The sequence below is a fragment of the Cottoperca gobio genome, chromosome 11 (assembly GCF_900634415.1).
Source record: "Cottoperca gobio chromosome 11, fCotGob3.1, whole genome shotgun sequence".
Taxonomy (NCBI): Eukaryota; Metazoa; Chordata; class Actinopteri; order Perciformes; family Bovichtidae; genus Cottoperca; species Cottoperca gobio.
This window is the reverse complement of record NC_041365.1, coordinates 6,847,977-6,989,375: the sequence shown is the minus strand read 5'-3', so window position 1 is coordinate 6,989,375 and position 141,399 is coordinate 6,847,977. Positions and strand designations below refer to the sequence as shown.

At 40.2% G+C, this 141,399-nt stretch overlaps 11 protein-coding genes across 19 annotated transcripts in view; 8 read left to right on the top strand and 3 right to left on the bottom strand.

Annotated features, from left to right (window-relative positions):
• The window catches only part of LOC115016207 (ankyrin repeat and IBR domain-containing protein 1-like), a 25,835-nt gene extending 4,122 nt beyond the window's left edge, over positions 1–21,713 (top strand). For 2 of the 3 annotated variants that reach the window (XM_029443898.1, XM_029443897.1), the window contains 19 exons: positions 4,997–5,168; positions 5,264–5,395; positions 6,109–6,300; positions 6,931–7,048; positions 7,170–7,390; positions 7,930–8,018; positions 8,140–8,284; positions 8,557–8,717; positions 9,238–9,326; positions 9,647–9,777; positions 9,916–10,050; positions 10,683–10,769; positions 10,876–10,942; positions 11,042–11,187; positions 12,970–13,148; positions 13,313–13,364; positions 13,900–13,956; positions 14,102–14,225; positions 17,326–21,713. In XM_029443898.1, coding sequence (XP_029299758.1) covers positions 4,997–5,168; positions 5,264–5,395; positions 6,109–6,300; positions 6,931–7,048; positions 7,170–7,390; positions 7,930–8,018; positions 8,140–8,284; positions 8,557–8,717; positions 9,238–9,326; positions 9,647–9,777; positions 9,916–10,050; positions 10,683–10,769; positions 10,876–10,942; positions 11,042–11,187; positions 12,970–13,148; positions 13,313–13,364; positions 13,900–13,956; positions 14,102–14,225; positions 17,326–18,749 — 3,721 coding nt within the window. In that variant the 3' untranslated portion in view covers positions 18,750–21,713. The remainder of the gene's footprint in view (positions 1–4,996; positions 5,169–5,263; positions 5,396–6,108; positions 6,301–6,930; positions 7,049–7,169; positions 7,391–7,929; positions 8,019–8,139; positions 8,285–8,556; positions 8,718–9,237; positions 9,327–9,646; positions 9,778–9,915; positions 10,051–10,682; positions 10,770–10,875; positions 10,943–11,041; positions 11,188–12,969; positions 13,149–13,312; positions 13,365–13,899; positions 13,957–14,101; positions 14,226–17,325) is intronic. The other variant, XM_029443899.1, reaches the window with a different exon arrangement.
• Positions 21,714–23,040: 1,327 nt separating this feature from the next.
• On the top strand, positions 23,041–26,329 carry snrpd1 (small nuclear ribonucleoprotein D1 polypeptide). The gene is made up of 4 exons (XM_029443981.1): positions 23,041–23,194; positions 23,849–23,925; positions 24,838–25,029; positions 26,104–26,329. The coding sequence occupies exons 1-4, from the start codon at positions 23,181–23,183 to the stop codon at positions 26,178–26,180; spliced, it is 360 nt and encodes a 119-aa protein (XP_029299841.1). The 5' UTR covers positions 23,041–23,180; the 3' UTR covers positions 26,181–26,329.
• Positions 26,330–28,166: 1,837 nt separating this feature from the next.
• On the top strand, positions 28,167–31,123 carry ggcta (gamma-glutamylcyclotransferase a). Its single transcript, XM_029443975.1, has 4 exons — positions 28,167–28,629; positions 29,450–29,595; positions 29,682–29,814; positions 30,515–31,123. Exons 1-4 carry the CDS (start codon positions 28,513–28,515, stop codon positions 30,638–30,640), a joined length of 522 nt encoding a protein of 173 aa, XP_029299835.1. The 5' UTR covers positions 28,167–28,512; the 3' UTR covers positions 30,641–31,123.
• Positions 31,124–31,254: 131 nt separating this feature from the next.
• adnp2b (ADNP homeobox 2b) lies at positions 31,255–38,005 on the bottom strand. Its single transcript, XM_029443904.1, has 4 exons — positions 37,694–38,005; positions 36,443–36,564; positions 35,295–35,399; positions 31,255–35,096 (listed from the first exon to the last, which is right to left on the bottom strand). The coding sequence occupies exons 2-4, from the start codon at positions 36,548–36,550 to the stop codon at positions 32,340–32,342; spliced, it is 2,970 nt and encodes a 989-aa protein (XP_029299764.1). The 5' UTR covers positions 36,551–36,564; positions 37,694–38,005; the 3' UTR covers positions 31,255–32,339.
• A 3,215-nt stretch (positions 38,006–41,220) lies between these two features.
• On the bottom strand, positions 41,221–48,165 carry azin1b (antizyme inhibitor 1b). Its single transcript, XM_029443939.1, has 11 exons — positions 47,971–48,165; positions 46,985–47,128; positions 46,462–46,660; positions 46,094–46,267; positions 45,681–45,853; positions 45,274–45,487; positions 45,033–45,107; positions 44,421–44,586; positions 44,153–44,262; positions 42,871–43,088; positions 41,221–42,780 (listed from the first exon to the last, which is right to left on the bottom strand). The coding sequence occupies exons 3-11, from the start codon at positions 46,561–46,563 to the stop codon at positions 42,705–42,707; spliced, it is 1,308 nt and encodes a 435-aa protein (XP_029299799.1). The 5' UTR covers positions 46,564–46,660; positions 46,985–47,128; positions 47,971–48,165; the 3' UTR covers positions 41,221–42,704.
• A 3,601-nt stretch (positions 48,166–51,766) lies between these two features.
• On the top strand, positions 51,767–59,695 carry atp6v1c1b (ATPase H+ transporting V1 subunit C1b). 2 transcript variants are annotated; one of them, XM_029443943.1, is made up of 13 exons: positions 51,767–51,889; positions 53,447–53,624; positions 53,730–53,797; positions 53,937–54,022; positions 54,271–54,365; positions 54,691–54,782; positions 55,361–55,459; positions 56,010–56,078; positions 57,127–57,219; positions 57,294–57,387; positions 57,674–57,771; positions 57,927–58,050; positions 58,820–59,695. In XM_029443943.1, exons 2-13 carry the CDS (start codon positions 53,493–53,495, stop codon positions 58,916–58,918), a joined length of 1,149 nt encoding a protein of 382 aa, XP_029299803.1. In that variant the 5' UTR covers positions 51,767–51,889; positions 53,447–53,492; the 3' UTR covers positions 58,919–59,695. The 2 variants fall into 2 exon arrangements, with proteins under 2 accessions (XP_029299803.1, XP_029299802.1); XM_029443942.1 differs by having other exon boundaries at positions 51,782–51,964.
• A 643-nt stretch (positions 59,696–60,338) lies between these two features.
• On the top strand, positions 60,339–64,340 carry LOC115016264 (brain and acute leukemia cytoplasmic protein). 2 transcript variants are annotated; one of them, XM_029443977.1, is made up of 3 exons: positions 60,339–60,668; positions 60,850–60,974; positions 63,005–63,171. In XM_029443977.1, exons 1-3 carry the CDS (start codon positions 60,542–60,544, stop codon positions 63,023–63,025), a joined length of 273 nt encoding a protein of 90 aa, XP_029299837.1. In that variant the 5' UTR covers positions 60,339–60,541; the 3' UTR covers positions 63,026–63,171. The 2 variants fall into 2 exon arrangements, with proteins under 2 accessions (XP_029299837.1, XP_029299836.1); XM_029443976.1 differs by having other exon boundaries at positions 60,344–60,668; positions 60,850–60,994; positions 63,005–64,340.
• Positions 64,341–65,671: 1,331 nt separating this feature from the next.
• spire1a (spire-type actin nucleation factor 1a) lies at positions 65,672–98,579 on the top strand. Of its 3 annotated transcripts, XM_029443909.1 has the most exons (19): positions 65,672–66,211; positions 69,671–69,702; positions 78,998–79,267; positions 82,922–83,047; positions 86,383–86,457; positions 86,579–86,743; positions 87,148–87,234; positions 87,744–87,873; positions 90,084–90,131; positions 90,453–90,607; positions 90,968–91,049; positions 91,182–91,324; positions 93,170–93,193; positions 93,715–93,744; positions 94,905–95,042; positions 95,142–95,212; positions 95,719–95,746; positions 95,863–96,035; positions 96,767–98,579. In XM_029443909.1, the coding sequence occupies exons 1-19, from the start codon at positions 65,878–65,880 to the stop codon at positions 97,035–97,037; spliced, it is 2,382 nt and encodes a 793-aa protein (XP_029299769.1). In that variant the 5' UTR covers positions 65,672–65,877; the 3' UTR covers positions 97,038–98,579. The 3 variants fall into 3 exon arrangements, with proteins under 3 accessions (XP_029299769.1, XP_029299771.1, XP_029299770.1); XM_029443910.1 differs by lacking the exon at positions 93,170–93,193 and having other exon boundaries at positions 65,673–66,211; XM_029443911.1 differs by lacking the exons at positions 93,170–93,193; positions 93,715–93,744.
• Positions 98,580–102,987: 4,408 nt separating this feature from the next.
• klhl38a (kelch-like family member 38a) lies at positions 102,988–109,675 on the bottom strand. Its single transcript, XM_029443925.1, has 4 exons — positions 109,241–109,675; positions 105,817–107,173; positions 105,549–105,654; positions 102,988–104,921 (listed from the first exon to the last, which is right to left on the bottom strand). The coding sequence occupies exons 2-4, from the start codon at positions 107,170–107,172 to the stop codon at positions 104,632–104,634; spliced, it is 1,752 nt and encodes a 583-aa protein (XP_029299785.1). The 5' UTR covers position 107,173; positions 109,241–109,675; the 3' UTR covers positions 102,988–104,631.
• Positions 109,676–111,990: 2,315 nt separating this feature from the next.
• Positions 111,991–134,042, top strand: fam91a1 (family with sequence similarity 91 member A1). Of its 3 annotated transcripts, none has more exons than XM_029443906.1 (24): positions 111,991–112,280; positions 113,612–113,696; positions 114,341–114,492; positions 116,760–116,817; positions 118,745–118,812; positions 119,201–119,314; positions 119,714–119,804; positions 120,961–121,023; positions 121,327–121,433; positions 121,547–121,585; positions 123,217–123,329; positions 123,675–123,781; positions 124,124–124,233; positions 124,376–124,462; positions 124,588–124,717; positions 126,813–126,961; positions 127,699–127,833; positions 128,615–128,728; positions 128,912–128,984; positions 129,617–129,763; positions 130,222–130,386; positions 130,466–130,589; positions 130,675–130,744; positions 132,186–134,042. In XM_029443906.1, exons 1-24 carry the CDS (start codon positions 112,209–112,211, stop codon positions 132,369–132,371), a joined length of 2,559 nt encoding a protein of 852 aa, XP_029299766.1. In that variant the 5' UTR covers positions 111,991–112,208; the 3' UTR covers positions 132,372–134,042. The 3 variants fall into 3 exon arrangements, with proteins under 3 accessions (XP_029299766.1, XP_029299765.1, XP_029299767.1); XM_029443905.1 differs by having other exon boundaries at positions 124,121–124,233; XM_029443907.1 differs by having other exon boundaries at positions 112,209–112,280; positions 124,121–124,233; positions 130,222–130,323; positions 132,186–132,371.
• Positions 134,043–139,600: 5,558 nt separating this feature from the next.
• Positions 139,601–141,399, top strand: part of lratd2a (LRAT domain containing 2a) — a 1,957-nt gene continuing 158 nt past the window's right edge. Inside the window, exon 1 of the mRNA XM_029443958.1 lies at positions 139,601–141,399. This exon is cut by the window's right edge and continues 158 nt beyond it. Within this exon, the coding sequence (XP_029299818.1) occupies positions 140,076–140,900 (825 nt within the window). The 5' untranslated portion in view covers positions 139,601–140,075 and the 3' untranslated portion in view covers positions 140,901–141,399.

Sequence of the window (141,399 nt, the reverse complement as noted above, 5' to 3'; positions counted from 1 at the left end):
TCATATTGACATGTGCCAGACACAGGAGAAGTGCATTAGCCATGAGAAACACTGGCAATCTGACACAATTAAACCCACACAGACACTGATTGAAAAAACTGCAAATTACAGTCTCAAAAAGGACCAATTACTAGAATGAGAAATTGAGTCTCAACAAAAAGCAAACTCTGAATAATCGTCTTCTGTGATTCTGAAGTCTGAGAAAATAAATGTACCATGTGATCAGGGTTACCTCTTGATTTAGACTTTACATTTATACCAGAAAGCGTGTGTTACAAACTTGGAACGTAGAGTTTGAAAGACTCGGCTATTTAGGAAACAGCTAGGGTCTAGAGACTTGAGGGACTCTTGTGAGTCCCCTACCTTAATGAAGATGCAATTCTAAAGCGCTGCACTGCCACTTTTAATAATGCTAACGGGTTTAAATGTACTGCATGGTTAATGTGCTGTATTTTCTGTATGATTGCTGTATGTTCATTGCATGCATACTTGAAGCAGGTGTACACACACACACCAGCACACTCCCTTGGATAATTTCCTCTCACCTCTAGTGCTTTTTATCTACCGGTATATAGATTGTTTTGGTGTGAGTTGCCGTGTTGGAGATATCGGCCGTAGAGAACTGTGTCTGCCCTTCTCTGAAATATAATGGAACTAGATGGTCTCCAGATCTTACCTGAGCGAGCTGACGCTACAGCTCAACCGAGGAGGACACCATTAATGTTTACATCTCGTGCTGGCACAAGCACGAGCGTCTAGTCCAGGGTTGTCCAAACTACGGTCCATTTTTAATTGGCTCGCAGCAAATTCTAAAAGTGTAATGGAATATGGCCCAGATAGAAACTTGTGCTTGAATGTTTTGTACTTCTTAGTTCTAACACAGAAACACAGTTTTGACTTGTCAGCTAACTTAAAACATCACGTGTCAGATAAAGCGTGGGCTTTAGATGTTTACTGGATTGCATGTGATGAGAGCACAGATGCGACGGACACCGCACAGCTGTTCATTGTTTTTGCGATGAGTTGACGATAACTTTTGCGTTACGGAAGAGCTGCTTGGTCTTAGGAGTCTAAAGGCCACAACATAATTCGAACACGAGGACTTAACCACAGAGAATTTCAAGCTTTCCTGTCTGATGTCGATGCTGAATACGGGGACGCACTCCACCGTTCTGATGTGCGCTGGCTGAGTCTTCATTTATGTTAATAAGCTACATTTTTCAATAAATTCAGTCAATTAAAGTTGATAACATTTTCTAACTAACGTTAGTTGATGTGTTATCAAGCCCAATAACTTGTTTGTTTAACAAGCTTGAGATATCCCCCCCCCCCCCCCCCCCCCCCCGTTATACAGGGCTGTGAAGGAGGATCACCATCCTGACTAAGAAGCAATCTGAGGCTCCTGTGAATGAGCTGCAAACCCTTATTGTTACAAAATAAATGAAACCTCATTAATAGAAAGCTGTGATGGAGGCATAATTTACCTACATTTGATTGATTTTCTTTTATATAATATACCTCACCTCAAGTGAGTGGCCCTGCCCTTCGTATATTTTTCTGTATGTGGCCCTCAGTGAAAAAAGTTTGGACACCCCTGGTCTAGTCCATGAGTAGACTCATGCTTTCTTCTGCGCGGTGATACGGTACAAAGGAAATAGTTCCTACATGAAACTGCTCACAACAAGGTCTGTGGATAATCTTGGTCATGATTTCTTAAAAGAGACATTTTTGCTGAGTTTATCAACAACAACAAAATGTCTGCGCTTTGAGCCCCACAAGATGAATGCCATATAGTTTCATTATATTGGAGAGAAGGCAGACGTCTCTACAGCTGATATCTCCAACACTCAGCAACTCACACCAAAACAATCTAGATTGATAAATAGCACTACAGGTAAGAGAAAAAATATGTATTTTTGATTTTAGGGGTCCCCTTTTAAAAGAAACAATAAAAGGGACTCTCTGACTCTAACACAACCTAAAAGAAAAGGGGTCAAACATAAAAGAACATACAGACAGCAGGACACCAGTGTGCCTTTTTCCCCCTGTAGGGATAATCAAGCTGCTGGCCATGACAACGACAGCTGATTCAGTGACTCAATAGCCGTCCTCACCTCCTCCTCATCTTCCTCCTCCTCCTCCTCCTTGCACTCTTCCTCTCTCTTGCCCTTTCTTTCCATGATTACAGGGGGGGTCAGAGGAAGCTGTTTGAAAAGGCCAGTCAATTATCTGTGCATCTGCATGTGTGCACACGTGCATTTGTGTTTTGATGGGGGGAAACTGTGACTCCAAAACTGCTTAATGTGTCCGAGTCTATGAATACAACACTGGGAATCAATTGATGTGCTATTTGTGTCCCTTGCTACGAACCTATAATGGGCCAGAGAGGCGTGCTGAACGCAGCACTCTGCTCCTGATAAGTATCAGAGGAAATGCTTCTTTGTGCCAACGGCTTGATTAGACAGAGGGAGGCAGATAGACGATCGACCAATCTCAGACAAAAAAAATAAAGACTCATAAAGGACACACGTGGACTGTTTTTCCAGATTATTTTTAACATATTCACTTCAAGTATATTTGCTCTCTTCTAGTTGTCTCCGTGGTTCTGATTGGATGTAATCCCACGAGATGTGCAAACTGGGAAACCATAAGTAGACCTATTACTGGAAAAATGGGTGTAGTTCAGGAAGTGTAACCCTTCCTCCACAACAAAATATGTAAATAGCAACAGTGACTTCAATTGATTTCCTGTTGTTTGCAGAAGGCCAAGACATAAAGCATATACATTGGTCAACATGCAGCAACTTTTTTTTATTTATTTATGCGTGCGTTTTCAAGCTATTTGGTTCCTTTTTGGTCACACACTGCAAACAAATTAAGAATTTGAGTGTAAATTGTAACGTTTTATCTCTTACCTGATGTTTCCCGCCTTTGTCAAATTACTGTACGGTCTGAACAGCTTTGGTGTTAACAGTAGCATTAAACATGTGACGTCCCCAAGCCTGTTGTTTCTAATAGACTAATATTAGGGCCATCAACCCTGAACATGGGGCTTTGTGCGTGTATGTGATGTGTAGACGTGGGGGGCGATGGGTTTTAGTTGAGAGGAATAATTAGTGATTATTGCTTTGTGGGTGAATTGGCAGAGGACTGTCATTAGGGGGAGGCTTCAGGGGCTTGGGGCTGACAGAATAAGAAGGTCAGAAGTGGCAGAGCAGGGTAGCAGTGGATGAAAAGGCTGAAAGGCTTCACAATAAGGAAACATTCAAACACTAATTCAATAGTGGCCACTGCAGAGGGAGCACAGAGGAAGAGGTTTTACAACATTTTTATCTCTTCCACCAGTGGAAATTCTATGACGTCGCATTATTTTCTCCTCTTTTGTTGGACTCGCATTAGTGAGAAGGTCTTTTCAACTGTTAGTGTTATACCACTGGTGAAAAAGAAACAGGTTTTTTCTCTACAGGTTAACGTGCAGCTGCATTAGGATGACGTAGAAAGGGATGTCAAGTGGAAGAATGGAAAAGGACATTGTAGAGGAGAAAAATGCAAGTATAGGATAGAAAAGGAGAGATAGAAGTGGAAATGTAGAAAGAAACTTGAAAAGGAAACAACTGAATATACTGTATGTGGAGCCAAATAAGAGTGGAAAGCTAATCAGTAAATGGAGGTGTTGACAGACGAGAAGAACTATTTACTCAACAGAACTGCAACCACAGCATGGCTCTCAGTGCAACTGGCACATCCATCATGTCAGTGTGTGTTGTGTGTGTGTGTGTGTGTGTGTGTGTGTGTTGTGTGTACTCGCCAGTCAGCATGTACATTATCTCAGAGATGTTAAACAGAAATAGTCGATATTCTGCCATCTTTCTTCTCATCCCTCTCTCTTCTACTCATCTCACAATCCATCCCACTACCATACTTATCCTCATATTCCCATTCATCCCTCCATGTACTGCTTCCTCCACGTCTATCTCTCTCTCAAGTATGCTTCACAAAGAGATCTGAACTCAAACATAAAAGCAGATAAATGAAAGAATATATTGGCAAATGTCAGGCGGTCGGGTAGAGACGCCGTGGGCAAATTTGCACATTACAAAATCATCCACAGGTAAATATTATACACACGTTAAACTTAAAAATAAATTATTGCTGGAAGTGAAAGTGAAACTTTTCTTCATGTAATGTGGAAATGCTCTTCTGTTTTCCCTTTTTGGAATTTTTAAATGTTTCCCTAAATGGTTAGAATTGAGGACATGCATTGCGTCTTTTGAAGCTCTAATAGCAATGACTGAAAGTTTTAATGATTTGATCTACATCTGATGTAAATAAAGAAGGGACCCTAACAGGAAGTAAATATTTATTCCTATTAAAGAAAATATGCTACCTCATGTATTGATACATGTATGGATAGATGGATTGATTTTGTTTTCTTTTTGTTTTGTTACTTATTTTTCCTTTTTGTAAGTTGTGCTTTTATGTTTGTACGTATTGAAAAAGGTAATAAAAGCTTTAATAACAAAACGTATGCTTCATTTTTCTCTTCCACCCTCTGATTTAAGCTTTTCTTTCTGTTTCCGTCAGTTCTTTCTTCTCTTTCCAACTTATTCTGAAGTCCTCTCAGGGATATGCTTGATTTTCAACATGATCTGGTGTTTCATCGACACAATCGCTCATTTAAACCAAAACTCCTTTAATATTTGAAATGAAACCATCCCATCATCATATTTGTTTGTTGTCTCCTGGCGTCTCACACCAGAACCGGAGCTAGCTAAGCAATAAATAAACAGGATCAAAACATACAACGTTAATATGAACAGCTGGTAAAATAAACAAAGGGACAATATACATTGATTGCTGTGGATGTAAAGGATTTCTGTCTGGAAATGTTTGGTTTAGGTACCTTTTTAAAAAGTGCTGTACGAACCCTGTCTTCAGTTTTGTCCTTAATCCTTCCATTTTATTTAATCCCTTCTTTCTTGCCTGCATCATATAGGTCCTTCCTGTTCAGTAAAGAGGGGAACCCCAACAAGCGTAATGTGCACAACGAGACGTGCCTCCACGTGCTGTGCCAAGGCCCGCAGATCCTGCTGCTGCCAGAGGGAGCGCTGTCGCCACGACTGGCTCGACCCCAGAGGGACGAGCAGCGTCGTGCCGACTGCCTGCAGGTGCACACACATGGGCAAACTTGCACGTTGCTGTTAAAAAACAAATACATTTATCGACAAAGTTGACATTACAAATAATGTTGTGTTTCCTGTAGATGATCCTGAGCTGGACCGGCGCCAGACTGGATGGAGGCCAGTACGAGAAGGCCAATGTCAACGCCACTGATAATCACCACAGCACCTGTCTGCACTATGCTGCCGCTGCAGGCATGAAGAGCTGTGTGGAGGTGAGAGAACGTGTGTGGACATCCACCCTGGAGCTCGCTTGAGGAGGAGCTTTGTTTTCTATATGGCAGATCTCGTCTAAGTGCTCTGTGTGATTGGATTTCAATTTTACAGCCAGTAAAATCTGTAGGCAGTATTATTATTATTATTATATTATAATATTATCCTTGCATCAGGAGCATCTGCTCTGTGTTTCATAACTGTCAGGTCCAAGCACTGCTTCCTCCCTTGTTTTAGGAAAGAATGATTCCTAAATTGAAAGAAAATTGAGTCGGATATGGGCTGCTTGTGGAAATGTAACCCAGATATAGATATCCTTTTGAGATAAAGTTTGAACACATTTCTCTTCATTCCCTCTCCTCTTTTATTCACTCTTTCATAAACTGTCTGCCCGCACCTCAATCTTTCCTTAACTTCCTTTCGACTTTTGTTGTATTTGTTCCCTTTCCTCTCCCGTTCCCCTCCTCTTTCACATGTCACTGTCTACTTTCCTTTCTCCTATTTCTTTTCTGTTTTCTGCCATCACAACTTTCTCTCTCGTCCCCTTCCTGCTGTTTTCTCTTTGTCTGCTCCTCTTGCTCTCGCCTCTCGCCTTCTTTGTTCTCTTTTGTTGCAAGTTCCTTCAATTTCTTGTTCCTCTCCATTATCCATTTCCCTACCTTTTTCTCCCATTCCTTTTGTTCTCTCTTTTCAACCCCCTCTTCCCTCTTTGTAGCTGCTAATCCAGAGCGAGGCGGACCTTTTTGTGGAGGATGAGGACAAGTTGACGCCATGTGACCACGCCGAGCGGCATCACCACACCGAGCTGGCCCTCAGCCTGGAGTCGCAGATGGTTTTCTCCTCCTCTTCAGCTCAGCAGTCAAACACAGACGCACATGGTGAATCCAACCTGCTGCAATACAAGGAGGTGAGACCACAGTTACGAGATCTGGGGTTTCCTGCTGGCTGGACTTTTAAAAATAAATGTGCTTTTAAAAACTACAAACTTTATTGGGTGCTTGAATTTCATGTAGGAAGAGCCACATTTGTAACATTTAAAATGTAAACCTTTACGGCCATGGAAGTTATCCTTAAAAGTCGAGGGGAAAAAAGTCATTTGTGCTGCGCATCAGCTTTCATTTACAGAAGGAAATGTGATAAATACACAGCTAAATGTCTTATTTTTTTCCTTTTCTCATAGTTGTTAGTATAGTAACACAAGTAAACACGTGTGTGTGTGTGTGTGTGTGTGTGTGTGCACACACCAATATCTGAGTCAAACAGAGGGCCCCAGCAGTCTTCAAGCAGTGGCTGCTGCCAGCTGATAGCAGTTTGATCTTTCTTCCTGAAGCCAATCTATGCTAATAATTAATCTCTTTTTCCCACCACTTCCCCGTATCCCTGTCCTTTTCATGATTCTTGTATTATCTTCTTCACTTCCTTAAATGTATCTCAATCTCATATGTTTTTGGTAAATAACTTTCCTTTCCTGTATCTTCCTCTATCTCTTTCATTTCTCCCTCCTCTTATTTCTCTCTCTATCTCCCTAACATTTCAGCCTTATGAGGGACTGAAGCTTCAGGACCTGCGCAGGCTGAAGGACATGCTGATCGTAGAGACGGCAGACATGCTGCAAGCCCCCCTCTTCACTGCTGAGGCCCTGCTCCGAGCACACGGTGTGTGGAAGTTGACATTCTCAGCCTCTCAGCACTTTCATTGTGATTGCAATATTGAAAGAGAATTGCATCCATATTTCCTGCCTCTAAATGTACAGTATGTGTGTAATCTCTTTCTCAGACTGGGACAGAGAAAAGCTTCTGGAAGCCTGGATGTCAGACGCTGAGGGCTGCTGCCAGCGCTCAGGTGTGACCATGCCCACCCCACCACCCAGCGGGTACAACGCCTGGGACACTTTACCCTCACCTCGCACCCCCAGGACCCCGCGCTCACCCCTCACACTCACCCTCACCTCCCCGACCGACAGCTGCCTCACACCTGGAGAGGAGAGCCTGGCTTCGGTGAGACACACAGTGATGACTTTAAACGTTTTTAAACTGGTATCGGGGAAGATGCAGAATCTTTTTATTTATTTTTTTACCTACTTTTGTGAATGGGATTATTTAGTTGCTTAATGAGGGATTACTGAAAATTATCCCCGAGTAGCCATATGTAGTAACAGTACACCAGTACAGTTTTCAATGTCCTGTTGGATCTAAATGTAAAACCTGCCTTAGACCACAATATCCACAAAGTGTGTAAAGATATTGCAGTCTCATCAGTTGAACCGTCTCATTCTTCTGTTAGAAGGTTAATGTCATCATGTGCAATCTTAGTAAAGGTAGGATTTATTGCAGGTCTGCTACATTGCTTTGCATCATATTCTATAGACATTGTTGTTATTGTGTCCATTTCCTGTGTATTATTACCAAAACAACGCAGCGAATTAAAGTATTCAATCTCAAGTTAATGGAATATAAAGTCATTTGTTAGGCATCACTGTGATATCATATGTGTCAGACATCTGATTATGGTGCGTTTATCTTCTGTCTCCCTGCAGTGTGGAATCTGTCTCTGCTCTATCTCTGTGTTCGAGGATCCAGTGGACATGTCCTGTGGACACGAGTTCTGCAGAGCATGCTGGGAAGGGTAGGGACCTGTTTTTGTGTGTGTAAATGTTCCGGTATACTCTAATGTTTTTAAGCATTTATTTAAATGTGTGTGTGTGTGTGTGTGTGTGTGTGTGTGTGTGTGTGTGTGTGTCTCTCAGGTTCCTCAATGTGAAGATTCAGGAGGGTGACGCACACAATATTTTCTGTCCGGCCTATGAGTGCTACCAGTTGGTGCCGGTGCATGTGATAGAAAGTGTAGTTTCCAGAGAGATGGACCAGCGATATCTACAGTTTGATATAAAGGTAAAAATAAAAACACTCATACAGTCACCACAGCTAAAGGAAAGCTTTTCCTCCACATGTAAACTTATTCTGTGTGTCTTTGCCTCTTGTTCATTTACTTGCTGTATATTTGTATGAAATTGTCTTTGTTTCCGTTTGTTTCTTCCTGTTTTTTGGCATTTCCCGATCACTTCTGCTCTGTACATTTCCTCCTGTCCGTGCTATGTTTTTATATATCTGTGTCCTCACCCTCTCTCCCATCGTCCCGCCCCGCCCCTCCGTCCCTATTGCAGGCATTTGTGGAGAACAATCCTGCCATCCGATGGTGTCCTGCAGCACGTTGTGAGCGGGCGGTGCGGCTCACCCGTCCAGGCCCTGGGGACAGCGACCCACACAGTTTCCCCCTGCTGCCCTCCCCAGCTGTCGATTGTGGCAAGGGTCACCTCTTCTGCTGGTCAGTGTTCATTGCATTATCGAAAACTGACTGAATATGTTCGTCAACAACTCTTTTTTTTCTTGATTGATGATTTATAAAGACTAAAATGTCAACAGTTTTCATTGACTAAAACTCTTTAGTCTTTAGTCTTTGGTCTCTAGTTTGTTTTCTATGACTTAGATAAGACTAAAAGGCTTAACAAGAGACAAAACAGCATTAGGTTGTCTAAATATGATTTAAAAAAACTAACATTTGACACAGGACTAAGACAAAATTAGAAAAACATTGCTGACAAAATTACCACTATTGCAGATACACTTCATGCTTTATTGGCTGTTTACACATTCAACACAGCTGGAAGAAGAGACCACTGTGTTGTTGACCTAAAAACCTAGGCAGCTGTTATTAAAAACTTCTGTGAAACTTCTTTTTTTTTCTCTCTTCTTTTTCTATGAATTAGAAATGACACGTTGTCATGCTGCTTTGGTCTCAATTAATTGTATTTTACTGCAGCTAATTCTCTGTTTATCACCCACAGGGAATGCCTTGGCGAGGCCCACGAGCCATGTGACTGTCAGATGTGGAGGAACTGGCTCCAGAAAGTCACAGAGATGAAGCCTGAGGAGTGTAAGTCTGTTCCTGTGTTGTTTGTGTTTTACTGTGTTGTGTTACTGGGGATCATTTTAGCTGCATCTCAGTACGCTGGCACCACAACAAGGCAGTTAACAGCAGCTGTCAGGACGGCCTACCAGGATGTGTGTAATATATCTTTATAACAGAGTGGCAGGTGTTCAGGTCATTGATATTTGTGTGTGCTGGAGGGTGTATCTGCAGGGCAGGTGTTGGGCATTTGTTGCTAATGTGTGTGTGCGTTTTTCTGTGTGCGTGTGTGTGTGTGTGTGTGTGTTTCTTTGTGTGCGTGTGTGTGTGGTGTGCGTTTTCCACAGTGGCAGGTGTGAGTGAGGCCTATGAGGATGCAGCTAACTGCCTGTGGCTGTTGACCAACTCAAAACCGTGTGCCAACTGCAAGTCGCCCATTCAGAAGAATGAGGGCTGCAACCATATGCAGTGTGCCAAGGTAAACACACTAATCTGTCAGCTGTGTGTCATCATTTGTGAAGATACGGAGTTCTGTTCACAGACTGTTAATAATAATGTCATTATTTACTGTATTTTGGTTGTAATTCTGAATAAACTCTGCTCTCCCTCTCTGTAGTGTAAGTATGACTTCTGTTGGATATGTCTGGAGGAGTGGAAGAAGCACAGCTCATCGACAGGAGGCTATTATCGCTGCACTCGCTATGAGGTCATCCAACAACTAGAGGAGCAGTCCAAGGAGATGACTGTGGAGGTATTAACACACACTCTTAAACTCTCTTAAACACTCTTACTGATATAAACATGCACACGACACAGGGTTCGGACAAAGTTTGGAAAATGCTTCATTTTAATCGTTATGTTTTCAAGGTAAGGGGGTATGATTGAATTTGAATATACTCCTTGAGAAATGCTTGATTTTTAACTTAATCCCGGTGTTTCATCTGCACAATCACTCATGGAAACCAAAAATATTTTAATATGTAAAATTAAACAATGCCGGCGTCATATTTGTTTGTTGTCTCCTGGCATTTCACAACAGGCGCGGAGCTAGCTAAGTGTTTAATAATCATGATCAAATCATTGATTATTGCAGCATGTACACTTTAGATGTTATGGTAAAGGCTTCAACAGTCTGGGTATTTCCAGGTTTAACTACCATGAAATTGCTTAGAAAGTGCTGGAACTTTACTCTTTAAAGCTGTGCAAACTGACAAAATATATTATTCACACAACCCTACATTTACCTGCTCACACGTCCACCTGCAAGAGCTACTCATTCACCTGTCAGGTGATACATTAATGAAGCTTCTTGTGCCCTACAGCATTTACTGTAGTCGCACACATCAAGCCATCTGAGTGAAATTGAGTTGCTTTTTGTTACAGGCAGAGAAGAAGCACAAAAGTTTTCAGGAGCTGGATCGTTTCATGCACTATTATACTCGCTTCAAGAACCACGAACACAGTTATAAGGTAATACACTCTCCACACACAACAATGCAAAGCTGAATTGAGACATTGCATTATAATCTGATGATCATTAATTTGGGACATGTGTCTCTCTCCTGTCGTCTGTTAGTTGGAGCAAAAACTACTAAAAACAGCTAAAGAGAAAATGGAGCAGCTGAGCAGAGCCTTCATTTGCCGTGAGTCTCTTTTATATGATACAATGCGTACAGAGTGTTTTGTTTTAATCCTAACACATTCATCCTAATTACATTATAATACTGGATGGTTTTGTCCAGGTGAAGGCACTCCTCCCGACACGCGGTTCATTGAGGACGGTGTGTGTGAGTTGCTGAAGACGCGGCGTGTCCTGAAGTGCTCTTACCCGTACGGCTTCTTCCTGCAGCCAGGCAGCACCCAGAAAGAGATATTTGAGCTCATGCAGGTAATCTAAAACATATCTGTGACATGAACAAGACAAACAACTTTAAAGCCCCTCCAGTGATCCCTGGTGTGTTCTTTAGACCAGTGGTTCCCAAACCTTCTGTGGCCAAGGCACACAAAGACCAAGCCAAAATCTCAAGTCACACCTGTGTTCATATACGGGCAAAGTCCCCTCTCTAACACAAAGTGTCACTGTTATCACTGTGTGAACATTTATTTAGCCGAGTCCTTGTAAGAAGCTATTCTCCTTCACACTAGCAGAGAGCCTTTGATGTGTCACACTCTAATATTTCCCACCATGCGCAAATGACTAAAACGAGTTCGCTTTGACAGATTTCTTTTTTGTTTAATGATTGTTTTATTTAGATTTAGGCCAAAGCATAAAAGACCTATTGTTTCTATATTGTGAAATAAGTGTGTAGGACAAAGTAACGCTAAAGTAGTGTTTCCCTGCGCTGCGCCCCCCCCCCCCCCCCCCCCCCTGTAATTCAAGACGTTTTTTAAAATTATATTCACAACTCACTTTTCACATTGCACAGGTGCTCTTTTATTAAATAAACTAAACGCTTATGTTATTTATCTAATTTATGTGCACGTTTCAGTTGCTTTGCGTATTTACATTCTCTGCTCTGCTTTGCGAAGGGCGGAGCTCCGCTTCCGAACCCACACACACACACACACACACTTACAGTCAGAGACAGAGCGGAGGAAAGGTGAGGAGAGAACTTAAAAAATCTGCGCCACGCACGGACCTCATCCAGCCCAGGCAACACCTCACAGGGGAAACACTGAAGTAAATAAAAAATCATTCATAACCTTGTGTACAGTTAATGCAATAGGCCTAATTGTTTCAAAATCCCCCGGCACACCGGGATTTGTCTCACGGCACACCATTTGGGAACCACTGCTTTAGACGACAGGTTGGCTATAGTCGTTACAACAGCTGTTAGTGACCATGAGGTTTTGTATTTTTAATACACAGATTCATATTTTGGCCTGATGGTGATTCTAGACGACAGGTGAAGGGGTCAACAAAATCATTCTCATCCTCTTGAGGACCATGAATATCCATACAAATATTCACAGGAAATCAGCCTGGAGTGGTTGAGATACTGCATTTACGTATTTATTTATGGCTGCAACTAACAATTAATTTCATTGTGGATTTAACCTGCTGATTATTAATCGATAATCAAAATATTTGGCCAATAATATGATGGTTAACTAATTGATTAATCTTTGCAGCTCTAGACATTTTGCTCTCCTCAACATACTACATGTTAAGGTGTCGGTGCTGCTTATAATCTGTATTTTGGATGTTTTCACACATCACATTTATTTTGTAGCAAATCTTTTGTATTCTCATTATAAATCCATAATCTAATTGGCAACATTGTTAAGGAAATAATAGATATTTTTATTGTACATTATTAAGATACTTACCTCATTTTCTCATCACTTGGCTCACTTGCAGTGACTTCACACTTGTGCAATGTTTCTTTTAGTCGTACAGATTTTGAGATTGCAGTGATTGATATGAAGTTAAGCAGAGCTTTGAATCACCAGAGGTTCATTCCCTCAAATTTCACAATTTCAAAACACTTGACGAGGCTTAAAACTGAATGAAATCTCCGGTGAGATGAAGAATACTCAGAATATACTAGCTATATATGTGACTCTTGTCTGTATCAGGAGTCAAATATCAGTGGCAAACCCTTTTTTTTTTATATTTAGGATTTCTAGTCTTTGAGCAGGCGGGAGTTAACATGTTGTTTCTTCTCAGACGGACCTGGAGATGGTTGTGGAGGATCTGGCCCAGAAGGTCAACCGGCCGTACCTGAGGACTCCCTGTCACAAGATAATCAGCGCAGCCCGTCTGGTGCAGCAGAAGAGGCAAGAATTCCTGGCGTCAGTGGCCCGGGGCGTCGCTCCCAACGATTCTCCTGATCCTCCGCGCAGGAAGTAATGACAAACACACTCACACACATCAGTACACTGTTTTGTTTCTTCATTTCATTTCTTCCACCGGCAGGGATAAGGAAGACAACGTAAAAAGTATAAACATTTGTTTACAAACTACATTGTAATGGAAAATGTAATATCTGCTTCATGTGTGTTTGTTTCAGTTACCCTGGAGGATCATGGGACTGGGAGTACCTTGGCTTTGCCTCCCCTGAGGTAAACGGTCCCACTGAAACACTAACCTTTGTTTTGCTCACTATTAGGGATGTACCGACTAGTTCAAAACTTCATTTATAACTTTGACATTCGTTTACTAAATCAACATTCGATTGTTGCGCAGCTTGTTTTTTCTATTCATTCTGTTTAAACCTAATATTTAAGTTGAAGATAAATATTATGCTACACCAACATTATTAGTATTATAGTGTTTGTAGAATTAGATTACAGTGGTGGCTGCGTAGGATTGAGAAAAAAGCGCAGTGCCAGTTATTCAAATTCAGGATTTTGTTTCAGGATTCTTCATTTTTAGGGTGATGACAACAGATATTCGAAGCTTGATTCAAAAAACCTCAATAGAAGCTTTGAATGTAAAAGAAAATGACATTCGGTACAGCCCTCCTAACTATTTGGTTCATGCCCAGCTAAAGCTATTCCCTAAACCTGTGCTTGGTGGCCTACTTCACTATGATTTGAGGTCATCTAAATGCATGACCACGGCTGCAGCTGACTTAGTTTGCTTATGTGTGTTAAGATGGGGAGTCGTCACTCTGTACTGGGAGCAGGAGATCAAAGAGAGAGACAGTCACAGGTAATGCACCCTACTGTAGTTCCTGGCATTTTGTGCATAATGCATGGGCTAATTATGATTATGAACCTGCTTGATAGAAAATAGACTTACAGCACAGCTTTTAGAATTGGTTTTGTAGTAACCCAGCTTGAATCACTATTTGCAGGATTATGCTGACATCCAGTACCGTCGCAGACACAGACCACGGCGCAGAGGAGACATGCTGAGTCTGCACAACCTCAGAAGCAGCAGTAACACACCAGAGATGAGCAGGAGGAGCGACAACACAGGTCTGCCAAAGGTTTTACTTTTGAAAAAGCCCTTTATGACAAAAATAATCAAAAAGGTGTGAAAACAGTATGGGGAATTTTGGAAATAACCTCAATATTGCACTTTATAGGTACCATTGATTGATTGTATTTGATGATTAAAAACACAGAACACTGCACTACAGTCATTACATATGTTAAAAATGACAGAGCATACAAAAAACAATAAAGCCCAAAGTCTTATTTCCATTGGGATCCTCTAGTACAGGGGGGGCCAACCAGTCAGAGGTTAAGAGCCAAAAATGTTACTATGTTACTGCAAAGAGCCACATCATACACAGTCACAGATGCATACCCCCCCCCCCCCCCCCTTCTCTCTTTTGTTCTCAGCCTTTCTCTGTGCTCCCTCACTCTCTTCCTCCCCTCTCTCTCACACAGACAAAATGAAAATCTAAAACTTTATACACACACACACACACACACACACACACACACCCTCACACAGACAGACACACACAGCTCTGCTCAGACAGATTTATTATAAATGTCACACACCATAATATTGAGAGAAATTGAATTAAACCTCTCCTACCAGTATTCAGAGGCCAGTTATTATCAACAATGAACATTGTGTCTCACACACAAGCTCTCAGTGTGTTTTATCTTCCTATGCATGTTGCTTCTTTAAATTAGTGGGACTTCTGACATTCCTTGCCTTGAACAATCCTCCTCAAATCTGGCTTGTATTCCGTTGTGGTCACTCGAAGCAATTATTTCACATGTGTGCCAGTCAGAACAGATCGATACTTTGATTGCACGTGTTTCAGGGTAGATAACACCGACTCACAGACGTACGTTGACCCAAACATTGATAGTAGCTTGAGCGCAGCCCGTTTGACATTGGGATATTTTTTCCATTGGCACAGTTTTCCAGAACTCAAGGGTCCCTTCCCTCAGAACAGGTTTCAGTCGGTCTTCCTCAGAAAGTTCAATCATCTCCAACTGGGCTACCGCCTCGTCCGTGACTAGCGCATAAAGAAAGCAGAGTCGGGCAAACTCGTGCTTTTTGTAAAGTGTGCCATTCAGATGTTAGCATCGCACACGGCGGAATAAGCGATGTTCGCCAGCATGAAAAAGCGTCCAAGCACAAGCACGAGGCACAAAACATACACTGTCAATGACTTCATGTGTGATAAGAACTGTGTCGGAGGCAGACCAAGTGACCAAAGCTGAGGGAAAGATGTCGATGCTTTGCGCCAAAAATAATGTAGCCTTCAGCTTCTGCGTTGATTTCAGTCGCAGTGTAGCGGACATGTTTCCCGACTCTGACATCACGTGGAAGTCCTCGTGGGGGAAACGAGAAGCCACACAACTCATCCATCATCAAATAAATTGATGATAATAACTAATAAATAAAATACATACATTTTATAAACATGTCTGTACAAGTAATACATACTTTAAATACACATGTATTTCCTGAATGTATATACCCGTCCCTTATGTGTTTACGTTTACATTGGTGGCTGAGAGCTGTTAGAGAGCCGGGCGGAGTCCGGCAAAATAATTCCCTTATTTTGAAATTCCAATGTTGACAGGTATGCACTAGCGGGGCTTTCAAACAGTCCGTCTCACAATTAAAAGGGTCGACGAGGAACGTAATCTGTGACCTTTTCAGCTGTAGATCATGGAACCGGGTCACAAAGTTTTCGTGCAGGGTTTCAACCAATGTTGCATTTCGGCTTGTCCGCTTGCTTTTAGCAGAGGGAAAATGTGCTAATTCTCCCTTTTGAAGAAGTGTCTTAAACAATTTCAGTTTGTTAACAAACGCAAATACACTTTGCACTAGGTCAGGCAGCATTTTTATATGAATATGAACTCTCCCACTCTACTAAAAACGTCCTATGTTCGTCTTCATATTTTCGCTTAGCTGTGCATTTTTCCCTGCCATTTTAGGATCAAAGTCAGATGGTCAGTTTACTCAACGATAGGTTTTTCCCCCCTCGAAGGTGATTGGTTCACTGCATCGCAGGCATTTTTGTGATTGGCTCTTGGGCCACATCAAAATTAGGCGCAATGTCATGCTCTCATACTGACAGCACACATACACACACACACACACACACACTCTCAAATAAAATTCGATATGAACTGAAGAGCCGCATGAAACTGGTTGGCCACCCCTGCTCTAGTATAACAAACACCACAAGATAAAACAATAGCAGTGCAGACAATACATCTGTTGATGTATTGTAAATAGCAGGTGTAGCTATGTCAACATGCTCTTATTGTCTTGATCATAAAAAGTAAAATCTTTGAAATTGAAATTGCTACACGGCACTTTGAAACTATTTCTTTAAGGCCACTTTAAATGTGCTTTGTGAAATGTTCAGTTTCAGATTTGTGGGCAGATTATTCCACTACACTGTTTTTGCTCTTTAGACTATTGAATCGAAAAAGTATGATGTCTGTCAAGCTCCCATGTGTAGCTATGTAGGTGTAGGTACAAGTAGGTATGATTTTCTTTTAGTAGTGAGAAATAATGAAGTACTTTGGTACAAAATTCATCAACCAAAGTTAGCAACAGTCTCCCAGATGCAACGTGGGTTTGTTTTTTGTCAATGAAAAGAATTGCGGGAGGATGAGACAGCCCTCTGTCGATCTTTCCACTTTCTAAGAGGACTAATTCATATTCATATGTTTACATCAATCAATCAATCGTTATTTGTAAAGCACCTTTCATGCAGGTTAGTGCCGTTCAAAGTGCTTTACTGTGACTGACGAGCCGAAAATAAATGCAATAACAATACAATAGATATAAATGCTACAACTTAAAGATAAGTTAAAATAGGTGATGAATAAAATACCACAACCTAAATAAAAATATACTGTGAATAAAATCATTTAAATGATTGTCTATAAATAATCCATTGGTATTTAAAGGTCTGGCTGAATAGGTAGGTTTTAAGTTTACGTTTAAAGATTTCAAATGGATAGTGTTGCTAATTGTATTTGTGGTTTTCAATATAAAACTTATTATTACATTTGAATACTGCGATAATATTGATAACTGTGATAATATTTGGTCACTATAATCTAAATGTGAATTTTTTCGTTCCAGAAGCTCCAGAGAGAAGCGAGGGCCGCAGGAGAGCGCTGGGCTCGCTGGATGAAGACGATCCAAACATCCTGCTGGCCATTCAGCTGTCCCTTCAGGAGTCCCGCAGAGAACGAGGCCTGGAGGGAGGGATGGAGGGGAGAGCGGAGCTGGAGAGGAGGCCGGGCCCCGCAGGAGATCTGGGAGATGTTGCTTTGCACTCTCTCAACACAGACGGTCCTCCAGGAGCCAGAGGCTTCCCCATGTCTCTCCTGGACCCTCCTCGCCCCCCTAACAGGACAGACTCCACGACCCAGCCTCCCATGTTAAACTCCCTCCCCCTCCCTCCCCCACCTCCCTCCCTCAGTGCAGAGCTGCTGGAGCTGGGAGACAGCCTTATGAAACTGGGGAACATAACCACTCCTTATGAACTCGACACACACACACAGGAGCAGCTCTGCGCTCTCCACACATACAACCACAGTACGCTCGCTGCTCCCTACATTGAACCTGCTTACAGCGACTGCAGCCATAGAGCAGACCAGACGGCTCCATACATGCTCGACCATATCACCATCACAGATCCCACTTACTGCCACTCCAGTGCTTATTTAGCTGAGGTTGAACACGCTGCCTCCTGCGCACTTGAACGCGCCCAAAACTCCGCCCATCCTAGCTCATGTAACCGGGAACATGCAGCCACGTATGACAACACCCAAAAACCAGACAGCTCTTACAACCCTAACCCTGAACACAGTAGCTCTTACACCCAGGAGCGTCCTGCCGCCTACGCTCTCGAACGCCCGCCCAAGTCAGACCCCCAGCCACCTGCCCAGTTGTGCCTCCCGTCTCCAGAGCTTGAGCCGGAGCTGCTGCTCTCACCAGTGATCCCCCCGGGGGGCGCTTTCACCCCCAGCGACCCTCAGAGTCTGGAACCACTGGACCCCACAGCCAGTGCCCAGCTGCTGGACAACATCATGGCCTGGTTCAACAACAACATCAACCCCCAGAACAACCCGCAGAGCCTCGCCCTCATCCCCTCCCCGCCCACCACAGAAACTGACTCCTCCCCTGACACGCACACTGAGTCAGAGGCCTCCAGAGACGTGCCCCCCGCCTCTATCTGGCAGCCCCTGGAGGGCGAGCCAGAGGCAGGCGGAGGGGCGGCGAGTCCTCATCTAGGTGCTGCGGGAGCGGAGGGCCTGAAGACGTCGAGGCCCAGCACTCTGGAGCTGGACAACAGAGCGGCTTGCGAGGTGGGTGTGGACGCAGGGTGTGTGGTTGACCTGTCGCTGGACGAAGCGCACACACACCCGTGCTCACACTCCCAATGTGGAAACAGTCCCACACACACTGACCCGGCCACAGAGAGAGACTTAGACCTCATCCTTCAGTTAGAAGGGGACCAATCACCTGAGGAGTGGGAGGAACAAGTACACCTGGTGTGACAGCGACAGAACAACGCGGAGAGAGAAGGTTGAGCGGGAAGAGAGAGAGACGTAAAAGTGAAAAGAAAATCAAAGACTGGGGGGAAAAAAAGAGAAATAACAGTGATGCCTCAATGAAAGATGGTCTTTGGAGTGTTTACTGTATGTATTATACTGTATCTAGAGAGGACATTCAACCCTGCGGACCTTTTTCAGTAACGATGATGTCATACGCAGTTTGATTCTTTTTTTTTTTTTTTAAGTGCTTTTGTCTTCTCTAAAAACAGACAAACTATTAGTGTTTAAAGCAAAGTACATCAATGGAAAGCTACTGATATCATAACACATAAAATGCTGCAGATGTTTTTGTTTTCTTAGTTTATTTATTCCCTGTAGTTGTCTTCTCCGTTTGTTCAGGGTGAAGTTTTGGTGCTGATCATGCTGAAATCCAAACTTGCCTCGTATACTCACTTTTATTATTAACACACCGACCCAACCACGAGCCTTCTGGAGCCAAATATGATGTAACCTTGGAGCTTGTTGAGCGTACTGTACAATCAGAGGGCCTAATTCTGATTTTTGGACCTTCATGCACACTGTGCCTGCTTTGTTTTAGAGCCAACACACTACTGATGTTTCCTTTTGGTAGGCTGCAAAGAACGATGATACTCTTGTCTGTGCGCAGTAAACATCACGCTGGTACAACGTGCTTATCTGGATTTTATGACGGTAATAATTATTTGTAATACTTTAGAAAAGATATTGTCTTGTCTTAAATCTTGCTCAAAGACACTCCAGCATCATGGCTGCTTGTTGTCAGGGGGAATTGAACCCTTCTCACTGCAACACCCTGCTTCCCATTCCATAAAGTCTTTATTGGAAATCAGCTTTTATTTAAGTGTCATCCATATTGCTGTATTTTACACCTGCTTTGGCTCAGTTTTCACAAAAGTGTCAATGTGCAAAACACAAAATGCTATACTAATAATAATCATTTTGACCTCAAACTTGACATGAAATACATCATGGAAACATCTTCATCAAATTTTCTTTATCAAATAATGCCATCAAACAGAAATTCTCATCAGAATAAAGTATTCAATGGATAAAAGTGGATCCAGTCAAGAGTGTGATAGTATGATAGAAGTGATGAAAACAAGATGTACTGTGTTACTGTAAGTATAGGTAAAGACTTACACAACAGTAAGTCTGATATTCAAACACTTTGACATTTTTGTGTTAAAGAAATTATCAAGTCAGTTTGTCACGTTTTCGCTCGATTAAAGACATCCTTTGTCGACTAATCGATTAGTTGACTTAATCGACATATCTGTGAAAAGTTTATCCACGAAGAATCGCGCATAAAGCCCCTCTTTAAACCCTGTGTTTACCAGAGATGTGCTCATAAGTTTCTTGGAAATAAGTTATTCGGCATGAAATATGCATTTCCTAAAAAGACTAATTGCCTAAAGTCAACTTAGTTGCGGCAGCGCGACACTTTGAACATTGAGCCAAAGCAATCCGACAATGCTATATATGGAAATGCATATAGTTTGTTTTTATCATATCTTTTCCACTACTGATGGCTAGTACAGTGTGCTGTTGAAAGATGGGAGATGGGTTGGGTTTTTACTGTAATTTATCCTTTTTAAAATGTCTTTATTCCTAATTATAGAGATTTTTTTTTTTTTTTTTTTTTTGAGACCAGAGTTGTTTTGTCTGTGTGCCTTTTTGTTTCAATCGTATTTGTTTATTTGTTGGTATTTATTAGTGTCATTACTTAAAAAATATGCTAAACAAAGTTTCTGAAGAAAGATAATGGAGAACACACCACTGAGGCTGTTGCCATACACTGCACATTAGTATTGTTTGTCCTCACACCCCAAGTTTATTTTATTTTAACTTATCCCCAGAGGAAAACCGCTATGTGAAAGAAATCATTTGTCAGTTATTTACACTTTGTGAATTAACAACCATTTTATCTTAAAGTTGTTCAAATGTAGTTGGCCTTTGAAATGCAATGTAGCACTCTCAATCCTGGGTTGTCACTTTAGCCTTTATCTGTAAACGTTGTTGCCCAACTGTAATGTTTACAAGAGAATGAAATACTGCCTGTTGTGTTGAGATATGATCACGTGCTTTTGGGACTGAAATTAGAACAAAAGAGTGTTTTTCACACTTTCATGGCAGGCCAAACTAATGTAAAGATATCTGAATTTTGTTGAAATTTCTCCCTCCACTTTACAAAAGGTGCCAGTTATACAGAATGTGATATGCAATCAAAAATGCATCACTTATAATTGATCGTTTGAGTTTTGAGGTTGTTTAGAGTGTGAGGTCTGGAGTGCTCCACTAAAGTGAAGAAGAAAAAAACTTAAAATATCACTATTTTTCTCTCCGTATTGAACATTAAACTGTGAAGGTTCTGGACAGCTTGTAGGTGCTGACGAAGACATTTCATAAAGCCTGCTGAGATGTGAGGGCAGCCCATAACATTTCAGACATTGTTTCCTGAGGAATGGTTTAATTAACATTTATTTTAGGTTGCATTGTTGCAACAGGATACACAATAGGAAGAAAATAAGTCTGGGGTCTTTTAATTTGCACATGCATGCTGTTAATGTGTTGCACTAATCCAGTGCTGTCAGGCAAAATGTGGAGGACTGATGAGTGATACTTTTATTATTATTATTATTATTATTATTATTATTATTATTATTATTTCATTTTTTGTTTTCATGATTAAGAATTGGATTTATGGTGTCAAGGGAATGGTCCTGTGCCATTTTGTACTCCATATATGTTTATATTTTAACGATTCCTCAACCAACCACTTCAGAGTAAAAAATAATAATTAAATTGCACTTGCATAGATTATACTTGATACATTCCCAGTCGGTCCATAAGAGAGGTTTGATGTGTGGCCAAAACTGTAAATGAAAGTGTCAGTGCAAAGTTTACTCTCAATAAAAATAAATGAAAGTGTGTCTTTTTTTTTATACTTTTTAACTTGTCAATAGTTACAACATGCCAAACATGATCAGGTAAACTAAAAAATACCAGTATGTTGATTGTAAATACTGTCTTTAAGTAAGCTAAAAGTGATATCTATTGAAAATGTAACTCAAAACATCATGCCAGGGCTTAAGGACAGTCCTACAGGTAAAAAGGGGATACTGTACCAATCTTTATTTTATTTAAAACCAAGGAAAAAACATTGAGGTTGAACCCACATTTGTAATGGTGCTGAGGTACATACAATAAATACAGACAATTATTTCCATTGTGGTTCCATAGTGGAAAAGTAAAATACTAAATTACACAATTCTTTATCAACATCAACTGGCAGCCAGTGGAAAATACACCAACACAGACACACTTGTGTCTTCCTTCACCTAAAGCACAGACGTAACATCTGAAGTCATACAGTACTTCAGAGACACAGTAATAATGTGTTTGGTATACTGCAATTACTGAACGCAATAAAATTACAGGTACAAAAGGACTTGGTTATTGTGGTGCATTTTACTCCCAAACAGACAAACAAACAGTTGGAAAAGTACAAGTGTAGATTAAAAAAAAAGATGGCTACTAGGACACTTGATTAGAACAGAGCCATCAATAATGTTATTAGTAACACCTGTGCTTTCCCTACTTTGTAGAGTCAACAATGGTTGCTGTGAACAAAGTTTATGTTGTTATCATAAAAATGTATCAGCTTATACTGTTCTAAAATATCATATCAGGGCAATATCACATCCATAAATCAAGAACAACAATTTAGACTTAACATTTGACTTAACAAATAAACAAACTTAACAACTTTCATTTTGCAATTATGTACCTGGTCACAAATCTGGAACTGCTATATATTTATTGTGCATACCTTTGTTTCATGATATTCCTCTGTTGTGCTATAGCAAACAAAATAAAGATATATAATATAATCATAGCAATGAAATATAATATTTCTGTAGTAAAAACAATCTGAGAAAAGGTGGTCAACTAAACTCCACAGTTATTAATATCTTTCCACGGCTCATATGTAAAAGTGTACGGCTCAATTTACATCTACATCGCTGTTTAAATAAATGTTTCACTGGATATAATCTATGGAGCAACTCTTTTATTTGTTCGAAGGAACTTTTGTGTTAAGAACTAAACTTACACACAATATTACTAACAAAATTACCCCAATAAAATGTTGCTGCAGGAATAGAAACCATGTGGCACTGAAAAAAAAGCGTTTTCTGGCTGTACATGATGTCCACCCCTCCACCGTTAGACGGCGATGTTGTCATATGTGAGGTTTCTATCTTTGCTGTCGCTTCTTTGATGACGTCGTATCAGCGCGACTAAAACGTAAAGCGTACATCAGCGGCCTGTGTTTTCACTCGAGTGCTGCAATTTTTGTCTTTTGTGGAGGATTTGTCTCTACAGCCCGTCACAATCATGAAACTCGTCAGGTGAGTGGTCTTAAAAAATCCCTGTTTATTAAATGATGTGAGGTGAGGTGATAAAAACATCGCGTTGCTGATGGATGGAGTTAGATGTTAAACGGAGAGACGGTGATGAGGCGGGAAGAAGCTGTGAACGGAATGAATGGAGGCTGTCCAGTGTTTCATTGATCGGACTCCAGGCTCTTCAATAACCCGACAGATGCATGCACACATGTTGTGTTCTTACTAAATGTTAAAGTGTGGATTTAGCTGCGGTTCACGCATGTATTAAAAATGTTTGTTAACTCGCTTTAACAAACATAGCGCCATGAACGTTAGCTAGTTCGCTCTCAGGCCCAGACGGTCTTTCTTTGCAAAGTTAACGTTAAATCATTTACCGACATGATTTTAAAAACGTAGCTGCTGTCAAAGAGGTATTTAGTAGTGTATCAGTCCTTCTCAAGATAAATGCATGGGATTTGAAATGTTAATCTCACCCGACAGAGTACTTTTGTTTTGGTGTTGAAAGCTACACATCCGGCTAACTTTGGCTAGGTAATGCTAGCTAACTTCAGGCTAATCTTTGACTCCACACGATGTATAATCGTTCGTGTTAAACTGGTAAAGGCTGCGACTACAGATCTCTGCTCACACTGTGCTCTTGTTTAATGCTACTCACAGGTTTTTGATGAAACTCAGCCATGAAACTGTTACCATTGAACTGAAGAATGGCACCCAAGTCCATGGCACCATCACAGGTAAGAGCTAGCTGTTGCTTTATTGAAATGTGTTGTCTCCTTTGCAGAAACGGCAGTGAAATGTGTTCAGAGGTCTTGACACAAGTTTAGATTTCATTTGATCAGAGTGCACCCCCCATTTAGGTTCACGTAGTTTAAGCTAATGCAGGCTAATACAACAGTCCATTGAATCATAACGCAATGAAAATCTAAATGTTCAATTGTTTAATCAAACCGTTTTAATGGGTCTTGTTCATTTTAAGGGAATACTGCACCCCCAAAATTATCATTTGTATATCAATTATTCACTTTGTTTTCAATGCCTCGACTGAACAAAGAATCCTAAATGGAGAACATTTTTGATGAATTGAAGTAAATGGGGGGGGGGGGGGGGGTACTAAATTTAACTGCAAACTATCAAAACATTTGTTTACAAACTCTCACGCAACTCCTGCAGGCAGTATAATCCAGGTCTCATTAATCCAGTTGCATGCTTACTGTTTCACAAACTCATGCATTTTGGCTAAAACCTTTCTATTTGACACTTCTGCATAAACAGTCCTTGCCCAGTCAAGTAGCGCGCTTGCGTGAGAATCTTTTAGGCGGCAGTGTTCTAAATGCTAAAGTTTTTGAAATGGCAAGTAGTATAGTTTTGCTGTTTAATGGCCCCCCATTCACTTAAATTCATCAAGACATTTCTCCCATTTTTTGATTCTTCGTGGAGTCATGCAATAATTTTGAAAGTAAATTATTCCTTCAACATTTATTCCTATAAGCAGGTCGTGGTGCTGTTGGATTGTTACACCAGTGTATCCCCTATGAAGTACTCTGACTCTCTCACTGTCATCAGTTATTTCCCATTAAGCTTTCTAAATAAGAATGGTCCGTGTTCAGTTAAAGTTCTTCATCATGTTTTTGTCTTTTCCTTTTCAGGTGTTGATGTGAGCATGAACACCCACCTGAAGGCGGTGAAAATGACCCTGAAAAACAGGGAGCCCACTCAGCTGGAATCACTGAGTATCCGTGGCAACAACATTCGCTACTTTATCCTTCCCGACAGCCTCCCACTGGACACCTTGCTGGTTGACATTGAGCCAAAGGTCAAGTCCAAGAAGAGAGAAGCAGGTGAGGAATGTCGAAACATCATCAAGGTGTTCAGCAGAAAGAACCATTACAGCACACTGGGCATGATGCGTAGCTTCCTCTTGTATTTATATTGTGCCAGAGCAATTGGGGTTAATTTGAGGCCAGCATAACAGCAAACAAACCTTGCAGAATCCGTTTGGACATTTCCACAACTAAGGTTTGCTCTGAGCTAGAGTTCCTGGAATTTCTGCTTTTGTACTAATTTTCTACTAAAACCAGTTTGATTTAATGCACACAGTCCAAACTGACATTTGTCATTATAAAAAACATCCTACATCAGCAACCTGTTCTGGCACGTCACAAAGCTAAATCCAACTTGTGACGCATTTCAAAAGAGCGCGATGACCACGTCATTAACACAATATCGTTTGTTTATAAACTGACTAACGGAGCCAGTGGTGAAATTGGGTATACCCCTCCGGTGTCCATTTTTAGACCGGCCCAAACCTACTCTGGGCTCAGTATAATGACTTTGAGCAAAGTCTCAGTCGTCCTATTAAGATTATACAGGGCTCAACAAAAGGGGTCTCATAAACATACACTGCTGATCTTCTCCTCACAGTGATGCCCCGCCCGGCTCCGATGGGATCATGTGCCCTTTTTCTGTTGCAAAAATGCTCAATTTCTAATTGACTTAAAAGTGTCTCGAGCCTGAAATGGAAAGTTTGGTGGCAAACTGGATCATTCCAGTGATCGGTACTGTTGATTGTTTTTGTAAAATGTATTTTCACCTGATCTAACCTCGAGTGTCTCCACTGTTAAACTGTACAGTGCTGCAGGTTGTGTAGCACATATTGTGTGTCACGGTTGAATTTTCGGTGAAAGTGGCACAAAGCTGGCTGTTTAAATATTTAGTGCAGGACAAATTCTACCCTTTTTTTAGAACCAACCCACTGGTTTTGTATTTTGGTCTCTTGGAAATTGTTTCCTCACCTTCATGCCTAGCAATTTAGTTTACAATAGTGACTTAATATTCAGCAGTCGGTTCAAGTGGCCCACACAACTATACTGCAATACCCAATGTTGCTGACTATCATTTGTCTGTCTTCTTAGTGGCTGGACGGGGACGAGGCAGAGGACGAGGCCGCGGCAGAGGAAGGGGACGAGGCCGGGGTGGCCCGAGGAGATGATCACCAGGCCGTACATTTGCTGACCAACACCCCACTGTTTGTACAGGATTTTTTTTCTCAGAGGAAACATTTTGTGAATTTCCATGTTTTTTTTGTTCCGTTTTGTTTTTCCTTATTTTGTACATTAAAGTCCTTATCAAGAGGATAAACGTGACTCTGTGTATCATTGCAGCGCTGGTAATGGGGTTTTTTATTTGTCACTTATTTTGTCTATCTAACATTGTTATATTTACATGGATGAATAAAGTACCTTTTGCATTGAAATGCGTATTTCCTAAATGCTAATTAGAATTTTCTTATTTCTATGGGCACTTACAACCTGAACAATTATTTACACGTCTGTATTTGAATAATGGTGTATAAAGTTACATCCAGGAATGGATTAACAGGGCTGTGTAGCTACAGTTCCTAGAGTCATGAAACTAAAAAACCTGTAAATGATATCAAATTAATTATTTTAGACAGAAACATTCATATTTACTTAATTAGGTGGTGGAGAGACTGTGATTTAAATGTAGGCGAGAGTGGGGTAAGATGATTTAATTTTTACTTAAATTGCCCTCAAGGCAAGGGAAAATGAGATTGCAGTTCAATGAAAAGCATCTACCCATATTTCAGGGTGTCTACAATCGATTCAATTCTAAGAATGCATCTTTGACAAAGGGCCCAGAAAATATGACCATGAGAAAGAAAAGTTCCAGTGGCTCAACTTGCCCTAGCATAGGGGTAAGATGAACCATCTTGGGTTAAATTAAACATCTGATTTTTAAATTTAAAAGAATAATATCCTCTTTTAAAATAGTAATTTAATTATACAAATGTTCCTCTTCCAAATAGCCTTATTTATTTTCTTAAACCTAACCTAAACAACATAAACATGACGTTTAATTTAAAAACATTTCTGTTAAATTAAACGAAAGGACAGCCAGCATAGCTTTGAGAAGTTCAAATCTGGCATCAATTCTGCACACTGAAACTGCACAATGAAATAGGAATATTACATTTTCCACTCGTCAAGATTGCATGGAGTTGTTGCTCTCTCCTCGCAGTTCCTCCAACCTTCTGGAGTTGCGATATCTGCTAAATCCTTCTCTGTCCAGGTGATAGGGACAGGGATGTTGTTTCTTTCTGCTGATTCTAATGCCAGCTCACAGCATTTCTTTGTAGTAAGGCCATGGATCTGCTCAGCTAGCTTTTTGATGTGGTCTGCAAGATCCTTCTCTACCTCCTCTGCCTTCACACCCTCTTTGCTTCTGCTGTTCCTGTGTACCCAACAGTTTTTACTCCATTGACATTTTTATGAACCTCCACAGAATATTTCTCCCTTTTGCCACTGATCAGATGGATTTTCCACCCTTGACTTCACTGGCTGCTCTCTCCATCTCTTCAAGGGTTGTTGAGCCCCAGTTGGTTTTCTTCTTGTAGATTCTTGGCAAGATAGCTTTTCTAAAAATGTTTAACATATGATAGACCTAACCAGTTATGAAATACAATCTAATCTTAGCTTGAGTACATTGTGGTAGAGTAAGTTGAACCACTGGGTCAATTTACCCCAAAGCATTTTGGCTCACTTTGCCCCATAGCCACAATTTTGGAAAAAGCTGCCTAGCTTAACCGTTCAGGCTAATCTTTAGCCTAATGATTCACATGGTTGTATACGTTGGAAAATCACCAATCTATATAATAAACATAGTTGGCTCTGGATACATTTGCTTTGACATAACAGCCATTATAGCTGACATGCCAAAAATGTACTTTGACATGCAGAAAAAGTTGTTTTTGTGTAAAAAAAAACACTTTTCACTTGTGCTTCTCTTCATCACAGCCAGATAAAAATAATGGTGCTTCCTGAATTTATGGTCACCACAAATGTTACCTGGAAACTGAGGGTGAGTCAATTTACCTACTAGCTCATCTTACCCCACTCTCCCCTATGCCTTTTTAATTGTGAGAAAGATTCAAATGCTTTGAGCCTTGTGTAGTCACCAGAAGTACCCGGAAGTAAATGGTGGGGGAAAACAAACCACTCAACTAGAACTACTTTTATTTTTAGCCAAAGAGTAGCAACCTCGGGATACACTGTGTTGAACAGCTACAGGGGCACAATGCTCGTCGGGTTAATCAATCTCTCGGATTTCAAACTAAATAGCGCCGCTACAGCCCAGTCATTCATTACCGGCCAGTCTGCATCGACGGCGGCGAGGCAAAGACGAGTCGCCTCTGGGAAGCATTTGGACACCGGCTTGCACCGACATCCCTTTAGCTAATACATATAAACTTTTAACTGAGCTTCTGTCTCGTCCAGCCGGCGGGAACCGACGGATATTAAACGATGTCCGTCCTTGCTAACGGTCGCTTTATGTATTTTGCTTTTGGAAGTAATTTGTTGAAGGAAAGACTACAACTGGCAAACCCCTCAGCAATGTTTTGCACGACCGGCCGACTAAAGGTAACAAATCTGTTTCTTTATTTATCGATATCAATGTTACCAATATTGCGTTCAAGTTATGTGGGAATTGCCAAACACGCTACTTGTGTGTAACTTCTATTGTGTAACTTCTATTCTAAAGTTTGGCAGTGTCTGTACAGCAATGTGCACATAAATAGATAACAATTAATTACACTTACACTTAATTATCCTGTAAATCGAGACCATGACTTTCGTCAACCTTATATGACTTGAACGCAGCATTGCCTTGTTTGCATCAGTTCAATGCCCGTGAATGTACCATGGTGTCACCGAGGGGAAATTAAGAGCCAGACGGAAATGTTTAGTATGCTGTTTTAGCTAGTGGTAACCATTGTTAGTAGACTAAAGCCCAGCTACTTTATATCTAACTGCTTACGTTACCACATATTATAATTATTATTTTAGTTGGTTGACAGGTGCACGTTTAACTCGGGACATCGCACATAGTAATGGTTTAAAAACATCATAACAGCAACACATAATGCCTCTCTGTCTTGATATAGTGGCCTGATAATGTACTTCGTGCTTTCCCCATATGGCAAACTATTGACTTGACCACCTCTACATTATTTTTCTCGTATTTCCCCACATAAATGATTACTCGCCTCATCACCAGCTGTAACAACAGGTCATGCTGTGTTGAACAACAGCAAACTGGGGACACTGCTGAAAACACAAACATAGCACCTCTCTTTACCTCACAGGGAAATACAAGGCATATTGTTTAAAATGCACAATAGCTCATCACTGTTCACAGCCTTTTGTCCTTTACCTCCTGTGTGTGTGTGTGTGTGTACAGGACTATAAATTGAACTTTGGCCTGTATGAGAAATATGTGGAAACCATTTGGCATGGTGGAGTGGCCACCATTGAGTCCTGTCCAGGAGCAGAAGTGTGGGGGGTTATTTGGACTTTGAGCAACAAAAACCTCCCAAGCCTAGACAAGTGAGACACACAAACACAGCTTTTTAGTCAGTTACTGGTTGTCACTTTAATCAACTACAGCCTGGTTCATCTCTTTGTGTCCTCAGCCAGGAAGGGGTGAGTAAGGGAATGTACTCTCCACTCGAGGTTTCAGTGGAGACCGACAAAGAACTCATCCTCTGCAGGACTTATCAGATGAACAATTTCCACGCCTGCCCTCCCTCTCCTCAGTACAAACAGGTGTGTGTGTGTGCATGTAAACACAAACACTGGTCCAAAGACAACACACTTGACTTTAAAGGAACACTTCACAACAAAAACGACCATTTTTGTATCAAATACTCCGTGTTACCATGAATTATTTAATAAAACGTAGTTTTTTTACCGCATGCCTCAATGGTGAACAAAGAATCAAAAAATTCTTGATGAATTTAAGTAAATAGGGGCAGTGTTTAGCAACAGCAACATTTTCAAAACATCTGTTTACAAACTTTCACACAACTTGTGCAGCATAATCCCAAATCTCATTCATCCAGTTGTTTTCTCACTACTTCCCAATCACATGCATTTTCTCTAAAACCTTTCTACTTAATACACTTCTGCAGAAACAATGCTCATATTGACGAGTTTCACGCCTTTGGAAAGTAGTGATCATATGACTGGCCCCCGAATTTACTTCAATTCGTCAAGAATGTTCTCCGTTTTTGGATTGTTTGTTCACCATGGAAGCAAGCGACAACAACAAAGTTCTCTTAGAGAATTCAAGGGAACACGGGGCGAGTAACTAATAAACTAATTATCTTTTTTGTGGGGGGGGGGGGGTGTTCCTTTAAGCTCTAAAACCTTTACATTGCAATAATTGACACATTCCAATTTACTCAGTCCAGTGTTTTTGTGAAGTCAACATGTTTATTTGAATGTCTCTCTGTGTTTCTTATAGGTGGTGTGTCTGGGTGCAGAGCAGAATGGACTCCCGGTGGAGTACCTGAAGAGGCTGGAGGCCATTCAAACCAACAACTACAGCGGCCCCTCAGTCCTTGATCAAATCAGAACAGTCATGAAGTAAAGATAAAAATCCTTGACTTAGGAAATATCAGTTAAGTTCTCAAATTCACTTACTAGCAGTTTCTGGAGCTTTCTGGAACAGTCTCCATTATTACCTTAATCATGTAAGTAATAGTAATAATAATATAATAATAATAATAATAGTATAATGTACTAATAATTTATAGTATGGTGATGAATTATGAGAGATTCAAGTGACCAGACCCTGGAAAAAGTTAGTATCTGGACCCTGAGTTTTTCTTTAAGCTCTTTCTAAATCAAAAATGAAAGACTGTTATAAAATTGAATCGGCACCACCATGTGGTCAGAGGTTGGTAATGCATGCACTCAATAGCCTTACCTTTTATTTCGAGCTGCTGCTATCAAACAATTAATGTATTTTATTTAAGATCCATCACAATGGAAGACTAAAATGTATGTAGCAGGCGGAAATTTGTTTTATTTTAGAATTTCTCAGAGGAATATTAAACACTGATGAAACACCCTAAAGCTTTCTCTCGTCAGCATTTATTATGTTCTACTCCTGCTGATGAAGGAAAGAAGAAGTTTTGAAGGATTTTCCAGGTCATTCAGTTACCAATGAAAGAAACATACATTGGCTTGCTTTAACACGGCTTGATTTAAAATTATGTTTTATTACGAAATGGAAATGAAAAGTATGAATCATTTACGTAAAGGGAAACCACTTTATTTGTTACAACACAGTGGCCTTGGACAGAATAGATAATTTGTACCTCTCCCAACATTTTAGATCCTCTAGGAATTATAGAAAATACAAGTGTATTACAAAAAAAACAGTCGTTAGGAGAACAGAAGATATATGGTGAACACCCAATAACTTGTTTCATATTTTGTTGAATCTCTAGGTACACTGGCACAAATCATAATTTCATCCGACAATAAAAGACAGCACGCAACATGGTCAAAGATGTATAACAACCCAAACATTTTTAAGAATTTGGCTTCAAAACTGCAAGATAAGCATTTGCCTTCTGCAGTAGTTGGTGAGCAAGAAACATTTCCCCCTTAATCTGTTTAAATGTAAAGTAGGGTGTACTGTGAACAATCCAAAAGGGATGAGAAAACAATAACTAAGCTGTGCACATGACACAAATAGGTCCAAATGTTTTTTGTTTTTTTTAAGGAAAGCATAGTACAATGATAAACCAATCTACGTTGAAGTGTGTGTGCACTTAAGTCTTGATATTAGCAGACAAGCAATGATGAAATAGGAATCACACTTTTGTACAAATGGGCTTAAATAAAGGGTGCACATAAAAGCAGCTACCAGGAGCAAATCAGTGCTTGAGTTGAAGTCAGTAGCCATAGTCGAATTACAGATTGAAACAAGCTCAATACTGTTGCAGCTCAACAGTTTGACACCATTATATCACAGACAATACATCTGTATCCTCATTATAATGTTCTCTGCGTTTATGTGGAAATGAGGATATGGACCACTGACAACAGACTGAGGGAAGACAAAGCAGTACTAATGTGGGCTGTATTAAGAAACTAAGAAACCACTCTCACTTACAGGTAACTTGTATGTCAGGTAATGCATTGTATGCAGTAATACATTGTATGATTAACTTCTCTAGTGGCTGTCAACACAAAAGGCCATCATTAAGTATCCAGGTTGTATTCAGTTATTAATTAGGGACCTCTGCATTTGCTGTTGTTCCATTTTCACACATTTCTTAACTTTCCATCAGCTCCACCTCAGGTAACGCACTCACATCCGGAACTTTCTCATTTCCACTTTCCTCCATTGGTTCTGGTCCATCCTCACTGCTTTCCATCTGCTCTGTTGAATCAGCGAGCAGTTGCTCTGCGGTCACGGCGGAGGGCTGCTCTATATTCACGGTGGGCGGCTGCTCTGTGGTTTCAGCGGGCTGCATCTCAGTGGTCTCAGCGGGCTGCTGTTTGGGGATCAGCAGATTGTGCTTGACTTTGCGCAGTTCTGTCATGTTGAATCCGAGGAGAATGGCAGCCTTGTTTCTCTTGAGACTCTTCATGCACTTGCTGCGCTTCTTGCTGAAGTGGGCCGACAACTCTGCTTTGGTGAGGGACAGCCTCTTGCACAGTTCGTCGGTCTCGGTTTTGGTCGCATAGGGGTTCACGTTAAAGTATTTGGATATGAAGTCTTTGCGCTCCTCGCTGCAGCGGCGCTCGGTCGTGGTGGGCTGTAACACCAGCTTCACTGTGGGATTGATGTGAACCACAGGCTCTGGTGGGGGCAACAACTTTTCCTGCTCCCGCTTCTTGCGCATGGCCGCTTTTTGTTCCCGCTCTCGTTTGTTGGTCTCAATGACCTCCCTCCATGCAGCCTCCAGCCTCTTCTTAGACTGCAGCTCTGCTGTCGTCTCTTGACGCTCAGTGGCAGGGGGTGCAGCTTGAATCAAACGAGCTGGAGCTAAAGTTTTTTTCATAGTCATCCCTTGTGGCATTTGGAGAAAGTAGAGTGGTTGACCGAGCTGCTGAACCGGTTTTGGTGGCTGCGGTGGTGGTGCTAAAGGTTTGGGTGGCTGCGGTTGTTTTGGTGAACACCGGCATCGCTGGATGTGGAGCATCACCGCCTGCTGGGTGACCTTCCCCGTGTACACACCATTGCAGTATATGCACTTGAAAGCCTCTGTCTTGAGGATGGCATGAATAGTGGGTGCTACCAAGTGTTTTTGCCTTAGGTGCTGAAGATGTTTGGATTCATTCTGAAACTTTTCGTCACAAAAGGGACAATACGCGCTGTTGATTTTCGCAGGTGACGTGCAGATGTCTGGCTGGCTGCTGGGCTGCAACTTAAAGAAGATCAGGTCGAGGGAATTTGTGACCAGGGCGAGATTGACCTCGGTGTCTCCTAGGACCTCTTTTGGTGCGGTGGTGTGCACATCAAAGTAAGGGAACAGGATTCCTCCAATACCTTTAGAGTAGACTCTGTACTTCTGCCTCAGAAAGTCACAGTATGCCTTGCTTGTGGGATTGTGCTGCTTTACATGCTCAGCAAGCTGCTTGATTGAAAAGAATAAGGCTGAGCAGTACAAACAATTCAGGCCATGCAGCAGGTGTTGGAAGACGCTTTTTTCTGAAAGTAGAATTTTGCACGTTAGACATTTGACAGTTTTGTCGGGCATTTTCTTCAAGAATGCTGCCCGTGCCGCCACACTTTCCGACTTGGATGTAATGGATTTGGTCTGATGTGCGACCTCTGTATGCATGTCGAAGACATTGGAAGGGAAAAGTTCATTGCAGAGGGGACAGGTAATCCATTTCTTAGTTTGTGGTGTGGAGTTCTTAGTTTGCTCAACAGACTTAAGAGGGGTGCTTGTGCTCTGAGAGACAGGCTTTGCTACTTGCATTGGAGCAAAAGTGTACGTGGGCATGCCATTCATCCTGTTGCCAGTCGGGATAAGGTGACTTAGCAGGGACTGTGAAGTCAGCATGGTGCCTTGTAGGGTGATTTGGTTTGTTGGTGCGTTTTGTGTCACCACAGCAGGCTTAGATATAGCTCCTGTTCGAGCTGCCATGTTGGCCTGCAGTCCTGATTGGAGAAAGATTTGCTGCGCTTGTGGAGTCCGTTGAGCTAAAGCCACGTTAGACATTGTGGGAAGCTGGATCATAGATGATCCTTGGGGCAAAGCACTTCGGAGGGCTATCGTAGCACCAGGCTGGAGCAAACCTTTAGCTTCAGCACTAGCTAGCTGCACTAGCGCCGATGCTTGAGGGGGCAGGAAAGCTTGGTTGGTTCCGGGGGCACAGATCAGAGTAGCACTGTTTGTAGTTCCTTGTAATTGCTGTAATGCCAGCACAGTCCCAGCAGGTTGGCAATTACTTGGTAAAACCAAAGACTTACTGCTGAACATTTGAGGTTGCTGTGGTTTAGGAGCAATGTTTGGGAATGTCACAAACACGCCATTCCCATTAGGTGTGGCTTTGATGGTGAAGTTCTTGTTCTCATAAATCATATTCTGCACTTGTGTGCTGACTGAATAGTGCGATGGTTCAACCAGCATGTGATGCAACATTTGGTCTAGGTTTCCAGTGTTCACTTTGCACACCTTGCAGCAGTAGATCTTTATAGTAGTAGACCCTTGAGGGTGTAATCTGTAACCAATATACTGTTCTGCCAGTCTGTCCAGGTGCTTGAGAATGATGTGCTTCTTCATCGAAAAGATGGAGGAGGCTGGATATCCACATCTTCGACACTGATACCGCTCATTCCCATGATGAGTGGGTTGAGACACCTCCCTCTGCGGTTGTACAAAGGTGGCATGGAAGTACAGCATGTGCTTCTTGACAGACTTGGGGTGTCCGATGAAGAGGCACTTAGAACAAGGTGCCAGCGTACAGAACGACTGCGCATATCCATGGCAGCGAGATATGTGGCTCCTGAAGTTGTAGATGTTTTGTGAAGAGTACTTGCACATGCTACAGCACAGAGATCGAGGCCGATAAGGCCACTGAATAGAAAGAAAAAGTAACAAGAGTTAATATTTGCACCAGTGTGTACTAAGCATATGTCATTCATACTGAGCTACACATCTTAAGCAATATGGAATGGCTACTCTCTTCTTTAATAGGACAGCGTAACCCACAAGACAGGTACGGATTAACAAACAGGTCAGTAACAAATAATCATCCAACTGTGTCATGCTCACCTTTTTCTGTAGTTTGAGATTGTATCCATCTGTGATATCCACCCATTGCGTTTCCTGAAAGACCTCTTCTTCATCGGAGTTCTTCTCAGAGTTTTCATTGAGATCCTGCACAGTAAACAACACACAAACAAATGTATAAGTGGCAGGGCCACAATGTAAAACATGTCCATTCTAAGTAAATATATATATATATATATATATATATATATATATATATATATATATATATATATATATATATATATATATATATATATATATATATATATATATATATATATATATATATATATAAATAAAAAGAAGCGCCTAAACAACACAATTCGCCATTCATTTTCACCTCCTGTATAAAACCTGTGCGCTCATAGATGTGGTGAAATTGAGAAATAGTTGACATGTACATTAACATATATATAGTGTCATCGTTCAAGATTTGAGTTTGAATGCTTCCACAAGCCACCAAGTGTAAAATCTCTGCCATCCATAAAATCAAATCCTGTAAATCCAACACGGCATAAAGCCTGCTCATTGATTTGCAGCATTATCCACATTAGCCCGACAGACAATCTGTGACACTAGACATGACTTCATATCGCCCAACCCCACTTGTTGCCATAACAACCGAAGACTAAAAACCCTCTGAATGGCGCACCATCAATGTTACCATTACCATCAAACTCAAATCTGATTTACAATGTTTATACCCCCAACTTAAAGAAAAAACACTGTTCTCCATGACTCAAATTATAATAAATGTTAAACTGTGAGGCACATTAAAATCAACAGTGTTGTAACATGCCTGCTTTCTAGATTGAAAGATTTACACGCGCACAGAGATAGTTAGAAACCTGTGTTAATTGTAACCGATATACAGCATGACTGGCAGACTGTAGGTCTATAAATGTTGACCAATGTTAGCTACTGCTATTCTTATGGTTAAAATGTTTGGACAAAAACGCTGATGATACAGATAAATCATCACAACAACATACAACAAAATCAGCTGAGTGTTTGTGACTTTTTGAGCTATTATAACAATATATATTTTAAGCCAACCTATCTTATATGAAGTGTTAATTACACGTATTCACTATATTTAGATCAGACACAAAAAGGCACCTTCAATTGTTTTCCAAGATAAAACATACCTTTAAAAGTTTTTGGCAGTCTTCCAGGCCGATCTCACCTAGGATGTTTTTCACCGCCTTGCGTGCCTTTCGGATCTTGTCAATATTTCCAACTGGAACCTGATACATTATTCCTCACAAGCCTTGGAGAAGAAAACAAACTTTAATGTTATGGAGCATTAACACAAATAATTATTTTAAAGCTTTAAAATAGATCGTAGCAGTCTCTTTATCTCCTGTTTCCTATTTTATAATTTCCTTAAAATTACCATTTATTTTTATTGTAAAAGCATCTTGTATTGCAATTTTGCATAAAAAGGTGACAAATGAACAAACTGTTTAAAATCATGAGATATCCCTGAACTAAATAGTTGTATTTTACGTACTTTGAGTACATTCTGTCACAACACTTTTCGAATTCCTAGAAAGTAACCAGTATTTGAATAAAATAATTGTTTACAGCAGTGTGATGACTGGAGACTGTATAAATGAAGAATAGTGTACAGAAAAGGCACATACTGGCACTAATGTGCAAATAACTGTGGTCAGTTAATATGTGCAGTTTGTAAAATAACACACCATTAGAAATGTCAATAACCCTATCCTCTTATGTTGGTAAATAATCATATTAAACACCTTTGGCTAAAATAAGAAAACTTGCATTAAAGATGCTTGTTTTTATGTTTTGTTGTCCATGTTTTAAAGTATTTCCTGTGTCCTTATGAAATGTGCTTTGCTATATACAGTTCAGGAACAGCTACTTTTAAAGCACGTGGTATTAAACAGTCTTTAATGTATTCCATGTGCTTCAAAAGTAGCTGTCATTACCCCTGCATAGGGACTGCTAAAGATGGCTCCACTGGCACATTTACAGAAATGTCTATTAATATGCACTGTGCTTGTAACTATAAACTATATATATAATTACTGTAGTAAAATATTAACTGCAGCATAACGATAACATCCCTGTACTAAATGATACTTTGCTATAAAAATGACAATAAATAACAACACAGTTGTACACATGGATATTATGTCTGCATACGTAGTACAAATAACAACACTAACTGTGCAACAGCTGATTGAAAACTTATTTTAGCGAGTTAAAAGTGTTTGATTTAACGTTAGATCACCTACAAACTAAAACATTGTCACCTATGCTAACACTGCCGAGTGTATGCTGCACACACAAAAAAAGCCTCTGGTAGCACGCTGACCGCTACAAGCTTCCTCCTACTTGAGGATGCCCACAGCTTCCTCGCATATATTTACCTCTTCCAATTTTCGGTGTAGGTTGACGTTAGTTGTCGCTGTGCCACCTCCAGCAGGGCTTTTCCACTTCTACCGGCCCTGTGTGTGTGTGTGTGTGTGTGTGTGTGTGTGTGTGTGTGTGTGTGTGTGTCGGTGAGCTGCGTCTGCTACCAGCGCTGCACACATATACTCATCCGAGCTGCATCCTCCGTCTACACACACCGCTGTGTTGACAATTAAGTCAAATATGAAAGATAATGTTTGTGAACCCCCTGCAGACAGAGATAAGTTATTTTTGGTCCAGCTTTTGTCCCTTTCTTCCCCTATTGAGGAAAAAATGGCGCTCATGTTCAGGATCTGACGTAGGCGTCCTCCTCATTTGCATACTGCACAAGCTGACCAATGGAAGGCTTCTCAGCATAAAAACTAAATAACTTTTTATTCCTTCTTCAATATGTCAGCCATTAATCCAGAGTGTCCAGGTGATACATTTTATGTTTATGTTTTTGAATTTCATGTAATAACTCACTTATTAAGTATTCTTTTCTATTCTACAGCACATAGCTAGGTCGGGGGGCGTGGCTTATGCGACCCCCCACTAGCAGTCACATGGTACATGACAGAGGCTAACCAATGCGCTGTCGAGAAAATGAGCTAAATGGGTGGGGCATTGTCTCATGACGTCACATCATGCTACTTTTTCTAGCCAATTAAATTGAACCTCCATTTTGATAGGAGTGAAATTGATAGTTTCGATGTCTTTCAGCTAGCATAGCATGAAGTTTTAGGAATTACTTCATGCTATTCATGATTTTTTTAGGAATGTGTTTAACGCTTACCAAAAAAGTAAATGGCTAGCCACCGCATAGTAATATATACCAATAGCGAACCCTCCATTTCGATTTTTATGCTTAGTTTTGTAAAAGTTGAAAATTCATAACAATCTTATGCTCAGCCTTTTCTACTTACCGACTTATTCAAGCCTCGCACAAATTGAGCAAAACCCAAGCTACCTGTCTTAATAACGGACTACCAATTAACCTTTTCGATCGATAAGGTTGGTTTGTTTGGAGACTGTTGGGGTTTTGAAGCCCAAAGGGCGCTGAGATAGTCTTTCAATTGAATCCAGTAAACTTCTAGTTGATCAAGATACTTATATATTTAAAGTGATGATGACAGCAATGTCAAAAAATACCCTCAGCCGAGGACACTTTCACACACCAAGTCCACAGTCCGAATCAATAAAGAGCCAGTTAGCTGTCTGTTGGTAAAAGTGAAAGTGGTACAAAAACATCATAAACATTTTTGCTATATTCTCTACAGAAGGGTGTCGTCGTCCCTCATTGGTCCATGTTGGCGCCGCTATGCCCCTTGGTGGGCCGTCTTGTATGTGGCGAGATGGAGGTAGACCTGAAACTCTTTGAAGAGAACCTACAGTGCTTCACATTCATAACTAAATAGTGCTCATTATACATTTGTGCAGAAATACATGTTGTGCAATAATACATTTTGATTGAGGTGGACGAGTACATGTGATAATCATTAAATGTGACACAATACAATCAGGAGTTTATTTACTTCACAAGACATATAGACAATTCATCAAAGCAACAATGTGATGTTACTCCAATCTAAAGCTTCTTAGTGGTGGACCCGTAACCTACAATTTCTTGCATTACCAATTTTCTGTATTTTTTTTACGACTGAATCATTTTATTAGCTATTTTACCGTACAAACCCAGACGTTTATACAGTCCTTTATCCACACCAATATGCGGTAATTAGGTGTGAATGCTATATTATAGCCAGCAATGCAGTTTTGCCTCAGCTTTTCAACAAACATTAAAATATTCCACATCTTTCATATATTATTGGTGTTATTCAACTTTTAAAGTTAGCAATGCAGTGTAGCGTCAGCTTTTCAACATCCAGCATTTAAACTGCAATTTCTTCAGAAATAACCTTCTCGAGTTGTCCATTACAATGTCCTCACATATGACAACTGTCTTTCCACATCTGTCAAATCATTACTTGACCCCCTGGAAATCTTATTTGAAGTTGAGGCATGAAGCAGTTTGGTGTTAAAGTGATGTAACAACCTAATTAAAACATTTTACTAACAAGAGCACATCTACCTTTGTGCCCTCTTTGGTCAGGCAATGCAAACCAGGATGATTTAATTTCCTGGGCAAATAGAAAGTGTCAACATTCACAATGGCTGTGCTGCTGCTGATTGTACTGCAGCAAGACAGCTGAAGGACACCTGAGGTAAATGACATCATCTCTAAACCCAAAGTGGAGAAGAAAGGGAAGACATGTTTTACTGAGATTCCCTCTCGTCATACTAATACAAGGTCATGCCACCAATCAGAATAGAACACTTAAGAGTTAATTCATGCTTGCTCAGTCAGTGAATCAAGTTGTAATTTCAAATCTATCATGTCTGTAGTGTACCCTTGTAATTGCAAAGTCTATTTATTATGCAGTGTCATGTTGTGTGTGCAGGACTTTGTTCAAGGCAGACTAATAAATTGTCTGTTCTTTTATTTATCTTCCCCACCACTATTAAATGCAATTTAACCATGCTGACATGCGAGTGGCAAAGTAAGTGAACTCTCTTCACTCATCTATTAATCTTATTTCGAATCTAATTAACATGCAGTTATCACCTAATAAACACTTTCACATGAGACACTAAATTGGAGCTATAATGGCACCTGGTAGAGCAATGTTGGTGCTGGAATCCTCTCTCATACAACACCATGGAAATGTTTCAGTGGCTGCAATACATTTTGCAGCAGAGGAAATCAATGGCTTCACATTAGTCCTTGTCCTGGACACCTACTACAATATTGCATTGGTGACAAAGATTAGCAGTAAGTCATGTTTTATAAACAATCAAGCAAGGATCTTATTGGAAGCTACACTAGCAGGTGAGAGCTGAGTACCTTATTCAGGGACAGACAGGACATTTTCATGCAGTAAAGGAAATTACCAAAAATGTCTATTCTCTTCTGTAGACAGGTCACCGACAACCTGGTCTGGCTTTTTAGCCCCATTTCTTAAGATTAATTTCAAGCACTTTTTCCATCACATTTAAATTGTTACTTTAAACTCCTAAAAATTTACTTTACAGCATTGTTATACCCACAATCACCTTGTTTATTTTACCAGCTGTTCACATGAACTCATGTTTTTAATCACGCTTAATTATTTATGCTTAGCTAGCTCCGCCAAATATGAGATGTTTGCCGAGATGAAACACCAGATTATGTTGAAAAATCACTAATTTTTTTGGAAGCATACTAATTCAAGCACATTAGTAACATTAAAAACATAGCTGTTTAACTTTCAACACCTTGTACAAACCATTTAAACGCATTAAAATACTGGATTCAGCCATAAAGGAGAGCTCATACCTGGCTGCAAAAACTGATCCCAAGCAGCCCGAAATCTGTATTCGATTTCCTACTGTCCGATCACAACATATACCAGACCCATAGCAGATCAGAAATATACGTTTTTGAAATTGTGAGCCAACAGTGAAGTTTTAATTAATTTTTTTAATAAACCGTTCCACCCTCCACATCAAAAGATCACACATACGCAGGAAAAATGATTTCAGTCAGAAATGTATTAAATTAATCACTTTCATTACTTTAACAAGCACAATTTACAGTCAAAAACAGGCTATGGTCCATTAGTGCCTTAGACAAGCAATTAATTAATACATTAGTCATCTGTAACACACAAGGGCAGTATTCTTTAAAGACTGCAGTTAAGTCACCTTTAATATTAGACGTTTAGCTGTACAGGTGACTGTGCATTGTGTCCCTCAGAACTTTAGAGAGGCACGAGGATAAGTCTGGCAAGTTATTTGCACTGCCTCAGAGAAGCCTGTGTACAGCTAGACGAGTTAAGTCTACATCTGCCACATAGAAATAATTAATGTTAGAGTACTCTTCAGAAATATCTCTTTTGCTGGTTTTTCAGATCCTAGGAGACAAGGAACAATCCCTTGGATAGAGACACCAATACGAAGATCTGAAAAATCAGGACTGCGTTGTGAAATGTCACAGTAATTATTTAACCTACAAAAGATTTTGTGCATTTCAAAGCGGATTAACCCCTCTCTTTTAGAGGCAAGGAGTGCATTAGGGTGTCGGCAGCTTCTCCCACAGCAATTCCTTCATGCCTTTTGAGTCAAGGGAAACCACTGAGGTCACAAATGGCAATCACAGCACAATCCATGTAGCGTTAAAAAACACATCAATATCTTATCAGGAAAACACTGTTAGATGGGCCACAGCATAATACCTCGGCAAAACACACTTAAAGATGGAGCTTTAAATTTGCCCCAGTATTATCTGAATCCAATAAATAAAAATGCATTGAGGTGAGCTGCAATAAAGAAATTGGTTACATCATTGTCATAATTTCATTTAAAACTATGCAAAGTGAGGGGACTGACGCACAGAATCCACACGAGGCATCGATTCTTTTAAGAACTTAAAAAAATCATCTACAGACAAAATGTATTGTGTTGGACAGACACAGGATTTACATGACTGTCAACAGGTAAATCAATAGAGAACATGATTTTAATAAAGTGTACATTTTGTAAACTGGATTTGATTTAGGAAACAAACCCCCTCCCAAACACGTTGGGGGGGTCCCATCTCCAAAGAGTCGTCCATTTTGTTGCATAATGTCATTTGAGCTTGAGTTCTTTTAGCTGATAGATTTTTAGAGTCCATCAGGAGGGAGGAGCGAGAATAAGAAGATTATCTTCCAGATCAAATTTTAGAAAATTGAGGTATCAAACAACCAATTGTTTCCCATTTCGAGAGGTAAAAAAAAAAGTCAAATTCCTGGAAGAAATAATTGGACACTGCATTTTCCAAGGTGGCTGGAATGTTGACCACATTTAGCCCCTTGTCCCAAACACCTCGCTGACCCCTCCTCTCACATGGTGAAAGCAGAGGCTAAGGAGGATCTGTGCAATATATTACGGGACAGGGGCAGAGGGTAGTTACACACTGTACTGGACCATGGAGAAATTCTTCATGTCACTGTCCAGTGTCACACCGGCCTCTTGCATTTCGTACCTGTGGGAAACACCAAGCATCAGTTCTCTGCAAATGCATCATATTGTTAATACATCTGTATTAGTAGTGAGTCTTCACATGCCAACTCACCAATCACCGGTGGAGACAGTGTAGTAGACGGGCAGCTGGGGGAAGCTGGAGAGGCCGCTGAACTCCTCCAGGCCACACACTCCCATGTTGGAGAAGCAAAGCCAGTCTCCCACACTGAGCTGAGGCAGCAGGCAGCGCTCCACCACCTGGTCCAGCTGGTCCAGTGACGGCCCCCACAGGCTGCTGGGATACACTCCCGCCTCAGCACACAGCACATGCTGCAGAGAAGGAAACCGTGTCAACTATCAGAAATGTCTGTGATTGCTCTTCCCTTCCGTCACTGTTGATCTCAACTACACATGTAATACTGCACATACTCTGCATGTGAAATGCAAAATCTATATAGTTACAACTGAAGAAATCATTTGCAGTAAAATGACTAAAAACAATAACTGATTAATCATTATTTGAAAGCTATATTTCTGTGGCATCTAAAATATGTTATTCCTGACAGCCCAACCATAGCTTATTAGCTAGCAAGCAACTGGATAGCCGTTATCGACAAGCTAATTTACAGAACAAAACATGGCCGGTGCTCCCTCAGATATTGTGGTCTACGATGTCCATATGGAGCGCCAAAGTACACGTTATCAACAGCTCTGTATCCTTCGACAATTTTGAAAGAAACCGTCATCGCTTAATTCATGATGTCTAATTATTTGGAGTGTTTTGTACTCGCTGGTTAGTTCTCAGCTCATTGTGTTTGCTTCTTTTTGAAATTTACTTTGTTGTTTGCTCACTTACATTGTTTTCTATTTATGTTAACTTTCTTTGTTTCTCCGTTAAGGGGAGGTCCACTGTATGAGCCTGTGGCTTCTTGATCTCTCTGGTTACTTTTCTTATTTTTTCCTTATTCTGGATTTTATGCAGTATTATGTGTTTGCACAAATAGATATATATAGCCGACTAGAACGCCAGGGGCATGGGAAGTATGAAATTAATTAAAACTGCCCTGAAGCCCCAGAACACAATTTCTACATCACAAGACATCTTTGTTAGTTTATTTTAGCCAACATTATTAGTAAACTACAGCTCCAGTTTTATATTGTGGTGTCACTTATTTTATGACTGTATGTTAAAATACATCAGCTTTGTATGAAAACCCAGAACCACTGTAGGATCTATCCATCTGTCAAAATAATTCACAATCTAAAGCAATTCGGATCCCACTTCCTTAAATACTCCTATTGCATCACTTTCTTCTCTAATCAACTAGAGCTGCTAGCAGATTCTTCATTCAGTCCTGAATGGGGTTGACTCCCTCGGGTGGAGGTCTACTAACCTTGTGCACTGACGGGGCAGCGATGGACTTTCCCAGCAGCTTGCGACTGAATGGGCCATAAACACCCTCATTCATGTAGTACAGGAACTCGGTATCTTCATTGTTCACACCTGTGTAAACACAGTGGGCGACAAAGTCAGAAATATGGAGCATAGTGGATTATCTATGAACTGAGGACATGACCTCTGATGGTTTTGTTATGATTACGCAACACCCATGTGTAAAGATTTTTTTTTTAAAGACAACCGCAGAAGATTAGGTAACTCACCTTGAGCGAGGCTGTCCCAGTAGCGGGTCACCACCTTTTTGCCGATCACGTTGACAGCCAGGCTGAAAGCAGAGGCCACGTAGAAGCTGCCTGGCTGGGCCAACACTTGCACTCCGGACAGTGGGGGGAAGTAAGCATCCAGCAGCGGCCTGACTGCACACTCAACCTGCACACACAAAGTTACCGCAAATTAGATTCAGAGGGAGTTTCCAGATAAAAACCCACATGTGCTGAAATCCATTACTTTCTGCATGTTGTTAGTGAGAGGCAACTGATGTTCAACTCTGGACGCTCCACCATCACTGCTGTGTGTAAACGGCCGTCTAGCTAGAGGAATTAAGTTGTCCTCGAGTAAACTAGCCATGTTTTCAATAATATGTTGATGGCCAAAGAGATTAAAGTAGCATGGGATGGTGAAGATTTTGCAATATTTACAAATTGTCACACCAACTTGTTCAAGTCATATATTTTATTTTAAATGTTGTATTTCTACTTTTGTATTCTTCAGTTAGGTTTTTATGTTTTGAGCCACGTCTTTCCAGAACATGTACATTGTAATTTGACAGTTTGATTAAAGCATTCCCAGGAATAACACAGCCGTTTACCACTTACCAGTTTGAGCTGAAACTCTGAGCCAGTAAATCCTCCACCAATGTCCAGGATGTTCATGTTAAAGCCCAGATCCACCTGAACAGAAACAGCAAACAGTCAGTGGTTACCCTTAATGAAAAAGAAAGTACAAGGGATAAAAAGGCATTTAGGATACAAGGGTCTTGAGTTGCCTAATATCTACTAAAATTCCTACGGATTTATCATTTTATAATGACATTTCTCCCCCCCAGGCAGTACTCACCCCCATGTCAAACACACAGCGAGCATCTGACAGAGCATGGGTGTAGGCCTGCTGCAAGTCTGGGCAGGAGCTGGGGATGTGGAAGGTCACTCCAACCACCTGGACTCCAAGGTCCTTGGCTGCTTCCAGCAGGTGTCGGCAGCTCTTCAGAGAGAAGCCAAAGGCCATGCTGGTCTCAGCTGCATGTGCCTCGGTGGTCAACTGCAGCAGCAACCTAGAAGAGAGAAAAAAAGGAACACCAGCCGGAAATCAAAACATGAATAGAACATCAACCTAAGCAAAATAAATATGTTTGACAGCTTTCCCAATCTTTTCTTTATGTTCAGCTCAAGACATGGCCTTTAGTTTTAAGTGCAGGGGGATTAAAAGCTAAGGAAAAAGGTTTGGTGCTTAATTGGATCACTTACTTTGCACTTGGGTGCAGGCGGGAAATCTTGGACAACTCTGCTTCATTTTCGCACACAAGATGCTGGATGTTGTTTTTGGCAGCGTGCTTGATGTGAGCCAGCTGCTTGCAAACGCCTGATAAAATGATGCTTTCTGGTGGCACGCCGTGCTCCAGCACCAGGCTCACTTCAGTCTGCGGGTTACACGTTAGAGAAATTAAAGCATAAAACTCTAACAGCCCCATCAGAACAATGAAAAGTTACTAAGTGTGTTGCATAATTGAAAGGTTAACAGTAATCAGTTGACTAGTAATCAATTGAGTGCTTGTAATGAAATTGTCCCAAATGCATTCTTAAGAGGATGAGGCACTGCGCAGTTTTAAAAAATACAAATAAAGCTACCAGACTTTGATTCTGTGAAGTTTAAAGCTTACCTTGTTGGCACAAACAAAGCCCAGGCCCAAGGAGGCCAGCACCTCGATGACTGCAGGGCTGCTGTTGCACCTGACTGGGTAGTATGGCTGTAGCTGTGGCACTGCGCTCTGCCAGCACACATGCTGCCGCATCAGGGCACCGAGGTCACCCACCACAAACGCACTCTTCTCCACCTGGGAACACAAGAGGAGGTGAGGGCTGATCGGAGTACAAAAAGCAACTGGTCAAACCACTAAAATATAATCAAGAGGGAAAAACATGCTAAGTGCTGAAGAAGCTCTTAAGCTCTCTGAAGCTATCTGAAGTATTTGGGGAATTCCTTCCACTGCAACCTGAAGACATTAAAATGCCGGCAAGCTGAACTGACCAGAGCCCGCTCGCAGATGTGTCCATCAATGACATCTTCAAGGGTCACTCCTCCCTCCAGGAGCTCAATGATGTAGCTGGGTTTGTCAGCGAGTCCTTTCATCTCAACCGTATTCCGCTAAGCCGACAATCATAAAGAACAGATAAGCAAGTCAAGGGGTCACGACTGAGCCAATGGGGTCCTGCCGGTATGCAACAAACTGGAGGGGGAGAAAAAAACCACAACAAACAGCAATTTAATAAGGCAAAAAGAAATACACAGGCATATGGCTGATTATGAACTTTTGGGCACACATATCCTATTACATGTGCTTAATGAACCCTACATGCTTTCTTATATAATTAGTCAATTTAAAAATCAACACACACCTCATTGAGCTTTTATCTATCTAAAAAACCCATGCATGTTTTTATTGGCATGCCAAATTCCACCCAGAACACAATGCTATTGGACTTTGCTACAGGTGCATGCGTGTAGGCAGACATGACTCTTTGGTGTGTAAAAGAGAAACTGAGTGACTCACATGGACAAGTCAGGAGATGGACCTGTCCCGCTATCAGCTAGGATCCCAAGGTGGCTCAGCGTTGAAGTCAAAGTGCTCCCGGTAAAGAGCGGCCCCTAGGCCCCCTGGGTAGCGGTCATACACCTGTACAGAGACAGGGGAGCCCTGAAGAACAAACACACATGATATTAGATGTGAACACATAGGAAATGACAAGCGTTTATCACAAGCAAAAATCACATTAAAATGCAGGGTCCTTGGCTAGTGGTGCGAGTCATTTTGATGTGTGTCATTAGCGCTATGTTCTATACATTCACATTAGTTGTCACTTTGGTCAACAGGTCACCGGTACAATCAATTCGTTAAGCAACTCTCGCAACAGATTATGTGGCTTATTGTTTTTAACCAATCAAACACCTAGTGTATTATTCCTTACTAAATCGTTATCCCAGTCAGCTGTTTTAAATCACTTCTAGTCCATTATGTGATACTTGTCTATAAATAAAACACGCGTGTGTGTTCTTGTGCAAATGGTGTCACACCTTGACAAATGAGATATTATATTTGCAATGCGTCACCAAATCAAAACATTAAAACATATGCCACACAAATGTCATCAACGTTTACATCCAAGACGTCAAAAAGCAGCTGTATCGCACATACGAAAGGCCATCGCGAGGAAACTCGCTGCTGATATATTCTTGGCACCGAGAGAGCTGCTAATATGAGCACGTCGAAGGAAGCTTAGGTTAGCACTGCATTTTGTTAATAACCCCCAAGCAAACCCAAACACTGACACAATCCAGGAATAAACATAACACTGCAGTGCCAAGATAGCTTTATAATGTATTAATACTTTAAAATGTAACACTAAGACAACTCAATAATCACAAAATCCAATTAATCGGTCTGTCATGTGTAGCTAGAAGGCAGAAAGACCAGCCCGCCATGTTACGTCCGCCCGCTGAATCCAAGGAACTCAACCGAAAGTGTTTCGCTTTACTTACGTGAGATAACGGCCAGAATGTTTTGGAAAATCGTCTTCTCTTTTTCGGCGGAATTTTTAAAGAGTAGTGGGCACAACGATATAAGAAAGAAAGAGGGCGGTTGCTGCCATATGTTTAGATGACGGACGAGCGTTTGCTGAGTCGCGTCTTCTCTATCGGTTGATGGGTGGAGGAGGACTGGAGCAGAGCGGAGGAAGTGGAAAAGGTAATCAACGGCCGGGGGCGGGGCCTCGCGTTCAGTTCCACCAATCAGCTTTCTGCATTTTTACGACCATACCAAATATGTATTTCCGAATAGTTTACAGGCCGCCGTAGATCTGTGATGTTTATTCTGGTTACATAACCATAAACTTTCCGTAGATGGCCACTCGTCAATCAGTCCAAGACCTCTGCTGCTCTTGTTTGTTAGTGGAAAATCCAATTCCTGTTGTGTTTTAGATGTGGGGTCACAATCCCCCAACTGTGTGTGGGTGGGTGTGGTGGGGTGTGCTGGGGTGTGCTGGGGTTAGGGGAGGTTGGGATTTTTAACTTGTTATCATCTATTTTCCACTCTAATTGATATTCTAAATTGTATTTATCTAATAAATATTATTTTTGTTATTAATGTGACTGTGTAATCTGTAATCTCTGTAATTTTGGAAAATCTGCAAAGTATACTGTCACTATTAAGATACATTGTACACTACCCTTTTGGAATAAAAAGAAAATGTTTTTAATAAAAGAAACAACTCTTTTGCATTAGTAAAATGAGCAATAGCTCATAAAAATACTTAGGTACAAGTAAAAGTCCCTCAGTCAAGATTTTACATAAGTATAAAAGTATGAATCTAACAGCAAAATGTACTTAAAGTATTAAAGTAAAAATGTGCCTACTTGTTGTGCAGAATAGGCCCTTTACGAGAGTTATATCATTTTTTATATCATATATAATTAAAAGATATGAATTATTTTCCTACTGTGTAAGATATATTTGATACCAGGCTGCCACCATTGAGCCCCTAAGCAAGGTACTTAACCCTGTTGCTCCAGGGAGACTGCCGCTGTTGTTAATTCACTGTAAGTCGCCCTGGATAAGAGCGTCTGCTAAATGACCTGTAATGTAATGTAATATCATTACTCATGTTACATGTGGTGGAAGTGGAGTACATTTTAACTATACTGTTGGATAATTTAAGCTATATAACTTGCATCATATTTTATAAATTATCATATGTTTCTCTGAATTTGTATGGAGATTTAATCGTTTTTTTAAACAATGGTGTGGCATTGACAAACATAGAAAATATGCTTCTGTCTAGGTTGTGGATAATTTGACATTCACTATGTTTCTGTTTCATGAAATCTGGGGGATTATTAAGATTCAAGAGCTTTTGAATATTTTGTTGATTAGTCCTTTAGCCACACTTTAACTGTGATAATTTTATGTTTTGTTCATGTTCATGAATGTCAATTCAGTTTAAACGGAAGAAATTAATTTTGAGAAATGTGTCTCATCAAGCATGGTGGTCAGGAGTTCAGTAAAAAAAAACTGAATCACTTGCACAAAAACTCAGCCTGCAGCCATCATATTAGTCGTATGACTTGTATTTCTGTGACACTGGAGCAACACAGTGCATGGCTTCGTCTTTGTCTGTAGCGGTGTCCTATAGCTCTTATCTTTGTTTTATGACAGTCAGTTCGAGGAACACTGTGACACAAAACATGGCCTAGAAAACCTTACAGTCAAAACAACAAGGAAAGTCCAAAATGAAAGCACTCTGACACACTGATACTTTAAAGGCTGTCAGCCGGTTGGCCTTCTTTGCTATATTTAGAGGCCAATTGACTGTATTAAATGTATGGATTCATGCAGCACAGTCATGCTAATGGCCCTGGGGCACATACTACAGCAATAAATAATCAAATTGTGCCATACAGTTCACATTTCTGAGAAAGAAGATAGTATTTAGAACTGGCTTCTAAATTGATTTGGGAGAAGTGGGACATTCAATTCAAGGCTTATTTGTAAAAGTAATTGTGTGCTATGAAATATATAGATAAAGTGATGATAATGATATTTTAATGTGTCTTATCAGAGTAATATTGCATTCTTTCCAGTTTTAGTTAACAGATAGCAGAGTTTTGGATAATGACTGCACAATAAAAATAATCAAGATTGGTGTAAATTAAGGCTCGATAATTATTTTAAATTGGTATAATGCTGTTTCCTAATAATAATAATAATAATAATAATAATAATAATAATAATAATAATAATAATAATAATAATAATAATATACACCACCATCTTCAGCAATTCAACAAAGTATAAAGTAAAGTTAAAAAAAACTTAAAAATCAGGGAGTGAAATCGATTTTGTGCTTCGGTTCCGCTGATTTCAGTTAAATGCCTTGACTGTCATCAGGAAGGAAACTCAATTTGTGCCCACAAGTAAAAGATATAAACAACCAACTGCATAAATAATCAATTTTCAATACTTACAGGATACAAATAAATCTAAAATAAAACCTTTTTCCAAACTATGAAGAGTTTGGTAACACGACTTATTTAAGTGTTTGAGTGGCTGTGCACATACATCCACCAGTATCAGCACATTGCATATGTGTTGGTATATGTATATAAGTAACAAGAAACTATCAGTAAAGAAATGCCCAAAACATTTAATCTTTAACACATAGGAATTGTCATCCAGGAATAGTCTGGAAATACTGACTATTACTGTTTCTTCAATTACGACATTCTACTGTATACAGGCCTTTCTTACAGCACACACTTGGACTTATCACAGTGGGAAATTACATTAACTGACTTATTTACATCTCAATATGTCTTCTGTGAGTAATGTGTATTCTAATTATTTAACCATTAAATATTTATATTGTTGTCAGCCTTAAAAAACAGCACTGGCCAGGCTCGGGTATAATAGTAGTTCTAACCTTAAAGGCCTTATCTCTTAACACCTTTGAACATCTTCACAGTCATGTCAGACAGATTGTTTTTAACATGCGTTCCAAATCACATAAATATTTTTTCACTTTTAGAATATACTCCATCTTCCCTTACAAAGTACGTAATGTTGAACGCAGTATGCATACAATTGGGACGTACTACTCGTTTGTGGGTCAGAATAACCAGAAAAGCATGCTGACTTCCATAATGCAAAATGCGACATAATTCAGTAACACATCCTGGTATTTTTGGCATACTGCATTTGACATATTATGTATTGGGACATACTAAATATTATTCTGGTATCCTAAATAGTAAGGAAGAATGGGTATTGGAACACTGTCACCTAAAGGCAGTGACGGTTAAGTAATGTAGTAGTTACATCTCACCAGAAGAGGTCGACATTGAGGGATAGCTACTGACTGAGCTGTCAAAACAAACACTCATGCTGCCTTTATGGACTATTGGAAATACTGGAATTACTATTTTATAAAAAATAATGATGCAGGTGACAGGTGCATTTCCAAGCAGACATAAAACGGGCTTTGCTGGCACCTGTTGACATATTGATATACTTATGTTTGCGCACATTTTCCTCTAGAATAACTGAAAGTTGTTACAATCCAACAAGCAATGCAGCCTAGTAGGCTACGACCTACATGAGTTTTACATTTTGGACAATTTGGTAATATTCCTGCTTTATAATTACTCAAAATATATGTTTATATAAATTTTTAATCATGTAAAATCCCAGTTTTTATCGACTTCGAGCCCCTGAACCTTGAGCTCTGATGGCTATTTATGACTTTATATTCGGACACTGAACCTCACGACAACTTGTCGGTCACGTGAAGGCAGTATAGTGCGCAGCAGCCTTTGCGCAGACGCACAACAACTGCCCTGATCAGCTGACTGTGAGTGAGATGCTGTGTTGAAGCACCTTTGAGTCGAAAAGCTGTTATTATCTGCGGTATGTATGGGAAGCTGCTACTGTTTACCTGAATTACACCGTGTGGACCAAACACTAAAGCCATTAATCACACCGGTAAGTACGGAAATACCCCGAATAATGACGTCGTGACAGAGCGAGACTGCGATGCAAACAAGCTCGTGTCAGCTGCAAGCTAACATTGAATGTAACCATATAGCAACCAGGTGTATTTTGCTAATAAAATCAGTGATTTTTATTGCAAATGGTCAACAAATCAAACCTGAAGAGCAGCAGTTGTTTGTCGTGTGTTGTTCCTGGTGTTTAATGAAGAGGAGGATTATTGTTTAGCATGCCCTCTGCAGCACAGAAACTGATCATATGACAGTCAATCAGCAAACATGGAGACCTGTCTGTCTTTACTGAGCTTTACTGATACTAAGTGTCCGTTTTACAATTATGGGGGAAATAAATGTGAAGAAGGTCATGAATCGGAAGCAAAAGAGGAACAAAGAGCTGTTTTATAATATGACTCTTATTCATGAAGGGATACTTGCATGTCTTTATACCTGTCTTCTGTACAGCGATAGACATTGTTCATGCCCTTAACTTTAGCAAGCAAAGGTAGTAATAGCATGTGAAAATACACAGTTACAAATACAAGTCATGCATTTAAAATGAACGTAAATATCAAAAGTCAAAGCGTTCTTTATGCAAAATAAAAGTATCGCATATATTACATTAATGGATTATCATAACTAATGCATTGACATGTAAGAAGCATTTAATATGTTAAATGTTATTAATTGTATATGTCGATCATGTGTTTAGCTTAAAAATCTTAAAATCTAAAGTAACTAGTAACAGATGTGTAGTGCTGTATTGACTATATTTTCCTCTGAAATGTAGTAGAGTGGAAGTATTCAGTAGAATAAAATGGTAAAGTTCAAATACTTCACAGTATTTGGGTAACGGTAGGCCTACATATGACGGCTTTTAAAACTGAAGATGTGTAGCCTCCATGTGTGAACTGCCACATTTAGCCTTAATTCAAGGGAGCTGTAGTATATCTCAAAATGCAAAGTTGGAGCTTCCTTTTTTACTGAGGTTTCAGTTTCCCATCAATTTTTTGTTGTCGAGTCATGTTTAAGATAACATGTAGGAGTGGAAAATCTGGATACAATCCTTTATCACACCATATGTAATTTTATTATCATTTTTCACATGCCATATTATTATAGTTATAATAAGTTGAACATCCACAAATCTAATTTCTTTTTCTTTTAACATGAAATATGCTGCATATGATCAACGTACATGTGGGCAAAAAACCATCTTACACAAAATTGACATCATGTCATTAATAAAATAACAAATATGTCACATTATTTTATAAATGAAGGAATTATTGAAGGAACTTCTTTCTGTTTTAACATCTCCTTATAAAGTGAGTGAATATTATTTTGTTATGATACTATAATATTTGTGGAAAATCAGTGGAGAAACTGTTTATTTACAAAATAACATTACACAAATGAGTGTTTTTGGCCAATCTTTAGCTTTACTACAATGCTAATCTTTGTCTTCCTTCACCCTCAGTGACTTCACATCAAAGGCCCGGTGGACAAACCTCTTACCAGCAGCTATGACAGAATTCTGGTTGATCTCCGCTCCAGGGGAGAAGACGTGCCAGCAGACCTGGGACAAGTTGATGGTGGCCACTACACGCACCAACAACCTCTCTGTTAACAACAAGTTCAACATCCCTGATCTCAAGGTCAAACACAGCAGTCACGTGTACCGCCTCCCAACAGGGAATCCTCCCACAAAGTGGTCTAGTTGGCTTTTTTATTAATATTTTTGTGTATTTTGTCTCTAACAGGTGGGAACACTAGATGTCTTAGTGGGTCTGTCAGATGAACTGGCTAAACTAGACACTTTTGTGGAAAGGTAAACTTTTCGCATTTCCAAAAAACATGGTAAAATGTCACATTTGACTACAGTTCTGCCCCTTGTTGTCATCTATCGCTTCTCTTGTCTTTATTTGTGACCCCTTGTGTTGTTGTCGTCACCCCGTGTTGTGTTTCAGTGTGGTGAAGAAGGTCGCTCAGTACATGGCCGATGTCTTGGAGGACAGCCGAGACAAAGTGCAGGAGAACCTGCTTGCTAATGGAGGTAATGGTTGTGAATTTAATCATCAGACTGGTGCTCTTCAATAGTTGACAGACATAAGGTGGTAGAAAGCAAAAGCCAGCGTGGTGTGGTCGATTAGATTCTAAAGAAAGACATCAGAGGTTACTGCTGTGTGTTCATGGTTATTACAGTAATAAAAACAAATAGAAAATTAAAACATATTTTCAGATATGTATATAATCAAGGTGTTTTAATGCTGATGACTTTAATCTGTTTTTAATTCTCTCCAGTTGACCTGGTCACCTATATCACCAGATTTCAGTGGGACATGGCGAAGTATCCAATCAAACAGTCTCTGAAAAACATCTCTGAGATCATCGCCAAGGTAAAAGAAATCTGCTCACTTGTAGACATAATGTTTGATTATTATTCTAACTTTTGTGTATGTATTTTAATTTTAATCAGCCAATAACTAAGGCAATAATTAATATTAAATAATTAAGACATATTATCACTTTTACAAGAAAGACCCGAGTACAACAGAATAAACAACTACAGAGAACAAGTAGCAACATAAATCACATGTAAACATAGTTCGATTTTTCCCACTCCTTTGATCCAAAAAGGATTATTATGCATTATATGTTTGGTGCAGGAAATGATCTTCTATGAAGTAATCTATCGTCACCCTCTTCTTCTTTTTCTCTTAGCAAGCGTCTCAGATAGACAACGACCTGAAGGCTAGAGCTTCAGCCTACAACAACCTGAAGGGAAACCTGCAAAACCTGGAGAGAAAGAATGCGTAAGTTATATAATAATAATAATAATAATACCAATAATAATATACTGTATATGACGTCTAAGCAGTGTCTAAAGCCAAATACTGTGGCACTTTTTCAGTTTGATCACACATAATTAGCTTGTGTTTTATTTTATATTTCCCGTACAATAGAATTAGTCCATGTGTAATATTGATATTGACGAGAAAATTGTTTTTTGGGTTCGTTCTGTTTTCCTCTTTCCTGCCATAAATATTATAAAACAAAAATCACTTTACATTGTTGCCTTAATAATATACATTTTCGACATCACCCTCTCTGAGCTCGACCTGAGTTCCTGCTGAAGCTTTATGAGTTTTTGACACTTCAATGAAGATATATAATATTTTGCAGCCTCCCTCCCATGTCACACCCCTGTGTATCATTAAGGGAAGCTGGGATGGAAATATGTAAAGGATTTCAATTGTTTGTTTAAATGTGTACAGTACTCCTGCAGTAAACACTGTGTACTTTGGAACAACTGAAAAAAGGAACATTTGTTTGTCTTCGTGAGAAAAATTCAAGTTGCTTGACAATCTGAACTGCATGCGTCGTCCTTTAGGGGGAGCTTGTTGACCAGGAGTTTGGCTGACATAGCGAAGAAAGAGGACTTTGTACTGGACTCGGAGTACCTGATTACCATGCTGGTGGTTGTCCCAAAGTAAGTACATTTACGTCAGTATCTATATAGTCAGTAAAAACTCTCATGCCATTGCAATTCTTAAGATCTACCCCAATTTATACCGTCCCGAAGTAAATGCTGAACGTCCCAATTATAAAATATTGTTTTTCTACAATATAATTATTTCCATAATTCAAAGTGATGGGTGGCATAAAAAAACACCATGGAAATTATAAAATTATAAATGAGCTCACATTTGATAAAAAAACAAACATTTGTTACATATTCATTGATTTCTTCAGATTTTAATTTTGCACATTTTTTAATTTTACATTCCTTTTGGTATAATGGGAGTTACATGGGGTAGTTCAAACTCATTGAAGGAGACACCCAGTGAAAACATTTTACGTTCAGACATGATGTGGTGTTCCAGAGGCTTCTTCCCCCGCATAACTGAAGACGTTTCAGCCATGGGAATGGTCAAATTATGATGCATGCTATTTTTTTTTTTTGGGTCTGAGAATATTCAGATTGGTATTTTTAAATGTTAAATCCTTTGCTGTTCTCTTTTCCTCTCCACCGTAACCAGGACAGGCTACACTGACTGGCAGAAGACGTATGAAACCCTGTCAGAAATGGTTGTGCCACGCTCCACAAAGTAAGCATAACTACATGATTCAGTTATATTTTAGGAAAAATCTATAAATGATCAACCACAGGAAGAAGAAAATGTTGCTCTGTGACGTATCTGAATTTATCATTGATGTCATGCAGTGCCAAATATTGCACAGACTCATATAACAGTTCTACTTTCCCTATTGTTGCCAATAGTTATTTTCTTCATCTTTAGATGGTAGTTTGTGTCCGTTTTAATTTTTAATTTTTAATTTTACTATTTTACAATATAATTTTCTTGATAAATGTGAGAAACCAGACGTTCTGCCCTGCTTTCTCAGTTCGTCATCCTTGTGTCCTCTACAGTTGCTTTAGTTTCGCACTCGACTCTGATTAGACTCGGAAACATTTTCTGTTTGACCTGCAGAAAGCAATTGAACTTTAGCCAACGAGGCCAGATGATTTGAGGCGTTCTGTTCGGGCTTTTGGTCGCTCAGTGTAGTGTGGTAACCTAGCAACCTGTGTTTCAGATGGAGCATTGTGAGCGGAAGATGGGAAAACATCTCATGTTGGAGCTGCTTTGGCAATGCAGACTTGATCCTTAATTTCAGATACTTTCTAGACAAAATCTATTAATTGCAATAAGTGGAGTAAAGTTCTGCTTTCAATACTTTACTTAAGTAAAAGTAATGGCCGCAAAGTATACTTTCAGAAACAAATTTCCAAGGAAAGTACAAGTGTGTCTAAAAAGAAGATTCTTACTCTCAATAGGACCCTCATGGTTAAATAAGTACAGTACTGGAGTAAATGCACTTGTGTACATTACAAGCTCAGCAACCAGAACCTCCAGGTCAGTTTGTTGACATGAAATTAAAAATAAAGGAACTCATCCAGCGTAACATAACCAACAATGATATTTTACACCAAGTGGAGACGAACAGTGGGGCTGGTGTACAAACTAGTCTGTAGGTAATACTGCGCTTATGTTTTGTCACAAAGATGTCCTTTTGTATGTGGACACCCACTGACATGTGTCAAACATACTGTGTGCATCCAGCTCTCACGTTATTGTGTCACCTCCTCTGCTCCAGGCTGCTGTTTGAAGATCACGACAGCGGTCTGTTCAGTGTCACTCTCTTCAGGAAGGCTATAGATGACTTCAAGCACAAGGCCAGGGAAAACAAGTAAGTCATTGTTTTTTCGTGAGTTCCACTCAAGCTGTGTTTGATGGCCCGCTCTGCTGTGTGTCCTGACCTAGGTTTACGGTGCGGGATTTCCAGTACAATGAGGAGGAGATGAAGGCTGACAAAGAAGAGATGACACGTTTGTCCACTGACAAGAAAAAACAGTTTGTACGACTGCCTTTTTCTTCACAAACAGTAGTACTAAGTGGGGAAGGAAAAAGTCAATGGAGGAGGGAGGGTGCATTTGTTAATCGTTAATTAGATGTTTATTTCTTATTTGATGCTTAATTTCAGCATAAACAGCCCTGCAGGTGATCATTTATAAAAATCTGTCGTCATGCTTTCTGGTAATTCATAAGGAAAATTAAATCCCATTAACCCCAATTCAGCAAGTTAACAGGCATTTTATCTTTTTATTAAACAATATTAAAATGCTGTTTTTCTATCCACCCAGGGGCCTTTGGTACGATGGCTGAAAGTGAATTTCAGCGAAGCCTTCATCGCGTGGATTCACATAAAAGCCCTGCGTGTGTTTGTGGAGTCAGTATTAAGGTGAGTAAGTGACGACCCAGCAGTAAAGTTCATCAGTCTGCTACTCTTTCCATACTTTGGTAATCCATCCACCCTTCCTTTTTTTTTAATGTAAGATTTGTTTCTTCTTCTGAACGATGAGAGATGTGGGCTGACAGACTTGTTGTGTTTCGTAGATATGGGCTGCCGGTGAACTTCCAGGCCATGCTGCTGCAGCCAACCAAGAAGAACATGAAGAAGCTGAGAGAGGTGCTCAACGACTTGTACAAACACCTGGACAGCAGCGCTGCCATCATTGATGTGAGTCTCCTTCGCACGCTCTGTGACAGTCAAAGTGCCAAGTGAAAGTATTGGAGGAAGGCAGGTCTAGCTCTTTGACATTTAGGATAACAACAATCAACATGCTGAAATTCATCCTCTCCAATGTTGCAAACATTCCCTTTTGCTTCCATGTAATTCTGTACAAATGATATGTTTAATGCTGTGACTTGTGACCTGGAAAGTAGTCTAACATCCATGAATCCAGGCTGCAAAATGCTAAAGTGTTTCTATTTAATTTCTCAATACTTTCAAATAAACATTATATAACCATGCCATATGATAATATAACAATTGTAGTGTTATGTTATTGTTATTAATATATATTCAACCTATATTACTTAATTATTATCAGGTTATTACCCCATTAATGTCACCTTATGACCATTGATATAACCATTTTATTGTTGGCAAGCGTCAATATTGTTACCAACATATTACTATACTAATACTGTTTTTGGGCCCTAACTACCCTGATACACACATTTCAGTCTAATACTGTAATACCCAGATATATCCATAATACCAAGCAATTATTACCTGGTTATTACTTTGGTAATTACTGTAAGAAAAGAAAAATGTATTGAAATATGGATCCAAAGGTGTGTGTGTGTGTGTGTGTGTGTGTGTGTGTGTGTGTGTGTGTGTGTGTGTGTGTGTGTGTGTGTGTGTGTGTGTGTGTGTGTGTGTGTGTGTGTGTGTGTGTGTGTGTGTGTGTGTGTGTGTGTGATTGATTCTTTTGTGCTTGCAGGCTGCTATGGACATTCCAGGGCTGAACTTGAGCCAGCAGGAGTACTACCCCTATGTTTACTACAAGATCGACTGCAACCTGCTTGACTTCAAAGTCTAGAATCATTTGCATCATCATCTCATTCTCTGTGCAGTAGAATTATGATGTGGCATGTTCACATGCCCAAACTTTAATTTATTTCCACCCTGCTTTTCCTGTTTTTTGTTTTCGCCTCTTGTCTTCCCATCCTGTGTTCCTCTCTCCTGCTGCTGTTACATTCCTGGGGCCATATTGAATAAGTTGCTGAACTTCTGTTCTAATGTACTTGACAAATATGGGCCATCTTCTTTTTTTTGTTTTTTGTCATTTCCCTTTGTGCCACGCTGTAGAAGTGAAGTGCTCCCCAGTAAACCCACCAAAATGGTTGACATTCCCCTTCAAAGGACATATAAAATGTTGCATTTTAATTTTCTCCCTGTCTCCCATCTTCATTCGAAGCAACAAAAACTGTACACGTGGGGAACAATTGGAAGAAAAAATAAATGTATGTTAAATATAGTATTTATTTAAAGCCTCTCAAATCAGTCGATATGTTTTTGTTTGTTCAGTTTTTTGAAAGTGAAGTGTTTTTAGCTCCATGTAAGGACTGTCTGTTACAAGTAGATGTTTCCCCCCTTAAAGCTGTAAACCTGTGAAATACTGAGACGGATCATTCTACAGTAAAATGAAGCAATACGTTTGCTGACAGTATGCTTCTATACTTTCTGTATATTATGCAGTTTGAGAAAAATAATAAGAGGTCTATGTGCATATACTGTATTGTCAGTATAACTGAAAATCACACCACATATTTAAAATAAATGTGAAAAATAAATAGTCTATGTGAAATATATTTGACTTTGGCTCACTGTCCTTTTTAACTGTATAATAAAGTTTATAAACCTTCTCATGCTGATACAAACACCACAATCACTATCACTCCTGTATGGGGCAAATAAAGACCTAAGAAGAATACAAATCAATTCTACTGGACACCATTTAAAATCTAGATTTGAGTTGACATATAATGCAAACAGTTTACCAGAATAGATAACAGTTTTTCTCCACTAGATCATTTGATATCCCTTTCTAATAAAGCTCCCTTTATAAAGGCTTTATACGTTGTAACTAATGGCTGTATTTATTGGTAATAAATCCTTCATAAAACTAAGCTTTAATGAGCATCTGGACCAAAAATGATATAATTTTTGCAGACTGACAACTCTTTTTCCATTTTGTTCTCATGATCTGTCTTGGATTTTTACCGATGACTTGACTTTACACTGTGCAATGTATTTATCATGTTCAAAATGTATAATGACATTTTACACCACATGTTTAAACCATGATTAGTTTTAAACAATATGTAGTCTTTTATTTGAGTCATGATGATCGGTTCAAGTGCTTATTTGCATTATGATGATGGTGACACGAGCTGGAGTTGATATCCTTCACAGCCAATCAGCGGTCAGAGTGGATGCAGTTGGATGACGCAGATAGCTCGTGTGTGTGTGTGCGTGTGTGTGTGTGTGTGTGTTAATGCTGTCAGCTGCTGTCGGTGGAGAGCAGCATCAACCAACAGCAAACCGATGATGGAGACGGAATCACGGATGGAGCTGCAGTAGAGATCCGGGGAGGATGCTGCGGCTGTTGTGAGTGTTTAGTCCACGTGTCAGCTGCACCTGCCGTGGATGATTTTCCCTGATGGGTTGTGGAGGGAGTCGGGCGGACGCGATCATCGAGCCGAGGTACCATGAGAGCTGGACTAGAGAAACGGAATCGACGTGGCTTACCAACACGGACGTAGAGACCTCTCTACCAGTAGCAAACAGTAAGAGCCTCCACCTCCGTGTTATCTGTTTAACTGCACCATCCCTCATTGCACGAAGGCCACATTACAGCCACAAAAATGAGAAAAATAATACAAACGAGGCTCACAAAAAATGTTGATAGAAGCCAGGACAAGAATCTGGTTGTGTTTCACGCGATAACCCTTTAACTGTTGCCCTAAGGTAAAGCTCTGGAGGCCAGTCTGAGGGAGAAGAGGATGGTGAACACAGGCACCCAGTGTGGGAAGCAGGCCCTGTCATCCACTGGCTCCAACCACCAGAGGAGACCCAGACGCTCCTTGAGTGATGTAGGTGTAGCTGGTAGCAGGTATTGGCACGCACCACTGCTTGATATGAACACCAACAGCCTCTGTTTGCACACATGGTGACGTTCCAGGATGTGAGATGCAGCAGCATGACTGCTGTACCAGTCCTCTGACATTACTTCTCATATGCATATCCTTCTTTAAATATATTTATACCAATTTTACAATGAATTTGGACATAAATCTTTTAAATTGAGTTTTCCTTTATGGACTAAGTCCCTCCAAGTAACTGAAGCAGGAAATATGAAGTCTTTAGGGAAGGAAGATGCATAATCATGTTATTGTTGCGTATGGTGTGTGGTGTCCTCACACAGACACATTTCCATTTTAATCAAATCTAATGGCCAATAATTTAATTTTTAATCTCAAGGACAGACGGCAGATGTATATGTCTTGTGATCTGAGATGATGGTTGCAAGATGCCTAGAATGGCTTTATAAAATGGGCAGGCAACATTTTCAGGAATATGCAAATGTAGACATAACAACAACAACAACAACAGCCATACAGTATCTACAGTATATGCAGTGTCACTGTAGGGTTGGGGTACAAGTTAAATATAGGGATGAAAAATAAGTTACTACACATAGGTGAAGATGTGAAACAAAAGTTTAAAACAGACAAAAAAAGAAAATTAATGTACAACACTTGTGTTGAAATGTGAGGATTTGCTGCTTTTCTTTTTCATATTTGACAGTAAACTGAATATATTTGGGTTTTGTGCTGTTAGTTGAACAAAAGAAGCAATTCAAAGATGTCACCCGGGATCTTTGAACTTGTTAAGGACTATTTTTTGACATCTTATTATTTATTTTTTAACCATTAAATGTTAGAATAAACAGTAGATGACACAAATTATTTATTGCATTCCAAAGGGGGGTGTGGGCTGTCCCTTCAAAGTCAATTAGACTATTAGATTAGCGTTTCCCTGTATGTGCATGTGTTAGTGATGGTATACAATCCTGTCTGATAGCGCTGATGGAGTGCCGGCACCCATCAGCGAACACCTGATGTGTGTGTGTGTGTGTGTGTGTGTGTGTGTGTGTGTGTGTGTGTGTGTGTGAGTGTTTATATGTCTGGGAGGGAGGGTTGGGTTTGTTTTATTTGGTTTTAACTTTTTATTTTTGATTTGTCTTATTATTTTTAGCTTACATATGTACTCTGTACTCTGCATTTTGTATATTTTACAAGTAGTTGCTGTATCTCATTTTTCTTTCTCTTGTGTACTTTAAGTTATTTCATTTAAAAAAAAAAAATTAGACTATTAGATAAAACAAGGATTAGAAGATGGGCTCCAAGAAATTGTAATACAATTGTTATTAAACCTTTAGTTCAGACAATACAATTAATCAATTGTGAGAATAAGAATAAGTTGCAGACCTACGGAGGTTTTATGTGTATTTATTGATGGATGATGGAGTATATTTACACCATATGTTCCTAAATGTCTATATTTGAGTGTCTATTGGGCATACTTCTGTAGCTGTACAAACAGTGAACATTGAGAATGATAAATTGTATTAAAATATTCTGGATTCTTAGAAATATGGCCTGCCATAGCATTTTCTTTCAACCATCTGTTGGCTTAATCTTTTATCGTGAGAGCTAATGCACAAAAGAAAAGCGCCAACGCTGTTATCTGCTCTAAATACAAATTTATTGGCTTTAATACTCATGAATAGCAGATAGAAAGAGACACACAGATAATACTGTACAGACACTTTTATTCTGCATGTTTTAAATCCATTACCGTTATTGAACCGTTTTTTTGTTCTGTACAAAATTCATTTAACATTTCAAAAAGATCTGAAAAATCAATTCCTCCGACCTAACAAATGACATTTTCAGCTACACAGAAACATAGACCGTCGTGTTTTATTTATTTAACCTTCCACTTATGGGCAGAGCTGCAGTGACTCAGGTTTCAGCAGGCTATCGTTGCCGACTTTCTCTCTGTCTGATTTGGTGACATTTAAATGACGTGACATTCAAACTCTTACATGTTTTCACAGCAAACCACCTGTGACTCCTAAAGGAGGGCATCAAAAGAGGCCAGTGCGTTGTCTAAGGATGGGCAGCCCGTCAATATCAACAGTAGTGAAGACGCTGAACCCGGGAACTTGTGTGATGAAAGATGAAGAAAAGCCAAGACTCTGCGAAGAGGAAGATGGCCGGAGCTGTGAAAAGTTCACCAAAAGACGTGACGGTGATTCACAGAAGTGTGTGGATGATGTTTGCTCGTGACTTTGTGAGACCTTGGCTTTTCGATCCCAGTGATTTACAACACAGGCACCTGCATAATGTCTCCGTCCAAAGATCTCGGGATGCTGCATCTTTGTTGTGCCATTGCAAATGCATGCATGAAGTGAAGCAAGAGAGTGGAAAACAAACAGTGCTGACACTCTCCACCATGCTTTTCTCCCATGCTTATGGTGCCGGTCAGGGAATGAGTCACTGTGTTAAGGCACTTTTAAAGAAAACAAGAACAGACCGTACCGTATGCACATGATAATCACAATCTGCACATCAAATGTTTTCTGTGTGGGGCCTTCCTTAAGAAATTGCTTCAGTTCTTTGTGCAAGTATATTCCCTTTGTTGTGAATGAAAAACAATGATGATGCTGTTTGAAACTCAGTCAATGCTGTAAAGGATTTTCATTTAAAAGACCCTGAAGTGCTGTTTTGAGACTGAGATTTGGAGGTTTGATGCTTAAAAGTCTGAAGACTGTCTTTTCCAGCCTTTGCGAGATAAAGAAACAAACACACCCGCATGTGCCTACAATTCATCTTGATATGAACTGCTCCTGTTTTCACTTTGAGAGTTTATTTTGTTAGTATTATGTGTTCTCTTGCATCTTATCTTATGTTATATGATACACTTTATTATTTACCATTATTATGTATGGTAATGATGAGTCATTTGTATGGCTCACACACTTATCTGCATGTTTAAACCTCAATCTCAAATGGATTCAGAAATGGTGTCTCTGCCCAAACTTTACCAAAAGCAAATTGTCTGAAATAAAACGTTTTGCTTATTTGGGAATTTAAAAATACTGCACTAAGTTGTTCGTTCAGGATGTGATTCAGGATGGGTAATCGGGAAAGTGAGAGCTATGGCCAGCAGATGGCGGTGTTGACCAGCTGGGCTCTCTGGGAAATCCCATGTCTTAACATTTTCTGCTTGTGATAACTGTTGATGATCAAGAGTTTTTAAAGGTTTACTGAAATGATAATGTTGAAATGTGTACAGGCCAACTTTTGTGATGGAAAATGACATTTAAACACTACAAGATTTTTTCTTCTTTGAATTAAAATTGTTATCAGCTCCTTAATTTGTGAAACCCAGAAATAAGTGAGATGTGCCGTCATTTCTAGGCCAATATCGTGCTTCATGTTATTTACTATTATGTCATTTATGTGTTTGTGTATACCTTAAAGACCAAGTTTAATACGTTTAGATATACAATTCTGGCACTGCCCTTTACTAGCCCTCAATCACATGAGTTGATTACAGTGATTTTGTTGTCACTACCGGGCATTAATACAAAAACTAAAAATCGATTTATTTTTTATTAATAGCATAAATATGCTAATCGTCTTGAAAAGCAGAAAAACAAATGCAGTTAAGTTTGTGTTCATTTAGTTATTGTTCGTCCAAAATCCCAAAATAAAATACTGTATGTTTATAGCAGATTGACAAATGCCAAAATATAAACCTTTAGTCTTAACTTAATCATTTTATTTAAATAATTTCCAGTAAAATATCAATAATTTACTTTGTAAGCAGCAAATTAATGTTGTAGATGTTGAAAAGTAACTACTTTTAAAAGGTTGTTATTTTAGGTAGATTCATATTGAACAATGCAATATATTTTCATAACATAATTTCATGTTTAGTAGGCTTAAAATGATATCTAAAATAAGATAAGATAACACTTCATTGATTACCAGGAGAATAATCACACAGCAGCACAAGAGACAGACCAAAGGGTATCAAAAACAGATCAAAATGTATTTGAATTAACTTTTTTTAAATGAAATCAGAGATATGGCATTAATAAACCATTATAAAATATTAACATTACAGTAGCATACACTATATGAGGAAATTGCGTAAATATTTATGCAAACTACAGCTGTCAAATAAACATAGTGGAGTAGAAGTTTCAGATAACATAACTGTAGAATTGTTCAAATAAAGAATCCCAAACTTTTATACAGTTTATTCAACAGATAATCTATGTTTTAATAATTGTGTATCGAGTTTAGCGTTACAGGGACACATTAATAGCCATTTTTGTCAGCCGTCTTGGCTTTTCAACTGCAGTCCCTGGGCAGCTGTAACGACTACTAACATAAAACATGAAATACATTAAAGCAGTAATACATTTAAACATAAAACAAAGCCTGCTTCAGGTTATTTTAATAAAGTATGGTATGGTATGGTATAGTCACCCACTTTATTGTCTTTTAACCATGATTTAAAATACATTTTAAAGATTTTTGTAAATTAACTCCATGCACTTAGTTGCTTTGCACATTATGAGCCAATAACCATGAAAACTCACAATTATAATGTACCCTTTAATCTCAGGGACACGTAAATATTTTTGCGATTTCTTATATGGACTTTGAACTACACACCTGATGGCGGAAGCTCTGTGTTGGCCAGCGAGTCACGTACGGCGTAAACCGGCGGGCACTGAGACCACGCGGAACGTGCTGTCAGCTCCCTGTCGGTTGAGATGAACCGTTGGGGCTCTTCGTTCACACCGGAGAGATAGCTGCTGATTAACGTCTGACTGCGTAGCTGAGATATTAATTCGTAATTCCCTTTCGTTTTTTTTTTCTCTTTAAGTTATGTGGTCATAATGAGGTGAGGATGGCCAAGCGACCGGGGACTGACGACGTGATGTTGACTTCGCCGACCATTCTCCGGGATTTCGCAGCCGGGGACGTGAACATGGAGTGCTGCGACGGAGACGAGGATGTCTCCCTGGAAGAAATCCTGAAACTGTACAGTCAGCCGATAAACGAGGAACAGGCATGGGCGGTGTTTTATCAGTGTGGTCGGACTTTAGCGCAGAAACATCGGAGGAAAAACTCCAAATCTGCCGGTCCTTCAACCGTCAACTATCCGAGGAGGATTGAGGGACCCGGGGATGTGAGGATCCGGAGAGACGGGACTGTGAAACTGCAGTTTGAACATGGCACAGGTAAACGAGACTGGCCAGGTGTCGGGGTTTACTTTAGTCGGATTTGAGTAACTGCTATCTCAACAGGCTGCCAACAATGAAGCCTTTTTCCTTCACATCAGTCGCAGGCCATAGAGGCCATATTGTTGTGGCTGTCCGCTTCCAGCCATGTGGCGAATTTGTTTACAGGCAATGCGGTTATTAAAAATACATCACATATCACTGCATGGCTGCCGCGAGTCATACAGACAAAGAACGCTGTATTAACAATTATTGACAGACAGGGTTTGTTCTCACAACATAATCCAATATTTACATTATAAACATGGCTCATATTATTGCTTAATTTAGGCGGGTGTGTTCGCAAGGCTGGCTCAGAATGACTGCTTGGTCGGGGTTGTGTTTGAAATTCTGCTCCTGCAGCGGTCAGTTACCTACAGTAAACAATGCACCATGTGATGGATTCAAACTGCAGAGCACCTTGGGCCCAGTCCAGCGCAAAGCAATATAGCCAGCATCAAAGCTACAGTGAAAAAACTGGCAAAAATCCAAACACGGATGACTCATATTGCTGCTAACAGCCCCATAATTTGTGTTGTGACAGTTGGGCACACATTAGGGAGGGGCATCACAGCAGGTGCTTGTTGTGGGCTGCAAACACCAGAGGGATATTTTAAACTCAATGGAAACGCATTTTAATCTAGTTTGGTAAACATAGTAAGGGCGAATCTTGCATGCACCTGGGCCTTCATAGTAGATCCACTCAATTGTTGTCGGGGAGGTTTGTGTTCCACCGGACTACCTCCAGAGTTGAAATGGTGAATAGATTAGTTGATCGGTTTATGTACAGAAAGTCAATTTGCAAGAATTAATGCAAGAATTTCACTCATACCAGCCACTTAAATGCAAAAAAGGTGCAAGTAGTACAAACGTGCAACCATAGCTTACTTGTACTCATGATAGTAAGATTGGGGTTTTGGACTTTGGTTGAACAAAATGAGCTAAATGAAAAACCCTTTTCATTGTATTCTTACATTGTATTGATCAACCTATTAATCATGAGTGAAAATAATCCGGTTTTTTTAGCTCTAATATACTTGTAAAACAAGCTACATATCTGGCCACATGGATGGGAACAGGCAGATCATATCAAATAATTCCAAATGACTTGTACTCTAGTTGAGAAGGGCTAAACGATTTTCAAAAATAAATAAATCAAACTACTATTATTTTGACTGATATTGCAATTGCAATATGATTCACAATATGAATGATATGTTTTGTACTATTATCCTTGAATGGTCAAAGACCACATGGTGACTAATTCAAAGGGGCTTTCTGTCAGTAAACCATTTCAGGTGTACACAGCAAAGCCTTTTAACTTCATTCCATTAATATGTGAGAGATACATTTGGGTGTGGGAGGAGGAGGTGTGGCTGTAAACATAGCCTGAGTCACTGAGGTTATATCCTATCTCTCCTGGGAACTTATTAGCCAACTTTCTTCTTATTTCCTCCCTCCCATGTGTATACCCCCACCCCCCATATGAGCTAACCCCTCCGTCCAGCTCTTCCTCATCTCGGCACATTCAACCAACTAGTAATGTTTGCTGTGTGTGGAAATCACACTCTCGGTATAAACAGATTCCGCCAGTGCTGCCGAGAGTCTCGACACGGCTAAAAACAGAATACATGTGATGATTAAATGCACAGACTTTAGAAGTCCGACTGCAGATGAGTTTTGGAGATTATGAGGAGAGTCCTTTTGCTGTTCCTCTGGCGAGAGGTATTTTGGGACAGCTCGGCCCTGTCCTGATTCTTATTAGGCCTGGTGATGAGAGACATGAGACTTATTAAGCTTCCAGTAGCTCTGCTGCCAGTTTCAGAGGTTGCAGCAGAAAATCGATGCTTATGCAATCTATGTTATGGCCTGTACATGAGTCGGTGACATGGAGGCATTATTTGGCCAGCACCCAGACCACCAAGACTGAGGCCTTTTTTAAGATCACTTTTTTTCTATCTTAGTGCTTTTACCAAGATGTCATCTAGAGCCAAACACTGCAGGAAGTGTGCATTATTGTGATTCATATCAAACTGAATCGGACTAAAAAGCAGCACAAAGTTCAAGACAAGTGTTTATTTAGGCTCAATTGATGCGAGATGCATGTTGATCCTGCTGCAGTCAGATCAATTCACATGGAGCATCGGGAAGAATATACTCACTCTCACTCCACGTTGCCTGGAGAAAGCCTGAATGATACATGGTCAATGACTCATACCTACACTATAGTTTTGGTTGATCTGGCACAAGCAGTATTTTAAGTGGAATGTTATTCATACAGTTGATCTGGTTAATTATGTCATTGAAGCGGTTCAAATAAGGATTTAATGTATCGTCTGTATTTATTGATTTAGATTATGGGTAAAAGATAAAACTTAAATCTGGTAGATAAATTACATCTACCCATCTGTATCCCATTCCCCACAAACCCCTTATTTCAGCAGCACAGGGGTTGATATTTCTCTGAATGGGATAGTCTGGGTGACACTGCACACTGCTCCAAATATGCCCACTGTGATTTACTCGCTGTAGGAGAGACAAGGGCCCTGGCCAAGCCATCTCTCCTTGACTGGCGACAAACAGAGGACCTAGTGTTTACCAAATGAGCGTTGGTGGATATTTTTTCCAGCCGTTTGTTAACTGTAACTGTGCAGAACTGAGCTACACTATGAAACAAGTATTTTCCGTGAATGTTTCCTGAAGCTCTGTATAGAAAAAATATCATGGTATGCAGCCACAGCAGTCTGAGTAGTCTCATTTAAGTGGAAATTACTCAATCAGATCTGAGAGGAATTTAAACTGAAATGGCACTTATATTAGCATTCAGAGAGATGACTCAGCCGGCCAAAGCTTCTCATTTATAAGCAATGACCTCATTTTACACTCTGGACTGGCTTCAAAGTCTGCAGATCTATCTCTCTATTTGTACTTTCAGATGTCAACTGTCACTCTGTGTACTTTTGAGCTCTTGCATGAAACTCTAGAGATACAGGTGTGTTGGATCAGCACAAGAGATAAGACTGTCAGAGCTTTTGTTTTATCTTTTGTCCAATAAGGGAAAGAGAAACTTCAGGTTTTTCCCCTTCCATTAAGGTTCCTGTAGTTTGTTGTATAATGAATACAGGGTAATGTCTTCCTGAGTATGAAGGAACATTCATATCACCATAACCATCCCCAGTGTCAGGTTTTGACACCTCAATCTCCCCTCAGGCAGTGTGCAGTGACGGCAGAGAAAACGTAATCCTTTATTCACTCAGTCGTCTGCAGCACTCTCAAGCCATCATGCTATGTTACACTGTGTGAGACGTGTGTGTTCTCTGTCTTTTAAAGATGTCTAGCATAATTATACAGAACATGTGCACAAATAATTTAGAGGATGTGTTTGCACAATTAACAACTCTCCATGTTTTGTCATTACAGATAAATACCAGCCGGCCCCCACGTCATTAGAGGTGAGTTTCACGTGACAGTCTCCTTACTCAGTTCAGTTTTAGAAAATGTCCTTTTCAACAAGTGCTGGTAGAGCACTTGGTTTTCTATTAGTCGTGGTCCATCAGTTTTATTACTAAAGATATAATATGCTGTTTTCAAAACGCAACTTTAATGTTAATTCAGTCATCAGATACGTTTCACTCCACTACCGTCATGCGTTATTTAGTTCACTTATGACAAAACAATTTCAGAAAATATTTTCACAGCTTGCCCACCACTGAATCTACTAGTGAGCAATTGCACCACAAGTAAGCTGGTGCGGCGGCCACTCTGTTGCAATATTGTTGACATTTGCCTTGAGAAAAACATTTCCTCTATATCGAGCCAATGTAAAAATACATTTTAAATGAACATTAACTGATTATCAATACTGGTGAGAAGTGGTGGTATCTTCTTGTGTGTCGGGCCTATTTTCTTTTTGGAACCGGTAGAAATCTTCCTTTTGTGTCCCATCAGTTCAGTCAAAATGTAGCTATGGCACTCCTCAGCAGCAACACAAAAATGAATAGTTTCCTATCTAAATGTAATAATATGTAAGCATGACAATCTTTTCAAGCATTTGTCCCAGCATTTGACCTGAGATCCACTAAACACAAATGAGTGGGAATGAGCTCTGTACAAATAGCACTATCTACTTTGTTCTGTGCTTATTGTGTTTGCTGCATTCTGATGCTGAAGAGCACTTAAAGGAGACAATGTCGTCTTCTCTTTCTGTTCTTAAAATGCTTTACTTTCTACACTCCTCACCACAACCATGTGAAGAGGACATGTGTCCGCTGTCTGTTTGTCCAAGCAATGTACACTGTTTGATCCAGGGAGGAGAAGTCTCTCTCAAAGCTTCATTGTGTGTACATAGACAAATTACACAGAGTCTATCAACCCAGAGCAGACTGATGTCCTTCATGTTTGATTTGTAGTTCATGTGATCACAGGCATGCACAGTATGTGTTTTTGCATGGCTTAGTTGGAAATGGAATTATGTCCTTATGCTGACAGTACCTTCCTTCTTCTTCTTCAACTTCTTTTTCTTCTTCAACCTCTTCTTTTTCTTCTTCTTCACTATATGTTTGTATTTTATTCATAATGTCTTGCACAATGGCTATTTGTGCATCAGCATGACAATTCCACAGAATTGACCATGTGACCAAACCTTGAGGACACACCTTGTTTTCACCAGCTGCGACAGCATCGCTTGTATTGGGTTCACCTTGTGAGTGTTTGTTTGTGTGATGCTCTACTTGAGTTGGCAATAACACAGGAGTGGTTTTGACTACTTTGCCAGATGTATATATGTCTGTTGACAGATTTAGTCACCCCAATAGTGTTGTAACTGCAAGAGGCAGTTAGGAAACTTTAGAGATGTTTAGTTGAAATCAAAGTGAAGGCTGAGTTTGGAGATGGGTATTATCTGAGCAATGGCGCCCAAAGTAGGGGCCATTGGCTTTACACTTTACGCCCCTAGCCCAATGTTGCGGCTGGTGTAATCCCATCACAAGATGGTCCCTTGTAAAAAAAGAAAAAAAATGTGTTTAATTTGTTTGTTTTATGTATTTATAACTTAAGCATAGATATCATTGTTTGTCACTTGTATGAGCTCTCTGTTAGAGTGAGTGGCTTGATTTGTCAAATCAGTTTTTAGTCACATGCCTGTCGGTCCATCCCCCATTATGGTCCAGACTGAAATAGCTCAACTTTTGGATGGATTGCCATGAAAGTTTGAGACATTCATGGTCCTCTGAGGATAAACCCCATTTATTTTGATGATGCCCTGACTTTTCCTCTAGCGCCACCAGCAGGTTGACTTTTTAGTGCATTGTCTCTATTCTAACTCTACAACTATTAGATGGATAACATTCCTGTACACTTTTCTTTACCTTGATTATTTGTAATAACATTGCATCTACCACCACTGATGTGTTTAATTAAGTTGTTGTGTGATCAAAAACCTGCAAAACTAATAACATTCCCATCAGCCTCAGCTGTACTTTGTGTTTACTGCTAATTGGCAAATGTTAGCATGCTAACATGCTAAATTAAGATGGTGAGCATATTAAGCATTATACCTGCTAAACAAAAGTATGTTAGCATCTTTGTTATTAGTGTCAGCTTGCTAAAGTTAGCATTTAGCTCCAAGCCCATCAGCCTTACAGCAGAGCTGCTAGCAATGCTGTAGAATATAGTTTTTTTTCAATTAGTTGATTTGTGTTTTTTTTATTTTTTTTTATTATGTGAGCAATGTAATTTAATGTTCAGAGAGAACATTAGTGGGAACTATAAATTCACCCAGGTGCTTTTCCTTGACCTAATTATTTCCAGATCATTCGGGAAAATTAGATTTATTGCACACAGCGACTCTCAAACGCAGTTTAAACCTTTTATTGATAATACACAGCAGTGCTGTCACACCTGGTCACATTTTGGCCATTGTCCTGCGTCCCTCATGTTTTGGCGTTCCCTCACCATAGAACCTGTGTTGGGATAATCATCAATAATGTCAAACAAGTTTTGTTACTTCAAAAGTAAGCTTTTCTCTTGTGGTGCTTTATTGCCACCTTTTATGGCTAGTAGTAAATATTTCCTTGAGGAAAATAAATTTGTATGAGATTTGCAGCTTTTGTTGTAGCCTTCATGACCAGCTTAACCCAGTTTGTCCTGAGTTGAAGATTAAGGTGAGATTAGTTTTAGTATGCTATTACAGGTTTTCTAGTTTTCCAGGTCTGCTCGCGTCCCCTAGGTCAATTTTGGGCAAATACAATTAGTTTGCAAGCATAATTCACAAGGTAAAGCCTTGGATTTTGAAATGGATCCTAATGGTGTCAGCTGTCAGTGAGGTAGTAAATGGCAGTTAAAGTTTGAAGTTCCCTCAGACTTGTTTTTTCTTGTGTCAAATTCCAGATTCAAATTAGATAATCATTCTCATTTATCCTCTTTCCAGATGGTTAGATTTATTTAAATGTTTGGTTCGGATGCAGCGGAGCAGTGCATATTTTTGCATGTAAGCAGTGTACAGTACTGGCTTCCACGCTGCAGCTGGTTGAACAGGGAATGCATGTGAGACTTCTGTGTTTAGTTTGCTCGTGTGTGTGTCTATCCCTCCCCCTTTTTACAGGCAATGAGATCTGTCTCTACAAAGGCTGTTTCTTACTCTTGTCAGCTCTGACGTCAAACTGCACATTTCTAGAGGGAAAGACGTCATTTCTTTTCTTTTCTTAATAATTGTTGATGATGGCTGTAGAGTTTTAGTAAAGAACATTTTGAATGTGTGTGCAAATTTGATATGAGTACAGGTCTTTTGTATATTAGGCAGCAAACTAGTGCAGGTCTTTTAGGTCAGTCTGACAGCTTTTGGGTCCAGTCCCCTGGAGTGACTGGCACCCAGTTTGATCCCTCTTTGCATGACATTTACCAGTGACCTAATTGTTATATCCTGCTTTTATCCTAATCAATCCATAGATTTTTTTTTTGACATTGACAGCTTTACTTAAAAGCACTTGTGTGGCTCATATTACAGCCCTCAGAGTTACGCTTCTGCCTATACAGGGATATTTACAGCAAGCGCAAAACCACATGAATGTAATTAATTGAGTCGTCTAAGCTATTCGAGTCAGAGTATTCTATTTATATCCACCACAGAAGAAATCTATTTCTCATTTTCTCAGGCCCAAGTGATGAATTGAATGTCTTCTTCAGGCTGTCAGTAAAGTGTATGAGGTTATCAGATCACAAAATGTTTCCAGTATTTGCTAGAAAGACTAGGTCAAACTGTCAGCCAATATTCATCAGCTGCTAATGCTGTCGTGAAATAAACTCGACTCTTGGTTTGCTGTTTTGGGAGGATGTTTTTGGCACAAACAATTACTGCTGTGTGCACCATGTATTGCTAAGGCAGTGCGTTTTATCTGAAAGCGCTTTTTGTTTAAAATAATTTTCTTACCTGCATCTCGGTATCAGTTTTTATGTCCCTAATCGCTTGAAATGATGACGCATGATGTCAGTTTGATTCCAGAAGGACATTTTGTCAGTCCTCAGCTATTTCCAGCTGACTTCACATGAATGTAAACCGGGCAGTTCTTGACCAGGAGATATGAAAGAGCAGCGTCGTGTTCTGTCTCACTATGAATAGTGATGCTTCAGACTGGAGGAGGCCGAACATCTGCTCCTGCAGTGAAAGGCCTCTAGATTTAGCTCTGGTTATGTAACTGTCTGTGTTGTGATGGCTTTGCTCTACTACTGCAGCAAACGCTGAAGGCTGCTTAGCTGACTGTTTTGTGAGCCACAGTGTTGCTTTGGGCTGCATCTGTGAAAAAGCAGGTATTAGTACTTTTACACTTGTCCATATATTTAAGAAAGCAGGGCTAGAAAATGGCTTTCATCAGTTTTTATGAAGGGAATATATTTACAGTGACACTTTAGCACTCCTCCTCTCCCAGACCTGATCTGGCTTTAACTCTGTCTTAAATGTGAAGTCAGCTGTGATAATGCAGATCTGAATGTCAATTCATCAGCTAATGGGAATTGACGGTTCATTAATGGAAAACTAGAAATAGTTGTATATTGCAGCAGCACATTAGTCTGACTTTTTCCATTCTCGTGTGTTTGTGTTAAAGAGCACCATTGACGTTCACACAAACGGCTCATTCTTTGACCATCTGCATACTGGTTGACTCACTGAAGCTTTCCCCATCATGGTCGCTCTTCTTGCACTGCTTTTCTAGCAAGCTTATACAACCCAGGATATGTATTTAAGCCTATTTTCTTTTTAACGTAGTTGTGTGATTTTTTGCCCCATATTAATTAAATTAGCAGTTTATCAGAGATTTACTTAATTTATTTAACAATTACCTAACCAGGGGTAGTCACATTTAGAAATAATCATATTTCCAAGCAAGTTCTGGCCAAGAAAACCATGCACACACAGTAAATGCACAAGTTTGAGCCTCACCAAAGGTGGCATTTATACTCCTGAGTGACCAAACTTGCTTGCCTGTCTGAGTATTTTGGCCTGAAAACAGACCAAACGGATGTTTTTGATTATGTGCCCCTCCTTATATTTTTTTTGGTTGTCAAAAGGCCAGTGTTTGCTAAATGTACAGCTTGACTCAAGTGGTTAAGTGGAAAAACTGCTTCATTTTGTTAAGTGGACACAAATAACAAGTTTGGAGGAGAATAAATCTGACAATTTTGTACTAGCTATGCTTATTGGAGCAAGGCCTCGCAATCAAGATTTTATATGAAATGCAGCATTCCTTCAAGAGACAAAGGTTCACTTATTCTTGAGTACAACATTTCCTATCCTATTCCTCATTAATTCCCAGGATAATGCCTCTGACACCGGTCTTCATGTGAGAAGGAAATTATGCAGTATAAAAAGTTATAGGCGGAACACATAAGCATGTCTTGTCCCGGGCAATGAAGTCATTGAAGAGCTTGGCATCATTTGTTTGTAGAGTTGGAGACAAGTTGCTTCTGAGGCAGGATATTCTGGATGGATTAACGCACACGCACACAAGATGCTATATATTTTTTCTTCGATACCCAGATGACTCATCCTGCTTCATTTCCCAAGAAGCATTTTAAGAATGTAGGCAATTTCCTGTGTTACCTGTGGTTGGCTAAGACCACACGATGGGAACATACAAATGTATCATCCACCCTGGTTTCAATTAGCGGTTTGCTACAAAACATTTCTGCCCATGCCTGAAACCCAGCAGATTTCTGACTTGTCTTTCTCAATTGTTTATCCGCATACTTGTTTCCCCTTCTTCCTCCTTCCTCCTTCCTCCTTCCCCCTCTGCCTTGGCTCCTTGCCTCATTACTCAAAATCACAAGTCTTCAAATGAAATTGTGAGGTGTGATTAGAAAACCTAGCTGTGTGCTTGCTATCGATTCTTAAGATTCCTCTTCTCCATTCCATCAGACACAAACTCTTAGGGAACTTTATGTTCTTTGAGAAGAAATCATAAGTGACATGGTGAAGTGTTTTTCTAGACATTTTGTCTGGACTTAACTGTATTTGCCGAATTGTGTCGTCATTTATGCTCTGGGGTGCATAAACCAGATTATTGTACAGAGTGCTTTAATTAGCCTAATGTATTTAATAGTGATGCATTCGGTACTAGCCACTGTTAAACCACTTGGCAGTTATTATTACAAGCCATTTTGAGTGGGGATGCAAATTTGATTCAAACTATTTATTTTCAGTATAACAAATGTTCCTCGATTTGGAAATCTAGTGCAACTGCTTAAATTACGCCTGGATACAAGAGGTTTTCACTAACACTAATGAGACTTACCTCCTTGCGTATAGAAATTTGGTATTAAATGACGAGACATTTTTCGATACTCCTATGGCAGCTTCAACTGAAATTAAAAGAGGTCCAGTCAGAGAAACTTTCCTCGGGGGTGCTGGTTGGTCTGGATGAGGTACGCTCTGTCTCTGACTGTAGGCGTGTGTGTGTCGGGAGCGAAGTCCCGCCCTTCGCGAAACACAGCGGCGAAGGGAATGTGAATGCGCAAAAGTTCGGTGCCCTACCCGGCAACCTATTCCACGGGTAGTTGAGTATCACTGCTATACGTGGTGTAATGTAAATCTTCCTTACACTCAACTGGCCCATCAATGACACCCTTTTGCGGCCGGTCACTCCAGCATTTCCTAGTATCTCTACACACAACAGCGCATGTCGTTCAACACATGGATTATAAGGTTACATAATGAGACACTAAGGAATAGGATATTTGTTTTAGCGTTGGCACAGGATTATCAGCTGCACACAGATGGTTGATAAATAATAACTGTACAAGACGATGAACCTGATCTTTCTCCAGGAAATAATTGGATCAATAGGTCAAATGTCCGAAGATTCAGAACAGAGGCGGTTGTACTGGTATTTTTATTCATAGAGAGACGATGAATAAGGAGTTAAACTTAAAGTTCAGGGATTTGAAAGCTGTTAAATTAATATAGTGGGGTAAAAAGTACAATAATTGCCTCTAAAATGTAGTGGAGTAGAAGTATGAAGTAGCATTAAAACACTCAACAAATCTGACGTAGTTGTACTTTATTTAAGTAAAGTACTTGAGTAATGTGCTTTCTTACATTCCACCACTGATTATATGCAATTATCTTTTTGTGTGTTTGACATGACTCTGACATGTCTGTTATGTAATGATTTTCCGCCTCTGTGGATGAAGTCGATGATCCCAAACATGCTCAGTCAACACCCTTTCCTTCTGTGCGCTGCACTCCCAGACGCCACGGCCTGGTGCTGTTCTCTGGCACCTCACCCAAGCGTCACCCGTCATGCCCAACAACACCAGTTTCACTAACGACAACACTCTACACCTGAACACCTCCCTTTTTGAACAATGTCGCTACATTCCTTTCTGATAAGAATATGCAGTACAGTAATGAGCAACAGTATGAATCACTTAAAGGAACACTTGTATTATATTATTTGTATTATCGCAACACAGCATATACTTTGATGTTGATGCTTGAACACTTTGCAGCCAGCAGTTTCTATCCATATCCAAATCCTGTGCAGACCACAGCAGTCGTACACAGACACAACTCTCTTGATGGATGTTAGAGAAAACAATGACTTCCAGTGATGAACACTTTCTCACTGGAAACTAGGAAAAGATACTGAATATTACTTTACTAATATTGGGATTCCAGGCAAAATTTTTAACTTCACCTTAACTTGAAAAAGAAGACGTTGAGGTGTCAATTTCAGTGAGTTTTATATAAAGCTGAAGTGTCAGTTGTAGTGAAAATCATGAAAGGAGTTTCAGTCAAAGTTTAAGTGATAAATTGAGCTCTAAGTGTTAGAGTTCCATTAGTTCAAGTGTAGAAACACAAAAACAAAAGCCCAGACTAGTGGTCGACCGATATGGGCTTTTCAATGGCGATGGGCAGCCAATAGCGGGCGGCTATATAATGCCAATATATTGTTTTGTTTTTTTGCATCTGATAAAATACAATAAAAATAAATAATAATAATAATAATAACAAATAAGACACAGAATTGCATTTATTTATTTTACATAGATCTGCACTCTATTTTATTATTTATACTTTAAATTTAAAGATTCAACTAAATGATTGTCCACAGGTAATCAAAAAAAAAAAGAAACCTTGTGAAAAAAAAACAGCTTGACAACAAAAGTGTTCATCAGCAGATAGCATCTCATTGTTTCTGAGAGACAATGAAAATGTGTAAATGTACATAAAATAAGTAAACCATGTTAGAGTAGTGGCCTTCCCTAGTGTTGGCTCAGATAAATACTTTAACAAATTTATAATCAGCTTCGTGAGCACAGGCAATTAATCTGTCTACCACTAGCCCAGACGACTGATGCGTGAACTAATTGACCAAACTTCCAAAAAACTTGTTGAACTGAGAACAATGGTTTGATTAAGTTGTCAGGACAGCAGAGGCAACTTGTCATGCTGCATTGAAAGAACAACTTTGTCTCATTGTGGCCCGGTGGTTGTTTGAGACATTTTGGAACAAGCAGCAAAAGAAAAAAAAAGAGGTCATCCGCTGCTTGTTAATGAGGGAAAGCAGCGATGAAATAAAATCATCCCCAGATTATGGTAATAATCACGCTGTTTGGAGGAACACTGTGGCCTCGTTTCGCATCTGGTTTGATGACATGAACTGTCTTCTTGTTCAGGTGAATTGAGTTTTAGTTTATCTAACTAAGACATGGGTGCAAAGAAATTAGGTCTGTTGCTGAGTTCTGATGTGTCATTAATAATATAGCAGCAGAGGCAACATAAAAGTGAGTGTAGAGTTGTCTAAGAAATATGAGGCACTCAAGGGTAGTGATTTAAAAGACTAAATATCAATGAGTTATTAAAAGTTTTTGTCACAGCAATTAAAACCATGCCTACGCGTTAATGTTTATTCATTTTATCTGATAACATACAGTGTAGTCTATTAGCTGGAAAGAACATAATATTGGCACAGAGCAAGTAAACAAGTAAAACTAATTGTATTACCCTTGCTAAATTAGAAATGTCCCCGAGCTTCTCGTATTCTATTCACATCGTATTTATTTTAGTTTTTTCGTATGTATCTTAAAATACCTGGTATTGGGGAAGGCATTGGATGTTAATGTTCTTTTTTTGTTTTTTCTTCTGTAGAAACTATTGAAAGGAACTCTTTTATTTGACCAAAGTCTGTAAAATAGATTTTCCATTCCTTTTTCCAGTTCATGATATAAATATTTTACCCATTTGTCCCACAGGTTATAGACTCACTTGGTGTCATGATTTACAAAGCTCTGGACTATGGACTCAAAGAAAACGAGGAACGTGAACTCAGCCCGCCGCTTGAGCGCCTCATCGACATGATGACCAACACCGAAGAAACAGAGAGTGACCCCTGTCCTGACGAGGGCTACGAAGCTACAGAGGAGGAGTGCGAGGAGGAGGAAGAAGAAGAGGAGGAAGAGGAGCCCGTCTCTGCCCCCTCAGGCTCCATCAGCAGCATTCGCAGTTATCGAGACCTCATCACGGTAGGTTGTGGGGGGGGATTTTGATTTGTGTGTTTTTCTCTTAGGCCAGGGGTCGGCAACCTTTACCACTCAAAGAGCCATTTGGACCCGTTTCCCACAGTAAAGAAAACACTGGGAGCCACAAAACCCTTTTGACATTTAAAATGAAATAACACTGCATATAACATTTTTTTTGCCTTTATGCTATGTATAAACAAACTATAATGTGTTGCATTTATGAAATCAATGAACGACTGCAGAGAAAACAAAATTACATTTCTGCATGCAACAAAACATTTTGAGCTCCGAAAAAAAGACGTTGACGTTGGGTTGAAGGTTACTTTCAAGTAAAATACTCAATGTCTATTTGAGTCCTTCTTGTATTTATGAAAAAAAAACGCTGAACTTAAATTATCCACCGTCAGCAAACCAAAAATGCCGTCCTCTCTCTGTGTTCCGTCATCCTTTTACTGGCGCGTGCAGTCAGCTGTCAACCTGAAAAATAAAAGGACTATTTCACTGAACAATGAAAAAATATGAATATGTGCAAAATAATAGGCAATTAAAATATTTATCATACTTGGTTAATGTGATTTCTGCTCCTGAACCTCAGCGCACAGCGTCTGCACATCAGGGCTGTATGCCGTCACCTTCATCTTCACACAGGATCGTAAGCTGTCATCTGTGAGGCGTGCGCGATGTTTGCTTTTAATAAAGTTCATGTTGGAGAACACCTGCTCACATACATATGTGGATCCAAAGATCGACAGGACTCCAAGTGCATACTTTTTCATGTTCACATAAACGTCGGGGATAGCATTCCAAGTTTCGAACACAAGTTGGTCCGTTTTGGGGAGGTTTTCAATATCACGCCATTTGTGATTCTGAGCAAGAACGGCCTTCTGACGGGCAACATCTTCAAGGTCTGCTGTCAAGCGTTTAAACTTGGACACCCATATGTCTTTGTCGGCTATGTCGGCCAGTTCCATCTCAAGATCAGGTTGACTCACACCTGCCAATGCAGTCGTATTATTATATATTCTCCATCTGTGAACGGCTTCCCGTGCCTGACTATTTCCTGAGCGGCTACAAAACTCGCATATGTACTTGAATTTGCAGACTTCATCCACTTCTTGAAGTGATTTTTACTCAGATCAACCTTCCGCATCAGATATTTTTGAGCAAAGGCTGCGTGTTTATTCTGGAAATGTCTTGCGACATTTGACTTTTTGTTGTTTCCTAGTTTCTCATTACATATTAAGCATACTGGTAAACCAGTCTCGTCAGCAGTGAAAGCAAATGAATCTGTCCACGTACCATTGAACGTTCTGTTTTCTTCAGACACTTTTCTCTTCTTAGAATTCTCCATAGTTGTCCTACCTGGGATTCGAAAAGTTCAAGAAATCGCGCGCTGGCGGGTGTCGCACATTGGCGGTTGTGACGCATAGTAACAGCGTAACAGCGACATAACATTTTTTAACACGTTTTATTTAGATGTTACAAGATCACCATAATCTTCAAATTGAGAATTACATTTTAAAAACGAACAAACTAAAATAAAATACATTTTAATTAAATACTCATTAATTATTTTCAAAAGCCACAGGGAGCCGCATCAGAGGGATGAAAGAGCCGCATGCGGCTCCGGAGCCGCGGGTTGCCGACCCCTGTCTTAGGCTACGTTCACACAACCAGCCTTAGTGCTCAATTTAGATTTATTGCTCAGATCAGATTTATTTTGTTTGGTTGTTCACATAATTTTTTTAATGTGGCCATTATCAGATTCCAGTGTAAACTAGTCACTGTTCTGAACTGAACCGCACGCCCTGACGACCAATAACAAAGACATCACATGCAGCACGCTGGCGTATGGAAGTAAACATGGAGGACACTGAAGTCAGCGTTTTACTGTTTAATTTATAAATTGACGGCAGTGGAAGCCAGCGACTATGTGACTAGATGATAAAGATGCAGCCATGAGTCGTGGGATTTTGACTTCATCCAAAATTTGAGCGCAGAATTCTGACAAATGTCTTTCTAGAGTGACGTAAAAGTAACATGAATTCCAATTATAACTTTTCAAAACCTGATTTAGGACCACATTTGAAAGTTGCCCAAATCAGAATTTAAAAGATTTGATTTCATGTGATTTGTGTTGGTAACACTGTTATGAAAAACAATCTCATCAAAATCAGATTTCTGCCTAGCTTTAGAAGCAGATTCATCCCATTTTTACATCAGGTCTGTTAACAGAGCAGTGCATCCACACGTCATCATCACTCCAGCTCCAAACAAATTCCCCTGATGGGGGGGCTGTCACGCTGTAAATTCCCCAAATAGCGTCTGAATATGAGACTGGCAATTATAGCTGTGTAAACACGCTGGTATTTGGGGAATAGGCTAAAAACAATTCACAGCCCGTTCCTTCCATATAATGAACCCGGTGTAAAACCCATTAGGTCTGTTTTCTGCCAGTGCATGTTCCTAATTCTTCCAACAATCCCTCTCTTGAGTGTAAACTGCAATATGTTGGCATGACATGGCTGGAGTAGATGGCTGCACATTCCTGTCTGACCTCCTTCCTTCACTTGTACTCTGCTTCTCTGTCGGGCAGAGGTAGGTCGGGTCGATTAGGGTTGAGCGAGAGGAGAAGCTGACCAAAGATGACAGGATTGGCTAGTGATGCATCCCTCTAAGACAGGAATGGTTAGATGTTGAATGTGCTGACTGGGTTTCCTCATTGCTACGGTGAAATGGAGTGAACGAAGGAGTGGCTGCATGGGCGGTCATCCTCTTACCAAAGCTTTCAATCTCTTGAGTTTGGATTATATTCCACCTTTTTATTATCGGTCAGGCCGTCAATTTAACACCAAGTTTCCAAACTATGACATTTAGCACATACTGTGAACCTACAGTTTTCCTTCAGTGTTTCAAGGTCTTGTGCTCGATAGGGATCATTGTTTTTAGCATAAACCGTGGAAACCACAGATGCAGCTGTATTTTGATCATGGTCCTTTAGACTCTCACTGCTCAAGTCTCATCTTACCTGTAAACATTCCTTCAACGAACAAGGAAGGAGACACTTTCTGCTGAGTCAGACATTCCTGTGGCTAGCCAAGCCCCATCAGGAGAACATGAGAATATGTCACTCGTCTGGTTTCTTCCTTTGTGTCACAGCACTGGAGATAATTTGACAGCTCATCCATTACTCTGGCAGGCAGCTTTTATTATCTTTACAATCGCAGGCAAATACCATAAGGGTCAGAGCATTAAATGGTGCATAGCTGATGCTAGTCAGGCAATGTAAATCAGACTGAACAATCGGGTTCATGCTGCTGAAAGCTCTGGTACATGATCCGCAGAGGGTGAAGCCTTCTGATATTGGTGATCCTCTGATGTTTTCTCTAGCGCCACCGTGAGCCAGACATTTTGTTTTGTTTTGGATGGATTGTCATAAATTGCTATACCCCCTCAGGATGAATTGTAACTTATATTTTCTATTTCCACTTCCATTTAGTTCAATCATCAGGCCAACATTTTTGAACAAATATCTTCATAACTAATAACTATTCCCGTCACCCCTGAGCTGCTAGCTGTAGAATCTTACCTCCGCCGATCAGCTACCTTTAAAGAATCACTATATATAACAAATTCCTGACTTTCTTTCCTCTCCAGTTATGTTCGTCCCACCTGCCCAGCCCATCAGCCGCCCCCAGCCATTACCGGGCTGTGTGTCGTGCTCTCTATGCCGAAACCAGGGAACTACACACCTTTCTGGACAAAATCAAGAGTGCCAAGGAGGTAAGAAACTCTGCGAATTATTAATAAATCTGGTGATAATGCACTTTCTACACTTTTAATAATTGTTATCCCAATTCCCAAAATCAGAAAATTCGGTCCAAGACTCATCCTCTAATCATTTGACTCATTTGCGCGTCACAAACCTATCGAAATTGAAAGTGATAAAGAAAATGTGTGCACAGAGGCACAGAACAGATGAAAGTACCAAACTCTCTCGTCTCTGGGGGTTACCACTCTGCTGCTATGGTGTGTGGATTTACTGTGTAAAATTCAATTGGTTGAATTGGGATCTGAAAGGGCAACAGACTTTGTAATACTGGGAAAAGAAAATACCAGAGTGGTGCCCAGAAACTGTACAATAATAACAGAACGGCCCACAAAGTGGTAATGGTCCAGAAGGATTGAGACGGTGTGCGTGTTCCTGTATGACCTCCTTGTCAGGTCAGTTCATCATCAATACATGCACTTGGCATGACTTAACTCTTCATGGATGTGATCTGGCATCCCGTTTCTGATTTATTTCTGATTTATTTCTCTACATGGAGTATTTGTACTGGAGTTATTGAATCTGATTAGTGAGGGATTCCCTATTGAGACTGTGTTTTAGACTATTACCCAACTGTTAAGCATGTCATAAGTAGCTTGACAAGACCCAGATATTACAGACTAGTGTGTATGACATATTTTATGGACAACGTATATAAAGTAGGGATGCGCCAATCCGATACTGATCTATTGGATATCGGAGGGAAAAAAAGTATCTATCTTGTATTTAACACTGGAATTCATTCCTTTTTGTTTTTCTTTTTATACTTTAAAATTCATTTAGAATATTTGAATGATGCTGAACAATCAATGAATGCTGCAAAATGTTCTGTGTATAAAATAAAAGCAGCATCACTGCATAACTAAGTCAGGTTGTGGGCTATGTATTTCTTGGTTTTTAGTAGCGTAAAATATTTGTTTCATATATAATAATAATAAGCTTTATTTGTATAGCACCTTTCATACAAGAATTGAAGCCCAAATTGCTTCACAGCAAAAACATAGTACAAGATTAGACGGAGCATTTGCAGTACAATAATCACAGTGTTGATGTAAATGAGTGAAGTATCATTAAAATTAGTATTAATTAAAATAGTATAAAATAACATTGGAATTCATGCCTAGTTTCCCTATCTGTGCCGTACTTAACGACCCTCCTGCCGGGAAACCACATTCATTACACCATTCTTGTAAATGTTTTAAACTATCAGAGCCATATTTTGAAAGCATGAGGTCAACAATGGGCACCTGCGGCCTTTCAACTGGTTTACTCTCTTTGCTACCCATTCTTGGTAGTGTTCCCGTTAAAACAAACCCCAGTTTAAGTTTTATGAAATCTATCGGTTAAAGCCAGTTTTTATTCAATAAAATATATTTTTTCCAAACACATTTATCAAAGAAACTTCCTCTTTTTCCCGTGGTAACACAGTCTATTTGATCTCAGGTTTTTCAAAAATACACACTCTGAAATTTATCGAAGTTACCATTACACATTCAATGTTAGACCAGGTATAGCACAAATGAACAGTACAGAATGAAATTATTTAAATTGGTTTAAAGTGCCATAGAGTAGCAGCATAAAAAAATTTGCCATTAAAAGGCTAAAGTAAAGAGATAAAATATCACCATTAAAAGGCTAAAGTAAAGAGATGTATGTTTTTAGCTTACTTTTGAAAATACTGAGAGCTTGCTTCTCTAATGTCTGCAGGTAAAGTGTTCCATAGCTTTGGTGCATAATTGATAAAGGCTACATCTCCGAGTTTTCTTTTGATGATCATAATGTTCTTGGGGGCACATAGTTGATTAGAGAGTTGGCAGTGTAACTTGGTGCGGTTCCGTTTAGGGCTTTGTATACAAGAAGGAGGACCTTAAAGATACACACACATACACACCTAACGGTATCAGCAGCTACTTAAGGTGGTGGTATCGGGCATGAAAAAGTGGTATGGAGCATCCCTTTTATAAAGTGCAGTATAGAGCTTGTGGAGAAAAAACATTTGCCCAACTCGAGCATTCAAAATGTAACGCAGCTCTTAAACACTTAGTAGTACAACATTGTGTTTAGAGAAGATGATCACATGACTTATTCTATTGCCTGTCAGACTGCGTAGCTTTGCTGCACAGTCTGTACACACTCATGATGTGAAATGTGTCTTCTGTAGGACGTGTGAGTCATGCAAACAACTTATGTAATATATGGTTATAGAATCAAGTTTAACCTTATTACAGCAAATTAAGGAGCTTACAGAAGGGGGCCGCCAGGCTATAGGGGCTGCTTTGCACTCCCTGTGGCACTGAAAGTCACTGGATAGTTGCTAATAAGTAACCATACACAGTGTCGCACATGCTTACAAATTAGGAGGCTAGTCAATGAGTCTTTCTTTCAGTTTCTCTCACTGTTGTTGTTTTTCTCTTTTCTCTGTTAGTATCTATCTGCTTCTTCTTGTAGGATTCTTTTTCTCTCAGTATAGAAATAAACCAACATAAATACCATGGCTTAAAGGAAGGAAGTCCTGGGTAAAAAAAAAAAAGTGGAAGGTAAATTGGCAGCAGAAATACATTTTGGTATTAGAAGAGAAAGGTCAGATCAGCAGAAAACAAGATTACATTTAGGACAAAGGCATTTGTTTCAGCAGTAAACGTGGGTGCGGATGAATAGATGCGTAGATGAAAAGAAAAGCAGCTGCAGCTGTCAACAGAGGACGCTTTAGGCTTTACTTTCTTTGAAGTGATATCGTAGATCATGTTGGATTCATCTGGTCTGAAACAACTTTTACCTGGTATAGATTTGTATTTATTACGAGTATTTGACTGTTTATGATCGAGGAAAATTGAAAGCAAGCGCCCTGTCCATCAAATCTGGGCACCTTCTTCGTCTGTCGTGCCCTCAGTGGAAAACAAATCCACTAAAAGAATAGTGAGACAGCAGAGTAACTATTTACTATATATACTTGCCACATGCAGCTAAAAACAATGAGAGCAATCATCAATTTACCAGGTTTGACATTTGAACTGGTCACCCAGAACTTTCAATAACTACTTATATGGGATTCAGCAGATGAACATTAATAGCAGCCATTAGTTTACTAGTTTACCCCCCCGGTAGATTGTCAATATAGGATGAGAAGGATATCGACACATTCATGTGACACAGCCATCGATTAATTAACCACACTGCTTTGACTGTAGTGACCTCAACTTAATTTCAGCCGGTACTGTGAATGTATTGGTAATGAAAACATGTTTAATCTCTATTGGTATCTGTTTTCTTGTCCCCTTTTCTTGGCTAGAACCTTCGGAGGATGGAAGGCGAGACTCGGGAGAATCCTGTTAAAGACCTCGATGAGCTGCAAAATGCAGATTGGGTAAGAATAGTTTTTTTTCTTCTACACCAAGCCCTGATGGTTTTAACCCTGTGACCTGTTGGTGATTCTATAACTCGTGTACTACAGTAATTATCATCACATTACTCTTTGTCTCCACCAGGCACAGTTCTGGGTGCAGGTGATGCGAGATCTACGAGATGGCGTTAAATTAAAGAAGGTTCATGAGCGTCAGTACAACCCATTACCTATTGAATACCAGCTCACACCGTACGAAATGCTGATGGACGACATCCGCTCCCAACGCTACAAGCTGCGAAAAGTAATGGTAATGGAAAAGTCAAGATAAGCAGTTATTTCTATTTGACCTTCTTCTCTTTGTTTGGAATAACTCTACTGTAAATAGGGGTATTGGTGCCATTGCAGGTACAAAATAAATAAATAAACGATTACGGTGACCTTTTCTCTCTCTCTCTCTCTCTTTCTCTCTCTCTCTCTCTCGCAAATTTTATGTCTTCATAATCTCAGAATATACAAGTTTTATACAGTCATAGGACCTACACATTACAATGAAATGATTTTCTTTCTCTTTTTTTGTCTGTGCTTAATAATAGTCAAATTTCTGGCAATGGTCATTTCTCAATGCAGGTTTCGACGACCTTTTCATTGCAGCTATTTAAATAATAATAATAATAATCATCATCCTCATTAAATTGAACAATGTCTTTCCAGGTGAATGGAAACATACCACCAAAATTAAAGAAGAGTGCTCATGAGATCATTCTTGAATTCATCAGGTCGCGACCGCCTCTCAACCCGGTGAGTAGTACACAACATGGTATGGCAACATTTAGAGTGTGACTCGTATGATCATTATCGTCTGTATTCAACCCGGTTCTGAGAACACTGCACAGTAGATGCCAAATAACTGTGAATTATGGGAACATAATTTAATGTACTGCCATCGTTACGTTTTATTATTTATACTTCTTCGATTATCCTCTTTACTTTTTATTTCACTCTATTTTGTTTTTGTCAACTTTTTACTGTTGATCATTATGATTTAATTTACATTTTACTACTTTTAACATCTTAAGCTTTGTCAATTGCTTGTAAAGCACTTTGATATAAATTTGATTAGTTTGAAATGTGCTATATAAATAAAGTTTGATTGACATGTTGGTATTGGTAACAAAGTGATAGACTTTGACTAACAGAATAGTTGGATGACTTAATGCTATTACAAAACTCTTTCTTGGGAGCTGGAAAATCTCCTTTTGGTCTCCATGGTGGTAGTTGAGGGCTCACTTGTGTGGTTGTCATGACAGGTCGCTTCCCGTAAACTGAAACCCCACCCGCAACGTCCCCGGAGCCTCCACGAGCGCCTGCTGGAGGGCATCAAATCTGAAAGGAAGCTCAGGCCGGTCTCACCGGACATGATCCGCAGAAGCCGCCTCGGTAAGCCGCCAACAATCGCACACTTTGACACCACTAATGTTTAAATGCACAAATGGCTTTTAAACAAAAATGAATGTGTTTGTGCAACATTCTATTCAACCCGTCAAACTAAACCTTTTAGTTTTATCTGAAGAAACCCCTTAATTGTTTCTCATCAGCAAGTTTATCTGCTTACCTACTGCTTTACGAGCCTAACCCCCTCCACTCGGGACAAAAACCATTAACTTTGACTAACCACATCCATTATGATTACTCTAACATCCTTCTTCCGACATTGATCTGCTCACTTAATCACAAGTGTCATAATGTTTAAACAGGGATCACTTTGACTGCAGCTGCGAGACTTGAGTTGTTTGCTAGACCTCCTAAAGAAACCAGCTGTGGTTACTGACAATTGTGCTCTGATAAGCTAGCATTGCATAAGGAAGTAGATAACTCTACTGGTATGTAGTCGTCATTATTGGCCAATTGGCCATGTTTCAAACATTTAAGGCTTTTAATCAGATAAAAACCGCAAATATGTTGTCACTGTTGTATACTGTACAGTGCGGTTTACACAACACCTTTTGTAATGGGATTCAGGAGGGTAATATGGAGCAGTGGTTGCGTAATCGTACACATGGGAGGCTCTACAGGTTGATCCTAAACATAATTGTTTTTATAATGTTTCATAAACCGGATGTTTTATAAACTTGGATGATTCATTAATAACTTCACCATCCATTTTAACTCATGGATTTCTTTTTCTCCTATTTACTCCCATTTTCTTTATTTCAAACATGGGCATGTCTGTCAGTCATGCGACCTCTTAGCATGTCTTACAGCTTTGACTCATCAGGTAAAGATTCACGTCACCTACTGTGTCCCTATTGTTGTACCAGTTTCATTCCAGGCTATTTTAAGGTTTGCTCCTGCTTTAAACGGACACACACCCTTTCCTTTTAATTATTTTGTGCTTGTGTATGTATTAGACACTACTGTACCTAAGGAAAAGATGGGTCATCAACCCAGTGCAACTAAATGTCACACTGTGAAATGGTCACTTTGCTGTGAGGTAGAATAAAAATGTGCAGCGTCAGAGCAGGAATCCTTTTTATTTTAGGCATGTTATGAATGATGTAAGTTTGACAGCGTGCCCTGGTTATAGTAGTTACTCACAGGGGACCATCTGTGGTCTAGGTGATGAGGGATAGCCATTGAGCCGGAGCCAGTAGGGTGAGATTACAGATTGACACTCTGCCCCTGCAGCCAGTCTGCCCTGCCTGTCACCCTAATCCGCTCTCACTGAGGAATACAACAAATGACATAACACTGTAGCAGCAGCCTACCTCTAGTTGAACGGCAGATGACCGTCATAATGTTGCACTACAGTTTCACAGGATGACCATAATCCAGATAAATGTATGGGAATAACCTTTTGTGCGGTGGCTGCACTCATCGCCTGTGGCTGTGTTCTAAATCGCACACTAACATACTATTCATACTATGTGTGACGTAACATTGAGTGTGTACTGCGTTTCGACTGCATAGTATTTGGATTTTGTGTATGCAAGAAATGCCCGGATGGATACTAGATTAGCAAAAATGTCTAAATATGAGATGTGAGCTCTTCAGGCCGTAAATAATTTGCTGTTGCATAAAATAATCACGTGTTATGGCGAGTGAAACTAAGGTACGCGGGAGCTCACATATATCATGTACTGTAGAAAACATAAATATAATGTAAATATTTAATATGTTTATAATATTTAATAAATGTAATTTGCCTTAAAATAGTCCTGGATAATACTAAATTGAGTGTAGTATTTACATTTGTGATAAACAATTTTCATTCAACGGTAGCTCGGAGTCATGTGATGCAGAACGTATGCATTGCTTGAGTTTATATACTCCAGTGTGAACAGTCTGCTATTAATCGCATGCTTAGTTGGCAGTACATACAGATTGAGTATGTTAGTTTGTGATTTCGAACACAGCCTTCCTCTGCTTCCCCTGGCACTTCCCCTTCACTCTCCCTCTGTGCTTTCCAGTTGTGCACAACATATTTTTGTGAGCGTAGCCCCCAACTACACAGCATCTCCTCAATTCACACCCATGTGACAGATGCTTGTTGCTGTCAAGTCCTCACTGTGGAATTAGTTTGGTGTCAGGAATGAAAATGTGCATGTGTACTAAAGGTTACATATTCGTTTTTTTTAAATCCTTCACAGGTGCAGGGAAAAGCATCAGCACTCCTCAGGACTTGTTCCGCAGCTCAGGTAAAGAAGCAATGTCTTATGGGTATGAAGCCAGCATCAGCGGTGTGTCTACTGGCCTTTTATAACAAAGAACTTTGAAGAACTTTAAGGCAGTTTCATTTAGATAAAATGATTGATTGAACATCTGTAATATAAGTATATGGTGGAGGCTCACCTTGGTCACCATGTGGCCTGTTTGTACTGACTGTGGTTTCATGTAATGACAATACAAAGGCTCCCATAGTTTACACTGGAGATGGCCAGCTGTAAAGATAAGGAGATGGTTCATGAGAATTTATGGTTCACTTGTAATTAAAGTTAAATCCTATCTTTCACCCGCAGACACTCCCGATGCCCCCAGGAAATTGGCTGTCAGCACCCAGTCTCTGGCCGATGGCACCCTGGGACCCAGTCAAGGTGGAGCGCAGCCCCTTAGCCAGAGGAAGAGGCTGCTCAGAGCGCCCACGCTGGCTGAGCTGGACAGCTCCGAATCAGATGTAAGATTTTGGACTCTTATTGTCTGTGCCTGTAAAATGATGAAGATTTAATACTTTATTGTCATTTCAACATAGTTGATGGGATTGGTGAGTTCACGCAACAAAAACAACAAGAACCCCACTTGCATACAGTGACCACCTTAGGACATAGAAATGAATTAATATTGCTTTCCTCATCAGCCCCTTTAATCCTGTTATAATTTAGCAGCGTGAAAAATGTCTGCACTATCGTGAAACTTTAGTATCTGTTTCCACAAGAAGAAAAGTCGAACCCTAATTGGTTTTTGGTTTTGCAATATCAAAATAAGTTAAAGCTATCAGTATCGCGTGACTAAATAAGTGTAATCTTCTGGTTGACAGGAGGAGCCCACACGGAGCACCTCCAGTATGTCCACGTCTTTGATGGAGGACACGTCACCCGAGTCTGTAACGGGGAAGAAAGGTAAGAGCTTACCTGTAACATATTGTAATGTATTACGTTCTGCTTTTTGACCACTACAAACGTAAGCTGTCTTCATAACGTTCTCGTTAGCAATCGTTTCACATGTTGTTCTTTTTTGTCCCATGACTCCAGCTCCTCCAAAGTTCCTGCCCGTCTCTGCCATCCCACAGCCAGACAAGCGTCAGTCTCCACAGAGGCGGCACTCCGTCGAGAAGAAGGCCCCCACCAGTGTCCGCCCCTTTGTAGCTCCATCCAGACAGATCTCCAAGTCTTTGGTATGTACAACTGTGGGAGCTATCTCTGTTGGTTTAACCATCACAGCCTGGATGTATTAATTAAACATAAATGAATAAATGAAGCCTCTGAGGTTGATTACAGAGCTTGCATTAGTGACCTAACTTACTGCATCAGTTGCAAATACACTTATATTAGGTGATTAAACTAAAACCCTATCACATAGGACTTGTATTATCTGGGGAGCTTTTTTAGTCATTTGTAATAATTGTATGTTGTTTGTGATCTTAATCCAAGTCTGCCATGTCCCTAATTTGTCAAGTTAAAATTTCACCCTAATTGACCTGCCATATGTCACCAAACACAGGCCATGTGATAATATTATCGCTATCTTGGTGATTTACGGTAGTCTTCTTTTTTTAATTTAATTTATTTTTATTTTTTGGCAAGGCGTTTCGTTTTCTCTGCGCCTTTTTTCTGCCTCTTACTGGTTGAGAATAAAATAGAATTATAAATTAATGTTTTGACAGCATTTTGGTTGCAAATTCAGGAGGCTCATCTCTCTACACAGAATGGAGAGTCACGGCCAACATATATTATAAACATAAATAGGCCTATATAATATTTATAATAATAAATATTATATATTTATAGTTATCCTTAGTGTATATATATAATATATCCTATAGTATATGCAGATGTCACAGAGCCTTGACTTCATATCTGGGGGAAAATCAGTAATTTCAAGTCAAATACAGACTTTGCTTATCCCGTGCGAATGTGCTGCACGAAACACAACCGTGGAGGGGTTATAAGACAAACGTGGAGGGGTTATTTCTAAATCGCATGAGGTCCCCTGGTAATATGGTCCCGTGCGAATAGGGCTTATGATGCTAAATTATTCTTTGTTGCTATATTATTCTCCTTAAATGTCACTGTTCTCAGCATCTCTTATCAGGAACATGTAAATCAGTCTGCTCAGTTACACAATACAACTAAACGAAAAGGAGAACATGCTACAAGAGTAAAAAGTACAGGCATACATGAAGTGAGGTTGTAGAATAAAAAAAATCCTACACATGGAAATTACAATTTGAATTTCCTCTAAATCTACCAACAACACTGGATATAAACAATGTATCTGATACATTTCCTCCCGTCCTGTGACCGGTCATTCATTTTCCATGAGATCATTCTTTCTGAGTAACTCTGCCGGTCGTATGATTCTAGTGAGGTTGATGAATGTAATTGAAACCACAGGACAGACGTTGTACGACGGGGATTTAGATGAAATTGGTTAATTCTCACCACTTGTTAGTTTAATAGCAGACCTCTGGCGCCAAACCAAAGCCCCTAGTTCAACCATCATCAAATCAGAATAAATGAAACGTAAAACCCCGGAGAGTCATCACACCATTTTATTATATATTTATTAGGGCTGTGGAATTAACGCGTTAATGTCGATTAATCACAGAAAAAAGAACGCGTTAAAAATATTACCGGTAATCGCAGATTAATCGCGCTCCTAGATGCCCCTGACTTTTGGTCCGACAGCACGGAGCTCTGACAGCACCCGTCCCCGCGCCCGTCCCCCCTTTGCACGGAGCTCAGAAAGCACGGAGCACGGAGCTCTGACAGCACCCGTCCCCGGCCCCCGTCCCCCCGTCGCACGGAGCTCAGAAACCACGGAGCACGGAGCTCTGACAGCCCAAAACGTACCTTACCTTTTCACTTGGAAACCTAGGAGTAGATGTAAAACAAGAATATCTGCGTTGCGGTTCCCCTCCCTTTCTGGTACTCGTATCTCATTAAAATGTTTACACTGGTTCGCTGTCTTATCCCAAAGTCTAACTTGCAGTCATTTCCTATTTTATACAATGCTGCAGCTGATGGCGGATCCCAGTGCCAAGGTAACCTGGTCAACCAATCCATCACCATCACCCCCATTTTATAATGTTTCTTCATAAAAGCATTTTTTCTATATGACAACTGAGAGTGGGACAGATTAGACGTAACCTCCTGGACTGAAAAGTGAAGCCAGTGTGGAAGTGCCTTAAACTTGCATTTTGGTCTCAATCGCTAGTTTCCAGTCTTCTTCGTTACAGCATGATGTTCATGTAGTAAATTATGATCCGATTTTGAGTAAAAAGCAGGGTAGGCTTTTGGACGTGGCTACGTTGTGATTGACCTGTCAATCAGAATAGAGGCTCAGAAATGCGTATCCCTCCCCAGCTCCACCCTCTCGTTACTCTTACGTCATCTTCTTTCATACAGTTAAGGGGAGCAACAGGAGAGAAGGCAGCCTCTCAAAATATCCTCCAATAGATTCATCTTGTATTACATTTTATTAAGCATACTGTCTGTGATTAGCTGGTCGGATATAAGGTCCTGCTTCTGTTTGAACATCATGTCCCCTCTGTCTGCTGGTCAGGTGGAAGCCACCAGTGGTGCCCAGGGCACGGTATGTGACTGTTACTGTTACTGCGTTTCATAAAAAACACACATCACTGTGTGGGGGAACACACCCAGAATGCCGTGTATTTCAATAGACCTGTTTTTAGATGAAGGGGAGTTTGAGTCATCACCATTTGTGTGAACGGGAGATTTGCGGCATACTGAAAATAGCTCGGGGAAAATTAAAATGATCTGTAAACATTTACAGCAGAGTCTCACATTTTCTAATCCAAGCCAACTGAAGGACTGTGAGAGTAAATGATTGGTGAAGAAGTTCCCCGAGGAATTTTCAATTTGACTTTGGGTGCATTAAGCTATTCAGTTCAGACCAAAGATAGATGGGTATGTTGAAAATGTTAAATGGGCTCCCAGCTATGTCACACATCTCCTGTTGACAACAGCTTGCTCCATGATGGGGATCCACTTGCAAATTGGTTGCGTGGGAATAATTGTTATAAAACAGTCATAGTATCACATCATAGTATAGTTATAGGTCCATTAATGTCAAAGATAAACGCATAGTGCAAAAGAAAAGTACAATTCTGCATGTTGAACTAGCTGACTTCTAAATAAAAAAATCTCATCCAATATGTTTTTGTTAGTTTTAAGAAGGGAATTCAGTAAATAGAATAATTGAATAAAGTAAATTGATAGCCAAAAGCTGTGGACCACCAACATGACGGGATTGTTGCATCATCGGCATGCTCTGTATTTTCTGTTCATTGACACACTGTCGGTGGAAGCATCATTTGTGGTTCACGGAGAGTAAGATTGGTGTTTTCACCTTCACCATCTCATGGCATGATCGGTCTTTTGTTTTAAAGGAATACTTCATCCACAAAATGAACATTTGTATATCAATCAATCCCGTGTTACCTTGAATTCTTGAAGAAAACGTATTTTTCCTTGCATACCTCAACGCTGTGAGAACCCAAAAAACAGAGAAAAGTCTTGATGAATTAAGGTAAATGGAGGAACCGTTTACTTCAATATACAAATGATCATTTTGTGGGTGAACAATGCCTTTTTTTTAATGCTGTGTCATTGGTGTCATTCTCCTTGGCAGCAGATCCCATCACTTTCTGCTGTTGCACTGTTTGGGGCTAATCTGTGTTCTAATCTGCAAATGTAAGGTTAGTTTGCTGATGTGATGCGTTTCACCTCTAGGAGGAGTTCTGCTACCCGGTGGAGTGTCTGGCTCTGACGGTGGAGGAGGTGATGCACATCAGGCAGGTTCTGGTGAAGGCCGAGCTGGAGAAGTTTCAGCAGTACAAAGAAATCTACAACGCCCTCAAGAAGGGAAAGGTAGAGTTTTTATTGTCGGAGCAATACTGTTTCTGTCTTTATTTAAATGCAACAGATACGATGTACCTCCATCATCTCACTTGATGCTTTACTCTCCAGGTTTGCTTTTCATGTCGGACCAAGAGGTTCTCTTTCTTCACCTGGTCCTACACCTGCCAGTTCTGCAAAAGGTAAATTGAATCGCTAGAACTACTCAATTTACAGGGGAACTCCACCAATTTTGGTCTGTTTACACGTGTTTAGGACGTGCTATTGCATATGTGGAAATAAAGTGTGTGAAATCTGATACATTTTTAGATTAAATTACCTTGAGCGTCTGTTGGGTCTGAACACTTTGGGAAGAGGGATAATATTTAGGGGTCAAGAGTTAGTAAGAAGTGATCTTACCAGATCTCAGTAGCTACTTATCATCGCCGCTTTAAGTTAGCGACTGAAGGCTACACTAGCCAGTACTAGCATAAACCCCTGACTCTCCAAACCCTACTGTCTCTGGTCGAGTTGCATGTAATGAAGAAGAATGTGCGGAATAGAAAAGACGATATGATTCTGCGGAATCAATTTTAATATTTTACTGATTCTGACGATGCTTTAGGAGTAAATTGGTGGAGTGCTGATTTTTTTAGTAGCATCTGTTCAGTATTGTCCAACATAACGACTCATTTTTTATCTTCTCCAGGCCTGTGTGTTCCCAGTGCTCTAAAAAGGTAGGCGGCTGTTGAACAATATTCAACACACTTTTGAACACTCACTCTGTTGACACTTGTTGGCACTAAAAGGTCGCCATAAAATCCATCAAAATGTTTTGTTTTTTTTACCTCAGATGCGGCTGCCATCTAAGCCCTACTCCACATTGCCCATTTATTCTTTGGGCCCCAGTACTGTTGCTAAAGAAGAGGCGCGGAGTGGAAGTGGCGCGTCTGCCGCTGCGGAGCCAGAAAAGCACCCATTTGGGTCTGGACACAGCCGACACAGCTTACGCAGAAGTGTTTATAAGTATGTTACTGGAGAACTCATTTCTTTTTGTATAAATGTGGGGAAAATGTCATGCTTTGTCAGATTATTTCTTTCTTTTTTTTAGTGATCCCCTTTAGCACTAGCATAAGCATTGGCTCTTCTTCTCTGGGTCCACATGCATACACTCACAATCACACTGAAAAATTATAACGCAATCACAATTCCTCAAGGATTCATAGCAAACTTGATTAGTAATTCTTAATAAACATAACTGTTGTCTGAATTACCTTAAATGATATATTCATCCATACTGTACTTTTACACATTTAATTCCAAGAAATTAGGGTATTAATAGTACATTTCTCATTATCTGCCAAGGGGGAATTTTACTTTCACCACCAAGGTTCCTTTCATTTCATTATTTTAAATTATTATTATTATTATTATTATTATTATTATTATTATTATTATTATTATTATTATTATTATTATTATTATTGAATCTCAAAATACAAACTGTGCAACTAAATATACACAATTCTAACAATTTATGAACTTAAATGAGTCCTGCCATTTAAAACCCCCTCCAAACCAATATACAGATCTAAATCAACCCTTCACCAGTGCATCTCTCAAACACTCAGTCCTCGACATTATTATTGTATTTTACCATTAATTGTGTTGAGCAAACTGATAAAATAACCTATAAATCACATATCTACGATGATCGTGTCACCAGTACATTTCTGACTGTATCTTTCTGTCCTCAGGTTGTCTAAGAGCAGCAGCAGCAGCAGCAGCATGGACGGCCGGTCGCAGGACGAGCCGGAGCTTCCCAAGGAGCTTACAGAGGACTGGGTCACCATGGAGATCTGCGTAGACTGCAAAAAGTTCATAATTGAGATCATCTCCTCCAGCAAGCGCAGCCTGTGCGTGGCTACCAAACGTGCCCGTCTCAATCGCAAAACCCAATCCTTCTACATGTCATCGTCTAACTCGGTCAACTTCAGGCCCACTGAGCGCACCATTAATGAGGTGTAGAAGGCGGGACTGCCCTGTGTGCACTTTTCTTCACCTTTTCCTCCTCTCCTCTGCCAGAGCTTAGTCGTTCAATGAAGAAAACAAAATCTCCTCCAATGAAGCCAGTTCATCCCACCCCAAAGTTATACCTTACCTGTCTCAGGAAAAGTTGGCACGCTATGATTGGTCATGAATGCCAGATAACAAAAGAGAGCCATGTTTCTACAAGTCGGTGATAATTCAGGACACGGGTACATTAATTGAGTTGATGATGTCGCTGTTGTAAATCAGGTAAAAGAATGTATATTTGACATGAGAGCGGGGTCAGATGATACAGAAAGCCAAAAGCTGTAGTGATGATGTGTAAATCGTACAAAGCCCCGTCCCTAATCTTAAAGCTGATAATTAAGTTTTCCAGTTCCTGTTTACGTCTAGCCCTCAGGATGAACAACAGATTGTCTTTTGACAGAAATGCACTGTAGACCCTCTGCCGCTCCCCTGCCCCCCCCCCTCTCTCTTATTCTTCCAGCAACAATTATGCCAAATGTTACATCATTCATTTTTCAGCCAGTTTAAATGCATACTGTTCTCTCATTTTGTAGGGACGATACATTGAAGGGTGAAAATAGTCAGATTATTTTTCTGGGTGGGTTTTTAGCCATTAGTTTTAAAGAATATTCAATTCTGTGCCTGGTGCCAAAATGTAATTTCTTTCTTTGAATGCCTTTGTAGTTACGGACCTATTGTACATATGTGTTATAAAACTCAATGGGGGAAATTTTTTAGGGTAATCCAAGGTTTAGTTTCCTGCCCTTTCCATTATCCAAAAGCTGGGCAACAGAAGCACAGAATTGTAGGGTTATGAATGTGTACATGCTGTATATCTTAATTGTTCCAAATTTAATATAAAAAACGTAACTAAGTAGAAGTATAATTTTGCCATGTTAAGATTTCTGCCTCGAATTTCTTTATTTGAAATTCTTCCCTGAAAACTTTATTATTGGAGTTATTTTGTTTTGTGTAATATTAAGATTGTATTTCTGTTGTATAGTTTATAAACTCCTCAGTGTTAAAATACTCCTGTAAATTGCAAATTGCACTTTTATTGTTTATTGTTTCTTGGGTTTTTGTCTTAATTAATAATTCATAATCTATTATTTTTATTTTATTTTATTATTTTTCAACTCTTTGGGGGAGGTCCATTGTGCCATTTCCCAGAGTTCCTCATGAATGAAAATGTGTGTGAATGGCTGCAGGTTGTCTGTGAAAATAATGGCTAAAACAAAACATGGATTTATTTAAATTGAATGTAGGCAAGCGTACAACTGACACACACACACACACACACACACACACACACACACACACACACACACTTTTGTGACGGTTGTTACCAACTGAACATGAAGCCTAACCAGCCTGTTCAATAATGATGCCATGTTCCAGTCAAACATCTTACCAGTTTTATTTTAGACCTCTGTAAGGAATGTATGCATGCTGTACTGTGAACAGTTTGTTTTTATCAAATTAATTCTAATAAAATCATCATTATTCTTACTTTAACTCAATTATCCTATTTATTTGATGTGTATTTTAAAGCCTGATGTTAAATTTAGTTTCAGGACTGTGCAATATTACAGAGTTATATTAAACGGCAGAGGGCGATGAAGGTGCAATGAAAGGAAAGCTTTGTGTTGCTCTCCACACCTCCCTGTGGTCGTAGGGACATCAGGTGGTGGAAGGTGTGTATTACAGGCATTTTAAGTTATTGTAATATGTAGATTTGATGTGCCTGATTATGCTGATTAACTGTCAAACTTTCTTTGTTGTTAACCTGCTGCAATAGTTATTTTTTTAATGGTGAAAAATACATTAAATTGAAACACTTACATGAGCTACCTCTACTTGCAAATAGTACGACTTTAACTTCATCAAATTGTCTTTAAAAAAAAAAAATATATATATATATATATATATATATATATATCATCTTTTATTCTTTTACATGATTTCCTAGTTTTCATATTCGTATTAATCCAATTGAATTCCAAATGATAAATTAAATGCATTATTTATTTTCACTAAACTGCTATTGTATCTGAAGAGGGAGATGTTTCTGGTGTTTGTAGGACAAACATTTGGGATTTCTACTGTGTGCTGTAAATCTTCTTAATCCCCCTCCATCACATCAACACAGGGGGATAACATTACAGACTGGGAATAGTTCATCTCACATGACACAGCAGGGAAACCCCTCAATTACTATTTAAAATAACTTGCTTGGGATTTATTTCAAACAAGAAGTATTTGTATAGTTATTGAGATCTGAGTCTACAATCCTGTAGACTAAAGGGTCTTGTTTAAAAAAAGGGATGTTACTGAGTTTTGGTTTTAGTTAAACTTTTCTTCACCTTCTGGCTACACAGAAGCACACATACTGTGTAAACGTTGGATTATTTAGATTTAGCTAAAGAAAATGTGAATTTGAATACAATGTTTTTGAGTACAGGCTTGTTAAAACCCCACAATGTGTTATATAAGGCAGTGGTGGAAGAAGTACTCAGATATTTTAGCAATACGAAATTGTAAAAATGCTCTGACAAGTAAAAGTCCTGCATTTTAATTCTTATGTAAAGGTACAAAAGTATTAGAAGTATACATTTGCATAAAATGGGAAAAGTACCTCAAAATTGTACAGTACACACACACACACACACACACACACACACACACACACACACACACACACACAGAATAAGCTAGCAATGAAATGTTATCCCTTGATGGGTTAGTAACAGACACTGAAAATAACCTGCCTGAAGGGTGACCCTCACACACTGTTTCTATGGAAAGACAGCAAGCAAACACACAGTCCATAAACAGTGTGAATAGTCTGTGTGTTTAGCAGCCGCTCAATAAAAAGTTTCACAGGGTGTTATCAAATTCTGCTCCGGCTAACTGAGTCAAGCATATGACATTCGACTCAGCTGATGGCAAGGTATTCGGTACTGGACATAGTCTCTGTTGATTTAAACTTTTAGAGTTTATTCTTTAAAAAATGTATGTTTTAAGTTCACTGTTTGAGTTTAGACATTGGGCTGGGTTTTATGTATCCATGGTTCTCACGGGTCCTTACATTGATATACATTGACATACATTGATATACATTGACATACATTGACATACATTGATATACATTGACATACATTGATATACATTGACATACATTGACATACATTGATATACATTGACATACATTGACATACATTGACATACATTGATATACATTGACATACATTGATATACATTGACATACATTGACATACATTGATATACATTGACATACATTGATATACATTGATATACATTGATATACATTGATATACATTGACATACGTTGACATACGTTGATATACGTTGACATACATTGACATACATTGACATACATTGACATACATTGACATGGGTCATTTAAAGGTTCAAAGTGTAATTCCGAGCCATCTGCTCCAAAGAAATAGGGGGCAGTATTTCACCCCTACTACTGGGTCCATACAATCTAAATGAATCTCTGCAACACAATACAGAGACGTCTTTAACAACACTGTTCATAATGTTAGTCAATTGTTGTTAAGTTTAAATTCTGGCATATCTTACACATTGAACCTTTAAAGTGCTTGAATTTATATATTATATATATATATATATATATATATATATATATATATATATATATATATAATATTATAGAAATGTATGTTATTTTTTACTGGTTTCGCTGTGCTGTGTTAAACACATTCAAGCCTTTCTCTCTCTCTATCTCTCTCTTTTTAACTGTTGTCTGTGAGCTTCTGTTAAGCCTGATAGTTCTTCTATGAAAATAGCCTTGATCCATTACATTACAGGTCATTTAGCAGACGCTCTTATCCAGAGCGACTTACAGTGAACTAACTACAGCAGGGGTCGGCCAATCTTTACAGTCTGGAGCCGCAAAACATATTTGATAACACAGTTTATAGATTTAATATATAGTTATACTATATTTGTTGCATTTTTGAAATTACAGAATGAAAATAAAAGAAACTGTTGCTATTTCTACCTGTTTTAACAAAAGGAAAACATACACTGGCATGTTCAGGCCTACTTTGAAATAAATTAAACACAGAACTCTGCAGCCTATTTGAGTCCTCCCCATATTTGTTGAATAAAATAACATTAATATAATATAAAAATACACAAAACAATAAAAAATACAATATAAAAATGGAATGAATAAAAAAGTATCCCACTTTGAAATAAAAAAAACGTATAGCTGCAGCCTAATATCTTAAAAAGAGTAAACATAAAAAAATAGGCCAGTTTGTATATAATTATGTCCGTTTCAGTGTGTTTTCATCCAAATGGAGGTGGTGATCATTTCTTTGGCTTTTAAACAATTCACAACAGCCTCACAAATGTCCCACAAAATGTCTTTCAACATCACATTTTCTGTTGTTTGCTCATTTCTCTCCACATATCAAGCACACAGGTGAGCCAGCATTGATGACAGGAAAAGCAAATGCATCTGTCGACGCAGAATTAAACAATTTTCCTCCGAAACTTATCTTTTTTTGGTTTTATACATGGTTAGCATACCGAGTTAGGCGGGGGTCTGCAACTCAAGATAGGCCACCTGCAGGGAAAGGCACCGTGCTCATAGACGCAGTTGAATGTGACACATTTGTTAGTTGACGAAATATAAAAAAAAAGAAATGATTTCAATGTCACAATATCACCTTCGAGCTCCAAGATAAGAGATGTTCCCTTTGAAAGATTGTCCACTGTGCAACAAAAAATACATGTTCCATGTTTTTGTTTGTCAAAGCTGCAGGGAGCCACTACAGAGGGGTTAAAGAGCTGCAGGTTGCAGACCCTTGAACTACAGGGACAGTCTCCCTGGAGCAACTCAGGGTTAAGTGCCTTGCTCAGGGGCACAAAGGTGTCAGCCCTCTCAACCATCTGGTGTTGTATTTGGAAGTCGTACCACTAGACCACTAGGCTATCACCACCGCATCACCACCACGATCCATGTCTCAAACTGAACCGTGTTGGGTCATTGAATTTGAAGGAACTGGGCCTGGAAAGTCCTTAAAATGTTCTTGAATCTGATGTTCAAGAAGGTGTGAGAGAACCCTGTGTATCATTCTGCACAGCATGTTTCTTAATAATAATTCGGTTAGGCCTCAGGTATTAATTCCACACACACACACACACACACACACACACACACACACACACACACACACACACACACACACACACACACACACACACACACACACACACACACACACACACAGAGGGCTATTGTGAGGCATTCAGAGTGACTAGGCTAACAAGGAGCCATTTAACTCAATGACAGTCTGGGTTTGCTAATTTGGAATGAAATTCCCTTTTGGTCGCCACTCCTGGGCAAGTTTCAATGTTTCCTCACTAATGGGCAGGGATTAAAATGTAAGAATGAAATATGATCCTGCATCTCTTCCTCTAAGGTCGGCTTCACCGGAGGGCTGCATACAAATAGGCCATACCATGCAAACAGTGAGCCTCTCAGGGGGGAAACTGGTAACTAGATATTTAACCTACATGTGGAACTCTACTTGACAATCTTTAAAATGACAAATTGTCCTGAAGGGTCCAGAGGTCAGTCATACTGTAACATAAAACAATGTATTCACTTCATGCCAGTTAAACAGTTTTATATTTATATCACAATTCCTAAAACATTACTCCAAAGTTAAATATAATTGACGTTGCAGTGATACTCTATGATGTATGGAGAACAAATGTGTCACTTGATAGCCAGCAAACATGTTTCTGTGTCCGTGTCAACAATGTTCCCCTGAGTATGAAGGCAACATGACTCAGCCGGTCTGAAGAATCATTTAAATCTTCATCAAGCTCAAGTCCAGTAAAACAATAACAACATTTGTACCGCTGTCCAAAACCGATTATTTTATTTGTTCTCGTCTGCAGAGAAATTCAAAGCAATACATTAGAAATGGTCACCGCCTACATACACATACATAAATAACAGTTCCTTTACAAACCGAGTCACAAACAGGGAAATCAATATCCAAAATATAACACCGCATAGTAAATGTGCAAGTAACAGCAACACAGTTGATCAGTGACGCAATCTAAATTAGACACACTACAGGGACGCATGGGGTGATAATAGGGTTGCCATGGCAACTGTAACCTGCAGCAGTGAATGTATGCTCCATAAGGTGAACACAGAAGTGACAGTACGGGCCTGTCTCATTGTCTTACATCTACTTTACAGCTGTTGTTCTCAGATAAATAGAAGATTGATTTCAGATCAGTGGACATGTTTGTGAGAAACCAGCTGCAGTTTGCATGTTTACATGAGCCTGCTGTACACGCTGCAAAACCTGAAAATCTCCCCCACACTATTTTCAGTCATAGTTACCCCATAGCAAGGTCACTTGTTCGTCTCAAAGGCAGCATTGTCACAAGTCCTCACACCAGTATAGCTGCCTAGTCTTTATCCAACAACTGTACAATGGTGAAATTAAAAGTACACCACCACTGAAGCGCCATCATGTATCAGATTACGATTACTGTGGCCAAAAGATTTCACCTTAACGATATAATTGATACATCTATAACAATTTTGAAATAATAATAAAAATAATAATAATCAGTCAAATTTGTTTATTGTGCATTTTGTCTTTTTTTGGCAATTGAATTACACTCAAAGTACGAGTGTATGGAGGTGTAGAGAGAGTCTGTAATAACTGCACAAAAGCCTGATTTAAGAGGCGCTGGATTATTATATGTTATGTGTTTTATTAACATGACATCAATTCCATTTTTTTTAAATAGAACGGTTATTATCTCGAATAAAATTGGCCCAGATCATTTTGTTTGCAAAATTGTGCTTCTTATCGACATTTCATCAAACAAGACAATTTGCTGTACTTTGCAGGGGGAGCTTGTCCACGTTCTGTCACAATGCATCGACTCATCAGCACGTGCACTCTGATCGGAGCATGTGGGTCAAGGAGGAATGTATTTTCTATAAAGTGCAAATTATATTAGCTGTCTGATCTGTTATTTTCACTTTTACACGAGAAGCAGAGCTCATAGAGTTACCAAGCAGCCAGACATGTAACTCCAAATGTCTTTAATTGTTTCAGGGAAGACAACTGCAGCTGCCAGGCAGTGATATGCTGTGTATAAATGTCTGGGAAATTAAAACATTAACACTTTTAATTACCATCAAACAAGCGCAACCATCTGCGGAAAGAACTCTTTTGGATGTAACAGCTGCTTGTTTTGTAACTATGTCTGTCTCCCATTATCTCGCGGGTTCTCAGTTCCCCCCAGGTGCCTTAGGAGTGACACCTCTAATCGTCAGCTGAGCTCCCCTTTGATTCAGATGAAAGTCAGTCTGGTCTAACGTGCTGCTAAGTTCTGACTGAGCTGCGTGAAGGAATGCAGTCAGGTTAAAATGGTTTCCTATTTGTGACGTTAGAGGCCAATAAATCATGGCAAAGGGGAGGTGAGGAACATGCAACAAAGCATTCGACCAAAAGGCGTGTTGGATGGTGGGTCATGGTGGGTTGGGTCTGTTGGAAACACAAACCAGCGGCAGGGAGCCGTGGTCAAATAGCTTGTACGGCAAAGAACCTTTCGAGGTCCAAACGTCCGTCTTAGGGTCGTAACACTCGAAGCAGTCTGAGTCCTCGATGACATCGTGGCCGTTGAGGATGCGTCCCCCGGTGACATAGAGCTTGTTGTTGATCACCGTAGCGCTGTGATGCATCCGCCGCTCCTTTAGGTTCTCACACTTGACGAATTTGTTGGCTTTGGTGTCGTAGGCGATCATTCGCCTGGTGTATCCTGGAAATGAGATTTTCAAGAAGCACACTTTGAAGAATAAGTCTGGTGATGTTTTGTATATTTTTGAAACTATCAACAAATCCAATGAAAACATCAAAACCGACAATGAAGTATTTTATGTGTGTCCGAAGCCTGATTTAGTTTATTCTTCTGTGCTGTAGAGCTCCATTGTTGTCCGAAAACTATTAAAAACACATCACTGAGCCACACTGCTGAACTGGGAGACATGTTCTATCATTAACGTGGGCACTGTAGTTTATTTTGAGTCACTCCCACATACTGTACACCGTCCTGCTGATGGAAATACTAGAGCCCCAAATGTGCACTATTGTGCAGCTGTAAATAGTCCCAAACAAATGCACTATTTACTTATGTTTGAGTAATGTTTGCTAAACACTACTATGCTCAGGTGTTTTAAGTATGTACTTAGTCTTTAAAGAAAAATAAACGGTATATTTGTGAGGTGAATTGATTTATTATATAGATTTACATCTTCAGTAGGAAGGAATGGGCTTGGGGCTGGGAGCCACAGAGTAGAGAGATCAGAATGTATCGCCTACTACTACTACTGTGGTTACGTTTACACTTAAAAAATATATGAAAGATGGGGCATGGCAAATGACTTACCTCCTATGATGTAGATCTTGTCTTCAATGACAGCAGCAGGAGCACAAACATTTTTCACCGTCCTTGTTTCTAGCCTGGACCACAAGTTGCGAGAGATGTGATACACCTGTTGGCACACCACAAACAACCTGTTTACTGCAGCATCAAAGTAGTTTGCTCTCCGCTTGTGTGTGACATCCTAGTCTGCAAATATTGACAATGATTTCTATTTAAGGCTTTGTCTGTATTTGAGTTGCAACAATGCTGCAAAAATGAGAAGTCTGACTACCTGAATCAGCCTGACTGGATTCTGCATGGCGTCCTCCCCTCCGAAAACATAGATCCGCTGATCACTGGCTGCAACAGCTGGATGCAGCGCCGCTGTGGGCATTGGTGCCATGGCCTCCCATTGATTAAACATACTGTTATATCTCTCCACAGACTGAGAGATCTTCTTGTCCACCCCAATGCCTCCTAACACAAAAATAAAGTGCAGATAGGACACACTTTGGTGGGCATATCGTGGCTCCAACATGGGCTCAGCAGTCCGCCACTGGTTGGTCTTCAGGGAGAGAGTGTAAACTGTGGCGCTGACTGAGCTGTCACCTGATGTCATACAGAGGCTGAGCCCGCCAACCACATAGAGGATGCTATGAATACACACATATGCAGCTTTGTAAAGGCGCAGAGGGAGCTTGGCCAACCACTGCCAACGATGAGTCCTTTCATCATATAGTAGGGCTTCCCGTGAGGTCTGTTCATTGTTTTTGCGTCCTCCAACCACCACCAGGGTTTCTCTGCAGGTGTAACGTCGAGGTGTGGTCCAAATCGGCTTGAGCTCTCGGCCACACTTGGTGCTGACTGTAAGCATGAGGCGGCGCACTGACTCGATTATCTCAGTGCAGAGGGTGGAGGACTGCACCAGTGGGTCGTTGGCGATGAACTGGAAGAGGTAAGTCGGATGGATGTAGCGAAGGCGGACTTTCTTGAAGAGATCATGGATAGCGCCGCGTCGTGAGAACGGGTCATGATGGATCCACGCGAGGAGGGTCTCAAACACTTGCTCCTCCTCAGCACAAAGTCTGTCGTCCTCTAGGTAGCACATGAGCTCAGGAAGAGACAACTCACAGAAGTCCTCTGTGGCAGCTACATCAGAGAAACACCTCACAGCCATCTCCTTGGCCCTCTCCCTCAAGCTCTCACAGTGAAGGATCTCAGAGAGCCGTATCATGCTCAGGCAGTTTTCAGGACTCAGCTGCTTCTGGAGGAACATGGAACAGGCCTCAAAGAGACCTCCATAGTGAAGCATGGAGGCCGCCTGCATGAGCGGCAGCACAATCTCCATAGTGATAGTGATGCAGCCTGTGTAGACGTAGTCCACGATGCCACTGAGGACATCTGAAGAGATTCCCTTCAGATTCACTCGGGCCTGACTGCTCTCCAGAAAGTTGCTGCAGAACATGGCGCGGAAGTACGGGCTGCTGGACACCAGGACGTTCCTGTGGCAGGGGATCTCCTGGTGCTCCGTGCAGAGCAGGACGTCTGTCAGGATACGCTCCTGACGGAGGATGTTGAGCTGGGCATGAAGGTGGGAGGGAAGTTCTGAGTCTTTGAAAGAGAAAACTTCTTGTGGTTTTAAGGCCATTCTGTGGAAAGGGAAAAGAGAGAGTGTTGTATTTCTATCGTCCATCGGAAAGAGATGGTTGACCAAAACAGTTTTATGAAAGTATGGTGATAACCATCGATCCAGACCACTCTTATGTCTGTACGTTACATATGAGGATACAGCTAGGAGACAGTTAGCTTAGCTTAGCATAAAGACTGGAAACAGGGGTTTTACAGGAGGTTGGACATAACAACACGATACGATTTTGATTAGATTCAATTCAATTGAGGGACCAGCGATCGATATGAGACAATAATATCATATGCCCATTTATCACATTCAGTTACAAGATATCATTTGATAATTGTATTACTGGACTCTTCCAGACATTGAAATAAAAAGCAATCTGTTCTTTTTAATAAAAAAAAACTTTCTATAAAGTGCCATGTATTTCCTCAAATTTCAAACTATTCCTTTAAGGTCCAAGGGTAGGTAGTGATGCCTCAAAGCTACAAATAACCCACCAAATGAGTAATGTACCAAAATGCAACTTTGCTTGTGAAACTGCAGTGTCACAACTTGTCATGGCAGTTTTTGCTCCATCATAATTTTCTATGGTAGAAGTGTTTAATCCATATTGGATATGTTTATGTATTATGCTTTCAAGGAATGTAGGGATCACAGCTTTATTTCACATTTGTATCTGGCTTTATCAGCCCACGCTAAAACTTTTAGAACTCCTGGTGAGCAGCTGTCCTTAAAGTGACGATTACTGACTCACAGATTTCTATTTTTACCCTCTCTAAATGATCTCGATGCCTCCATGTAGCATTAGGCCGTGCCTCCGTATCAAGCAGCCCATCATCGCTAACATTAACAGAGCTGTGTCAACAGACATCTGTGTTTGTCTCTCTGGACCTCTCTCCCTCACTATCGCTGTTGCCATAGTCCCCCTCTCTCAAAGTGTCAGACTGTCTCTCCCTGGTAAGAGGGTTTGTGACAATCCTGCAGTTTAAAGAGCTGGAATTTCATTGTGCTATTAGCAACACTAAGTCTTGTAATCACCCCAAGCGACAGCTACTGATTTACTTCCACTTACGAGGCCTGCCAGCCTGTCTGATATATTTGGACCTCTGATCATTACTGTATTTCATTAAATGACTGTGAGTGACATTTCACAACTCACGGTTTTCCCTCAGATCTTAAACAAGACCTGCTGGCAGAGACCAAGAGCCTTCTGATAAATTGCATCGTAAATTAAAAATTGAGTCACACTAAGTACATTTAAGTACATTTACTTAAGTACTGTACTTAAGTACACATTTAGGGTACTCATAGGCATTGGCCAATAATTTTTACTCTACTACATTACTACAATAAATAAATAATGATATTATTATGTCAATAATAATTGTTCTTTATTGGTCCTCATGGGGAAATTAACAAGCTACACAGCAGTATGTAAATTCATTTATAAAATGTGAATAAAGTAAAATTAGCTCCATATTTAGCAACCAGCTGCAACATTAAAGCAATGAACACATTAGTGCAACAATAATTATAATCCAATAATATATATTATTATTGGATTGGCAGTACTTTTACATTTGGAAGTTTAAGTATTTTATGATGCTAATACTTTTGTACTTTCACTTAAGTAACATTTTCAATGCAGGACTTTTACTTGTAACAGAGTTTTTATACAGTGTGGTATTACAACTTTTACTTCATTTAAATTCATGATTACTTCTTCCACCTGTGTGCAAAGAATATATTCAGTTACTTGGGATACATTTTAGTAAGTCATTAATAATGTTTCTGAACATTATATATAATAATTTTTTTTACCTGCTAATACTTTAACCAAATGCCAAAACTGATTTATAAATATATTATCAATACAAAAATATTTCAGTAATGTTTATTTGAGTTATTGTAAATGTGGCACATGTGGATTAGATTAGCAGTTTCTGACTTCCTTAAACTTGTAATAATAATTAATAAATATGAGCATTTAAATATGATATCAGTGTCAAACTGATGAGTTTGAAACGTGTTGCTGATGAACCTGTTGCCAGTTCATCAGTGAACATCTGTGAATCCTTACCTCCTGCCCTCAGAAAATGAATAATATCCAAAACCTCTGGTTGTTCTGGTCAGAAAAAAGGATCAGTTCCAATCAAAAGAGAACAAAAACATTACCCAGACAGAAAATGTAGAGTAGTCAAGGAGAGAAAAAGAGCATGACACAGACAAACGAAAAAGCTTTCCAGTTAGGCGCTGTGGAGCTCGCCATGAGGCCACTGTGTACATTCCTGCAGCTAAGAATAGTATCCCGGGCCACCGTGACTCCAGCCCAGCCAGGCCTCTCATGTGACACAGAGCTGTTTGGTACCCGGTTGCCGGCTTAACGGCTCTGCCAGGGTCCAGTGGAGAGAGTGTTTACAATGGCCAGGGGAGGGAGAATAATCACAGGGTCCTAACTCAGCCATCGAGCCCACCCAAGCTGGTGTTTAATCAAAGAGTCCCCAAACCCTTGTCCATCTTCCTGTGCTGTTTAAGTCCTCCCCTCCCCTTCCCTCCCCTTCTCCTCCTCCTCCGTCATGTGTAACCCAGGATGAAGGTAAATATAGAGCAGCGTTGATGGGCCGGCTTGATCAGGAGAAACAGCTGTAAGAACTGGGCCCAGTTTGGCTCAAGATGTGGTGCTGTTTCTTCTTCATGCACAACTGTACACGACTGCTGTTACCACCACTACTACTCACCTGTTTCAGGTGTCAGTTACCCTGTAGCAAAATATGTGCCAAATATCATCCATTGACCTCAATCCTGGATATGGTTGAAAGATACATACTACGGTCTCAGTGGCATATTTGGCCAATGACTTCTAGTTTTGATTGTTCATTGTTTGATAATTCATGTGATATTTTTACTTATCAAAATGCCTTCTTCTTTCTTGTTTCAAGACACTCATTAAAAAAAAAACTTAAAATAATGTGCTTTCTATAGGAAACAGGTTTAAATGCCTTGATATTATGTAGATGTTTAACAATGTTATGTTAACAGAATGATGTACTGTGATGTAGACTATTTCTTATTTAGCTTTTTTTTGGTCTTATACAGTATACCTCCACCTCTTAAGGCCTCTAAACGTCCTTCAAATTAAGCAGCCTGAGAAGGAAAGCTGCATCATATCCACAGTGAAACCAAAACCTCAGATGAGAGGTCGCCAGTTGACATTGCTTAATTTTAGGAGGTCAAGAGCCAAAGATGCTGGGAAACAGTGATACAAACGAACAAGCAGAATATGCTCATATTAAGTAAAGATAAAAATGAATCAAGACAGAATCTCTTGTGACATTATTTGAAGTCACTGATGGTCAAGATTAAAGGAGAAATGAAATATATATTCTCGTTTGATGTCATAACCTCGTGCTTTATATTTTCCAGAGAGAGATATGGTTGGAAGGCATTTAAAGCTCCTTTTCCTCACAGTTGATATTTCTAGGTTATCATTTCTTTATCTCACAAGGAGGCCTTATCTTCCCCTCTCTTACTTGCACCCCTTGCAGCTACTGAGGCAGTGAGATGAAATATTGTCATGTTTGTTTAGCGGCATATGATCAGGAACTGGAGTTACATGTGGACAGATTGAATGACAAAGCTACATGAAAGTGTCAGTAATCCTGTGAAATCCTACACTCTGTTACCAGTTAGCAAGTGACAGCTTCATGCTCGAGGTCATGGTGTGTACTACAGATTATTTCAGGGGCAAAGCTCAAAATCTGACACAGACCAGTTTCTTAATAGATGCAAGTTGAGGTGCAAAATGAAGGCTATCATTTTCCACTTTTGCTTCATTTTATTGGCTTCAAACCTCACTTTCTTGATCTACTGATCTTACTGCTGCAGAAAATCTAATAATGGCTTTGGGGACATTTATTTAAATCCACTGACAGAGCTCATTGAAAGTGTGCAGTGGTTAATCTTTATTATGCACCATTTTTAAATCTGATCTGAGGAATTTGAAAAGCCAAATGTAAAAATTACTTCTGTTATAAATACATGTTAATTGTCTATATTTTCTTTTGTTATTGTCTAACAATAATTACTAAAATTCTGCAAACAGATTTCTTTTAAACGTATATTTGGATTTAGACCTATAGATTTATTGAAAACATGAGGCTTTATTATAGTAAGAGTGCATGAGAAATATGGATCAGTTAAGAGGATGAACAGACACTATGCTCATTGTTTATTTAATGTTATTCTAAAGTGGCAGACAACCCTGATATATCTTATTCCTCTGAGGCTATAGACCTCCATTGTTGCCCTGAAGCTATTAAAAACACATCAACGAGGCACCCTGGGTGACATGACCATGGGCACTGTTGTTTATTTTGAGTGCATCCTGCATTCACCGTCCTTCTGTTGTAAATACTCACTAGAGCATTGATTCACTTGAGTGACAAATGTGTATTAATCTGTGTCTGAAAATAGTCTCCAACAAATACACTATTTACTGCTGTTTGAGTAATGTTTGCTACAAACAACAATAGCCTGATGTTTAAGAAAGTTCTACTGGCTTTTATTGAAATTAAAGTATATATTCATCATCTGTTTACATCTTTTAGGAATTGATGGGCTTGGTGTTGGGAGACAAAGTACTGAGAGATGGACCAACACATGATATTTGATATGATAATAAGAAAATAGAATCGCAAGTTTCTGAGGTGAAACGCTATCTTACATTATGACATTTAATGAGGTTTTATAATCTCATCACCTCTCATCTGTCACCATGCTCTCGAGCTCCATTCACATCAACGGTCACGCCTCGACAGGAAGTGACGAATGTAGCCACGAGCGTGACGAACGGCTTGTTCGAAAATACAACAAGGAAGTGACCGTTTATTGTAAAGGAAAATAATCACCGGATAAACCCTCTCTTTAAGTCGGGGGTCGCTTGGCTCGGTTGTTGGGTGTCGGGGGGGTAAAGTCACCGTGGACTTGCCCGAGAGCCCGTTTCTGATCGTCTCGAGGGATTCTGCTTGTAGCCAGCTAGCTAGCTAGCGATGAACACGGACGTGGAATTTCACATCAGGCAGAATTATCCGTGGACCAAGCTCCCAGCTAATGTCAAACAGGTACCGTGTTTTTAACGTTTCCATGGGGTAAGGTGAGAGGGGGACACCGCTGTGTCCTTTGAGGTGAACCTGTCAATGTCACCGCGGTGCTCTCTGTCATACAAGCAGCTGTCAGTGTCACACGACTCGCTATCCTCTGCAGAATTTCACCATTCAGCCGGAGCCACAGCTGGCCATCTTTACATTACAGCCACTGAAGCTACACTGGCATCACATGACAGACAGTTTAATAGGTAGCGTCACATGATTTAGCGCGTGCATCTCAACTCCCAAGTATTGCATTCACACCTTGGTGCATAATGTGATAGAATTTCAATGTCGAAAATTACGCAGGTTGTTTTACTATTAATAGTCTGCATAAATCCCTCCTCCTGCATATACGTTGAGCCATTACGCCAACATGTCATGGTGAAGTGGAGGCGGGTGTTTGTACATACAGCACCTTTGAGCAGTTTGAGCTGCCTGCATCCCTGTGCATCGTCTCCAAAGATGATGCACTTTATTTGTCTTCTTGGGGAATTGCATTTTTTCATTCTGTTGTTATTTTGCGTGATTAGCACATACACATGCACATGCATCAATGTGGAGAGATGTCAGAGTGAAGGATCACTGGAGCACAGCGCCCCAAGCAGTTAGCCTTGCTCAAGGGCACCTCGGCAGTGCCCATGAGGTGCCCATGAGGTGAACTGGCACCTCTCCACCTACCAGTCCACACTCCGTACTTGATCGGTGCTGGGCCTTGAACTAGCTATCCCTTGGATTCCCTTGCCAAGTCCCTGCAGACTGAGCTACTGCCGCCTAAAGATGGATTACCAAGCAGAAAGTGTGCAACTGCCCTGAGGCACGATAATAAAACACACATTCCATTACCCAATAGGATGGGTGTTGGATCAAAGAAATATCGTGTAGAATTGCTGTGCACAACAGTGCTCAACTGCCCAGAGGCCTCATACCTCAGGCTTATTGTAGTGTCTGGTTTATGCTAATATAATTGAAAGTTTTAGGGATGCACCAAGTTTCTAAGTTTTTCTCTCCCGATACAGATTCCGGCATCTTATTTCAGTGTGTGTGATTTCTCTTACATTTAAAATCTGTGTCCCTCACTGCATGGATATAACTGGGTGGGTGGCGTACTGCAGTACAGTTATTGACAAAGAAACTGAATTTAATGTGGATGTGAAAATTGGGCTATAACATATTCCAACATGCCTACACATTGCACAGACAGTGGGAGGACATTGTGGTTAAAAGGACCACAGATGCTAATTTTGCCCCCTATGATGTTAATCATGCCATGATCCTAACCTGTGTGCTGTGATTTTGCTCTGCAGAGTTTGGGGAACTCTCAGCGAGAGTATGAGAAGCATGTGCTGCTGTACAGCATCCGCAACCAGCTGCGATTCCGCAATAACTTAGGTGAGTTAAGTTTGTCCCTCGTGCCAGTGCTAAACATACACCTTGTTCTGTAGGACACATCATGATTAGTTGTGAAATTAAAAGACAAAAAGCTAACAAATCCTCTTGCATTAAACAGCTCAAGAATAAGCATGCGAGTACATTTATGGACTGGCCCAGTTTACTAGGTACATTAAGCTAAAAGGAATGCATCCTAATAACAAAGCCCTGCAAAAACATAAATCTTATTATTTAGACTGCATTAGCTTTAACTTGGGGTATCTAAAAGCTGGCAGTTTAGTAAAAATAATAACTGGATATTGTAAACAAACACATTAAATCACAGGTACATTACCTGCAATCACAGTTGTACTTGATTCCCCTCTTGGTATACTTGCATGTGTATGAACAGGTAATACAGATATAGTGGTATTGACACATTATCGTTGTATTATATTATATTGTTGTACACATTATAATGTGTCATAGTCTTTAAAACACTTTATGTAATTAGTTGTCTTACTTCCCTAGTGGCCTTCTGAAGCTTGTTTAGCATTTGATCAATACTCTCTTTTTGACCTGTATTGACCTACTTTAGAAGTAGTACTGTATGAAAACTCACCCCCAGCTGTGACCTGACTGCTGTGTGTGTGTTTTACGAACAGTGCGCCACGTGAGGAAGGATGAGCGCAAGTATTATGAGGAGCTCCTGAAGTACAGCAGCGACCACCTGATGCTGTATCCCTACCATCTGTCCGACATCATGGTCAAAGGGCTGCGAGTCACTCCGTTCTCATATTACATAGGAATCATGGAGGTAAGCCACTTCTGCTGCATTGCAGAACAGAAAAAGGGGAGACGGGCGTTTGATGTGGAAAGGCTAAGCTTCATCCCCTTTTCTGTTAAGCTTCTCATACACCTGCACATCTATCTTTGTACACACAGTATGTGAAACCTCTGGCTGATTCAGTCATCTAGCGTTTCTTTCTTCTGAAACCAAAGACAATAACAAAGGTGATTTCACATTTTCATCTGCGGTTTCAGAACAATGAGCTGGGTAAACTCGAAGGCGAAGAGCGGGAATTGTTATTGTGCAGCAGCAACGATTCTCTAATTGGTCTAGAAACATCCAGTCTCTTAATTTAAATTGAACAATGTCTTCAATTTTCTCCTCTCTGTGAAATTAGCAGTTTCAGACCAAACAAGGAGTCTAAAGATCCATTATAATAAGAAGGATCTAAGTTTTTTACAACCCCCTGCAGCCTTGTGTAATTAGTTTTTTGTTACTTGGAAATATACTATTTTATATGGTACACCTGAGAAAAAGGTACCCTATACATTTATTGTATAGTCACAGTATGTATAGCATACAAAAAAAAACATACAACCCAGCTCGCTCACTTCGCTCTGCATTGGCCAATCGGCTCGCTACTCCCTCACTGCGACTAGGACCCAGATACCCCTCAAATAAAACCCGCCTGTTAGATATCCTGGCTCCAAAATGGTGCAACGAGCTCCCCATTGATATCAGGTCAGCAGAAAGTCTTCACCCTTTGACAATCACGAGGATACAACTCCTCATGATTGTTTGCACTTATTGTAAGTCGCTTTGGACAAAAGCGTCTGCTAAATGTAATGTACAAAATGTTTTAACATGATAGGACTGTACCGACTAGTTCGAAGCTTCATTCATAAAGTTGAACATTACATTCAAATTCTAAATCCATGAATGCTGCTGGCATCTTATTTAGTTTTTTGGCATGTCTGTTCATTCTGTTTGATCCTGGTATGTCTGCACAGATGTTGCAGATTAAGATGAGGCAACAGTAATATTATTAGTATTATACTATTTGTAGAATTAGATTCCAGTGGTGGCTAATCCAAACATTTCCAATAACTCCAGAGCTAAAAAGCTTAAAAAAGATAGATTCCAAAATTCACATATTTTTAACTGACAAAATATTAGATATTCATTTGAAATGAAATATTAATTATATTATAAAGTGCGGTCAAAATACAGTTTTCTCTCTAAATTGCCGCTATCAAAGGAAGTCATGCACTGATGAGTTATATTCATTAAATAAGTTGATATTATAAGAATAACTTAAAAAAAAAAAAAAAAAAAAAAAAAAGGGTGATGTTCATAAAATACAGACATTTAAAGCTTCATTCGAAATCCTCAATAGAAGCTTTGAATGTAAAAAAAGAAAAAGAAAAGAAAAAGCGGAGTAATATTAGTAGGAAAGTAGAAGTAGTATTTCCTATGTCGAGAGACTTGGCATCAGTCAGGCACTAGGTGTCAGTCTGTGTGTAGTGAAGCCTCATGTACAGGCTGAGGGAGACACAGAGGACTGATCCCAGGACAAACACACACACAGAAAATCTTTTCTGTTTGCTCTGCAGGCAGTTTGGGCTTTGTCTGCATGACAGCTCACTCTGTGATAACGCTCAGTCTGTTAAAGCTGGCACAGTCGAGCTCCCAGAGCAGCGCTCTCTCTGAGACTTTCACCAGACGGGTTCTCCTTGTCTTCTGACATTATTAGATCACAAAGACTGAACCCATGCGTTCCCACGGCTGGGAGTGTCTCCCTTGAGAAGTAATCCATATACTGTACATATAATAATTACAATTTCTTAATGAAAGTAAAGTACCTGTAGTTTACTTACCTCTGTTTTGTTCCACCCTAAGCTGATTACATATATACTTATTGTGTCATTTATTTTCATAATGTTCCAGATATATTTCCATAGCTTCACCACCATGTGTGTACACAGAGAGGGTGTGTGTGCGGTGCTTTTTCCTATGAATTAACTTCACCCACTTTCCTATGCATGCTAATCTAAACTTGACTGAGCTTTTAATTGTGGCCACAAAATTGCAGAAGGTCTGTCATATTCTGATAATCCGTTTTAAGCACTTAATGAAAATGGGGTGTAGAAATTAGCACAGCCGCCCAGATCTGCTAATCCTGTTATTAACCAAATGCAGAGGGACATAGAAAGAGGAAAATTGGTTTAATTCTTCTTTTCCTTGTCTCCTCCTTCCATAACTGTTCTTTCTCTTTTCTCCTTTTGCACCTCCAGGATATTATGAACAGTGAGAAGAGTTATGACTCCTTGCCCAACTTCACTGCTGCTGACTGTGAGTTTTTCTCCCCCCAATTTCTTTCTGAGTTTCCCCGCTTCTCTCCCACGCTGTTGAAATGACATTACTTTGTACCTCCCACTCCTGCTCTCTCTGGTCTCTTTAAAAAAAAAAAAAAACATATTTCCCAGTTCTTGTTTGTGAAGGTCTGTCAGTCACTGTAAGAGTCGCAGTGAAAAGATGTAACGTTTTCAAGAAGCTTAAGGATTTGAATGTGTGTCATGAGGTCATTGGAGTGACACTTTAAGCTTTTACTTAAAACTATTTATCTGACATTGTTGCCTTATTCGTAGTGCATATTCAGCGCCTATAATTTAACTACAGCTGGAACAATCGATTGAAAGAAAGTTAACGGTTTAGATAGATAGTTTGTCTTTTTTGTTCTTTTTTTTTTTTGCAAAAAAGCCAAAACATCTGTGTTTTGTATCATTATAAGGTGAATATCTTCGGGTTTTGGACTGTTGGTCGGAAAAAACCCAGCAATTTGAAGACGTTCACCTTTAAGATTCATTTTTTCTTCTGTTTTTGTAAAACAGATTTTCTATTTAATTGATCTAAATCTTTTTTAGAAATTCTGCTAATTTTTTGTTGTTGATAAAGTTGAAGATTGGCAGCTGGATGCCAGCCTTATGGCAGGAGTAGCATATGTCTGTTAGTCAGTTTCCTTGACAAATACAGTTTCTATGTTTTTTTCGATTTGTGGAGGCAAGCGTTTTCTTATAAAGCCCCTTCTGTTGAATAACAACACTGGTTTGGATGGTCTATGAGCGTAATGGTTTTTCAAAACCCTATAACAAACCAGAGCACTGACCAAGTGGTTTTAGGATTGGCTGATGGGGGACTCAATTCTATTTCACTTTTCTGATAAGTTACTACATCTAACATACAGGTTCTCACAAATGATTGTAAAATCAGATCAAGATTGTGTCAAAGCTGAAAGTCAAGTGTACAGGCAGTTGTATGATCCTTTGAATTTCTGCTGTCAAGTGTAAAGAGCTTTGGCATTGGCCTGTAAGTGAGTCCTGGCTGTACAGGACCTTCACGCTGGGGAGACAGAAGGCGGCCAGCAGGTCGTCGGAGCTGTGCTTGCAGGGGCTTCTCTCCTCTAATCTCCCTGGAGGAGCTTTAGAAGTGTGTCATGCAGACGTGGGTAGATGGAGAGGCAGTGAGAGTGTGTGACAGAGTTTTACGTGGGCGGATGTTTGTGTCTTGGTGAAACAGCAGGATACGCGTATAGGATTCTGCTGCGTTAGGAGGCTGAAATGCGAACATCCCTGACTGGTCCCTGTTTGCATTGGCAGCCGTCCCAGCACATTTTGCACTGCCCCTTCCAGGCATGTGCATCATAGGCTTGAGGAGGGGAAAAGGTGGGATTCAGAGCCAAAATGTGCATACCTCTAACACTGTACCGGCTATAAAACCTTTTCTTTATGGGCCAGTATTTTCTCAGACACAGACTATACGTCTTAATTTAATTACAGATAAAATAGAAATGCATGCACATGCTCACTGTTATTAATTAGATCCCTACGTGCACGTTGGTAGATGGATTAGTGCTTTCATGTGTCTGTTTGTGCCTGGAGACAAAGTGTGGCGGTATTTGTCTAAACGTACCTCCTTAGCAGAGTTTGGATGAGTCACTGCTGCCACTAGTCAAGCTCCTTCTTTCTCCGAAGCAACTCTCTAATATGAAGTTGGAAATAGCCAGAAAAACTGATTTTCCAACTTCGTGCTGTAATTCTCTGCTGTAATTCATTTTTTGCAAAGCCTCAGAGCCTGTAATTGAAAGTGCTAGAGACACTTGTTTTGTAGCTGTACTGCAGCCAGATTTATTTGCCTTTAGTGTACGCACACAGATTACAAGTTCATGGCCAGTTACTGAGGCATAATTGAGTTTTACTGTTCCTCTCTCGTCGTTCCCCAGGTCTGCGGCTGCTTGGCATCGGGAGAAACCAGTACATTGACCTAATGAACCAGTGCAGGTCTTCCAAAGTAAGGAATGTTTCTAATCCAGTTTTTAAAAAAATAATTCAGAGAACAAAACCTCATATATTAAACCAATAGATTTAGTTTAGTGTAAAATGCATACGGGAACACTGAATATTTAATACAGCTGTATCTCCCCTGATTGGGCGATCAACAACAAACTGCATAGCAATTCTCGATTTGCAAACACAGCCTCCTAAATGTAAATATGAAAGCCAGAAGATGTAGCTCACTCCAGCTGAAACACCATTAACAAAACGTTTCCTGCATATTTTGGAAATTATTTTCCACAATTGTCTTAAAAACTACAATATTAGCCCTTAATAGCCATGTTTATTAGATGTTAGTGACTTGATCTCACCTCACCTGCGTCCCCGTTTGTCTCCTTTGTCAGAAATTCTTCCGCAGGAAATCAGCGCGGGACCTGCTACCGTCCAAACCAGTGGAAATCTCTGTGGAGCCGTGGTGGACGGCACAGACAGGCTACATCACTGAGGACGATATCAGGGTGAGATGATTGCTTCTTGGTGGGTGGGAGAAGAGAGAGGTTCCAGTTTAGACTTTTAATGTTCATTACATGTGTCATTGATCTATAAAAATAAGTGCGAGATAATGTGTTGGCGTGATTTTTATTGCCCCTGAGTTTTCATTTAAATTCATACACGTTACCCACCACCTACAATCCCACGAGCCCCTGCACTGCATGTGGCGATAAATACCTGCCAAATTCCCAGCAGTTATTCTCTCCTCCACAAGAAGAAAAAAGTAACACTGGAAGAGTCCAGGAATCCACACAGTTATCATATGCAAATGCTTCCTACCAGAGACTGCACTACTACTGTTGTTCACTGGAGGGGACATGCACAGGTATGCTCTGATGGTGTGTGCTTGTTGTGTGTAATTACAGATCTGCTCTACAGCAGAGAAGAAAGCCATTGATAAGATGATAGATGCTGGTCCTCAGCTGGCCGGATCGATGGAGTACAATGTGGTCCTAAGTGAGTATCTGTCACATGTTATGTTCCCATTTAAAACGGCTGTATCTGCATACATCAGAAACATAATCATAAATGACTATATCTATTTAGCAAGATTGACAAAATCAGTTGTAATACCATTTAAATGAACTATGGTAAAGTGGAGGCCAAAGTTAATAGAAGGTGTTGTATTGGACGTGTTGGGTGTGAACGCTGGAAGCATTTATTATTATTCCACCACGTCAACTCCTTCCACTTTCTTTTGCCGTTTACTCCAACGTAAAAATGTTCAGCTCAAGTTGGACATTGTTGCTATTACTTATATATTTATTTATTTAAAGTGACAAACAGATTAATCAACAATGGAAATGAAAACACCACTTATGACAGCTCAGGATTTTTGCACAAAGCATTTCAGAGAGCATTGCTTCACTGTCTTCCTTTTTCTGAATTTGATATTGTCAAGTCTCCTGTCCCGCCCTGACTTCCTGTTTCAACAGGAATTATGGAAACAAGTTGCCTCCAAGGGGCTGTTTTCTTTATAGCTTTTAAATCCTTTTGCAACAACACAGAGATTTAGTATTATTGAAAATGTGTGCTGTTTAAACAGTAGATTAGTGTCGGCAGGATAATTAAAAAGTGCAATAGCAGTTGGGGACAGAAATAGTTTGTTGGTTCATATCTGCCTGCTGGTACAGCTTCCATTTGGAAAAAATACATTTGTTGGAATTAATGAATAAATGAGTTTGCATCTGTGAAATTCAGCTAGCAAGGGTCAAAAAATAATTTACAGCTAAAGTGTGTGAACACAAAGATCATCAAAGATGAAACGCAGGGACTGCGGTTGTGTCTGTGCAGTATAAATGTTCATTAGAGAACAGTTTGACAGTCATGAACCTCGGCCACTGGAGTGCTGGTGAGTGAGTGGGAACAAATACAATTAGGTACAGGAGACACTGGGCAATTTGAATACAAGTAGCTCTTCAAATGAAAATGATGGACTTGGAATTATTTTTCTCATATGTGCAATTTTCTGCTCTACACTTTCTACATTTGATCAAAAACTAGTTTGTATTGTAAGATTTGTTTTTCTGAACGTGGCAACAGCGATATTAATGGATGCTGTGTCAATTATGCTAAAAGACTATTATTGTACATTTTTTATTTTTTACTCCAGGCTTGTACAACCGGGGCTTCATCTACGTGGATGTTCCCATATCTGATGACAGCTGCATCTCAGGTGTGTGTGTGTGTGTGTGTGTGTGTGTGTGTGTGTGTGAGTGTGAGTGTGAGTGTGAGTGTGTGTGTGTGTGTAAACATCCTGACATTGTTCCCCTCTTGACTAAACACCGTTTGTACCTAAATGACAACTGTGGAACATTAGCGTGCATTATGGGTATTGGATTGATCTGAAACGATACCTAATCGTGTCATTTGAGATGCATACAGTATTTAAAAAGAACAATTTAATCACGTAATAAAATAAAGAAAAGAATTTGAGGAAATGTTTGTGCAGTTGTTCGTCACTGTTTGTGTCTTTCAGTGCCTCCGCTGGAAGGCTTCGTCATGAACCGTGTCCAGGGCGATTACTTTGAAACGCTTCTCTACAAAATCTTTGTGTCCATTGATGAGCAGACAAACGTAGCCGAGGTAGGCTTTAGAAGTGTGTTTTAGTGTTCTCGCCTGCTGTGCTCATTGAATGTAATATGACTGTGTGTGTGTTTATCTATCGACTTTTTAACTCTCCTATTTATTTTCCTCAGCTGGCGAATGTGTTGGAGATTGACTTGGACTTAGTGAAGGTTGGTATCCACTTGCTGCAGAATGTGAGAGTCTGATTGTAATGTACAGACTAAAGTACTGTTTTTCACAAGAGTAACGAAAAGCGGTAGATCTGGGGAACACTTTCTAAAAGTGACACTGACAGAACATGGAGGTAATTCCCCCCCCCCCCCCCCCCCCTGGTTCCTCTGTGGTTTTGAAGAGATTTTGAGACATGCTTTTTACTTCTTTGTATGTTTTGAAGCATACACTGTAGCAGTAGAAATATATAATGTGAACAGCTTTTTTCATATTTTTCTAATTGACATTTACATTTGGCATCAAATCTGATAGATTAAACCCCTTTTTCACTAATGTTTCTTCCTTATTCCTTTTGAATTTGCTTTCCAAAGGTATACTTTTATCAAATTAGACTACTGGCACTTTGTTATATGATCATGTTATCACAGTAGTATATTGGCACTGCTGCCTTTTTTGATATTTGAGATATTATGTAGCCTAGCAAGTAGATATGCTTCTGCACAATTTGGCTGTTTCTTTCAGGATACACACTCACTCAGACATACACCTGTGAAATAGACACACGCACACATTGTTTCAAGTTAGATCCATCATGCCTCATGGCTCTACCAGAGGGCTGAGCTGCACCATTCCAGTTGAATTGGTGCTCGAGGTTTGACCCACTTTTCCTCAGTTTCCTATTCACTCTCGATCAGACACTGAGCCAAACTCCCTCTTAATGTTGTTACCTCCAGTGTGAAGAGCTGAACTCCTCTGTCCCTCGGTCGCAATTCATTCCCGCCGCTGAAAAAGCAGCACTTAAGAGAAGTAGCTGAAGGCTTGCAGCAGCAATTCTCCAGGAGAAACTCTGTAACTTCAGAGATGATTGAGATGTCTGAGAGGTCTCCTTTGTGCAGAACCTTTCCCATTGTGACTTCACTTTAACTATCTCTTGTGTAATGACTGCCTCATGGCCTGAGTCACTAAAAAATAAAAACTCCTCACTCTCTTTTGATATGTTAAGAGGACAGCTCAGTGTTGACCTCAGCTCGCTCCTCTGTGTGTGGAGTTGTAAAAAGAAATCAAGCCCCTAACTTGACTGAGGTGGCCTGTTCAGCCTGAATACAGTCTTTAACGGCGAGGCAAGTTGACAACTGTATGTTTGAGTCACCAGACATAAAGTAATGACTTGTTATTCTAGATCCTTTTGGGCATTTAGAGAGCATCACCCAAAAGAGTATTCCGGTAGTGTCCAGTTTCTTTTAGACACTCACAAGTCAACATCCATGTAATACAGAAGCACATTTCTTAAAACCAGCAAACCAAATCCATCAAAGTGGTTATATCTTTTGGACCACTCACCTTTTTGAGACGATGTTACACCAGCAATCATACAGGAAGAAAGCTGTTTTTTCCACCCACAATATCAAGACATTTTACTGTGAGTAAGTGGTTTCTCTCTCTCTTTGAAGGTACCTAAATCAAAAAGTTTCAAAGTGCTTGAATTGTATTCTTAAAAGCCTGTACACACCCTGTATAAATCACCTCCATAGTAAAAGCCCAGGTCTAAAGTTGATGACGTGTCAGAGAACGAGGATCAGGTTTTTGTGCATCAAACGTCTTTTGACTGTTTTTACTGTGTTTTTATCAGAATGCAGTTTCCATGTACTGTCGCCTCGGCTTCGCTGTAAAGAAAGGTCAGGTGATCAGCTCAGAACAGCTCCACCCGACCTGGAAGAACGCTCCATCTCTCAACAGACTCAAGTATGTACAGGCTGCTAATATCAACCACCACTTCTTTATTTATTTATTTATTTATTTAAATGAGATTTCTTTCACCTCAACATTTTGTGAACAATATTAATTATCTGGCATGTTAGGATACTTACTGACAAGAACATGACATTGTTGTCCATCTACATACACCGAGTACATCCTTTTAAAGGTATAATATGTAACTAATCTAGTTTATGTATTTTGTTTAGTTGTGTACTTACAAATGCTTCCCACAATTTTCAAATAATACATTTCTATAAATGTAATCAACCACTTGCGTTGTGGGGAGAGTGCTCCTTTGTTCACTCACTGTGGCTCTCTCCTCTGTGTTAGGAGCACCGTGGACCCTCAGAAGATGCTGCTGTCCTGGGATCAGGGCAGTCCTGTCATGGAGGGAGGCTCCTCGGCCACCGACACCGACACCACCAGTCTGGAAGAAGGTCTGTGCGGCCACACGAACACACAAGTGCTTCAGTGTATGCAAATAAAAAAAAAGCACGTTCTGAATGTTGCTTCAGAGGTTTTGAAGCCGCAGTGCTAATTAATCCCTGAGAAAGCTCAGTCATGCTTCTGAATGTAATTCTCACATTAATAGATGTTTGTCCAAAAGGTTTTCATTTGGGGTTTTAACTTTTGTTATTCCTGTTAAAGCGACAAAGTTGGGTTGCAAACTCATATCCTCAATTTATGAATGATACAGACAGCAGTTGTGCTATCACATGCATTAATGTTATTGCATTTGTTATACTGTAGGTCTGTTTTTGTGTGTATCTCTGCAGCAGACACAGGAAGCGTAAGCAGCCTGAGCATCCCAGCTGCACCGACGAAGAGGATTGCCTTCCTCTTTGACTCCACTCTCACAGCCTTCCTCATGATGGGCAACCTTTCTCCGGTTAGTGACTGAATGTGGACATGAGAAAACACACACACACACACACCGTCTCAATGTTAAAAGGCTTAATGGAGACCAAATGATTTCATCCAAATTAGACATGGACTGTAACATCTTGATTGTGTCTTTGCTCTTCTGCTAGAACCTGAAGAGTCATGCAGTGACCATGTTTGAGGTGGGTAAGCTGTCTGATGAGACTCTGGACAGCTTCCTGGCTGAGTTAGAGAAGGTGAGACCAGAAATGGAAAAGAAATACTTTGCGAGTGTATCTAGTAAAGCCTCTGTCACCAGAGGATGCTAGATCAATGTAGAAAATACTTTATAGCTTACATATCCTGGTTTCTCTGTCTCCAGGTGGAGAGCACGGCTGAGGGCGAGGCCCAGCGTTACTTTGACCACGCTCTGACCCTGAAGAACACCATCCTTTTCTTGCGCTACAACAAAGAACTCACTCAGGACCAGGGACCTGATATCCCAAATATAGGTAATTCCAAAGTGTCACTCTCTTTGCGTTTATGGGTAAATCCTGTACACACGACATATATTGCACGTCTGCCCGTCCTGGGAGAGGGATCCCTCCTCAGTTGCTCTCCCTCAGGTTTCTTCCATTTTCCCCCTTTAATTGTGGGGTTTCTTTCTTGGGAGTTTTTCCTTGTGCGGACAGAGGGTGTCATATCCTGTCCACTGAGACAAATGTGTAATTTGTGATATTGGGCTATATAAATACATTTGATTTGAATTTGATTTAAATACATGAAGGTGTCATTCACCAATGCATGTGGTAAATTGGCAGCTTCGAGGCCTGATTTGTTTTTGTGTATTATTACACAGCTAGCATGCTGGTTTTGGTTTTAAGCGCTCACTGCCTTCGCATCCTCAACACTAAGAAAATTAAATAGAAACTCATAATTTTCCCTTTGTTTGTTTCTAACTGTTAGTGTGTGTGTGTGTGTGTGTGTGTGTGTGTGTGTGTGTGTGTGTGTGTGTGTGTGTGTGTGTGTGTGTGGTTTACTGACTCTAATGTGTCAACAAATAACCTGTTTGACACTTTCTCCCAATTTCATTACCCCAATTGCGTCAAACAACCGCTGTAAAAGAGTCATATTAAACTACTTTAAGTTGTTCTCTGGTCTTCATTAATCAATAAGCAATGAAGCATTTAAAATATATTTTCATGTGAGAGTTCTGCAGAAGCAACAAAGAGGAAATGGATCTTCTAGTTGTGCTTCTTTTTTGCAAACTCGTGTCACTCAACTGTCTGAATAGTTTCTCTTGAATATACGTGTATACTGTGAATGACTTTCCATCCAGAGTGAAGCTGTATTGTTCTGCTGGGGTCTCTAGGGGGAGCAGGAGAGAGTGAGTCCTCCAACGAAGACAAAGCAAATCTGAGTTTCTATGTAGCAGCCGTTGTGCCACCAGATGCCGTTTGTTTGGTTTGGCAGCGTGCCTCACTTCTGATTGTCTTATCTCTCAGTCGTCCTCGGCTGCTGCTCCAGGCGTCTGCTGAGGAGCGAGCGCGCTGAGAGCCCGCTGGCTAAAGCTAGACTAAGCCCATGATGATACAAATTATTATAAGAATGAATAATAAGTAATTATCGCACTACAAGCATCGATTGTAATTGGCTTTTGTATGGGTTTGTCCTTCTCTATGTTGTGAAATAACTTTAAACATTAGGTCCTTGACGTGTTGACTGAGTTCCAGTCAGTTCTTTGCATCTTGGAAACTAGACTCTAGTACTGATGTATCATTAATTACCACCATTAGCACTTCATAGACACCTCTGGCCTCTTAGATTTATATTTAGGAGCCCAGAGGTGATGATTAAATCCAAGAATGCCAAGTTCACACTTTGTCCTTTTGAGAGGGCGTTCTTTACAAGTCTTCTGAGGGAAGACTTTCCTTAACACCACGGTTGTAAAGAAAGAATCTTTCCTTTGCTTTCTGCGTGAGAACCCAGTTACTGTTTTATGCAAAACCTTTTTCACTGTGGGCCATATACATAGACGGAGTCACAAGCCTTAGAATAGTAAATGTGTGTTTTTCTACCAGCAAGAACATCAGTGTTTCTAGACCGGACAACCCTCTAAACTGTTTATTGTTTGACATTACAGTATTTTCAATTGGTGGACACACATGGTACAAAAACGTATATCTGTATCTGCTGCTCTTAACTTTAATTCAAATGAATTCAGAACTTAATCTAAATGTAAATATGCAAGTCTAATATTAAGATGTAACAAACAGAACAGGAAGAAATGGTCAAATATTGGTTTCACAAAATTTAGTTGACATCTTGTGTTTAAAGTAGGATATGCAATACATGAGAAATATGCTCAAACCATTGTGTGGTTTTTCAGTAGTTTGTCCTCTCCAGATTTAAAGATGCCTGTCCGGTATATACAGTATGTACAACCAGCAGCTAGTTAGCTTAGCTTAGCATTAAGACTGGAAACAGCTAGCCATAATGTTCTATTGCTTACTTGTATTCTTTATTCTTTTAGTCTACATACGGCAAAGAAAACACAACAAAGCTAACTACATGCGTACCTCTCACACTTGCTTTTTCTCCAACTAGGTTTCCCCTTGGACATGTTGCGTTGCGAGAGCCTGCTGGGTCTGGACAGGGCCACCTGCAGCCGTGTCCTCAACAAGAACTACAAGCTGCTGGTCTCGATGGCCCCGCTCAGCAACGAGATCAGACCCATCAGCAGCTGCACGCCTCAGGTATGACGCCCGGAGGGAGGGACAGAAATAGGGAAACTGTCTGTCACGCTGGGAAGTTGGATCAAATGTTGACTGTCTGAGAGTTGTGTGTATCGTGTTTTTTAGTCGACAGTTTGTGTGTTTGTGCTCTGTTTAGTTGTGCTTGCCCTCTCGCTGTGTTCACACTTGTGTACCCAGGGTGGTGTGTGCGTTTGCGTGTGTGTGTGTGTGTGTGTGTGTGTGTGTGTGTGTGTGTGTGTGTGTGTGTGTGTGTGTGTGTGTGTGTGTGTGTGTGTGTGTGTGTGTGTGTGTGTGTGTGTGTTTGTGTTTGCTTTGTCTGCACTCAGCCTGCAGTTGCCCCCAACAACAGGGCTACACAAAGAGAGAGTGGGGAAGGAAGGGAGGCAAGGCTCATGAGTAATTCCTCTGCCTGGCTACACTCCAGCTTTCTAGCTGAGCTCAGAGAGACGGAGGGAAAGAAGTTAAACTCTTGTTGTGCCTTTTACGCTGCTATTTATTCTCACACTACTGGGACTCAGTGAAGTGGAATTCAATGAATTCCCTTCTTTGTTTTCTGCTCACTTCCCCAATAGAAGCTTCTCTGACAGAACAACACAGCACAATTGTTCTTCTTTGTGTCTCTTACTTTATGGTTAATTTAAAGTATGTGTTCATGTAAGAAATGAAATGGAAAAAACAGTCTGAGGATGTGTTCATGTGTACATATTATTACACGTTTGTTTCTCCTCTCCCTGCAGCACATTGGCCCGGCTATCCCTGAGGTGAGCTCCATCTGGTTCAAGTTATACCTGTATCATGTGACCGGCCAGGGCCCGCCCTCCCTGCTGCTCTCCAAAGGCTCCAGGCTCCGCAAACTGCCGGACATATTCCAGGTAATCCAAAGACTAATAATTAATCAGATAAGTACACAGTTGAGTAAGTAAACGTATGCTGATAAAGAATCTGTGTAAGCTAAAGAAATCTCTTTTGAATTCGGATAAGAAAAGCCCCACATGATGTGATAAGGAAAAACTCATTTTCGAGCCCAATCACTGATGTGATTTGGCACTTTTTCATTCGTCTTTGACTTCTGCCCTTTTTAAGTTTTGACTTTGTAGTTTCAGTTGGCAATCAGAGCACAGGAGGTAAAGTTTTAGGCCGTTTCCTTTTGTCCCCGCCAACCTTCATTTCTTAACCTGGCGCATCACAATCACAGTAATACCACACCGTGCACCTGCAGCTCCCTTCCCATGGCTTCCTGATGGTCTTGGAATTTTTTTTAACTATCCTGGGAATGTGAGACGGAGAACAAAAGAGAATTTGATTTTGAAATTCTCAGGGGAGGACAGGTAATATCATGCAAATAGGTCACTTTATTGGAACATAGCAGCATGCATTTTTCTACTTCCCATTTTATTGAATTTAACAGTTTCACAGTGAACTGTAGGATTTAATGACTCATTAAGGGGAAAGCCATGCAAGTGTCATGACATGTAAAATTAGCAGCAGGGTGGACGTTTAATTATTTTAATCAGTTTGATTTAGTTATATTCAGTTGACATGTCAGTATGAACGGAGGAGGGACGTTTCCTCTTTATTATGCATTACATGCAGATTACTAAATGTTACTGAGAGGCACTGAATCCCTTCCTTGACCCGTTTTTCTTTGTCCAGGTCTACGACAGGTTGTTGATCACCTCCTGGGGTCACGACCCCGGAGTCGTGCCAACATCCAACGTGCTGACCATGCTCAACGATGCCCTCACGCACTCGGCTGTACTAATCCAGGTAAACGCACTCATACGAGCTGCAATTTAACGCTTGTTTAAGGATTCTTTGGCTTAATTGCTTCAACTTAAACTTGAGAACATTGCATCATCTCATGTTATGCATCTACTCTTCGTGTGTTTTCACTCATAACATTGTGTGTGTGTGTGTGTGTGTGCGTTTGTGTGTGTGTGTAACCCTCAGGGTCACGGTATGCACGGCCACGGAGAAACCGTTCACATCCCGTTCCCCTTTGATGCAGAAGATCAGAAAGGAGGTGAGTAATTATCTGGATAAATCTATAACATCACTTAGACATTATACAGCCTTTATGTTATGCTAATCCAAGAATCATTTCATCAAAGCTACATCATTTTACCAAATAATTTTTAATGGACACACTACTATTTCTGAGCAGGATAAAGAATCAGAATTTACTATCTTAGAAAGGAATGGCAGACTTCGTCATTCGCTTCGCAGAGCTATCCACTTCGAGGTTGAGGAGGTCAAAGCCACTTTTTTATTGAGGATAAACCAAGCAAAAAATAATGATACACGAGTAATATCAGCATTAGTGTGCCGTCACAGCCATGTTGTGCGTAAAATGATTGACAGTCAAGCTTTTCTCCTTTCTCTGGTGACTCAAATATTCAGTTTTAGGCTCTTAGAGTTTTAACACGTCAAACATCATAAAAAGGATTTGAATCCTCTGAAATCCGTCTCTTGTGATTTGTGTGAGAAGCTTAACTCTTAACACTGATCTCCTTTAACACATTTTCTCTCACAATATTACATCCGTTGTAAAAAACAACAACCTGATTTTACATGAATGCCATGCTGCGCAGATATTAATAGAAGTATCTATGGAGTCCTGTTTAAATGAACATTGTTTGTGTTGTCTCTGTGCAGACTTCTCCTACTCCAACATGTGTGTGCACAAGTCCCTGCAGAAGCTGAAGGAGAAGGTGGACCTGGAGCACCAGTGTGGCTACGTCACCATGCTCAACTCCAACAACAGGCACCGCCGCAGACCCAGCGACAGTGCTGAGTGCAGAGGTAGGACACACTCTTTACCATGTGCCAATGCAGATGATTGTATGTGAGAGACAAGACATATAGTTGAATTAGTAGCAATAACCTTGCCTCTGATGGCGCAAATTAGATAAAGATTGCCCACAGTCCAGTTTAATTATTCTGTTTGTCTGCATAATTGTGACCCTTATTGTGATAGGCTTTGCTAATGGACGCGGATCGAACAGCATTAGCCTTTACCTTGAGATGTACTGATTGAATATTGCTGACATTATTGATCACAGATTTTGTTTAACATAGATATTTACGCACATGCAACCACATTTGTCCTTATGTATTGACAGACCTCTGATATTTATTTTTACATAAGGGAAATGCCTTTAATGAAGCTTCTTAACTAAAAGGCACTCAAGCTGTAATTTAGCTGTGAAACAACCTTTCTGTGCCTTAATGCTGATGGAGATTTGTTGCTTTTCTCCAAGGGGACACCCATCTAGGTGGAGGCCTGGACACCAACGGCAGCACTGAGTCTTTTGAGCTCGTGACAGAAGAAAACAACGCGGAAAGCAAAGGAAAGACGGACGGTAGGGCTACTTCTTTGGTAAACGGGGACAGTTCACCCCATCAAATCAAAAAGTGTTGTAGTGGTAAGAGGAAAAATATATATTTTTGATTTAGGGGTGAACTGTCCCTTTTTTAATGCCTCTTCTCTGTCCTCTCCTTCAGGCCTGTCTTCTGAAGACGAGTGGGTCCCTCTTGAACTGTGCTTCGGCATGCCCCTCTTCAGCTCCGAGCTAAACCGCAAAGTGTGTCGGAAAATTGCCTCGCACAAACTGTGCAGCAATGAAAGGTACGTAGAAAAAAACTTTTGTTTAAAAACAAGGACGTGTGTAGTAGCGGTTGCGAGACTTGTTTTGACTTTGTTGTTATTTCAGCCTTCAGGAGCTACTTTACTCGAGCCGAAAGCTGTCGCTGAAGGTGTTGAGCTTCGTTCAGTCATTCCAGGTAAACACACTGTGCTCTCTCTTCAGGTGGCCACTTGAGAATACTCTCAGAAAAAGAAAAGAAAGGAAATTAAATGAAATAACAATGTCCCGTGAAAATATCAGCAGTTGGAAATGTCATGTTTCAAAATGAGTCTGTTGGATTTAATCAAGATTAAAGACTGATTAATAATCTTAAGGGATATAACACACTTCACACAACATGACGATTAAATCTTTAATTTGGAATAACACGCTAAAGGAATAAGATGGGCAACCTTTTGTTTTTAATTGGCATTTGCGAAATAATAACAGTATACTTTTCTTCTCAGTTCTTTATTTAGCTGTCATTTTCATTCTGTACATTCGCAAAACCCATAAAGATATTTTTTATCATTTATTATGCCAGTTTGAGAATAATCTTCTAATTGATGTATGTCGTCTTATTTTATTGAAAGATGAACCAAACCAAACATAAAGTGTGTATTGTACATACATTGTCCTAAAGGTCCAAGCAGAAACTACATAAAGATATGAGAGAAAACAAACAACACAAAAGACCATTATCATAGTTGAGTGCAGCCACACAAAGTTATGAGAGCTGGGTTGAGAGAGAAGTGAAGTATTCTGTAGATTTGTAAATGTTTTGGTTGCTGTTTCCATCTCAGAGAGAGAGAGAGAGAGGAGAGGACAGAGGTGAGAGAGAGAGAGAGAGGGTGAGAGAGAGAGAGACAGAGGTGAGAGAGATAGAGAGAGAGAGAGAGAGAGATTACAGAGAGACACGATTGAGAGATAGAAGAGAGAGAGAGAGTTGAGAGAGAAGGATGTTGGACTAGAGTACGCGCCGGAGAGCGAGACATCACGAGGGCCTCTCTCTGCGTCTCGCGCGTCTACTCTCCCATCTTTTCTCTCTGCTCTCTCTACTCCTCGCTTCTCTCGCTCTCTCTCTCATCTCTCTCGAGAGAGAGAGAGAGCAATATTAAGCAGAAAGGAAAATGTAATAGAAAAACAATTTAATAGAAAGATTAGTTTGGTAGTACAAAGGAAATGATCAAAACAAAAGTATATAACAAACCCCAGGAGAGGTAAGAAATCCCAAAAGGCTTATAGTACAACCACCCGTCTAGAAGTGATCCTTATACAATGGATATTTGTTACCTTGACATAATGAGATTTAGACATGTAGTTTTAAATCTGAAGACCCTGTCTCTTTTGTCTCAGACCTTCCAGATGTAACTGAGCCTCTCAACTCTTTCTGCATATTTGTATACACACATTTTATGCCACATGATTAAGTGTTTGGTGGGACTGGATGTTTTAAAAAGCGGCCACAGAGTGTTTATCAGACAGGAACCATTCTACTTGGCCTTTCCCAACTTTTTTATATTGTCCCAGAGAAATGTATCCTTGTGTCCCCGTATACCTGCGTGTTCTGATCTGTGACATTCGCCCTGTGTTGGCAGGACTTCACCCAGCCCTCTGACCTGGACAGCGGCGTGTCGAACCCTCTCAGTCAGCCCCCGGCGGAGTCCGGTGTCCCCCTGCCCGCCCTCAACCTCATCTTCAAGGACGGGGAGCTGAGCGAGTGGAGCGGGCGGGCCCCTCCTCCTCTCGACATCTCGGCTCTGCAGAAGGACCAACCCGCATAAGCCACTCCCCAAAAGAACTTCCAAATTTGGCCACGAGGAGAAACATGTCATCAAAATGGCTCCTCCTCTCACTGAGGAAATAGTTTTTCGAGGTCCAACCCTGCATCGTGTCTATCAGTATCCTGTCACGGGAAAATTAGCCCCGCCAGCACTTCATTCACCTACTGTATGAGGAATCCTTCTGACAGTGTTGCCAACACTAGTTTGAACCCCTCTCCCCCACCTCGCCGTTCCCCTCTGTGATTCCTCATATTCACAGCAAGGCAGTGTTATCTGTTGGAGTGGTGCTATTATCACAGTATATAACAGTGATGCAGGTAAATGGCATTTTACCTGGAAGACCATTGAAGTGGAAACACACACGCTGTTCTCCACTGACTTAGCCCCCCTCCCCCTAGCCCACCCCTCCCTACTTCAATCAATGGATGTTCTGTGAGAGCGGAGTGTAAAGTGATTAATAATTGTATAGATGTTCTAAAAATGACTCGCAAAAAATAAACGATGAAGTGTGACCTCTTCAGGAATCATTCGACAATATGCATATTCTAGGACCAAGTTTTTGGATTTACCAGAGTCCAGATACGGACCCCGCTGCCTCCCTGTGTTGTCTCACGTTAAGTGATCCGATGCATGATACTGTTGCACAACTCATAAAAGAATACTTTCCTCTTTACTTGTAATCAATATCGGGGGCATTTATTATTTGCACTGTGCAGGATTTTTTTTACAAACCTGTGGATGAAGTAATGTCATGTAATTCTTTTTTTTTTAAACGTTGGATCCCTTGTATTGCGCACATGGTTTTAGAGATTAACCACAAGAAAGTTTTCCCTCCTTTGAAATTGACTGGGCATCAGAGAAACTGCAGTTTTTTTTTTATTCTTTCTTAATATTTGTTTTCTCGGTACAAAAGAACACCAAAGACCATTTTCTTTTCCTGTATCATTTTCTTTTCTTTTTCTTTTTTTTTCTGCCTTATCACTGTCAGCCAATCAAAAACTACCAGGTCTTTAATCAAATCTCTAGATTTGATTTGCTTATGTTTAGTTTTTTTTTTACAAATGATTTATGCACATTTGAATGAGTGTGTCTATAACCCATAAAATCAACAACATTGAGCTACAAACTACCAACCGTCGCCCCTGTTGAAGAATCTGACAAGATTAACCAAGTGTACCTAATTCCATAGAACACGAACAGTCAGGTCTGTGTGTTTGACCCAGGCCCGTTGCCGGCCAGCATCTCCCCCTGGATCGACTCCAGTTTGTGTGCAGTGCAGTGCACTCTTGGCTAGCGCACCACACTCTCCAGGGGATTCTGTTTACACCATGTTGAAAAATGAGGTTTGTAGTGTAGAGAGGAGAAGGCAACTTCGCTGTGAAGGCTGTCACAGACCCATGGGATGGAAATGCTAATGCTTTGCCCAGTGTTTCAGAGATGTGGTGGCCCAAAAAAAGTGTCTGAAGTCTGTCATGAGTTTTCAGTGTGGCTCCAAGAATATAGATGACATTTTATTGCATTTAGAATACTAACTTATTTTGTTGTGTATTTCTTTTCTTTCTTTATTTTATTTAAATCTGTCTCTTGCTGTTTTTGACCAACTTGTGGTTGTTGTTTCTAATAACATGACGCTGGAAAAAAAACAAAAAAAAACTAACATGAGGTCCCGTTGAAGCATGATGGCTGTGTAGAAACTGTTGTGTGTATGTTGTGTATTGTACACCTCACTCTTGGTGTGTTTTCATACACGCCTACTTTTCACAGGTCTAGTTGCAGTGCTCGGTCATCCCAGATATCCCCCATCCTCTCCCAGGTCCACCACAGTGTTTAAAAAATAAAAATAAAAAATAAAAAATGCTAGTTTTATATGTCAGCCTATATTTTAGGAAATCTTTGTTGTAGCTTGTTTATTGGGACTGTGAATATCATTGACTGAGATAATAATGATGATGCTCTTGTAATTAAATGGGATAAAAAAACAAAATAAGAAAGTGACATTCCTTCAACATGCACTTCCTCCTTCCTGGCTCCATCTCCCTTCGGCTCCTGATACATGTTATTATTACAAATAAATATGTAAAAAGTATATGAAAATATAAATAAATATGTAATAAGAACAATCTCTTTTTTTCCTCTGTGAAAATGTATCTCTGTGACATTTCTCCTGATCTATGCTTTGGGGTTTTGTATGACTGATTTCAGCCTCTACTGGCTCTGAATTGTAGCCAATTGCATTACAGGATATTGAGCCGTACTCGGTTGATGTTTTCCTCGCCCGGTGGAACAGATGGCGTGCAAGACGCAGCGGTCCGGATGCTCCGTCCATCTGCCTCAAGTACACACTTGTTCACCCATCCCTGTAGATTTAAATGAACACTTAGCTGGAAAACAATGTCTAATACATGGCTTTGAAACCTTTTGAAGAACTATGAAAACCCCACATCACCGGACAGGTGGAGCCCCGCCTAATTGACTGTCTCCCAGGCCTCCCTGCTCCAGTAATTTACCAGCAGCACAAATTACATTGTGTCACTGGGGGGCACCAGGGGCGTAAACTGGGTCATGCCACCCGAGGATGGGAAAGAGGCAGTCAAATGGGCCGCATGTCCCCACTCTAACCGTTCATTTCTTTCCAAACACCGCACTGATTCTCGCTCGGGAAAGTGTAACGCATCTGCTGAATTCATTCTGCACATTTGTTATTTTTGACTTCCATCTGTAGCATGAATAGCTTGTAGCGGATTTAACTATTAATTAATGCATGCACTTTACTTAGACTGTACTTTACTTAGACTATCGAAACTGAACGTTTACTTTAGATAAAAGGCTTTAACATAAAATGACTTAATACCAGCGCTCCACTTTCTCTTAAAGAAGGAAAATTAATAGCAACAATTAATTAAGTCACTCAAAATCTGAACTGATCAAAGAGTTCACTCTGTAATACTAATACTTCAAACACACAATACATGCATACATAATCGTGTTCTCTAACCTCTAAAAGAGAAAATTATTGACTACTGAATAAGCATATAAAAGCATATACAATGTACAGTAAATGACGCAAAGTCCTGAAGATGGACCAGTGCAATGACTACAGGACACTCCTAACTCTTTCATTAAACTCACAATGCAGAAACGCACAGTTTGACCTACTCGATTGAAGGCTGGGTGGCAGCGGTGTAGAGGGAGGCAGAGGAAGGCAGAGGAGGCCACGGAGGCGTTGGATCTGGCGTACTGAAGCGTTCCAGCGGTCCGGAACCTGCGGTGCAGTTCGGCTTGACCTGAAACTCTCTCTCTCTCTCTCTCTGGGATGCTGATGTGTTTCATGACCCACCGTGCAGGTTGGTGGCTGTCGGTCTCTTCAACTCCAAATTGGTTTCAGAGCTCGAAAAATGGAGATACTGAGCTCTGTTTTCTTCAGTTCCTGACTGCAAAGTCTTGGGCAAGTTGTTAAGCGCTTAGAGCTCAGTGGATCCGATTGAGCTCCAGGCACATTGCTTGCTTGCTTCGAAAAAAGAAAAACTCAAGAGAGAGGGTAAAAGTCTGCAGAAGTTTTAGTTTAGCATGTTAGCATCCTAACATCTGACTATTAGCACTAATAACAAGGTACAGCTGAGGGCGATCCAATTTGTAGGTATTTTGTCAACATTTTGATTATGAGTTTAAAGACCCCGGGTAAAGTTATTTAAATTCATTCTAATCCATCTAATAGAAATTTCACTCAGAACCACTTTTCCTCTTTCATGGGTGTGCAAGAAGAAACGTTTGGGATCACCAAAGTCTTCCTCTGTGGACCATAAATGCCTGCAAAACAATTACCTGGTATCCAATAACTAGTTGTGGACCAACAAATGTACGAACCTTGACACAGTGCCACGCGGCTCATTAAACGTTGCTTCAGCTTGACCTGAAATCCTGCATGAAGATATTTCAACGCTGATTTTGAACCCTGTGAACCAGGTTGAATCTAACTAACCAGGGAAAACATTTAATCTGGATTAGTCAGAGTTGGAAATCACATAGTGTGATCCTGTTCAGCTCTAAGAGAGCTCAGTCTCTTAATTAACCTGATAGTCTTAAGGAGTGCTGCCCAAAAGCCTCCATGCTAATCTGCTGAGTCCACTGAGGCCCATGAGGCCATTCTGCCTGTTTAAACTAGATGAATGGATCAGATGGAGGTTTTTTTTCTCCTTCTGGTGAGACACGTCCTCTATCATATCAACTGTACTGGATGACTCCTGTAGTCAGTTTGTAATCGGTCCCTCCAGTGGGTACTTAGCTCAGTCCCTGGGTCAATCTCAGGTTCATCCGCTTTGTGCTTTGCGTCTCTGTCTCTGTTCTTCACAGAGTTGAACATTAGTGTCAATGTACAGCTTGTTAAACATAAACACTCTCCCAGCCTCTCACTCCCAGCCTACCATTTCCAAGACAGGTGTTTTCACATGGAGGCTGCTGCAGCGTGTGCCATCGTCGGGGCATAGCACATTTCCTTCACCCCTGGGATACAGTGGTGAGAAAATAGCCCATAACTGAGAGATAGTCTAGGCAGGCCACAAACCACTACAAGTGTAATAGAGACATTATGATCCCACCAGGATATGGAGGGAGCAAATGACAGTGCAGCTTCAGTTCATTTAAGGACTCGCAGGTGGTCAAAACAGATGTTGTACCACAGTCTTCCTCACTGTGAAGGGTTATAGGGCCACATCCAGCTACTGTAATAAACCAAGCATGGAGGTTTGCTATAATAGATGGGTAGGTATGAAGAAAATATATATATTTTTTTCAAAACAATAAAAATCACCCCATTAATAAATGGAATACTAAATAAGTAAAAAAAAAAAATGTAGTGTAAAAAATAACTCACAAAGAAAACATTTAAAGAACTTAAAATTAATTTCAAAATAATATAACTTACTTAATAAAAGTAATTAATTAACAAACATAATAAATAAATAAAATACAACTAAACAAAGATAACTACAATACAATGCAATACATTAACTAACTAATTAAAATAATACAAATAAAATAAAACATATTTAATCCTATAGACCAGTATAGGTCACTAACAGTCCGGACCCAGACACGACCTATTCGGACCCGCTCTGTTTCACGAAGGGCGACGCTTCGCACACACCTACACACACAAACAGAGTGGAGGAAAGGAGAGGAGTGAACTAGACAGTGACATAGCTAGGCCTATTTTAGGTGGGCTGTCTTTTTGTGTGGAAAGGGGTTAACTATACAGATATATTAAAATATTGTTTCCTAATCGCCCCAAAACTCCCTTTCATACTTTACAATGTAATCTACCGGGCACTAAGACCCTGGGGGAGGGGAGAGATGGCTCAGAGTAAATCAAGGGCGCTAGGACCCTGGGGAAAAGGGTGCCGCCATAGACTGTACGGGTGTAGCACAGCTTTGATATCATGATGGATATCTGTAACTTCTGACAAGTCCTGCTTGAGACGAGAGGTTGACATTTTGGAAGATACACTGTGTGAAATTCTAAGAAGTTATTAATATATGTTAGCTTTTAATAACTCTAGGAAAGGGAACAGTGTAGTAACATTAGGTCTTCTATGTTTGTTGGTGTACTGTCAGTAGTCAACAGTAACTGGCTAGCTACAGAACAGCTAACGTTTGTTCACTATGGGAAACAATTGTAAGCAGGAAAGGGTGAATAGCCATTCTAACTAACATAATCTGCCAATGTGCATTGATCAGGTGGATATAAGAAGAGTCCTAAGGAAAGGTGGCAGCTCTGCCACAGGGAAGCAGCAGCAAAGAACAAGTGATGTTGGAGCCAACAGTGTGATGGAGGTTAGTTCAGGTCTAGGAGTAAATGAGCAATGTTTGGATTAAATTCCTGTAATAAGCCACAGTACTAGCTAAATAAATCATTAATAAAAACACATAGCCCGAAGTTCCAGAGAATAAAGCATTTGATTAGATCGCTTTGCCACTCTCAAAAAGAGAAGGAATTCTTTGACGCTTCCACCTACACGTGTCTGAAAGACAGATGGCGTGTTTAAGAGTGCATAGGATTTCTTTTTGTCTTAAAGCGCACCAGATTTACGCAAATGTACTTTCTTTTGGGCAAGGGGGGACCTGTGTCCTATTATAAATTGGTGTCAGTGTTTTCTCCAATCATTCAATGTTTTTATGATGATACATTAAAGAAGAAAATATGTCTGTTGCTTTGTAGTTACCGTATCTCAGCTTCTTTTTAAATCATTTTTTATTATTATTTCCACCCAACCCCATGGGCTCACAGAGATTAGCAAGTATAAGATTAGTAAGAAACAATTTTAAATTCACATCCAAATGAAAAAAACTGGGATTCCCGGCTCATGCTCCTTTTTGAAGAATAAAGTTTTCAAAATGAAAATATTTCACTTAATTATGGTATTTTTTATACTTTGATTGATTGATATATTTTTCATATTAGTGTTGAGAGTTGTGCCCCCTCCCCTTACCAAGACCACAAAGTTCTATTAGATCTAGCATCTTCATTTTGCACCAGATGCATACAATTCACTTTAAAATGTTAAACAAATTCTTCCCGGGGGAGCATGCCCCCGGACCCCCCTAAAGGATGTGAAGTCCACCCTACTCCTAAAACATGTCGACATGACTAAGGCCAGGTTAACATGACTAATATATTGACAACGCAACCAGCACAAAACACTATGGGTGTGTAGTGGCTTTGCTCAGTGCAAAACTCCCAGACATACTTATCCATCATCACGCCATCTGAGTTCCTTTAGTGGTAATTGTACTACTATGCAGGTGCACACAGCTCCACCTCACCTCTGGGCCCAACCAAACTTGAAAACCTAGCTATGCCCTCCGGAACTAGAGAATCACCGCACGCCCCCACTCACGAAACTCCGACAGCACCCACCCTCTCAAGGACCTCGTCCGGACCTTTGCTTGAGGAAGTGTTCTCTAACTGAATTTTTGTTGAATACCCCTGCTGTAGACCTACAGTAAAAATATGCAAAAGTAGGCTAACATAAATGTATCCCAAACATCAACTTCATCTGAATTAAAGCCAAATAGAAAACGTTTCATGCTCAAACTTGTTCAGACAAAGGCACAACATCTATAAAAGCATGTAAGTCTTTTCTGAAGATAAGGAGTGGATTTTAAAGGTGCAGTGAAGAAAAGTGCGCGCACTTCCGCTTTAAAAGCGAAGCTGTAGCTGGAGAGAGTCTGTGTGGCGATGCCGAGCCCCAGATCTGCTTTCAGTTCCCCGCTGGCTGTGTTTCTGCTGCACTGTGCGCAGTGTGTGCGCCGTCATCACAGTGGACTAGTTCACCTGCGCTGTAGACAAATACACATTGGATTTGAACTCTTATTGTTTCCATATGTGGAAGCCGGCAGACGGAACTTTACGCAGGGAAACAGCAGGTGAGTCTACGAGGCTACACCTGACGGATAATTCTCCTCGCTGAATTTGAAAACAGTTTGTTGTTTCCTCCCAACTCCACTTGTTGATGGGGCACTAACAGGCGACTCCTGTCAGTAACAAAACGGAGATACACTTATGCGTAATTTGGATAAAACCCTGTCCGACGGCAGGGCGCTGACGTTTTAACCTGTGAGGTGTTGTCGCAGATGATGGTGATGTTTGGCGACCGGTAGCCCGACATCAGATCGTATTACACAGGCTGCTATCTGGTGAGGAGCGGCATGGGGAACCAGATGGACAAACTGTCACATTTAAGTTACGCAGAAGTTCCCACGGTGGACCCGAACGGCGTGGACACGGAGGACGGTCCACGGATCGGCGTCTCTTACATATTTTCTAACGACGACGACGAGCTGGAGGATGGCTGCGCGGTCGACGGCTCACATAAGGACCCGAATAAGGAAGAGAAACATTACGATCAGCGCGACGAGGTGGAGTGCGCCGTCTACAACAGAGATGAGTGCATTTACGAGAAGAGAGTCAAGTCTGCCAACCTGGAGGTTTACTCTCCGGAGAATCTACTAAACAAATGTAAAGCAGGGGACCTGGTGGAGTTTGTGGCCAACGGGCAGTTCCCGCACTGGGCTGTTTACGTGGGGGACTTCCAGGTGGTGCACCTGCACAGAGCCGAGGTGAAAAATAGCTTTTTGACAGATGCAAGTCAAGGTAGGAGGTGTAGGATTGTGAACGACTTGTATAAATTCAAAGCTCTGGGTCCTGACATGGTGGTGCAGAACGCGATGGAGCAAGTGGGCTCAAAGGACCGAGAGCTGAGCTGGAGGAACTCCGAGGGCTTTGCCGCCTGGAGCAGGTTCGGCAAGAGGGAGTTTAAAACGGGTGGGGAGATACGGATAGGCAAGCAGCCCTACAGGTTGAAAATATTCATATCTGACACACATTCGCACGTGTTGGAGTTTCAGAGTTTGGAGGACATGATCATGGAGAAGAGGAGGAACGATCATCTGGGCAGGACAGCCGTGTTGCAGGAGCTGGCCACTCACTTCAGCAGCGTGGAGGAGATGAAAAGTGAGCCAGACGTTGACTGATGCCCGGCTGCTCTTTTTTGAATGCGCTTCAAAAATAAATGCTTTGCAAGTAGAGTAGCTTTGACCAAACATAAACTGTTACACCCTGCTTTAATCTATAGCAAGCCTTCACTTTATTTCATTTTTAATTGGAGCACACATGTCATCATTTCTACTCGGGTCATTTTTGTTTTGTTTTCACGTGAGTCTATAAAAATGTTAATGCCTTAAAGCCACAATCATCAACATCCTCAGATGCGTAATGGCCTTAGCAATTATGAGTTCAATTATCTGGGAAAAATTGAATTGATTGAATTAGTTAGTAGGCTTGTTTGTAGCTCCGCCTCACCACACAGAATGTATAGTTTTTATAAAATCTTTACACATTTGTCTCAAACTGTCATGATTCTGCAAGTAGAGTGAATGTTTCTCTATTTATAATGTGTCCCGTTACTTGATCCTTGTGTGCCCTCAGCTCAACCCAGACAGAAATGTGTCAGAGCTGCTCGCTGAATACAAG

Coding starts and splice junctions, on each gene's coding strand:
- snrpd1 (XM_029443981.1), top strand. Junction 23,926..24,837: donor AGTCCATGGCACCATCACAG/GTAAGAGCTAGC, acceptor TTTCCTTTTCAG/GTGTTGATGTGAGCATGAAC. Junction 25,030..26,103: donor GTCCAAGAAGAGAGAAGCAG/GTGAGGAATGTC, acceptor CTGTCTTCTTAG/TGGCTGGACGGGGACGAGGC.
- ggcta (XM_029443975.1), top strand. CDS start 28,513: ATGTCCGTCCTTGCTAACGGTCGCTTTATGTATTTTGCTTTTGGAAGT. Junction 28,630..29,449: donor GCACGACCGGCCGACTAAAG/GTAACAAATCTG, acceptor GTGTGTGTACAG/GACTATAAATTGAACTTTGG. Junction 29,596..29,681: donor AACCTCCCAAGCCTAGACAA/GTGAGACACACA, acceptor TTGTGTCCTCAG/CCAGGAAGGGGTGAGTAAGG.
- adnp2b (XM_029443904.1), bottom strand. CDS start 36,550: ATGTATCAGGTTCCAGTTGGAAATATTGACAAGATCCGAAAGGCACGC. Junction 35,400..36,442: donor ACTGCCAAAAACTTTTAAAG/GTATGTTTTATC, acceptor TTTACTGTGCAG/GATCTCAATGAAAACTCTGA. Junction 35,097..35,294: donor ATCTCAAACTACAGAAAAAG/GTGAGCATGACA, acceptor CTTTCTATTCAG/TGGCCTTATCGGCCTCGATC.
- azin1b (XM_029443939.1), bottom strand. CDS start 46,563: ATGAAAGGACTCGCTGACAAACCCAGCTACATCATTGAGCTCCTGGAG. Junction 45,108..45,273: donor GCTGTGTGTTTGACATGGGG/GTGAGTACTGCC, acceptor GTTTCTGTTCAG/GTGGATCTGGGCTTTAACAT. Junction 44,263..44,420: donor CTGGGACAGCCTCGCTCAAG/GTGAGTTACCTA, acceptor GTGTTTACACAG/GTGTGAACAATGAAGATACC.
- atp6v1c1b (XM_029443943.1), top strand. CDS start 53,493: ATGACAGAATTCTGGTTGATCTCCGCTCCAGGGGAGAAGACGTGCCAG. Junction 54,366..54,690: donor TCTCTGAGATCATCGCCAAG/GTAAAAGAAATC, acceptor TTTTTCTCTTAG/CAAGCGTCTCAGATAGACAA. Junction 57,772..57,926: donor TTTGTGGAGTCAGTATTAAG/GTGAGTAAGTGA, acceptor TGTGTTTCGTAG/ATATGGGCTGCCGGTGAACT.
- LOC115016264 (XM_029443976.1), top strand. CDS start 60,542: ATGGGTTGTGGAGGGAGTCGGGCGGACGCGATCATCGAGCCGAGGTAC. Junction 60,669..60,849: donor CTCTCTACCAGTAGCAAACA/GTAAGAGCCTCC, acceptor TGTTGCCCTAAG/GTAAAGCTCTGGAGGCCAGT. Junction 60,995..63,004: donor GTAGGTGTAGCTGGTAGCAG/GTATTGGCACGC, acceptor ATGTTTTCACAG/CAAACCACCTGTGACTCCTA.
- spire1a (XM_029443909.1), top strand. CDS start 65,878: ATGGCCAAGCGACCGGGGACTGACGACGTGATGTTGACTTCGCCGACC. Junction 87,235..87,743: donor CGCGACCGCCTCTCAACCCG/GTGAGTAGTACA, acceptor TTGTCATGACAG/GTCGCTTCCCGTAAACTGAA. Junction 87,874..90,083: donor GATCCGCAGAAGCCGCCTCG/GTAAGCCGCCAA, acceptor AATCCTTCACAG/GTGCAGGGAAAAGCATCAGC.
- klhl38a (XM_029443925.1), bottom strand. CDS start 107,172: ATGGCCTTAAAACCACAAGAAGTTTTCTCTTTCAAAGACTCAGAACTT. Junction 105,655..105,816: donor ATCCAGTCAGGCTGATTCAG/GTAGTCAGACTT, acceptor GTGTGCCAACAG/GTGTATCACATCTCTCGCAA. Junction 104,922..105,548: donor CAAGATCTACATCATAGGAG/GTAAGTCATTTG, acceptor TCTCATTTCCAG/GATACACCAGGCGAATGATC.
- fam91a1 (XM_029443905.1), top strand. CDS start 112,209: ATGAACACGGACGTGGAATTTCACATCAGGCAGAATTATCCGTGGACC. Junction 121,586..123,216: donor TTGACTTGGACTTAGTGAAG/GTTGGTATCCAC, acceptor TGTTTTTATCAG/AATGCAGTTTCCATGTACTG. Junction 124,463..124,587: donor TCCTGGCTGAGTTAGAGAAG/GTGAGACCAGAA, acceptor CTCTGTCTCCAG/GTGGAGAGCACGGCTGAGGG.